Below are 107,869 nucleotides of genomic sequence, written 5' to 3'. Positions count from 1 at the left end.
GCTTGGCAGGCGGCACAGGGACTGCGTGTCCTACCGCAGGCGTGGACCAAAAATGTGAACACACGCAGACGTTCCTGGCAGGCAGAAGCCTGCTCCGCACGCGAACCCTGGCCCTTTGCACCGCCAGTCCCCCTCCATCCAATCGCACACTCCCGACACTTTCTCCGGTCTACCTCCACCCCTACCCCTACGGCCCGCGAGATACTGGCACTTTAAGAGCCACGCCCCCAATACCCCTCCCCCGCTCGCGTGACTGTGCCGAGACCCGCGCCGGGCCAGGGAGTTGGGCGTCTGGGTGGCTGCGCAAGCCTCCAGGCTCTTCTCACGCAACTCCAGGGCACCGCGCCCCAGGCCAGGTGGGGCCGGGATGGGCGGCCCGACCTCTGGCACCGGGAGGGATGTAGTAGGCGCACGCGAGCTAGCCTGCGGAAGCTGCGCGCCAGGCGCCCCCTCCCGGTGCTGGGCTCCCACCTTCTGCCTCGCTGGGGGACTCCTAACCCTTTCCTGGGCCACCCGCACGAAGCCACTCACAGCCTGGTTTCTCTGTCCCACCAGTGAAAGCTGTAGCAGCCCTAGGAATCAAGAGGGAAGCTCGAGGGCGGGTGAGCCCTTGGTGGAGGTGTCCCTGCGTTGCAAACTAAGGTGACCCTAAGAGGTGGCAGCGAGCCGTTAGCTCTCAGCTAGACTACACGCCCTACCATCTATTCACGCCCTTCGATCAAGGAGCGTGAACTTCGGCTGGCCGTCCAGGCTCTGGGGGAACAGGGTGCTTCTGGTCTTTGGGCCCGCGTGACCCTAGGGTCACTGCGCTTCTCATGCAAACCGGGACTCAGTAACCCCAGGGAAGGTGGTCACCATCCAGTGGCCCAGCCCCTGTGTGCCTGGCATCAGTTGGTTTATAGTGAGGAGAAAAGCACTTGCCCACTTGTGTTCTGGTGGGTGGACAAATGATGGAGATGGTACGAGTGCTCCAGAATGGAGCTCCCCATACCCTCTCTTCAGGCTGTCCTGGGACTTCTTCATCAAACCCCTCCCTCGGCTGGGTTCTGGGTTGTCCACGAAAGTGGAGGGTCCCAGATGTCCACAGTCCTCACCCTTTTCCGTGCCAGTACCTAGATGAGGTTCCCATAATGCTTTCCTGTCTATCCCCCTACCCGCTTCTCCTTCCTGGCGCGACCATTACCGCCCCCCCCCCCGCCCCTCCCTCTGTCCCATCGGGGAAGGAGGCGTGGCCGGACGCACAGCCTCCTATAAAGGTAGTGGTGTCTTCACCCTTAACCTGAAGGTAGCAGTTCCCTGGAGCCTTCCCTGAACCCCTTTGGGATCTCTGCCCCAAAGACCACTCTACTCAGCTCAACATCTCCTTGCAGGCAGCCTCAGGTGAGTATTGGGCAGCTTTTAGCTTGTTCCTTCCCTCCCAGTAAAAGAAAGATTTTGGTGACTCCAGGTCTTTCTAGGTAGCTACTAGTCTAGCACCACCAAAAAAGGAGGCTGACCCTAGTGATTAGGTAGTTTGGTACCTTAGTGGGGAACCTGAGGTCAGAGAAGAAAAGAACTTGCCCAAGGTCCCATGATTAGCACAAGCCTTTAGATATAAATCCCCTCTTTTCAGAACTCCAGGACCTAGGCTCCCTCTCCATCCCCATTGACTCCCTGACAACTCTGGGGCTTCCCCATCTGGGCTACCTGGGATCCTGGAAGAGGATACACAACTGAGGGAAGCTGGGAGCAAGTGTAGTCCCTTCCTCAGGTTGTGTGATGTGGGTGGGGGTGAATGAGGGGATGGGATGGGTTCTTACTTGTACTCTGCCCTATTAGAAGCTACCCCTGATGGCCTATACCCTCCAAGGGTGGCTTATCAGAGCTGAGATGTCCTAGCCTGGTCAGGAGGGGCTGATCATAAGCTAGGCACACAGTAGCACACCAGTTACTCAGGAGATTGAAGCAGGAGGATTGCAAGTTCAAGCCCAGCCTGGGCAACTTAGGGAGACCCTGTTTCAAAATAAAACATAAGGGCTGGAGATGTAGCTCAGTGACAGAGTGCCCTGGGTTCAATTCCCAGTAAGGGGGCGAGGAGGTTGATCTGACCAGGAGTCCAGGGGCCTTCTCTAGCCTTTTGACTGTCTCCTTTGTTCTTTGCTGTAAGACCATCAGTTTGACAGACTGCCAGGTACAGGGAGGTAGAAATACTAGTCCCTAAAAACTCACCAGCCATATCTTCCTTGGCCTTTTACCATTTTGCAATGTCTGGAGATCCTTGGGACATATATTGTGTGGAAAGGAGCACCCTGGCACACCAAGGCTGGCAATAACCCCATTTCACTATGGGAGTCAGGGATCTATAATCTCTGGGATACAGTTCCTCCAGGGAGCATCCCCACTACTGAGGCAGCTGTAGTACTTGAGGTTGGAATCACACATCTTGTCTTATGTGGTTCTCTTTTAAGGAAACCTTATAGGCAAGACTGTGAGGTTCCCTGGGGTAGATCTAGGTCTTCTCTTTCCTAGGAAGCAGCTGGACACTCTGAATTGGAAAATCTTATCCCCCTTGTACCCTCTCTTGCACGTTATGTATTTGGAACCCAGAAAGGTAAAACAACCAATCCAAGGCTATTGAACTAGACATTGGTTCTCTTGACCTCTAGTCCAGTGCTCTAGCAGATGCCAGGCAGAACCTGATGCTTGGGAGAGAGTGGTTTGTGAATTTGTACACCCTTTCTAGGGCAAGCCTAGAAATCTGTTAAGTTCAGATCCATTCCTGATTTCCCTAGTCCAGTCTGCAGTTTTCTTACAGCCCTGGCCTGGTGGGAACTGTCCCAAGTATTCTTTGTTCTTTTGATGACATGCAAAAGGCAAAAGTTCAGACAATCCATTCACTGAGAATTAAGTGTAACAAAAATCTGGTCAGGATTTCTGTTACTGGGGATGCACTCTGACTGGGTTTCAGCTACTTTTTAAACTTTGGATCAATAGAACTCAAAGAACTGGGACCGAGAACTGTGTGGCTTGGGCAATAGCCTTTCTGTCCCCTCTCCCCTCCCTACTATGTTGCAGGGTTTGGTGGGATTCCTTAGCAGTAGAGAACTGAGCAGTAGAGAACAGGGTTATTGGGACATTCTTTCATTCATCTTCAAAGGAGGTTCCTGTGACAGCAGGTGGATACTCTAGGAAACTTTCTCTAAGAGCTGAATTCTGGCTCCTTCTGATTGCTGGGTGATGTTGGGCAAGTCACTACCCCCTCCAGAGGTCATTTTCCCCAAATATGAAATGAGGCCAAAGGAGCAGATGATCCCTAATTCCCCTGAGAGCATGGTTTTCCCAGGTGTGAGGACACAAAGGGTCTTGAGGTGACTCATGTTGATTATGTGTTTATTTGAATATGTTTAGGGGGGAAAACTGTGCTTTCACAGAGATATTGTTTAGGATGATGTTACCTGAATGGGTTTAAAGCTGAATTTTGGATAATGTGAATCAAAATGATAGTACTGGTGCTATATGAAAACCACAAAGAAAGATTAGAAGACATTGTTTTAGATCAGTACAGCTGTTAATAGATGGTGTCGAGAGATCTATAATCATAGCTTTTTGGAAAGCTGAGACAGGAATATGGCAAGTTCAAGGTTAACCTGGACAACTTAGTGAGATCCTATCTCAAAATAAAACATAAAATAGACTGGGGGTGTAACTCAGTGGTAGAGTGCTTGCATAGCATGTGCAAGGTCCTGGATTCCATGCCCAGTACCAAGAAGATGTTCTGGAAGCAGACAATTTGAAATCGGAGTCTGTGTCCAACACAACCTGTGTGACCTTAAGCAAGTTATTTAACCTTTCTGAGCCTCCCTGCAGTCTCCCTTGTAGCTTGTGGCCCAGACTGAAAGACAAATTACTGAAATTCTTGGTATACGCAACAATTTCTGCTGACCTCCTCTTCTTCGTGTCTAGTGAACAGTTCTGGCTAAGAACTTTTCTTCTTTTTTTTTGATCAGCATACTATCATTTTAAGATACTGGCTTCTTCCATCTTCCATCTGATGACTTGATTTTTTTTTCCCCCCTTTTTGCACCACCTATCAGCAGCCACCTAGAAGAACCCTCCAATGATCATGCTTTCTGTGTGTGGATTCCCACTCTCTGTCTCAGCCACAGAGCTGCTCCTGGCTGCCGCCATCTTCTGCCTGGTATTCTGGGTGGTCAGAGCCTCAAGGCCTCAGGTCCCCAAAGGCCTAAAGAGTCCACAAGGGCCCTGGGGTTGGCCCCTGATAGGGCACGTGCTGACCCTAGGGAAGAATCCTCACCGGGCACTAGCAAAGCTCAGTCAGAAGTATGGGGATGTGATGCAGATCCGCATTGGCACCACACCCGTGGTGGTGCTGAGTGGCCTGGACACCATCCGGCAGGCCCTAGTGAGGCAGGGTGATGACTTCAAGGGTCGGCCAGACCTCTACAGCTTCAGCTTTATTACCAATGGCCAGAGCTTGACCTTCAGCCCAGACTCTGGACCAGTGTGGGCTGCCCGCAAGCGCCTGGCCCAGAGTGCCCTGAAGAGTTTCTCCATAGCCTCGGACCCTGCTTCTGCATCTTCCTGCTACTTGGAGGAGCATGTGAGCAAGGAGGCTGAGTGTCTCATCAGCAAGTTCCAGGAGCTAATGGCAGAAGTTGGGCACTTTGACCCCTACAGATATGTGGTGGTGTCAGTGGCCAATGTTATCTGTGCCATTTGCTTTGGCCAGCGCTATGACCATAACAACCAAGAGCTGCTTGAGCTAGTTGACCTGAATAATGAGTTTGGGGAGGTGACTGGCTCTGGGTACCCAGCTGACTTCATCCCTATCCTCCGTTACCTGCCCAACCCTACCCTGAATAACTTCAAGGACCTTAATAAGAAGTTCAGCAGCTTCATTGGGAAGATGATCAAGGAACACTACAGAAAATTTGAGAAGGTAAAGGCTGGGGAGAGGCAGGTGGGTGGGGGAAGCTGGTAAGGGCCAGGGGCCAGGAGGTCAGAGATGAGAGGAACAGCTAGGGGTTTGGCAAGTTCTTAGGGAGGCTTCATCCTGGGAGTTTATAGTTGTTAGTGGAATGGACTCCTTCCTTGGCAGGGAAATAGAACTTTTTCTTGATTAACCTTTCTGTGCTTCCATCAGAGAGCAAGAGCCACTGCACAGCCACTCCAGGCAGGATGCTGGGCCAGTTGTTGCAGGAACCAGGAAGAGTTAGTCTCCTGGCCTCACAATAGAAAAAATTAAGAGCACATCCAGCTGATAACAGTACCTGACTCTGCTTCAGGGGTCCTTTGGGTTGGGGCTACTAGTATTCTGAAGTAGGAGAGGGCCTTGGAGAGGCAGAGAGAAGTGGGTATAGCAGCTTCAGTGGGTGTCACCTTTGAACAGAGATGCTAGTGACAGCAATAGCAAGGGACCAGGCCCAAATGGAGAGGTAGGTCTCGTCCTAGGATCTTGCTCACCTGCATGCCCTCCCTACTCAGGGTCGCATCCGGGACATTACAGACAGCCTGATTGAGCACTGTCAGGACAAGAGGCTGGATGAGAATGCCAATATTCACCTGTCAGATGAGAAGATCATTAATATTGTTTTGGACATCTTTGGAGCTGGTAAGAGTTACCCCATTGTGCTCTTCCTGTGCCCAAGCACCCTGATCTGCTACCTGCCTAACTTCTTTCTCTATTCTACCCTCTCCAGGGTTTGACACAGTCACAACTGCCATCTCCTGGGGTTTAATGTACCTGGTGACAAATCCTAGGGTTCAGAGAAAGATCCAGGAGGAACTAGGTAGGTGGTGGCGCTGTTGAAAGGGCTCCAGGCTGGGGACCCTGCCAAGGTCTCGGAAGCCCCTTAGCACAACCAGACCTTTGTGTTTTGCAGACACAGTGATTGGCAGGGAGCGGCGGCCCCGGCTCTCTGACAGACTCCAGCTACCCTATATGGAGGCCTTCATCCTGGAGCTCTTCCGACATGCCTCCTTTGTCCCCTTCACGATCCCCCACAGGTGAAGCTTCATAGGCCCATTGTCATCTGATACTGGCCTTACCTCTGTTTCCACACCCAATCAGGAGGAGACAGGGGGATTCCCATGTGACCCTGAGCCTGATTGAACTTCTTCCCTCCCCAGCACTACAAGAGACACAAATCTGAGTGGTTTTTACATCCCCAAGGGGCGTTGTATCTTTGTGAACCAGTGGCAGATCAACCATGACCAGTAAGTTGAGGGGGATGGCCCACCCTGTCCTGAGTTACGGATTTTCCTGTTCATGGGCCACTTGCCCATTCCCTGTCCTTTGGGGCTCAACCTACTTGATGCTTCCTGAGATGCCACCTCAGCTGCCTCCGTCTGATTACAGGAAGCTGTGGGGTGACCCATCCACGTTCCGGCCTGAACGGTTTCTCACTCCCAGTGGCATTCTGGACAAGACACTAAGTGAGAAGGTCATTCTTTTTGGCTTGGGCAAGCGCAAGTGCATCGGAGAGACCATTGCTCGCTTAGAGGTATTTCTCTTCATGGCCATTCTGATGCAGCAGTTGGAATTTAATGTGTCACCGGGCATGAAGGTGGACATGACCCCCATCTATGGGCTGACTATGAAGCATCCCCGCTGTGAGCACTTTCAAGCACAGGAGCGGTCTTGTGGACCTGAGGGCTCTGCAGCCTAAACTTTGACTGCAGGGATCTGAGATACCATGCCTGGAGGCGATCACCTTTGTCTGCCTTATCTCCTGACAGGTGCAAACAGGGCCACCTATTTGTCAGGCTCCAGTTTCTGTCCAGGAAGGGCTAGCACTTGTATCTAAGGGGAGCAGAGAGCAGAGAGACTGACACTAGGACCAGGGCTAGAGAGAAGGAGTGGTGTTTCAATCACCTTCTCCTTGTCTCCCTTCTCTATGTCTGAATAAAATATTAAACATGTTTGTATACAGTGACCTTTTTATTCTCACCTGCATTGTAGTTACATGTTTGCTTTTGTCATATATAAGAGCTTAAGAACCATTTATTTGTTGCGACAGAGACAGTTCTAACCCAAGGATCCAGAAATGTGCAGGAAATATTTACTTGAACTGAATAAAAAATGTTATCCACAAATCCCATGGATGAGTGTTTTTGGAGTTTGGATGAAGCCGTACGTGATGTGTATGTTCACCTTCCACCCAGTCTTATGCTAGGTTTTCCTGTGAGGGGAGAGGAAGGGAAGCTGCAGTGGATGGTGAAGTCACTGCTCTCAGGCAGCCTGTGTAGGAGACAACACTTCACAGTCTTCCTCCCTCTCTAACTTATCACACATTGGTGGTATTCTCTGAAGCAAGCACCAGCAGTACAAGATGAATAAAACAGTCTCTAGCCAGGCACTGTGGCATAGGCCTGTATTCCAGCTATTCTGGGAGGCTGCAGTAGGAGGATTGCAAGTTCCAGAACAGACTCAGCAATTTAGCAAGACCCTGTTTCAAAATAAAAAATAAAAATGGCTGGGGATGTGGCTCAGTGGTAAAGCACCCTTAGTTGCAATCCCCAGTACTGAAAAAGACAAAGAAAATAAAAACAAAACAACAATCTCTGTGTTCAAGTCTCCCAACTCATTGAGGAGACTGACTCCTAAACATGTTATTCAATTTGTGGTGATCAGGGCTCTACCTGACATGCACACAGTGAACGGGGCCCAGAGCTCCTGTGGGGCTGACTGGGAAAGAGGTGTTGGGAGACTTTCCAGGTCTTGAGGATATCTCAGCTGAGCTTTTCATGAAGGACAGGAAGCAATCTCACTAGAGGGACTCTCAGCTCAGAGACTGCAACTTGCCCCACAAAACTTGCCCCACTGTGTACATGCTCTGATTCAGGTTCTGCAGCCATATTAGACCCCAAGACTAATCAAGGTGGAGAACAAGGTCTTTGTGGTGTTCCATAAGCAAACTGTGGCCCACATTTCAATGCTGAAAACCCCCATCCATTTGGGGTGGCAGAGTGGCAGTGTCCAGCAGGGGTGGAGACTAGACCCATATCATCAGGAGCTTTTCTGACCAAGGGGCTGAGGGGAGACACATCTTGAGATTTGACCTTCTCCCAACCTTCCCCCAGTCCATCCTCCTTCCTGAACATTGTGAAGCAGTTGCCAGTCATGCTTTCTGGCATATATAGATGGCTCCCGCTCACCAAGGGTTTCAGGTCACCACAAGGAACAAGCTGGAACAACCTCTTTGTGTGTGGAGATGAGACATTTGGTACCCTGTTACCCCCATATTGATTTTTTCACTTAAAAAATAACATATGTTATAACATAGATAATCCCTGAAAACATGCTCAGTGAAAGAAGTTAGTTACAAAAGACCACATATTGCATGATTCTATTTACAAGAAGTATCAGAATAGGCAAGTTCATAGAGACAGAAAGTAGATTAGTGATTGCCAGGGAATAAGGGGTAGGGGAAATGGGAGGTACAGGGTTTCTTTTAGGGGTGATAGAGATATTCTAGAATTAGATAGTGATGGTTGTGCCTTGTGAATATACTAAAAACCAATGGGTTATGCAGTTAAAATGGTAGAAAAAAGATTCACTTGAAAAAAGATGGGGAAGGGGAAAAGATGGGAAGGAGGAATGGAAACAACATATGCAAAACAATTTATATACCTGTTTTCAGTAATCACATTAGTAATGATAATATTAGCATTGCCTTTTGAGCTGGGCATGGTGGTGAGGGCCTATAATCCTAGCAACTCGAGAGGCTGAGGCAGGAGGATTGCAAGTTTAAGGCCAGTCTCAGCAAATTTAGCAAGGCCCTAGGCAACTTTGTGAGATCCTGTCTCAAAATAAAAAGTAAAAAAAAAAAAGGGCTGGGGACTTAGCTCAGTGGTAAAGCGCCCCCCCCCCCCCCGGGGTTTCAATCCCCAGTACCAAAAATAAGTATTGCTTTTTTAAGATTATAGTGTGTTAACGGGGGAGATGGGAGGAGGAGAAAGAAGAGGAGGGACTTGGCAGGAGGATGGGCTTACACTCCATTTTTTGCAAGTTGAAAAGTGCACCAGACCAGGAGGTGAGAATCCTTCTCCTGGACTTGGGTAATACTGGCAAGACTACTCTGCTGAAGCAGCTTGCGTCTGAAGACATCAGCCACATCACCCCTACACAGGATTTTAACATCAAAAGTATACAATCACAAATCACAGGGTTTTAAACTGAATGTGTGAGACATTGGTGGACAGAGGAAAATCAGATCATACTGGAGGAATTATTTTGAAAATACTGATATTCTTATACATTTAATTAACAGTGCAGACAGAAAAAGGTTTGAAGACATGGGTTAGGAACTAGCTGAATTACTGGAGGAAGAAGAGCTGAGTTGTATGCCAGTGTTTATCTTTGCTAATAAGCAGGATTTACTCATAGCAGCCCCTGCCTCTGAAATTGCAGAAGGTCTGAACCTAAACACTATCCATGATCCACTCGTGCTCAGCTCTCACAGGAGAGAGTGTCAGGATGGCATAAATTAGGTCTGAAAAAAATGTCAATGCAAAGAAGAAATAATGGAGAACAGGAACTGTGGGGACCCAAGTGAGTCCTGAAAACACTGATTTGCTACTTTCTGACGAAATGTTTTTCCATCTGTGTATAACTATAGCTGTTTGAAGCAAGAAAGCAACACACTTTAAAGAGAATCCCCATTCCGGCAATAGATTTAACTGATCTCTAAGGTTCAGCATCATTTTTCGAATAAAGAAATTATTCCCTCTGCAAAACAAAAAAAGATTATAGTGTGATATGGGATTTAACAAATGAGTAATTAATAATGAGAAGAGTCTAATTAATCATCTTTTTTGCCTGGAGAGCCAGGATTTTCATTATGGAAAATAGGAGATAAAGATATAACATAGAAATGGTTAAGTTTAAAGAATCCATCCTATCTCTATCTCTCTATCTTCCTAAGTATTAGAGGCAATAACTGATTCAGCAATGAGTAGCCTCATTACCTAACACCCAAATTATGTTCAGAGCTTCTTGGAAAAACAACTATGAATTTGGGACAAGGGCTATAAAAGATAAGCCTGGAATATTTAGTCATGCCAGATAGGGATGCTACAAAGTCTACCAGGAGTGGCTCTGGTCATTCTAAAACCAACCTGAAGAAGCCTCAACTCTTGAAGGTAGGACAATTTGAGTGTTGATAATAATAACAATGATCATTGCCATTGATTAAAATCCATCAAATATGTTTGAACACATGAGTTCTTAAGATTTTTTTTTTTTAAATAAAGCTGCTTCCTTAGTGGAACCAATTTGCTAACTTGAAAAGTGAAAAACAAAGATGAAGAATCATGCATTTATCCTACCTGGCCTATGTGAACTATACCAGTTCATAACCAAATAGTAGATTAGAAGCATCTCTTCTTATTTCAATTAATAAATGACAATAGAATTTTAATGTCACTATATTGCAGTCACCAATAAATTAATGGATCTGGACATTGGCTTAATAAATGCTAACATTATAAAAAGAGAGAAAACCCAAACATTTTGTGACTTCCGAAGAACGCAAAAAGGACCAGTTACAGCATTCTCAGAGTGACTGAACCAGCATCTGACCAAGTCTCTCGATTCAGCTTCCAATTTGCAATAAATACCAAGGTTGATAGGGCAGGCTGAATTGTTGCATGAGTTTGCAGTCAGTAAAAGGCTCTAGATTTGATGCTGTTTTATAGTGGGGACAATTCTCCAAGTGGCTATTTGGTGGCTTGCACAGAGACCTTGCTTTTATATGTGCTTTGACGAAATTATGAAGCAGACTTGCTTTGTTTCATTTTAGCATGCTTGCAGAGTAATCTTATTTGAGGTTGGTGTTCTTTGGATTGGAGAACAGGAGAACAAAATGGCCAATGAGCTTCAGAGAAGCTTGTAATAATATTGAGGTCTAGTTGGAACATATATCTGTTCTGGTTGCTGTAGACCTTTCTTTCTCAGTTCTCCTTTACCAAGGATGGAGTTAAGTCTCAAGACATTCACCCATTATATTCAGGTTTTCATCATGATCAAGGTTATATTTTATCTTTTAGCAATACTGGTGATGGGACCCAGGGCCTTGTGCATGCTAAGTAAGTGCTTTACTCCTGAACTATATCGCAGTCCTATTTAAAAAATGATGTTTTTGTTTTGGGATTGAACCCAGGGATGCTTAACCACTGAGCCACATCCTTAGCACTTTTTAATATTTTATTTAGAGACAGGGCCTTGCTGAGTTGCTTAGGGCCTCAGTAAGTTGCTGAGGCTGGTTTTGAACTCCAGCTCCTCCTGTCTCAGTCTCTTGAGCCACTGGGATTACAGGCATGCACCCCCACACTTGGTACATCCCAGTCCTTTTTAAAAAATTATTTTGAGACAGGGTTTCACTAAATTGCCAAGGCTGGCCTCCAACTTGTGATCCTTCTTCTTTGTCCTCCTGAGTATCTGTGAATTACATGTGAGCCCCACCATACTTGGCTCCATAGCCACATCAATTTGCTGATCAAGAAGAGCATTCACTGAATGTAGTCTATAAATGTAGTCTTTCCTTCTTTTTTTGTAAGATAAAACTTTGACCCATATGATGTGACAATGGCTGCTGGGCAGTAGCACTTAAGATTCTGGATATGAGCTAGGTGTGGTGGCACACACCCTAATCCCATCTACTCAGAAGTTGAAGCAGGAGGATCACAAGTTTGAGGCCAATCTGGGCAATTTAGTGAGAGCTTGTCTCAAAACAAAATTTAAGACTCCACTGCCTGTTGCCCGAGAGAATCTTAACCCAAGGACCAGCGTGATGAAGGCCTTAGTCACACTGGAAGGGCTGTTGCTGCTACTTTTTTCCTGGATGTGGATGTGCTCTGGGCAGACGTCAGTGGTACTGGTGGAATGCAGCTATGTTAACTTCTGTGCAGTGGCTAAAAGAGCACTCTTCTATGAAGATGAACTGGTAGGCCCTGACGAATTGTTTCTTGGGACTGGCTGTGTGGCAAATCATGTGCAGCCAGATGAACTCGAGTTTAACTATCCCGTCAGCTTCTGTGGAATCGTCCCCCAGATTTTCTTTTTCTTTTTTTTTTTTTTTCTTTATTTCAGATTTATTAATACACAAGAGCCACATAATCCTGAAAATCTTAGTTTACAATGAATCATCACATAAGCTCTGTTCTTCATTTACACATTAGTGGGGGAAAAAGTCTGTACAATATTATAATAGTTACATGATTTTTAAGCAAAAGAAAAGTGGTAAGGGCTAAAGAACTTCCAATGCATTACATGTAGGACAACCACTCTCAAACACAAGAAATTAAGCAATAAAGGAAAATTTCCTGCTCGGACATTATAAAATACTAATGTCATTTTATGGTGACATGAGATAAAGGCTTTAAGTTAGTATACAACCTAATGGGCAGATAAAATTGCTATACAGTTTATACTTCTGCATTTAAATTTTTGTGGTATAGTATTACCCATTTCTGACATTAATATTACATCAATTTTTAAGTCTGGGTTCTCAAAGCAGTGGCTTTATTTTTTATATAGTGTCTGGTATACCTCTTAAGAATGCTTTATTCATTTATCTTTTCTTTTTTCAAAAGGTTTAGTGGGACTGTGCAATGCTGGAGCAATAATCTAGAATGTCCTGAATAGTGAATTCCATTGTAACGCCAGATCCTGGATAACAGCGAGCTATCAAACCTTCGAAGTGTTTGTACTGGCGTATAAATTCATCTTGCATGGAGTGCCACACCACCTGAAGTAAGTTTTCTTCTTCACATAAATGTTTATCAACTTTCTTATATAGGTTATCTAGACCTTTCTTCACTTCCTTTCCAGGATATTCTTTAATAACTTTACGAAGTTCTTGTTTGTTAAATGCAAGTTGGTAGCTCACTTCCTCCTCTCTTATACCTTGGGCTACCCGAGCTTCAACACCTTCGAAGAAATGATTTAGTTTTTCAAGAGGTTGTCCTAAAGAGTAGATGACGTAAGACTGAAGGTGATCTGTATATTTCTGTTTGGCTTCCTTTTTTTCAGCTTCTAGACAGGAGATTTTCAAACGAGAAAGAGTTGCAAAAATATGGTGAAAGTTTTCCATCATAACCACATCCCTGGGGTCTTCTGGCTTTCATTTGCTACTTTCTCCACATTGACAAACACTCCTCTGATGAGTTTGGTATATGCTTTATCCAGATCTCCACGCCGCTCTGCACTTTTAAAGATTGATTCTGCGAGTCCAGCAAATTCTTCAAATTCAGCAACAAATGGAAGAATTCCTACCTTACTCTTCTTTGATATCTTTACTTCTTCCATTTGCCTTATTTGATTACTAATGCATTTGTCAAAGTTCCTTTTGACAGTCACCAAAACATTTCCCAATGTAGTACTTAGAAAAGAAGCAGGGTCCACGTTTTGTGCAGTCCATACATGGTGACTCATTTTGACTAGCATGTAAAGGGAGTTAAAACTATCAATTTTGTCTCCTAATGCAATTAGATTGTTTAGTTCTGGTTCAATGCAGCGAAATATTTTAATCATCATTTGGCGAATCATATCTTTCTCAGATGAAACAGTCAGTTGTGTGCCAGAATTATGTTGCCATGATAATGTTCCTCCATCCAGGTCCTCTGCTTCAGTCATAGTTCCAGGCATACTTGGATGTTGCTGCAGTTTGAAAAATTTACTTATGAAGTCCTGTTCTGCCAGACACAGGGGCTCCAGTTCACTTAGTACCTGTTCAAAGATCTTATCAAATTTGGTTCTGTCGGCGACATCAAGATCAGAGGCAGACATATTTCCCATATCCAATAGGGAAGATGACTGGGATCTGCGATTCCCTGAACTCTGAACACTGAGTTTATTTAGACTAGAAGTAGATCCAGTTAATTTCCCAGAACTTCCATGAAGACTCTCTGTTTCCTGTTTGACAGCACTTTCTTTTCGAGGCAGTGTAGCAAACTTCTTGCTTTCTTTAGTTGTGCCAGTCATCTTGATCTTTGCAACTTCAAAGAAATCTTTGATTTCTCTTTCATACAGTCGGGATAAATAATCCATGTAATTCTTTGTTAGTCCCTCATATTTTCCATAATCTGTACTCTTTAGCCACTCCATCAGCTTGGCATATCGGAGCAAGTCTCTATGAAATGGATGATGATTGGGTAAAATCAGTTCAATAGAGTGCTGAGCAAGAGTTGAACTTTGATCATGACCCTGTTGAACAAAAACATTGTTGAGGTGACTGGCCAATCTCCGGGCAAAATGCTCTCGCAAATCACTGAAATGCTGCTGCTGCTGTTTGACTGCCAGAAGCATGTCATGGCCTGGTCGAAGAGCTACATTCATGCACTGCAGAAGGGCATCAGCAGCATTGGTGCAGGCCTCAGTGCCTCTGGAAGAACCAAGATCCCCTTCCTGAAGAGCCTTTATGTGACCTTTGGCCAAGTCCATGTGGTTCACAAGGAACTCTATCTCTAATAGGAGTTTCACATTATTAGTGTTACTAAGATGAATTAGATGATTGCTTTCAGAGATCTGATCCATTTGTTCTTTTACACTTTGGAGCATTTCCTCATAACTGCTCAGTTTCAATTCAATCTGATCCACTTCCTTTAGAGCTTCATCCAGCAACTTCATTAGGATGTTCACTTGTTTCTCAGAGGCCATGATGGACTGGATGTTGGCCCCGTCTAGCACCTGTAGCTCTCGGGACAACTTTTCTGCAAAGGCCTCAGCATTAGAGATTGCATACTCACAGCCTTCCATCATTATTTCAATATCTTGCTCTTCTCTTGCATTTAATTCTTGGTACTCATCTACTGCTTCTTCGTCTCCTCCTGTCACACTCTGATTTTCTCCACTTGGAACAGATTTTTGATAGCATCTTTGGCATCTACCACAGCAAGTTCTCGAAGAGCCCAAGCAATCTGCCTTTTGTAGAAATCTCCCTTATCAGATTTCTTGACTTTGACCACTTTTACCTGCACAGGGCGTTCAGTTGTCACTGTGGCACACAAAAAACAGTTCTTTTTCTTTTTTCCTGCTTTGCAGACATTCACAATGCTCAGCAGGCGTTCATCATTTGGTGTAAAAATATCTCTTTGTAATGCATGTTTGATTGCTGTCATCTTTTCTCAGCGCAAGGCCGGACCGAGCCCGGCTGTGCCGAGGCGGGTCCTCCAACAGAGAAACCGGATGGGGCTGTGGCGGCCACCACCACTAGGCTATCGTCCCCCAGATTTTCTTTGATGGTTTCGTCTTTCATTCCTGGCTCACCTATAAACCAAGGAATCAAGCAATTTCTGCGGAATTTCATTTGCAGTGTATGGTTCCCAGCTCCCATGCCCGACCTTATGACATCCAGTCGACTCCTTTTTATGGGACACGCCATCTGTCACTGCAAAGGCCTTTTTATTCATCACCTGATCTTTTGAATTTTAGAAGCCTCTGCTTGTGGATATTCGGCAACAACATAAATTAACTCAGTTTAAGGACAGGATGGGATCTTCTATTTTTATACATTTGCATAATTTTAATTCATTTTAACCTACTGTAACCCCTTTATGACGCCTTTGAGAAAAGGCTATCAGTGTTTTTATATTTCAATGTGGACACAAGTCTATAAATAAAACTTGACATTTTATAAAAAAAAAATTTAAAGGGTTGGAGATGTAGTTCAGTAGTACAGCGCTTGCCTAGCACAAGAGAGGCCCTGGGTTCAATCCCTAGCATGCACCCAAAATAAATAAATAAAGGTTAGGAATCTGCTTTATCAGACACTTGTGATAGGCAATTATCAGAATCAAAATAACTCTTGGTCCTTATAAAAAGTTTAGAAGCCAAGGGCTTAGGTTATGAAATCTAGGCTGTAAAAATACAACCCAGAATCTAGTTGAATTTGTTTTAGTCAGCTGGGTTTTTCTAGTTGCCTTATTTGTATGGGTCCAGAGAGTAGTGTTTGCTATAGCACAAATTCTACCTTGACTGGCCTAGAGGAAATCAAAAGTTATATGATTGTCCATGGCAACTCTAGTTAATTTTAAAAAATTGTTTTTGGTACCAGGGATTGAACCCAGGGGTGCTTAACCACTGAGTTAATTCCCTAAACCTTTTTATTTTTTTATTTTAAGAGAGGGTCTCACTAAGTTGCTTAGGGTCTTGCTAAATTGCTGAGGCTGACTTTAAACTTGTGATCCTCTTGCCTCAGCCTCCTGAGTCACTGGGATTACAGGTATGTGCCACTATTTCCAGTTAATTAATTTAAACTAAATTTTGGGATTTCCCCAGCAGAAGTGTTGACATAAAAGGCCAAGTTAGATCTCAAGACATTAATCCATTATACCCAGGTTTTCATCATGGCTAAAGTTTTGTTGATTAAAATAATTTTGCTGACCATGAAGAGCATTCACTGAATGTAGTCTGTAACTGAGTCAGAGCTAATCTTTTCTTCTTTAGTTTTAGGATGTTATTGGGCCATCAGAGGTGACAACTCTAAGTCAGAAACAGGCTTTGAACTTTTCTAGTTGTTCTAATCCCACCATGGGCCTTGTAGCTGGCAGAATGTGCATGAGAGGAATCCATTATTCTTCCTGAATGTTCTCCTGAATATTCTAGGTTTATCCCATTTGGAGGATTTTGAGTGTCTTTTCAGACAAGCATGGTGTATTTTAGTGTTCTTAAAAAGAAACAGTCACCCATTACTGTGAAAATGCAAGATGATATAGCTGCTCTGGAAAAGTCTGCGCCTCCTAAATAGGTTGAACATGGAGTTACTACTTGACTGACTCCACTCTGAAGTATATACCCAAGAGAAAGGAAAACAGGTATCCACACAAAAACTTGTCCTAACAGCATTAGTCATAATATCAAAAAATGTTGAAACAATCCAAACTAAATAACTTGGATCACCAGATGAATGGATAAATAAAATGTGTTTTGTCCTGTCCACATAATGGAATGCTAGTCAGCTAAACCACAGAAAGGAATGAAATCTGGATAGGTGCTGCCACATAGATAAACCTTGAAAACCGGCTAAGCGAAAGAAAACAGAACATTATTATTTATGTAGGTCAAATATAATAGATCCCATTATCTGAAATGTCCAAAGTAGGCAAATCCATGGAGAAAGCGTATGAGCTTGGGAAGGGAGTCATGGGGAGTGAAGTGATAACATGCTCTGGAATTAGCAATGATGGCGTAGCTTAATATAATCAAAACCACAATGGCAAGAGTGAATATTATGGTATATGTATTAAATCTCAATTTTTGAAAATCGCACCAGGGACTTGTAGTCCAGAATATACCCATCTTATAGAGTATTGAAGTTGCTCATATTTGGTCTAAGAGAATCAGAATCTTTTCTTTGTCATTATTAGTCAGGGCTTTCTCTCTCTCTTTCCTTTTGTCCCCACCCTCTGCAACTATGGAGGCCTAGATGTCCCATAATTTGTCATCTGCAAACTGGAGATCTAGGAAAGTCAGTGGTGCAATTCAAAGACCTGAGAGCAAGAGAGCTGATGTTATAGATTCTATTCTGGGTCTGAGGGCCTGAGAATCAAGAGTGCTGAGGACAACGGATCAATCTCCAGGCTCAAGTAGTTAGGCAGAGATAGTTCAACCTTCCTCCTCCTTTTTGTTGCACTCAAGATATTAGATAGTGCCCACTCATATTGGGGAGTGCTATCTACTTCACTCAGTCCACTGAATCAAATGCTATTCTCTTTGGGAAACACCCTCATAGACACACCCAGAAATAGTGTGAAGCCACTAAGCAGTTTTCTGTGCATCCCATGTCCCAGTAGGCTGACATACAAAATAACTATCACACCCTGTTTGAGTTGACCGGATTCTTCTGTGGATACTCAGTGTAACATAAATAATATGTATATATAGCTATACAACACTTAGCAATGGAGATACATTCTGAGAAACATTATTAGTCAATTTCTTCTTTGTGTAAACATCACAGTGTGCCTACCCAAACTCAGATGGCACAGTTCAATCATTTGACACGACCGCCTGATGCAACTCTGTAAACCCAAAACATCTGAGGTTGGTGCTGGCATAACACAGTATACTGCTGTGCAGTAAACCTTTTTTTTTTTTTCTTTTTAGTAAGTAGAAGGAGTACACTATAAAATAACAACAGAGCCACACAGGGTGGTACATACCTGTATTCCCAGTGGCTTGGAAAGCTGAGGCAGGAGGATCCCAAGTTCAAAGTCAACCTCAGCAAATTAGTGAGGCCCTAAGCAACTCAGTGAGACTCTGTCTCTAAGTAGAATACAAAAAGGGGCTGGGGATGTTGCTCATTGGTTAAGTGCCCCTGGGTTCAATACCTGGTACCAAAAATAATAACAATAGAAAGTATAGTATAGTAGATGCATAAACTCTGAACAAAGAAGTTTATTATCATCATCAAGTATTATGTACTATACATAAATGTTCCCCAAAGACTTGGTCTCCAGTCTGTGGTGCTATTGGGAAGTGGTGAGACCTTTAAGAGATGGGGTCTATTAAAAGAAAGTTAGGTAACTGGGGGCATGTCCTTCAAGGGAACATTGGGAGCTGGACCCTTTCCTCCCTCTGTTTTCCTGCTGCCATGACGTAAACAGATCTCCTCTATATGCATGCCATGGGGCTAAGCAAACGTGGATTGAAAATTCTGAAACTGTGAGCCCAAATAAATCTTTCCACATGATGAATTGATTTGCTCAGGTATTTTGTCATAGCAATGGAAAGCTGACCAACAAAATAATTGTAAGTCCCTTTGAAGCTGTCCCAAGCGGTGGCTGTATTACATACAGTAGGGATGTTTACACAGCATCACCACAGACATGTGACTAATACTTTGCTCTAGGACTGGTGGACAGATATGATGTCTTTAGGTGATAGCAACTTTTCAGCTCTATGATAATCTTCTGGGACCACCATTATTTATGTGGTCTGTCATTGACTAAAACATTGTTAGGTGTTGCATGGTTGTATATGTCTGATTGGTCAAAACAAGGGAAGGAAATAACATGTTCATTTGGATTTGGGATAGACTGGACTTCCAAATGAATGCAGGTATTTTGTTGCTTAGTAAGTTTAATAAATTCATCTTTGTTTGTCAGTTGGTCTCCTTATCTCATTAACAGTTTGAAAATTACACCAAAATGAAAGCCTTTGAACATTGTTTATAAGCTCTTTTTCTTCCTTTAGAAGTTCTTGCTGATGCCCAACAAAAGAGCCTTGGGTCATTTACCACCAGGGCATTATATTATAGAATTAGATGGGTTAGGATACTTGTTGACTGCATGAGGTGTTGTCCGTCCTTTGGCAAACTCCTTCTCTTGTATATTTGGATATATGCTACTGTTCTTAGCCAGACGCAGTCGTACATGCCTGTGATCTCAGCAACTCAGGAGGCTGAGGCCAAACTCAGCAACTTAGTGAGACTCTGTCTCAAAATAAAAAATAGGGACTGGGGATGCAGCTCAGTGGTAGAGCACTTGCCTTGCATGTGTGGGTTTCATCCTCAGCACCACATAAAAATAAATCAATAAAATAAAGGTACTATGTCCATCTACAACTAAAAATATATATATATATATGTGTGTGTGTGTGTGGGTGTGTGTGTGTAAATAAATAAATAAATAAATAAATAGTGCTGGTATGTAGCTCAGTGGTAGAGTACACCTGGGTTCAATCCTTAGTTTTTTTTTTTTTAATTTTTAAACATTAATCAAGTAGAAAGTTCTTTACAAAACAAGCTACTTGGCTTCAAAACTATCCTTTTTGAATCAAGTCTCATGACTACATCTTGGGAAATTTTGTATTATGGTTTAGAAGTGTTTTCAAACCCTACCTATAGTTTGAATATTTATCTTTACATTAGAGTCATGTGTTACTTAACTGTCAGAATCTCAAAAGCTACTGTGAAGCCACTGTTTCAAAAAAGGAATCATGGAATGACACTCCAGAGAAAGGACGTGGATCAATTATAATATCAACTCAATTTCAACAACTGATCATCAAGTGGGCACAGATTAGTAATAAATAGAGTTGTGAAAATCTGGAGATATGAATTTGAATTTTGTGGTCTCTTCTTATAAAAAAGGAAGATTGGGAAAAGGACAAACAGGGTGCTAATTCAGATGAGTATCCAACACCTAATATTAGAAATTATTTTAATTGAAATCATATCAACATCAAAGACAGTACTTAAAGATATTAGTTTTTAAATTAAAAGACCCTAAAAAACTTTCTGTTTAAAATCATGACAGGGAATAAGAGGAAAAAAATTGAAGGAATCACATTTCCTGATTTCAATACTTATGACCAGCCACAGTAATCAAAACAGTGTAGTACTGACATAGGACAGACATATAGGTCATTGGAATATAATTGAGTTTTCAGAAATAAATCCATACATCTATCTATGGTCAATTGATATGTTTTCAGTACTGGGGATTGAACCAGGGGTACTCTACCACTGAGCTACATCCCCATCTCTTTTTATTTTTTTATTTTGAAAGAGGGTCTCACTAAGTTGGGTGAGGCTGGCCTTGAACTTGGGATCCTCCTGCCTCATCCTCTTGAATAGCTGGGATTACAGGTGTGGCCCACTGTACCTGGCTACTAGTCAATGGATGTTTAACAACAGGTACAAGACCACTTATTCTCCAAAATAAATAAGTAAATAATAATCTATTCAACAAATAGTGCTTGGTATCCACATGTAAAGGATGTAAAGTCCAAGGAAGTTGGATTCTTACTTCATATTATATGCAAAAATTAACTGAAAATGGATCAAAGACCTAAATATAAGGGCCAAAGCCATGAAACTCTTATAAAAAACATGGAGGTGAATCTTTGGCAATGGTGTCTTAGATATAATACCAAAAAAGCACAGCAACAGTAGAAAAAACTATATAAATTAGAATTCATGAAAATTTAAAACTTTTGTATATCAAAGGACATTACTGGGGGCTAGGGTTGTAGCTTAGTGGTACATCCTTACCTAGCACATGTGAGGCACTGGGTTTGATCCTCAGCACCACATAAAAATAAATAAAATAAAGGTATTGTGTCCATCTACAACTAAAAAAAATATATAAATATTATTAAATATATTTATATTTATATATTATAAATAATATATATAAATATTATTAATGATATAGTATAAATATATATTTATATTTATATATCATTAATAATATATATAAATATTATTAAATATATATATGTATTTAAAAAGGACATTACTGAAGGAGTGGAAGGACAACATGTAGACCAAGAAAAAGACTGATAATGGACTAGAATCTAGAAATATAAAGAACGTTTACAACTCAACAACAACCACAAAAAAAATTAGTAAAGGTCTTGAATAGGCATTTCTCCAAAGAAGATACACAAATGAGCTGGTTAAGGTGGTACATAAGGTAAGCCCAACTATTTGGGAGGCTGAGGCAGGAGAAGTACAAGTTGAAGTCCAGCCTGGGCAACTTATTGAGACCCTGTCTCAAAATAACAATAAAAGGACTAGGATGTGGCAGAGCATGTGTGAGGCTCTGAGTTCAATCCCCATTATTGAAAAAAAAAGGATATACAAATGATCAACAAGAATATGTAAGCCAGGGGAGGTGGCCCACGCCTGTAATCCAGTGGCTGGGGAGGCTGAGGCAGGAGGATCAAGAGTTCAAGGCCAGCCTCACTCAGAGAGGTGCTAAGCAACTCAGTCTCTAAATAAAATACAAAATAGGGCTGGGAATGTGGCTCAGTGGTCGAGTGCCCCTGAGTTCAATCCCTGGTACCACCCCCAAAATATATAAAGATGCTCAAAAATCATTATTCATATAGGAAATGCAAATCACAATGAGATATCACTACATTCACTAGAATGATTATCATTTTTTTAAAGAAAAAAATGTGTTGATGAGGATGTAGGGAAATTGGAACTCTCATGTTATTCATAGAAATATAAAAGTGTGGCCACTGCAGAAAATGGTTCGGTGGTTGCTAAAAAGAATTGCCACATGACCCAAAAATTTCACTTCTAGGTCAATTTGAAAGAATTGAAAGCAGTGTTCAAACAAAGATTCATATAGGAATGTTTATAACTGTATTATTCCCAATAGCCAAAAAAGTTGAAATAACCCAAATGTTCATCACCTGCTAAATGGATAAACGAATGTGGTATATCCATACACTGGATTGTTATTCAGCCATGAAAAGGAATGAAATACTGATACATGCGACAACACTTATAAACCTTGAAAATATTATATTGGGTGAAGGAAGCCAGACACAAAGGTCACAAATTGTACAACTGCATTGCATTTTTATGAAACATCTGGAGTCAGTAAATCCATAGGAACAAAAGGCAGATTAGTGATTGACAGTGGCTGGTAAAGAGGGAGGAATGAAGAGTGATTGCTTACTGGGTATGGGGTTTCCTTTTGGGGCCATGAAATATTTTGGAACTAGACAGTGTTGATGATTGCACAACACTGTGACTAAACTAAATGTCACTATTGGTTAATTTTATGTTATGTGTTTTTTACCGCAATGAAAAATAAGTTATAAAAATGTAAACTAAAAAATCATCAGGGTCTAAAAAGTGATAATAAACCACCTGTGTAGAATGATGAAGTTGCTCAGGTTTGGTCAAGGAGCCCATCAAAATATCTTCCATATTTATCCAGTATAAAGTCTTTCATACCTGCTCAAGAACTACTGGAAAAGAACACAGGGTTCCCTTGCCGGGAAAGTTAAACACACTCACGTTTGTCTTTCTGTTGGTCTTATTTATCAACAATTCAAGTCTTAGCTCTTCCATTAACTGTATGGCTTCCAGGAAGTGACTTAAGATTCTTAAATTCACTTTTCTTTTGTGGTACTGGGGATTGAACCAGGAGGTGCTTTACCACTGAGCTAAGTCCTAGCCCTTTTTATTTTTTATTTTGAGACAAGGTCTTGCTAAGTTGCTTAGGGCCTTGCTAAATTGCTGAGACTGGTCTTGAAATTGCAATCTTCCTGTTTCAACCTCCCCAGTGCTGGAATTACAGGTGTGTGCCACCACACTCAGCTTTAATTTACTATCATTTCACTTTCTCTGAGCATCTGAAGTCTCTAGAATCATGCCTAGTTTATAGTAGGTGCATAATAATTATTATTTCCTTTCTTCCTTCATAGTTCAGAATTGTGAATGTATAAAATCAAGCCTCAAGGAGGTCGTCCCTAAGAGGCAGATGCTGAGGATGGATGACAGTGTGTACGGAATGGGAATCTTGACCCACTCTTTTACAACCCTTCCTGGGATGGTTAAAATGAAGAACTTACGGTGGCATGTCCTGAGACCTTGGGAAGGGCAGAACTGGACGTCAGAGGGCCCACTCTAATAACCTGGCCATTAACTAGCTATGGGTCCTTGAACTAATCACTCCTACAATCTGAGTGTAGGGGCCATAGATATATTCCACATTTTTTTCCTCTAAAAGAACCATTGTGGGGAACATAACTAGCTGATGACACCAATGGCAACACTGCCCTCTGTCCTAGGCCACTCCTCCCCTGGGCTGCTTCAGGTCAATGACTGAGCATAGCAGGGGTCCTTGGTGCTGAACTTTTTCTGCAGGACTGGGACTCTCCCAATGGTCAATTGGCTTGAGGACTCCTTTTATCCTGGCCAAACTTTTCTTAGCACTGCACTGAAGTTTGAAATCTTCCACCCCCAACCCTCCTTCCTTCCTGCTTTCCTTTCACAGGCTCAGGCCTCCATCCCAACCTGAATACTCCTGTTTCTCTTATCCTTCATGAGCATTTCCCCCAATAAATCTCTTACTCATCTGGTCCCACTTAATCATCTGCTTCTTGGGAAGGTCAAAATGGATGGATCTTGGTTCATTCATCCATAAATGAAGAGGGTAGAGAGTTGTTTGAAAATATATAACAAATAGAGATAAAAATAAAAGCATTGAACAAGACCTTCAGGGTTTCTTCTAAATCTAACATCTGTGAGGAGGGACATCATTCAAACCCAAGATAGTCAGAAGATTATTATTTGGTGAGTTGGCTAGCTCCATTGTCACTGTGAACAGAGAAACAGAAAGAGGTTTTAGTTTTGATTTAGGATTTGAAGGTTTTAAATAACATTTGCTGACAGTGAAAGAGGCTTTAGTTCTAGAAATGGGTAATTGAGAAAGGTTGGGGTATGTTCTTTTCTAAAACCTCTAACTATTGAAGCAAATCTGGCTTCTGTGTGGTGGTTATAAAAGGTAAGGTAATGAGTGAGTTAACATCATTAGAACTTTCTCTGTCCTTTAATCTGGCCACTGGCTCAGCCCTAGTTCTATCTTGTTGGAGAAATCATGGTGTCCACTTGCAAACAAGCAAAGACAAGCCTTTGGGCTAAGAGGTTACATGTACAACCAGTATTGGGCATTCAGGTTGTCCCTCATGCTGGCTTAATGTGGAGCAGCCTCCAAGTCCCTTTCATATCAACCCATTCCTTACCTGTTTCTCCTCACAGGCTGTACCAAGCATTATATTGCCATTTTACAGATCAATGAGTTAAGGCCTAGAGCACTCACATGACCAGTCAACTGTCACACAGATTTGATGTGGAAGATCTAGCCCTGGAATCTGGCCTTCTGTTTCTTTTCTTTTGTTTCTATTTTGGTATTTTATTTTAAATTGAGCTTATTGCTGAAGGTAACTGTTAAAACTGGTGGTTCGATCAGGAATAAGGCAAGAATGTTCTCCTTATCATTTTTCAACATCATTCTAGAAATCCTCGCTAATGCAATAGGACATGAAAAGGAAATGAAAGTATACATATTAAAAGGGAGGAATCAAATTGTCTTTGTTTACAGATAACATGCTCATCTATATAGACAATCTGAAAGAAGTCTTCTGGAATTAATAAGTGATTATAGTATTATGGTTTGGTTATGAGGTATCCCCTGAAAGCTCATGTGTGAGACAATGCAAGAATGTTCAGAGGCAAAATGATCATATCATGAGAGCTGTAACTTAATCAGTGAGTTAATTAATTTGATTAAGAATTTGAAAGGCCTATTGTACTGGGTGGTAACTACAGCAGGCAGGGTATGACTGGAGGAAGTAGATCACAGTGGGGAGGTGGCAGTGAGGCTTCTGGGGTTTATAGTTTGTCCCTTGATCCTTGTTCCCTCTCTCTGCTTTCTGGCTGCTGCAAGTTGAGCAGCTTTCCTTTGCCATGCCCTTCTGCCATGGTGTTCTGCCTTACCTCTGGCCCAGAGCAATGCAGTCAGTCAACCATGGATGGAAGCATCTGAAACTGTGAGCCAAAATAAACTTTTCTTCCTCTAAGTTGTTCTTGTCAGGTACTTTTGTCACAGAAACAGAAAGCCAGCACAGTAAGACTGTAGGATACAAGGTTAATATACACAATTCATTTGCTTTCCTATATGCCACCGATGAACAAATAAAATTTGAAATTAATGTTGCCGCGGGCAACATTAATAATTAATAATCCCGTGGATATTTGTTACCGCCTGCAGCAACAATTGCGCGGTTATTGGAGGTGGACTGGAAATAAACTACTTCTATTCCTGTACTGCTTCCTTGCTTGCTTGCTTATTCTCTAGCTTATAGAGGAAAAGAGGTTAGAGGAAGAGAGACTTTGCTTTTAGAGGAAGTTTTTAGAGAAAGACAGGCTTCTACACTTATCAGGAAGAGAGATTTTGCTTATAGAGGAAGAGAAACTTTGCTTATCAGAGATCTATTTCTTCTTAGAGTTCCGCTGCTTCTTCTTAGAGGTAGGTCCCGCATCCTGTGAACTAGGTGCTATCTATTATATCTGAGGTGCTTCTTAGTGGTGCGTCCGGCGTACTGCGATCTGAGCTGCTTCTCCTCTCTGCTAGCTGCTTCTTCTAGCTGCTTCTTTTCTAGAAGAAGCTAGCTGCTTCTTCTTTCTGCTAGCTGCTGCTTCTCTCTGCTAGCTGCTTCTTATCTCTGCTAGCTGCTTCTTCTCTCTGCTAGCTGCTTCTTTTTTCTTCCTTCTACCTACTGCCTGCTTATATTCCCTCCAGGAGGCGGAGGGTGGGGCCACGCCAGTTGAAATCAGGCGAGGAGCCAGCTGCCCTATCACAGCAAAGGTTAAAACGAGCAGGCCCGAGCAGGAGCACTCAGGAACACCTGTGCACGCATTGTGTGCATGGACTTAACTGAATACGGCCAATGATAAATCACCTGGGTGTGCTTATATTAATCAACCTCCTCACTGCCGATGTGATCAAAACAACCACTGGCTGGCAGCCAGGCGCCATTCCGGCACAGCCCCCAACAAATTAAAGCATTAAATTGACCTTAGGACTCCCAAAATAAACTATTTAGGTACAAATCTAACAAAATGTGTAAAAAACTGTATGAGAAAAACCACAAAACTCTGATCAAAGATATCAAAGAAGAATAAATATGGGCTGGGGAGATAGCTCAGTTGTTAGAGTGCTTGCCTTGCATGCACAAGGCCCTGGGTTTGATCCCCAGCACCGCAAAAAAAAAAAAAAAAAAAAAAAAGAGAGAGAGAGAGAGAATAAATATGATGAAAGATATTTCATTTTCCTGGATAGAAAGACTCAATATTGTCAAAATGTCGGTTGTCTTTAATCTGATCTATAGATTCAACGCCAATTCCAATCAAAATCCCAGCACATTATTTTGTGGGTATCAATAAACTAATTCTAAAATGTATATGGAGAGACAGAAGACCCAGAAGAACCAACTTAATGTTGAAGGAGAAAATTTAAATTAGAGAAATGATACTACCCAACTTCAAGGGTTACATAGATAGTAATTAAGATAGTATGGTATTAGTGAAAGAACAAATAGATCAGTGCAACAGATTAGACAGCACAGAAATAGGCCCACATAAATAATTAACTGGACTTTGACAAAAGAGGAAGGCAATATAATGGAGCAAAGATTTTTTTTTCAACAAATGCTGCTAGAACACACATACCAAAAACAAAACAAAAACAAAACAAAAAAAAAAAAAAACAATCATCTGGACAAACACCACCTTTCACAAAAATTAACTCAGAATGTATTATAGACCTAAATGTAAAATACAAGATGGCAAAACTCCTACAGGATAACATAGGGGAAAAAAAACTAACTGACCTTGGGGCGACAATGATTTTTTTAGGTACAACACCACATTATGATAGGCTGACTTCATTAAAATAAAAATCATCATTTTGTGAAAGACAACGTGAGGAGAATAAGACAAGCCACAAACTGGGAGAAAATATTTGCAAAAGACACATCAAATAAAGGGCTAGTATTGAAAATACACAAGAGCTCTTAAAACTCAACAAGAAAATAACCCAATTAAAAAATTGGCAAAAGACCTGATCAGATTTACCAAAAAAGATATACACATGGCATGCAAGTATGTGAAAAGCTATTTAGAAACATGTAATTAGGAAATTGCAAATTTATCGATTAGAATGGCCAAAAACCAAAACACTGATACTACCAAATGCTGATAAGGATTTGAATCAAGAGAAATCTTTGTTCACAGCTGGTGGGACTGCCAAATGGTATATTCACTCTTAAAGAGTTTGGCAGCTTCTTAGAAACCAAAACATATGAATTAGCAGTCACACTCCTTGGTAGTCACACAAAGGAACTGAAAACTTATGTGAACTCCAAATTTTGCATGTGGATGTTTATAGCAGCTTTATCCATAATTGCCCAAACTTGGAAACAACCAAGATGCCCTATAGTAGGAGAGTGGATAAATTGTTGTGCATCCAGTTAACAGATTATCAATTTGGCACTAAAAATAAGTCAAGACATGAAAAGACATGGAGGAACATTAAATACATATTACTAAGTGAAAGAGGCCAATCTGAAAAGCCTATATACTGTTTAATTCCAACTAAATGACATTCTGGAAAAGGCAAAACTACGGAGACAGTAAAAGGATCAGTGGTTGTTAGGGGTCAAGGAGGGAGGGATGCCTAGATGGAGCCCAGAGGATTATTAAGGCCATGAAAATATTCTGTATGACAATACAATGGTGGATAAATATCACTATGAAGGTTTACGGAAAATATTATTCTTACAAGACAGCCCTGGGGAAAAATGGAAAGATGGTGTGTCTTGGGAGGAGGGAAGGAAATTAGTCAAATAGTAAACGTCTCCCAGTAAATCCATTCCCTGTAACAATGGGCCCCAACTATAAAAGCAAACTTTCATTCCTTCTGGAGTTCATCCCCAGCATCTCCACCAAAAGCAAACATCCATCCCTTCCCAACCACAGTGGGTCTTGAAAGGAGAACTGTCGTGGGCAGTGAGTAAGACAGGAATCAAGTTTGGTTCCCACAGTGGATTTCATTCATGCAATGCACACTCAACATTCCTAATGATAGCAAGTCATGAATACACTCCCTAAAGTCCAATCCCCATGGACTTACTCAATGCAACGTCTCTTAACCAAGAAGCCAGTCAACAAGACCGAGGGGATTCTTCTCAGCTGTAGTCTCTCTCAGCTCCTCGGATGTCTTTGGATGTCCTCGGGTATCCGATAAGCTGGAGGTTGATCGCAGTTGTCATCACAGGAGAGGTGGTCAGTCATCTAGCCTCAGTGACAACGGTCAATCAGCAATCAGCGATAGTGTGGACAGCAGCCGGGGCAGTCAAGAGACAGAGCGACGTGGAGTCCTCTGGTCAAGGTGCTGCTTACAGTTTGCTCCAAAAGTCCAGGGGTTTAAGTGGTGATTTTCAGCCCAGTCATGCTCTGGTCTTCATTGATAAAGACCAGAACACGACTATACTAGGAGCCACCACTCAAATCATAGATAAAGGTTCATATCAGCATTGTTCAGGAGTGTCATCCTGCTACACAGTAAGTTTGTCACCAGGCACCTTTTATGATTTTAGTTTTACAAGTCCAGGCAAAACCAAATACGGTTTATTATTACTTCATAACTCACAACTATAGCAATTCCTATTATTTCCTTGTCTCATTACAAGGACTCAGATACTGAAACGCTGGGACCTGGAGTTCTACCCTTTTCCTCCATGATGAGTCCTGGAAGGAGAAAAGTAAATAGTGAAGCTCTGGGAAACAATGGGTCCCAGAGGAAGAAGGTAAGCAGTGAACACGGAGTTCTGAGCATCTCCCAGTGACCAGTGATTATGAGTTCTGGGCTTTTTACATCTTCTTTCCTGACTGTCCAAACCAACATGTTCTGCCTCAGTTTCCAATTCACCCTCATTGTGAACTATAAAACAGATTCCTTCTGTAACCGACCGCCATTTTTCCACCCCGAAAATGGGCCCCTTCAGTGCCTGATTGATGAACTCCACTGCTGCAGAATAGAGGAAAACTTGCTGATCTGTTTGAGGTCTGCTTCCATCCCAGTTATTTGTGCTTCCATAATGGTGGCGAAACTGTGTTGGTTATTTTTGCTTATACACCGTACATTTGTCAAAATCCATAGAATGTATAATACCAATTGTGAGCCTTAATGTAAACTATGGACTCTGGGTGACAATGATCTATCAATGTAGATTCATCAATTGTTAACAAACATATCACCCGTGGCACAGGATGTCCATGGGGAATTGTGTTTGTGTGTAGAGAACATACAAAGGAATTCTCTGTACTTTCTGCTCCATTCTGCCCTGAAACTAAAAGTGCTCTAAAAATTAAAGTTTGGGAGTGGTGGGGGTGGGTAGAGACAGTCAGCCAGTCAAGGCCCTTCCAGACCTAGGGAATTTCTGGTAATGTTGGGTGTTGGGGAGGAGGAAGGGGAAGGGGGTTGAAGTAGTTCCCTAGAATTTCTTTTGTGTGGTACCAGGGATTGAGCCCAGGAACGTTCAACCACTGAGCATGTCACACCCCCAGTCCATTTTTATTTTGAGACAGGGTCTTGCTAAGTTGCTGAGGCTGGCTTTTAACTTGCGATTTTCCTGCCTCAGTCTCCTGAGCCCTAGAAAATTTTAAAGTTCCTGATTTTGTAGCAGAGCCATGTCTGGAACTACAATACTACCCTATTCTAAGATGCCTGCCCATGTAAAAGTCTTCAGGTATGGCCTTATAAATTTTAAACTCCGCAAGGCCTCATTATGCTAGGTCTTGGTCCTAAAGGCATGCCTTTTTTCAAAGTCAAGGTTACTTAAACCCTACAATTCCAACGGGAGGAGAAGGCATCATCCCATGTACGGAACGCCGAGGCGGGGGGAGTTAAGCACCGACTAACTTATTATAACCCCTAAATGGGCTACAGCTAATAAACTTTGAAAATCAACCACGGTCGGCATTAGTTTCCTTTAATCCGTTGGGGCGACGGGTGGCCTATTCATTTCAAACCATAGCTGCAACTTAGCAAGGAGAGGGTACCACGTGAATACGGAAACCTAAAACTCGTCTACTCTATCTGGGCGATGGGCGATGGGCGCTGGCCAGGGAGGGTGGGGAGGGACGAACAGGATGGGAAGCAGAAGCTTGTCGTGAAGATTTGCAAGGGGGATGGCCCCCCGGAAACCTGCACCAGGAAGTGGGGGTGCTGAACCCCGATTCCAGCCCAGATCCCACGGAATGTAAGTAGGTGGCACGCGTAAAACGAGATCTCTTGCACATTTCTGAACTGTCGCGGGGACTGCCCTCTCCGTGCTGCCCCAACATCTCAAATTTCCCGGGAGCCCCGCCCCTTAATTGCTTGCCCTCCAGTTTCCTAGGAGTCGCACCGGAAGTGACCTCACGACGGCGGCGTGGAGACGCGGGGGCGCTTCCGGCACAGCGACTGTGGTTGTGGGGGTGGGGTGGAGAAGCCCCCTCTGTGGGTCTTTTCGCGCTACGGGGTCGGCTTGGTGTGGTGTGTGGAGGAGGCCCAGGCCAGACGGCGCGGAGGTGGGAGCGAGGGGAGGCGGCCGGTTGTGGGTGCCTGTGGGAGGGGGCTTTCGGAGTTGCCATCCGGTTTGCTTTTAGACTCTAGGGTTCCAGGCCTTGTAAACCTTGAAAGAGGCGGGCGCGAGCTCGGGGGGAGAGGCGACCCTTCCGAGTTCGCCACATACTAGGGGTGGTCCCAGAATTTTGGTTTGAGGTGGGAGGCCGAGGACAGAGGGATTCCGAATAGTGTGGAGACTGTGTGAAGCACTAGAGGCCTGGTCTCTTGGTCCTCCTTGTTCGTGGCTGCAGCCGCTCACTCGTTCGCTCATTGCTTCGTGCCTCTGTTTCCTTCGGACAGTGGGACGAGTGGTAGGGGAGAGCGCGAGCGCCTCATACATGATTGATAGCTTGAGCACAGAGGTGAACGGGATGCTGTAGGAGAGAGGGACTGAGAAATTGATACCTGACAGGGTACAGCTTCTGAACCCGCCGACTTCCCCTCGATTCATTCTTGCCCTTTGTAAGTCTGCCGTTCTTCTTACCAGTACCCTTTGTGTGACGTCGATTCTTTTTATCCATGATTGACTTGTTTAGTGGTTCAGTTGTTTTGGTGTGCGGGAGGAATAGCCCTTGTTGCCTTGACCAAGTGATACTCAATCTCCCAGTTACAGAATTTGGAGTGGTCTTAATCCCCTCCTGTGGGTACAGGTGAGGAACTCCGGGAACTCGAGTGTTTTTTATTCCTTAGCCACAGATTAAACTGTTTAACTCCGCTGTCTGTCACCTATGGGTCTTAATTCCGACAATATAAGTGAGCAGTTTTGTATTTCAGCTGGAAACCTCAGATGGATTCTCATGCTTTTTTTTTTTTTTTTTAAGTTGTGAAGGAAGGAGATTTATTTTGCCTCTTCTTTTCAAATGAATGATACGTTAGTTGTACTTGGTACAAAATTCTTTCTCGTTAGTTTCTAGGTTTTTTGTTTTGAGATAGGGTCTCGATAAATTGCCAAGGCTGCCCAGGAACGTGTAGTCTTCCTCTGGCCTCCCAGTTAATCAGGATGACAGGTGTGGGCCACTTTGAGGAACTTGTTATCTCTGTATGAAGTGAAAATGGTTGCAAGGAGTATGAGTTTTTAATTGCCAGGAATATTTTGGTGGAACTTCCTTGTGGGGTTTGGTCTGTAGACAAGTGTCTCAAACTTTTTTGGCCTGTGGTAAATGTTTTACCTTGTCAGTCCTGCTGGTGTGCACACATACTAATAGAAAGTTTACTTACCCTTTCTACAAATGATGCCATCTGACATCCTCCATTTCATTAAAAAAAAATAATAAAACTGGCAGTTTCTAATAAAGCAAAATACAGTATCTACTCTGATTTCCTGTGTAATATGCACAGCAGAAATGTGTACATTTGCCAGCTATGAAAATATGTATATATGAATGTGAATTATCTATATTAATAACTTGGAATTGAAAATAATCCTACTGTCTACCAACAGTAGAATGGATAAATATGTCAGTGCATGCTTACAGGATACAGCACAGGCAAAAAAGAATTAACTTTTGATATGTGCAACAATAGGGATGAATTTTACAGGTGTACTACTGAGCAAAGGAAGCCAACTACTTTAAAGAGAGTCACTATGATTCCATTTATATGGAGTTCAAAAATAGACTAAATGGGTTTTCATTATGTCAGAATAATGGCTACCTTTAGTAGGGTACAATAGAGCCTTCAGGGGTATTTGGGTGGTGGTTACATGGGTGAATTAATGTGTAAAAAATTCATAAAGCTGTATGCTTAAAACATGTAGACTGCTATATATGTCATAATTTGACATAAAGAAAACAAAAGGCATCAAAGATAGTAGTCCCTTTATAGCTCCTTTATTTCCTGCTTCAGCTGTGACTCTTGACATAGGGGTTTTCACCCTGTAATGGATGAAGCACTCTTCTTAGTGTCTTCATCTGTTGAACCCAGTGGTGGCACTCTTATTTAATTTAGTATTTTGTGTAGAAAAAGGAATTTTCTTTAATTAGTGCATAATAATTATACAGAATAGTGGGTTTCATTGTGGCATGTTCATACATGTATATGATATACTTTGCTCAGTTTCTTTCCTTAGTTCCTCCCAGTGCCCTCCTCTTCTCCCTCCCTGATTCCCTTCCTCTAAACCTACTGGTCTCCCTTCTGTTAGGAATTTTCTTTATAGAATAAACCTATTTGATGATTTTTTTTTTTTTTTTTTTGCGGTTCTGGGGATCGAACCCAGGGCCTTGTTGCTTGCAAGGCAAGCACTCTACTGACTGAGCTATCTCCCCAGCCCCCTATTTGATGAATTTGGAATAAAGCATTAATGTGTTTTACAGAGGAACTTTTCCACAAAAGGAAAGGGCAGTTTGTTACACATTTAGTAGTTATTTTTTTATAAAGTTTCAGAACTAAATAGAAAAACTGCATCCACATTTTCAGAGCTTTAAAAATTTGATTTAGATTGGGCATGGTGGTGCATGCCTGTAATCTCAACAACTTGGGAGTCTGAGGCAGAAGGATCATAAGTTTAAAGGCCTCAGCAATTTAGTAAGGCCTTAAAGGACTGGGAATGTAGCTGAGTGATAAAGTGTCCTGGGTTCAATCCCCTGTACCCAAAAAGAAGAAAAATTATTTTTCTCTTTAAAATTTTGTTATTAGCATAGTATAAACCTGAATGTAGAACATCAGGATACTAAAGATATATATTGAATGGAAAAATAAAAACTTTTTCCTATCCAAATAATTTCTGGTGTTTTTAAAATTCGTATCACAGCTTTTTATTCTGCATCTACCTAAAATAACCATTGGATGGAGTATAAGTAATAGGGAAGGAAGTTTGTGCTTTTTTGACATTAAATAGGCAAAGTCTGATCAGGAAGGGAAAATAGCCTCAAGTGTTTGTATTTTGTGCCTTTTTTTTAAACATCATCATCATTGTGGCAGTTATAATACAGCATTAGAAATTCACCTGATTTCTTAAACTCATATGTATTGATAATTGCTGCACCCCTATGATGGGTATGTGAGGTTCATTATGCTATAATTTCTGCATTTGTGTAAGTTTGAAAATTTATATATGTTAAAAAATACGGATGAGCCTACTGGTTCATTTTTTTAATTTTCTGTTTTGTTAACATAGTTTTTTGATACTTGCTTAGTTAGATCACTAGACAGCAATGAGTTTGATTTATCTTAGAGCTGGCTTTCATGGTCTGTGTTTCTGACAAGACATATTCTTTTTACCATATGAGTTTTTTTTTTTAATTGCTCCTTTATATTCCTTCCTCCACCCCTTTTTCCTTCTTTTAGACCCCACATTTTTGAAAGTATATGTCTAAAATTAGCTTTTGAGTGATTAACTTCTCTCACATTTATTATATCTAATTCATTCATTGAATATTTATTTTTAATATTTTAGTATTTTAAACTCAGAAATCAAATCCAAGTGGTAAATATTTATTTATTGTATTCCTCTTCCATTTCAGGCTATCTTCTTGGCTAAAGAAGATAGATATTCTTGGCCCTATTCTTGTAGGGTGACAATACAGTATAAACAAACAAGGAAATTTAGATGGTGATTTCATTTCTTTTTTTTTTTTTTTTTTTTTTTTGTGATTTCATTTCAAAGTCGTAACAGAAGGTGAAGTTTGAAGAGTGATGATGAATGTTAGACTGGGTAGCCAGGGAAAATTTCTTTGGGGTGCTAACATTTAGCAGGTAAATGAAAGACAAGGTGGAACTAGCCATTCATAGAGCTGGCAAAAGAGTGTTCTGGAAACACTACCTGGTGCAGAGTTCTGGAGGAACAGGCCTGATGTGTTTGAGGAGTATTAGGAAGGCCATTGTGTCTGGAGAATAGGGAAAAGGGTGTGTTTTGATTTCTTTAACCTTCTAGAAAATCTTGAAATATGATAGTGTAAAACATGTTTCTCTTTCACATTGTTTTGACTATTAGTATTTTGCATTTCCGTATATATTTTAGAATCAGCTTTTCAATTTCTCCAAAAAGGCCAGCGAGGATTCTCCCCCCAACCCCATAGGGTTTTGGGTGCGATCTCAAGGCCTTCTTCATGCTAGGCATGCACTCTACTACTGACTGTGTGAACTTGTTTTTCTTTCTCTTAGATAAATGACCAGGAGTACGACTGCCAAGTGTTATGGTAGTTGCATGCTTAGATTTCCAGCCCAGTTGTTTTCTAGACAAGCAGTTTATAAGTTTTCAGTTTTTCCACAACTTAGTAGCACTTAATGTTATTACTATTTTTTATTTTAGCCATTTTGAAAGGTGTATAGTGCGTATCTCATTGTTTTTTAAATTTTTTAGTTGTAAATGGACACAATACCTTTATTGTATTTATTTTTAGTTGATGCTGAGGATCGAACCCAGTGCCTCACATGTGCCAGGCAGGCACTCTACCACTGAGGCACAACCCCAGCCCTCATTGTGGTTTTAATTGCATTTTCCTAATTAATGATGTTGAACATCCTTTCATGTGCTTATTTGCCATCTGTATATCCTTGCTGGTGAAATATCTTTTGTTCTTTTTCCAGTTGGATTGATTTTGAAAATCCTGGGTGTATTCTAGATACTAGTACTTTTGTTTTTGTCAGGTACATGGTTTGCAAACATTTTCTCTCAGCCTGTCTTTTTATCCTTTATAACAAGCCTTTGCCAGAACAAACGTTTTTAATTTTCAGTAAGTACAGTTGGTCAATTTTTTGTTTTGTGAACTGAGCTTTTGGTATCAAGTCTGAGGAACTCTTTACTCCTTGGATCCTGAAGGTATCTCTTACATTGTTTTCTAATAGTTCTGGACTTTGGTGTTTTACATTTAAGTTCCTGATCCATTTTGAGTAAAAAAAAATTTTTTTTGTTTTGTTACCGAGGATTGAACTCAGGAGCACACAACCACTGAGCCACATCCCTAGCTCTTTTTTGTATTTTATTTAGAGACAGGGTCTCACTGAGTTGCTTAGTGCCTCACCATTGCTGAGGCTGGCTCTGAACTCCCGAGCCACTGGGATTACTGGCATGCACCACTGGGCCTGACTTGAGTAAATTTTTGTATAAAATATGAGACTTAGGTTGAGATTTCCTTTTCTTTGTACTGATGGGTGTCCATTTGTTTCAGTACTAGAAAAGCTCTGTTGCTGTGTTTGATTATTTCTGTATTTGTCAAAACTTAGTTGAGCATATTCATGTGAATCTATTTCTGGGTTTTTTATTTGGTTATGTCTTTTCCCCTTCAAGTGCCACATAATCATGGTTACTAGTTATAAGTAACCAAGTCTTAGAATCAGGTACACTGACTGTTTCTACCTTTTTGTCCAAATTGGTTTATTTTTGTTCCTTTACTTTCCATATACATTTTAGAATAATCTTGTCTTTATCTACAACAAATTGTGCTAGAATTTTGATAGAAATTGTGTCAATCCTGTCTAACAATTTGGGGAAAATGGATATATGTTGAATCTTTCAATCCATGAATGTGGTACATCTGTCAATTTATTTAATGCTTTTGATTTTTTTTTGTCCATGTGTAGTTTTCAGCATGCAAATCCTATACATGTTCTGCTAGATTTGCTTCTAGTATTTCATTTTTTGAGCAGTTGTAAATACTATTATGTTTTTAATTTTAGTGTCCATGTGTTTATTGAAATAAAATTGACTTATTGCAAGATCTTCCTGTGCTGTGTTGAATAAAAGTAGTGAGAGTGAACATCTGAACCCTCTTAGAGGAAAAGCATCCAGTATTAAGTGTAGGAGTTTTTAGATAATTTATTAAATTGAGGGGGTTTCCTCTTCCATTTTTTTTTTTGTGCTGAATTTTGTCATGACTTTTCTGCATCAATTATGACCACATGACTCTTCTTCTTTAGCCTGTTAAGATTCCATTCATTAGTTTTCTAATATTGAGCCAACATTGCACTTGTGGACTAACTTCCACCTGATCTTGGTGTATGATTTTTTTTTTTTTTTTTTTTTTGTGGTACTGGGGATTGCTTGCCTTGTGCATGCAAGGCAAGCACTCTACCAAGAGAGCTATATCCCTAACCCTGTATAATTCTTTTTATTGTTGAATTTCATCATCTGGTATTTTGATGAGGAATTTTGTGTCTGTTCATGAGGGATATTATTTTGTAGGTTTTTCAGTTTTGTACTCTTTGGTTTTGGTATCAGAATAATTTTTCTGTGTTTATTGATGTTTTTCTCATTTTATTAAATGATATAAAATTGATTTAAATATCAAGCCAACCTTGCATTTTAGGAATAAATATCTAAATAATATGGTATTTAATGGTTCATGATTATTACTGAATTTGATTTGTTAATATTTTGTTGAGGATGTCTTGTCTGTATTTGTGTGGGGTATGTTTTTTTTTTTTTTTTTTTTCTTTTTGTAATGCTTTTGTGGGGAGCCTTTCACATCAGGGTTATATTGACCTTCAACAAGCTGGGAAATATTTCATTCTCCTATATTTTATGGAAGTTTTTTTGCTGTTTTTATTTTTGAAATGGAGTCTCACTGTGTTGCCCAAGCTGGTCTTAAACTCCTGGGCTCAAGTGATTTTTGTCTCAGCCTTCCAAGTAGCTGGGACAGTAGTACATGTCACCATGTACCTTTTTTAAAAGTTTGTGTGAAATTGGCAGTATTTCTTCCTTAAATGTTTGATAAAATTAACCTGTAATGCCATCTAGGCTTACAGTTTTCTTCGTGTAAGCAGTTTTAGGTTTGGAGCAAAATTGAACAGAAAGTACAGAGCTCGCATATATCTTCTACTTCTCCTACCAAGCCTCCTCCACTATATGCTTAGCCAATACATTTTGTTTTGTAAGAAACTGTCAAACTTTTTCAGGTGACTTTACTATTTTGCATGCTCACTAGCAGTGAATTAAGGTTCCTGTTTCTCCATATCCTTGGTAGCATTTAGAATGTCAGTGTTTTGGATTTTGGCCATTCCAATAGGTGTATAGTAGTGACTGATTTTTTTTTTTAAATTCATTTCTGTAATATGGAGTGTCTTTTCATGTGCTTGTTTGCCTGTTGTGTATCTTTAATGAGGTGGCAAGTTCTTTTGCCTTTTTTTTTTTTTTGAATATATTTTTAGATGTTGATAGACCATTATTTTATTGATTTATTTATATGTGGTGCTGCGGATTGAACCCAGTGCCTCACACATGCTAGACAAGTGCCACTGAGCCATAACCTCAGCCCTCTTTTTGCCTTTTTTTGAGAGGCGGGTACCAGAGATTGAACCCAGGGGTATTTAACCACTGAGCCACATCTCCAGGTCTTTTTTATGTTCTATTTTGAGACAGAGTCTAAGTTGCTTAGGGCCTCGTTCAATTGCTGAGGCTGGTCCTGAACTTGCAGTCCTCCTGTCTCAGCCTCCCAAGTCACTGGGATTATAATTGTGTGGTACTATGGCTGACTTTTGCCCATTTAAAAAAAAAAAATTGTAGTTGTATGTGGACAGCATGCCTTTATTTATTTTTATGTGATGCTAAGAATCAAACCTAGTGCCTCACACATGCTGGGCAAGCGCTCTGCCACTGAGCTACAGCCCCAACCCTTTTGTTCATTTTTTAATTGGGTTGTTTGTTTTCTTGTTGTTTTTAAGAGTTCTTGGTATATTTTAGATAACAGTTCTTTATCAAATGTTTCCTTTACAAATGCTTTCTTTCAGTCTATGGCTTGTCATATTTTCTTGGCAAATTCAGTTTCTAAAATAGACACAGAGCTATCCAAGTCTTCTAATTCTGTGTCAGTTTTGATAACTTAATGTCTTTCAGATAATTTTCCCATTTTATCTAAGTTGTTAAATTACTGGTATCTTTTTAAATTTCTGTGATGTGCCTTTGTTCATTCCTGATATTGGCCATATTATCTTTTTTCTTGACTAAAGATTTTATTAGTAACTTTCAAAGAGCTAATATTGTTTCTTATTTCATTGAGTCTTCTTTATTTCCTTTCTATTAATTTTGGTTGGTGTGCAATTTTTTTCCCCAAACTTCTTAAGATGGAAGCTTATATCATTGACTTTACATCTTTCTTTTTTTAAATTTAATTAAAACTTTTAAACTGATATATAAAAACATAAAAATTATACATATCGCCAGGTGTGGTGGTGTCTAACTTTAATCCTAGCTTCTAGGGAGGCTGAAGCAGAAGGTTCACAAGTTCAAGGCCAGCAACTTAGCGAGACCCTGCCCCAAAATAAAATTTGAAAAGGGTTGGACGATAGCTTTGTGGTAGAGCATTTGCCTTGCATGCATGAGACCCTGGGTTGAATTCCCAGTACCACACACACTTATTGAGTACCATGTAATGTTTTGATACATATATAAATCATATAATATTTCAATCAGGATAAACATTTATCTTCTCAAACATTGTAATTTATAGTGAAAACATTCAAAATCTTTTCTTTTTTTTTTTTTTTGTATGAGGGATTGAATACAGAGGTGCTTTATCACCAAGCTACATTCCCAGTCCTTTTTTATTTTTTGTTTTGAAACAAGTTTTGCTAAATTGCTGAGACTGGCCTCTAATATGTGATCCTTCTGCTTCAGCCTCCTGAGTCTCTGGGATTACAGGTGTGTGCCACTGCACCTAGCTCAAAAATCTTTCTTTTCTAAAAGAAACATTTAAAACTATAAATTCCCCTTTTAAGCACATTTCACAAATGTTGGCATGTTGTGTTTTTGTTATTGTTGATTTCAAACTATTTTCTAATTTTCCTTTTGATTTCTTCCTTGACCTATAGTTTATTTAGAAACGTCTTACCTAATTTCTAAATATTTGGGCATATTCTAAATATTGTTATGAATTTCAAATTTAATTCTGTGTGGACAGAATATACTCTGGGGTTTCATTCTTTTGAAATTTATTGATAGTTGTTGAAGGCCCACCATATGTTGATGAACATTCCATGTGGACAATGTATATTCTACCAGGCACAGTGGGACGTTCCTATATTCCTGGTAACTCGGGAGTCTAAGGCAGGAGGATCCTAAGTTCAAAGCCAGCATCAGCAACTTAGCAAGACCCTTTCTCAAAATAAAAAGTAAAAAGGACTGGGGCTCTGAGGATGTTACTCAGTGGTTAAGCACTCTGAGTTCAATTCCTGGTACCAAAAAAAAGAAAAAAAAATGTATATTCTGTAGTTGTTAGGTGTGGTGTTCTGTGGTGCCTTCACTTGGGTTTTTCTGGAGTTCAGAATTTATAATTAGCATTATTTCCAGGCAACATATTCTCTTTGACAGCATTTTGATGGACGATTTATTAAAATATAACTGAGTAATATATAAGTATATAAAACAGTATAAACAAATGTAATTTGTATGATTTGATGTCTGGTCAGTATTTAATGTATGCACTTTAAAGCAATTCTAAGATCTTTGTATACATGAAGTAATACTTTTTATTAATATGCATATTCCTGGAAAAACTTTAAAAAAAATTTTTTTATGCTTTATTTCCTCAGTTAAGGATGTGATAGAATATCTATTATCAACCAGTACTTGGTATGGAGCCTGTTTTAATAATTGCTGAATTTAATTGAAAATGTCTGGGTGTACTGAATGGTTCCTTCTCTTCACAGTGGTCTCACATCTAAACCATGGCTACGGATTGGCTGGGCAGTATTGTGTCCATCAATTGTGGAGATAGCTTGGGTGTCTATCAAGGAAGAGTGTCAGCAGTGGATCAGATCAGCCAGACCATTTCTCTCACCCGGCCTTTCCACAATGGAGTGAAGTGTCTTGTGCCAGAAGTCACCTTCAGGTGAAGATCCTGTCTTCTTCCAAATCCATGGTGCTTGAACCTATGTCTGATTGCTAGTGTTCTTTTGGGTGGGACTGCTTTTGAGTAGAGTCTTGTCAAGTGTGAGATTTTGCAGTTGTATGTCTTAGAATTTAGCTGCTGTTCTCAGCAGAGGCTTTGTGTTGTAATTAGCTTTCAGCTAATGATTCAGGGTTTGTGAATCTTGTTTCTTATCTCTGTCAAATCTCTGTCAAGCTCAGATCTTTATATTATTCAGCATGACCTTCTTTTTTCTTTTATGGTTTCAGATTACTTTCTCAATTTTGTATTTATGCTTTCTCATGTTGAATGTCCTTATTAGTTTTCTCCTGCATAAATATTTCTCTTTGTAGATTTTGTATTATAAGTTATCCCCAGAAGCATACTATCGCCAGTAGCTAAAGTCCTTAGTTTCAGGAGAGTCCTTTCTTTGTATTTGCCAACAGGTCTCAGGTTCATTGTGTATTCATGTACCTCTTTTCACCACTTTTAACAGCCTCCCATTCTTATGTACCCCCCAAAAAAGGTGAAGGCTGTCAGGCAAGAGCTTCCTTCCTTGATTTTCTGAATAGTTCCCTAATTCTTTCCTTACACATACCCATATATAACCTTTTTTCTGTGGGTATACCCATTCTTAATGCTTGCCTCCTTAGCAAAATGCAGACTTGTAAAGGGGGTAGATATTTGTTGTTGATCCCATTTTCGTTTTTGTTATCACTATTATGATTTTAAAACTTGGACTTTTTTATGTATTTCAGGGCAGGTGATATAACAGAATTAAAGATTCTGGAAATACCAGGTCCTGGAGATAACCAACATTTTGGAGACCTTCATCAGACAGAATTAGGTCCCTCTGGTGTTGGGTGCCAAGTGGGTATCAATCAGAATGGCACAGGCAAGTTGGTCAAGAAGCCAGTCCATTCCAGCAGTGCTCCTCAGAACATCCCTAAGAGGACAGATATGAAGAACCAAGAAGTTACCATTTCTCCCCAGCAGCAGCAGTGCTCAAAGAGCTATGTGGATAGGCACATGGAATCCCTGAGTCAGTCCAAAAGTTTCCGTCGGAGGCACAACTCCTGTAAGTAGGGTCATGTTGCTGTTTCTTTTCAGCTTAATGTTTCAAAGCTGTAAGCTCTTATCCACTACTGCTTTTTAAACAGGTCCTTCATTACTCTAATAAAAAGGTTGTGACAGAGCTTCTCAGATACATACATGGTTCTCGCATTCTGCGTCCCTCAAGATGTCAAAGGCAAGGAAGTGAGCTGTTTCAGATGCACTCAAGCTTCCTGCCACTCTTATCACTTTCCTTCCTTCAGGAAAAGTCAGGGATCTGCTTAGAGTTCATTTAGATTGTGAATGTTGTTTTAAATATGACATCCGATGGTGTTGTGATATCTGAATTGAACCTGCATGTGGGCTATTCTAGGGAATTCTTGAGTGACTTTTTCTTTTTGTTGTTTGACTCCAATCCTCAGTTAAAGGAGAGGTGGAAACTGGTGTGGGCCTCTCTAATCTTTCATTTTCTGATATACTGACCATTTTAAGTTTGTTGTATTTACTGTTCTTTCTAGAACATCAAAGAGAGCATGCACTGGTGCATGTTGCTTCCCAATTTTGTTTGGTAATAATGAATTATTGAATGCCATTTGTTGATTTTAGAATGAGAATTCACTGGAAACTGTTAGGCTTTTTAACGTATTCACTAGAGTAACATAACAGTGAATCATAACAGATTCACTTGCATCTGTTAGGTCCTTAAATGAATATTAATATTCTTTTAAAAGATTATTTCTAGATGACAGAATATAATTTTTACTTATTAGTTCTGTATCCAGAGATAGGGGCAAGATATATTAGGAATTTTAAAGGAGTATTAACTAATTCATAGAAAATTACAAGCTAGAACCTTGCCTTGGCATTCCCTTCTAAAAGACAATTTAAAGTGAACTAGGTCTGTCTGGAATCCACACGTAGGAAGTTTATTTATTTATTTTTTTTAAATTTTTTTTTGTGGTGCTGGGGATCGAACTCAGGGACTTGTGCTTGCAGCACAAGCACTCTATCGACTGAGCTATCTCCCTGGGCTGGAAGTTTATTATAGAAAGTTCCAGATGCTTCTTGTTGCCTTTGTTGCTTCTTGGACTGTGATCCCAGTGGCATTAGGGAGTTTTTAGTGTGCTGTGTGAATGCTAACTCATTTTTTTTTTTTTTTTTTTTTTGCCTCCAAGCTCATTTCTGTTTTCCCCCCTGTGTACATGTTCTTCCTCCACAACCAGTGCTGGGCCTGAACAGGGACACTCTACTATTCAGCTACATTCCCAGTCTTTTTTTATTATTTTTTTAATGTTGAGAAGAGGTCTCAATCAGTTGTCTAAGCTGGCCTCAAACTTGCAATCCTCCTGTCAAAGTGATTTCTTTAAGTGCCTGAGAATCAACTATGGGAATTGATGATTGAAGTTCAATTGTTACTTCTTCTGTATCCTTAGTAAAACTGTAGAATGCTTGGATAGGAAATGACACATTCCATTTTAGATTTTAACCTCTTCTAAAAAACAAAAAAACTTTCTTTTAAAAAAATATTTTTTTAACTGCAAATATTTACTTGTTAATAACACTTTATAATGTTCCTGTGCATTTTTTTCTTGCGTATTTGTTAATATCTTACATTATGTGGTATGTTTTTTATAATTAATGAAGCAGTACACTATTAAGTAAAGTACATATTTTATTCAGATTGCCTTAGTTTTTATCTGATGTCCTTATTCCTGAGTCCCGTTCAGCATACCACTTCACATTTAGTAGTCACAACTTCTCTGGGCTGTGATAGTTTCTCAGAATTAGATTTATTTATTTATTTATTTATTTATTTATTTATTTATTTATTTATTTATTTATTTATTTATTTATTTATTTATTTATTTATTTATTTATTTATTTATTTATTTATTTATTTATTTATTTATTTATTTATTTATTTATTTATTTATTTATTTATTTATTTATTTATTTATTTATTTATTTATTTATTTATTATTTATTTATTTATTTATTTATTTATTTATTTATTTATTTATTTATTTATTTATTTATTTATTTATTTATTTATTTATTTATTTATTTATTTATTTATTTATTTATTTATTTATTTATTATTTATTTATTTATTTATTTATTTATTTATTTATTTATTTATTATTATTTATTTATTTATTTATTTATTTATTTATTTATTTATTTATTTATTTATTTATTTATTTATTTATTTATTTATTTATTTATTTATTTATTTATTTATTTATTTATTTATTTATTTATTTATTTATTTATTTATTTATTTATTTATTTATTTATTTATTTATTTATTTATTTGGTGCTGGGGGTTAAACCCAGAGATGCTCAACCACTTCCCCAGCCCTTTTTCAAATTTTGTTTAGAAACAGGGTCTCACTGAGTTTCTTAGGCTCTTGCTAAGTTGCTGATGCTGGCTTTGAACTTGTGATCCTCCTGCCTCAGCCTCCTGAGCCACTGTGATTAGAGGTGTGTGCCACCACACCCTGACAGACTTTCCTTATTTTTAATGCCCTACACAGTTTTGTTGAACACTAGTCAGGCATTTTGTAGAATGTCCCTTAATTAGTATTTGATGTTTTCTCACGATTAAAGTGGGGTTGTGTGTTTTGGGGAAAACGGAAGTAAAATACCATTTATATCACATTGTGTCAAGGGTGCATACTATGTCCACAGTTATGACTTTCTTTTTGTTTAAGGTTTTTTTTTTGTTTTTTTTTTTGTGGTGCTGGGGTTTGAACCCAGGGCCTTATGCTTGCAAGGCAAGCACTCTGCCAACTGAGCTATATCTCCAGTCTCTTGTTTAAGGTTTTTTAAAAAATTTTTATAGATGTCGATAGACCTTTATTTTATTCATTTATTTATATGTGGTGCTGAGAATTGAACCCAGTGCCTCACACATAGTAGGCATGTGCTCTACCACTGAGCCACAACCCCAGCCCCAGTTATGACTTTTGATATTAAATTCTGATCACGTGGCTAAAGTAGTGTGTCAAGGTTTCTTCTTTGTAAATTTACTCATTTCCCCCCCTCTTTGCATACTATAGTCTTTAGTAGGGAGTCACCATTATGTCCATGGAGGGAGAATTATGCTCATTTTCTGTGATAGTATAGTTTCTACATAAATTATTTGGAATTCCCTGGTATCAGAGATATATCTCTTTTCCACCATTTATTTATTTATTTCTTCACTCATTTTTATCAATATGCTGTGGACTCAGGTGTATGTTTTTACTTTGGTTTATAATTTAGTACTACTTTATTTTGGTGTTCAAATTATTTCACCTTTGACCATTGGGATCTCTTTCAGACGACTCTTATGTCCCTTTTTTTTTTTTTTTTTTTTTAACTATAAAGCTTTCTTTCAGTTTCTTTAATTCTTCTGCTGTGTGTCTTTTTGTTGTTATTGTTGTTTTCCTGTGGTACTATAATTGAACTCATTCATGCCAGGCAGGTGCTCTACCATGGAGCCGCATCCTCAGCCCTTTTATATCCTTTTGACATCTCCCAGCATTGAGGAATTCCTCCCCACCCCACCCCCAGTACTTCCTTGCTTTCTAGCACTATAAGATGCTTAAGGCTTATCTTAAATATTTCCTGTCCTAGCCCTGAAGTCAGTTATGTCAACAAAGAGCCCTGTCTCCTTTTATTGTAAAATGGTATTAGCTACCAGGATCTAGGCACAGATGTTCTCACTGCTCCTGGGTATTTTCCTTATAGCTTATGGCAAGGAAATATATATATGTATATTTAGCCAGTATATATATTCATATCTATAAATATTTCTGCATATAATCATATATATTATATTGTGCTAAATGAGTCCATATTGATGTCTTCACCTTTAATCCATTACCATATTGATCATTCTAACCTTTTTTTTTGCGGTGCTGGGGACTGAACCCAGGGCCTTGTGCTTGCGAGGCAGGCACTCTACCAACTGATCTATCTCCCCAGCCCCATTCTAACCTTTTTAAAAAAAATTTTTTTAGTTGTAAATGAATGCAATACCTTTATTTATTTTTTTAATATGGTGCTGAAATCATATTTTCAAGGCAAGTGCTCTACCACTGAGTCACAACCCCAGTCCCATTCAAACCTCTTTTTGCTGTAACCTCCCACTCCAAAAGTGAGAAACCTGTCTCCTACCATCTTATCCATTTATTCAATTCTAGTATATGTGTATAGTGGTACACATTGAGTATCCCTAATATGAAAATCCAAAATCCACTGTACTCCAAAATCTGAAACTTGAGCACAGATGTGATGTCACAGTAGAAAATCAGTAATGCTATTCTTATGTGACAGGTTGTAGTTAAAATGCAAGTACACTGAAAATACTATATATAAAAAAAATGACCTTCGGACTGTAATTGTAAGGTGTATATAAAGCATAAATGAATTTCATGTTTAGATGTGGGTCCTATTTCCAAGATAATCTTGTTATATATATATGTAGATATTCCAAAATTCCTGAAATCCAAAAGACTTCTTTTCCCATGCATTTCAAATAAGGGTACTCAACCTGTATCAGAATCATTAACTTTATCTCCTATCCTCATGGTAAACTGTCAAATACAGTGTTCATGTAGAGTCTCTTTTGTCTTTCATCTTAGACTATTTCCAGAATCACTTAGGTTCATTACCCACTTCATTGATTTTTTTTCCTGTGTATTCAGAATACAGTTAGATTATCACATTCTGCTTTCCATCCTGGGATTTCTCTATCCTCCTAAATTAATTTTTAAACTTGCATATATTGTCTCATTCTCTATGCTATAAAATTCTGTGGGTTTTGACAAATACATAGTTTTGTGTGTGTCATTACTCTCCCTGTCTTTCCTCTCCACTTACCCTGTCAACTATTGATGTTTTTACCATCTCTGTGGTTTTTGTTTTCTACAGTGTCACATAATTAAAACCATACAATATGTAGCCTTTTCAGACTGGCTTCAAACTTAGCAATATGCATTGAAGCTTCATTCACATCCTTTGTGGCTTGATAGCTCATTTTTTATTACTGAATAATATTCCACCGTGAGGATATATCAACATTTGTTTATCCATTCAACTATATCGAAGGACTTTTGGTTGCTTCAGGTTTTTGACGATTATGAATAAAGCTGCTATAAAGACTTGTGTGCAGGTTTTTGTGACATAGATTTCAGATCAATTGTATTATTAAATACCTAGGAGAGCAGTAACTAATTTATGATAAGAATTTTTGCTTGACCCCCCCCATTACTAACTTTTGTAGCAACTTTCTTAAAAGAATGCAGTTAGCTTCAAAGCAAGAAATTTATTTGACCTTTAACAAGTCACTTTGATACATACATAAGTGAGGTCACTCTGAAAAGCATACTGTAGGTGATGCTTATTCTGTTTTTGCTCTTTAATCAGTTATTTTTTTCTAGATAAACTGCACCTAATAAGGTAAAGAGATCATGGGGCAGTAAATGTTACTCTGTTTCAGGGAGCTTCTTTAGAATCCAGATTAATATGGAAAATATCTGATCTTGAAGTTAATGATGAGAGGTGGCTCAGAATTGGCTTCTGGTAGAAGATAGAGTTCTATTCCTTGTTGTAGATTGTAGATGGACACAATTCCTTTATTTTATTTATTTTTATTTGATGCTGAGGATTGAACCCAGTGCCTCAGATATGCTAGGCAAGTGCTCTACCACCGAGCTTATGACCTTGAGCCCATAAGATGAACAGAAAAATCTGCCTTAGGATTTTATTCAGTATACATTGATGTTGAGACTAGTAGATTGATGAAGCTGTAAGAATGTAATCTCTTCAAATCTGACTTTTAAGTGTTCTTTCAAGGTTAGTATTGAGTTGTTGAGGAATTTGTTAGTTGTAGTCACCTAATTCAACATGGATGAGAGACTTGGCACAACCAGATTTTAATCTCTTCCCTTAGGTTGGTGGTGGGGATGAATAATTTTCATGAACCCAATTTCCATGAACAGAATATTTGTCAAATGGAGAAATTTGTCAAATGGAGTCCCAAGGAGTGGACAGAAACTACTTAAGATTTAAGAATTTAGGTCTGTGTATGGATGCAAATCATATTTGTCAAATTCCATGACATAGCTAAAAATGGTAACCATTAGTGGCAGATTAAAGGCAACCCTTTCTGAAATTGCAGCTTGTGAACTTGTCATTGGCTATGTGCACTTGAATAAAAATTTAATGTTTGAGTTAAGGCTCCTTAGGCCTAAAGAACATGAAAGTAGCTCATGCATATAGGCAGAGGTGGTTACATTTCCCTTTATTGTACCCCTTCTGGGTATAGAGAATTTAAGAAGTGGAATTAAACATTTTAAATTGAAAGATATAGTATATTATCTTGTTGCAGTGTGGTTGTTCTATAATAGTCTGTTCAGTGTAATAGTCATTCCTGCATCTGAGGTCAGAAGTAATGATTTGAATTTTCATGGTCCTACTGAAGTCCTCCTGACTTATCTCCTTGATTTTTCATATATCAAACAGACAAAAATGCAGGACCTGGAATTGTGGAGATAATCAGAAGCCCCAGATATCATCAAACACCTTTTCATAAAGTTTGTCAAGTCTGGCTCTAAAACACTTGCAATTTGACCATAAAGTACCCTTTAGCATGCTAAGTGCAGAACAAAGTTCCCCTTTACAATATGTGTGTGTGACAAAAGCCAATAAATTCGTGGCACTGAGGGTTACACAACAATGGGTTTGTTACAAGATGTCCTGGCCAAAAGGCCTGCGTGCCAAAGGCTGGCAGAAAAATGGCACAGGAACATGGCCAGCCTCCAGTCTTAACATATGCTTGGCCCTTGTTATCAAAAGGTAAAGTGTGGGCAGCACTGTTTATCTTTTCCAAAGGAAGTGTTTCACTCTCCCAATGGCCAAAGGCTACCTTGCTTAATACAAAGCGAGACACTTTGGTTTGAGGAAACCAAATACTGAGACAGCTTATTCACCCAGGACTTCCTAATATTGTCATACTGTATGAAGAAAGGGAAGAACAAAACAACTGAGTGTCTTAGCCTGATTTTTATTTATTTTATGTTGTATTATCTTTCTTTGCTAATTTGTAATGTCAGTATATCCTCTTGGAAATGTTTTCACTCTGCTTTTCTGGAAGTGTTTAAAACATAGCTGGTCCTTAGTATATAGATTTTGAATGAATGGAAAATCCTGCATTCAGAAGAGCACACACACAACAACAACAACAAACCTGAGACCTTCTAAATTCACAACTCTGGGTTTAGTACAAGTTATAATTGTAGAGTACTGTAGCAGAGCCAGAAATAGTGCCCAGTGACCAGGATCATTAGGACCAATTTAAGGCATTACCCATTGTAAATCCTGTTAGTCTTTAGAGCAGGGCACTTTGTCAGCATGCTGAGAAAAGCTTTACAGCCAGCCATGATTGTTTTCTTTGCCTTTCTATGTTTTTCTGTACCTTAGCATCATGTGGCATGATATGAAGTAGGTACCACTTAGTAGCCTTTTTTTTTTTTTTTTTTTTTTAAGTGAACAAAATGTGTTGTTTCCACACTGTACTCTCTTCCTTCAAGTACTTCTGAACACTCATACTGATATAAGTCTAGTGTTTATTAGCCCTAGACACCAGTCTGGTTGTTAAGAGAAACACGTGATGATGTTGCAAAAATTGACTTAGCACCCAAATAATTGGCCTTTTTGCCAAGGTCATTGGGAAGTCTGAACTGTCTGCAGAGTTTTTTTGCACTTTGAAGACATGGTTCTTTCTGTTTTCTCTTTAAAACTGGCTCCTTTTTTTTTTTTTTTTTTTTTTTTAGCCGTGTCTGTATCTTTTTTTTCTCTACAATTTGGTCTACCTTATCTTTGCCCTCATTGATCAGTTGCTTATCTTCATCTGTCGTTGTGATTATTCAGAATAGTTCATTGTCTATTCATGTTGGTCATGACTGAACTTTGTTTCTCTGAAGCCCTTGCCTCATACTGTCAACAACTTCATCTTGCCGGCTTGTTCAGTCACGCAACAAACTTGGCATAATTTTTGGTGGCTCACTCTTTCTCTGTAGTTAATCTCAAGTTGCCTTTCTTTTATAACATCTTTTTAGAATCTGATCTTTAGTTTGTTTGGCTGATGTTTGTTTCAGTTTGTTTGATATAGCTGTTTAGATTTAATTCATAACCTCTTTTTAGACTCTGAACTTTTGTTTGGTTGATGTTTATTTTGTTTAATACAGATGTTTTGATTTCTTAAATTCAGTAGAGATTTTGTTTACGTAATGGTAGACCAGACATAGTGTTGGGTGACAGATATGAATGACATGGTTTCTTCCCTTTTGTTGGTTTATAAACTCCTTAGGGAGTTAGAGCAAGAACACGATTAACTACTGTACAAAGAAAGTATATAGAGTAAGTGCTGGGTCATGAATACTCAGGTGGGGGTAATTTTTCCAGCAGGAATAATCAAAGATGGTGTATTTTGGCTGAGTCAATAACAATAAAAATGAGAAACACCTTAAAAGATCATCAGTAGAGATGATCTGTATACTCAGTATTAATAGAGTATAATATGTAATTTATGTAGTCATAAAATAAGATTTGAAGAACTATTTTGTAAAAATAGGAAGATGCTCCTAAGCAAAATAAGCAGGATGCAAAACTTTGCCTTTGAAGCCCTTCTTTTACAACTGTGCAGTACTGAAGCTTTTTTAATTTGGTGGTAAATGGGGATTGAACCCAGGGCCTTACAAATGCCAGGCAAGAAGTGCTCTGCCACTGATCTACATGTTCCTCTTTCCTGGTTCTTTTAGCTTTGCCTACATCTGTATGAGCTACATGGTTTCCCTACGCCTATATACGTGGAAATAGTACAGAATTTGGAATTTGATAATGTTCATATTGTAATTGAAACATTTATTAGCTGTGTAAATTTGGAGTGGGGTATTTAGCCTCTCACCCTTGTTTCCTCATTTGTAGACTGGCAGTTTTAACTGGATTGTATAGAAACAAACAGATAACATGTATATTAAATCCAAATAAGATTGTGTCAAATAGGTTCTCAAGGATGACAAAAATGGGAGTTTTTAGTGTCTTTCTTCCTTTAAACTAGTAGATGACTGTAGACAATAACATTTTTCTGCTTTCTAATACCTTGTACTATTATAAGAACTAAAATAGTTTTGTGAAAAAAGCTTATGGTAACTGTTTAAGTGACAGATTGATTATAATAGGATGTTGTGGATGTGAATAGTAGAAAAACCCTGCTCAGTGACTTAGGTAATAAATTTTATCACAGTAAATTCAGAGGTATCATTTCCAGGTACAGTACAGTCAAGTCTTTAATAATTTCTCCAAGCTCTCTTTTGTGTATTGGTTTTGTCCTCAAATTGATAATAGCTGACTATAGCAGATCTGTGTGTCTCATCCAGACATAACAGAAAAAAGAGGTCCTCTTCTAATGTGTCATCTTTAACAGGGTTTCTCAACCTCAGTACTGTTGACATTTGAGGCCATATAATTTTTGTTGTGGAGGCGACTGTCCTGTGCATTTTAGGATGTCAAGCAGCATCCCTGGCTTCTCTATACTAGATGCCAGTAGCACCTTCACCACCATCAATTGTAACAACCCCAAATAATTCCAGATATTATCAACTGTCCTTCTCAAGCCAGGCACATACTTGTTAATCCCAGCTACTGAGAGGCTCAGGCAAGAGAATTGCAAGTTCAAGGCCAGCCTTGGCAACCTAAGGAGACCCTATCTTAAAACTTGTTAAAAAAAAAAAAAAATTCAGTGTTCACCCCTGGATTCAATCCTGAGTATGGCCAAAAAAAATCCTGTCATCTGGGAGGCAAGATTGTTAGACTGAACCAGGATTTTGGGAGTGAGGAGATTTTTATCATTTTTATTATTTTTATCTGATACCTTCCTCAACCCGTCCTATCATGTTTTCTTGGCCTATTGTTTCACATGCCCATACTTAAACCATTTATTTGCATGAGTGCCACCATGATTGATTTAGAAATTAATCTCTCTCACCTGAAAGTATCTGGGGGGAAAAGTGGGATTTTGTTTTGAGGGTTGGGGGGGTCCAGATGTTGGATAGGCAACAATAGGATTTTCTACAGGGAAGAAAATTCACTCTAAAATGGGCCTTTTGAAAATACTGTGTTGGAAAAATATAGGCAATTTCAATACTAGGTCTGCAGAATAATTCAAAATGATGATAGGGATGAGTGTAACATTAGATGAGGACTGAGGTTATGGTTATACTATTCATCTGTAGCACCTGGCACAGGTCCCAAAATATAGAAGGTATTTAATGACTATTTTGAGTGAATGAATTAATAAAGAAAATTGCCGATTGTAATACTGTCATGGGTGAAATGGTATTTTGGATTTAGTAAGCAGTTGGTGTGATTGTAGATGAAGTTGGCTGAAATGAAGAGACTCATAAAGATCACCCCCCATTTTTTTCTTACAAATAAATTGTATTTGGCTTCAAAGAAGTTATGCTTTGACCTGAATAGTGCCTTAAAATAAAAATTAAATATTGACTCATAATATTGATGCTATTTCATTAGGTTTCCTCTTTTAGATCTAAACATTTCTGTAATATTCATCCAAACCCTTGATTGGCTCACTAATTTATTAACTTCTATCATTCCTACATATTAGATATATTAGATATAAGACATAAAGGTACAAATTTAAAAGGATTAAATATGAAAGAATCTTTTTGCAGTAATATTTTATTAATGATTCAAAATGTTTTTTATTAAGACATAGGACAGAGGGTCTGGGGTAATGGCTCAGTGGTACAGCACTTGCCTAGCATACATGAAGCACTGGGTTCGATTCTCAGCACTACATATAAGTAAATGAATAAATAAAGATCTGTCAACATCTAAAAAATATTTTTAAAAAAAGATACAGGACAGAGTGATTAACTGTGAGTCATTGATTTTTAATTTTTTTTTTTTTTTAAGCCTGGGTGTTGCTGTGTTGCCTAGGCTAGTCTCAAACTCTTGAGTCTAGGTATTTCTCACACTTCAACCTCATCCTCAACCTCTCAAGTATCTGGAAATGCAGGCATGCACCACTGTGCTCACCTTTCATTGATTTTTCAAACACTGATATACCACCAGGGAAAATAATCACCAAAATCTTGGATTTCAGAGAAGAGGCTTCACAGAGGTATTGCCCATACTTATGAGGGGGTGCAGTGGGCTAGTTCTGGTTCTCTCTGTTCATGCCAGAAATAAAAGCTGGAGACTGGAAGTAACTGCCTGGACAACTCTTGTGGTTGCCCTCTTCCCTTTTCCTCTTTTCTTTCTCTTTCTTCCAGTACCCACTATTGGGGTAGAATCTAACAGGAAGCCAGCTCACAAATGAGAAGTTTAGTTTGTTGAGTTATAGCCCTAGCATCAGGACTTAAAAGACAATAGATTAGGGCTGGGATTATAGCTCAGTGGTAGAAAGCTTGCCTAGCATATGTGAGGCACTGGATTTCAGCCTCAGCTCTACATAAAAATAAAATAAAGGTATTGTGTCCATCTACAATTAAAAATATTTTTTAACAAGACAATAGATTAATAAGTGACATACTTAACATTTTGAATGAAACATTCAAGGAATTGGTCTAAAGTTAGATGAATTTAGTTTAGTTTTTTTTAATGGTAGTCATAGCTGGAAAGAATACTCCTGAGAGGCATGATATATAGAGCAGGGTCAACAGACTATCTGTAAAGAGTGATGGCAAATATTTTAGGCTTTACAGGCCACAGTGTCTCTGTTTCAAATATTTAACTTTGACTTTGTGGCACAAAAACAGCCTCAATTTAACTTTATTCACAGAAACAGTTGGTGGGTTGGATTTGGCTCCTAGGCTGTGGTTTGCAGACTCTCAGTGTAGAATATAAGCTTGGGGTGATGTTAATTAGTGATAGTGTGAATTTATAGTTGGAATAAGCTTGATACTTTTTTTTTTTTAAGTACTAGGGGATTGAGCCTAGCTGATACTTTTTAATTTGGGAGGCCATCTTTATAGATCTGATTTTATTACTTTTTAAGGGCCTCGTTCTGTCCAAAATAGACCTTTAAAGAGGAATAGGGGCCAGGTTGGCACAGTGGCCCACACTTGTAATCCCAGTGGCTTGGGAGACTGAGGCAGGAGGATTGAGTTCAAGGTTAGCCTCAGAACTTAGCAAGACCCTGCCTCTAAATAAAATATAAAAAAGGACTGTAAATGTGGCTCAGTGGTTAAGTGCCCCTAGGTTCAATCCCTGGTACTAAAAGAGAAAAAAGAGGAATAGGGAAGTGTTAGTTCTGCTCTTCTCCTGTTCACATATGATAGGCATTAGTATTTTGGGAGGAGGGGGCATAGTGGCGATTGAATTCAGGGGCATTTAACCACTGAGCCACATCCCCAGTCCTATTTTGTATTCTTTTAGACAGGGTCTCACTGAGTTGCTTAGCACCTTGCTTTCACTGAGGTTGGCTTTGAACTCACAATCCTCCTGCCTCAGCCTCTCAAGCCCCTAGGATTATAGGCATGTGCCACTGCACCTGGCTTAGTATTACCTTCTTTTTTTTCAAATATTTTTTTTTAGTTGTATATGAACATATTACCTTTGATACACAGTTTTTTTCCTCCCTGCCCCCACCTAGGCCTAAGGCATGCTTAGGAAAGTGCTACAAGTGCCACCTGTGCCATCCCCAGCACTAATACACAGTTTCTTCATTGGACTCTTTTTTAGTCAGGTATTCATTTTTCGATGCTGTAGTTAAAAATTGATATGGTTGTACAAGTCGAAATACTAAATGCCATGAATTGTATATACCCTTACAAAAAGATTAAGGGATTGGGGTTGTAGCTCAGTGGTGAAACACTTGCCTAATGTGTGCAAGGCCTTTGGTTTAATCTTCAGCACTACAAAAAACAACCAACAACAAAAAAAGGTTAGAATGGTAAGTTTTGTGTGTGTGGTCATGTGCCACATAATGATGTTTTGGTCACCAATGAACCACGTATACATAGGTGATCTCATAAGAAGATTATATTACCTAGTGACATAGCAGTCTTAATTTGTATAAGTATTCTCTGATGTTCAAACAATGATGAAATTGCCTAACACATTTCTTAGAAGTATCCCCATCTATTGCCTCATGACTATACTTACCACAATTTTAAAAAGTTGATGTAAATCCACTTTGATAGACAGACTTTTATTATGGAATGTCACATTTCCTCAGATATCTCAAATACTCACCGATTTGTTAGCATGAAACCTTGTAAGGATGCCAGTTTCTATTAGTACATTAAATTCATGATGTTAAATTTCTTACTGTTTTTAGATAAAAGAAAAATAAATAGAATATTTAGTATCTTCTTCTTGCATCCCAGTGAATCATTTTGTACACCCTGGGGGTTGAGAACACCCACTAGAGAGAGATACCTATTTTCTAATAGATGGTTTGATTTAATATTGAAGCAGAATATCTGGGTGCAGTGCTATATGCTTATAATCCCAGTGATTTAGGAGGCTGAGAGGAGGATTGCAAATTTAAGGCCAACCTTAGCAACTAAGTGAGGTCCTAAGCAACTTAGTGAGACCGTGTCTCAAAATAAAAAATAAAAAGGGCTGGAGATGTAGCTCAGTGGTAAAGTACCTCTGGGGTTTAATGCTCAGTACCAAAAAAAAAAAAAAAAAAAAAAAAAAAAAACCAAAGAAACCAACTTGAGGCAGTATATTGATAATCCTGAAAGCTGGACTCTTCTTCCTTTATTGACATGTTGCTAATGGTGTGTTATCTTGACTGTAATTTCATACCTGTTCTCTCACTCCTAATCTATATTCTCCATAGATGTGGCCCTTTATATAATCTTCTTTCATGACTTGAATCATGTTGTATATCATTATTTGCATACATATTTCCCCTCCCTTGCTGTTGAGCAGCATGTCTTAGTTACATACTATTAACAGACCCTAGCTCTGTCACACTGCATGTTCTCAGTAAATGCTTCGACAAATGATTGAAAATGGAACTTAATCCAAACTGTTTGTGGTATCTCTGCCACTCTTCCTCCCCTTCATAATTTTAGTTGTCATTTGTTTTTTTTTTTTTTCCAGAGACTTAAATCATATCTTAAGCACAGCTCTTTTCCATGCCAGTATTTGGCATTAGGAAGACTTCAACATGAGTATATTTGCATACCACACTTTTTAGAGTAATCATTATAATTGATCTTGCTGATGTTGATTAATTTGTCAAACAAATATTTACTGATTGCCTGGAAACCCTGCTGGGGACACCACAGTGAACATTTTACATACAACGAAATTGGGACCCTGAGAAGCTGAATGATAAGTAGAAGCTTATATAGCACTTTAATGACAGAACTGTAACTGGTTGATAGGTCTTCTCACTCTTGGTCCTTTGAAGGGGAGTGATGTGAGAAAGAGTTAGAGCAGTGTAATTGAGCTGAAATTTGTGAGGGGGTTTGCTTCTCGTTCTAATTGCTGCTTAAGGGTTTTCAGTAATTGAGGAACTCAGTTTCTCAAAAGAAAATAAATTGCCTTTATTTAGACTAAGACACAGAGAGGTTCAGTGTGCATAGCAGTCACTTAGTCCACCCTTTCAGGGTAGTCAGGCAGGGATAAGAGTATAAATTTAATTCAGGATTCTCTGGGAATGGTTAATTTGGAGAATTTTGTGGAACTTTCTGCATTGACTGCTAGAGTAGTAGTTGACTGATGACTGATGTGTGGTAGCCAAATAGGGTCTCAGCAGTGGAGGGTGGTTGACTGTTCTGATGTTGCTGTGCATCTTGGTGAGTCTCTACAGGATCAACCTAATATGTCGTTATTTAATGGTTCAGAAACTGCTTACCTAGAAAAGAAAAAAATGCTGAAGAAAGAAGTTAACCAAAAGGCCTAAAGACCGCCTTAAAAGTCAGAATACCAGTTTATAGTGGTAGATGTAGCTCTGGAATCTGTTTCTAAAGCAAGTTTTTCTTCCTGTTGGGGTCTTGCCTTAGTTGCTTCCTGAGAAAGCACTGAAAAAGAACCAGTTGAATACTCTGTCATGTTTTGAGGAATTTGACCTTCTTTTACTGCAGAAGTATTCTCTTATGACTGAAGGACATTCAAATTGAAGCCACCTGACCCTGTGGGGGAAAAATGCTACTCTTGCCCTTCCACTTTTCTGATACTAAGTGGTCATATTGTCAAGTTATTCCTTAAGAAGGGCAGAACAGGTTAACATTTTTTAATAGTGCTGCTTATTTTGTATTCATCAGTTAGTCATGTGGGTAATATTTGAAATCTGTTACTCCACATAAGATTTGTGGTAGTTTGTGCTGCTTAACATAATTTAGAAATAATTTACCTTTGATTTTTGTCACACACTCTACAAAAGACTAATGTACTATATTTTTCCATTTCCACTGAGCAATTTGTGAGCACACTAACTTTAGTCCCTGTATTTTCTCCAGGGTCATCAAGTAGTAGGCACCCAAATCAGGCAACTCCAAAGAAAAGTGGTTTGAAGAATGGCCAAATGAAGAATAAAGATGATGAGTGCTTTGGGGATGATATTGAGGAGATCCCAGACACAGATTTTGATTTTGAAGGGAACCTGGCCCTTTTTGACAAGGCGGCTGTGTTTGAGGAGATTGATACCTATGAAAGGAGAAGTGGTACTCGTTCCCGGGGCATCCCAAATGAAAGGCCTACTCGGTATCGCCATGATGAGAACATCCTGGAGTCGGAGCCCATTGTTTACCGTCGGATCACAGTACCCCACAATGTGAGCAAGGAATTCTGCACAGGTGAGTTGCACCACCAGGTCCCACATCCCACAGACTGCTCTTTGATCTGTCTTATCCTTCAAACAGAAGAAAAACATTTTTAAGAGTTAGAATCTTATCCTGGGAAGTAACTTAAGTGACTCAGTGATTGGCCCAGTTTTGTCTCTTGGGTATTGTGTCCTCAGTACCCTACCACTGAGGAGCAGGAGTTTCTCTATCTGTCCACTTACCTGTATCCAGTCTGCTGTTAAGTATGCTATGATGAACATAGCTTAGGGACTATCTAGATTTGAATAGTCAGATCTTTTTGTCACTCTGGCTTATCTGAGACTGCCTGTACATTCCCCAAGAAGTTCAACTCTGTTTTACTAGTTACTTGTGCTGTAAAAAATAATTGAAGATGGATAATTGAAACCACTGGCTAAAATTAGTCTCTCAGTAAAGTTGTTTGCCGTGTTGTCTTCGTTCTACAGTTTGGCTAGTATAATTCTCATATAACAAAGTAGTATCTTGGGAGTTAATGTAGGTCACTGTAGATGGTAGTCTAGTTCTGTAAACTCACTGATCTTTTTTGTTCCTTTTTATGGTGTTAGATCCATTTCTTCAAAACATATGGCCTATGAAGCAGTTAAAAGCACCTTTGGGAGGGGTGGTTCCCCTCTTATCTGGCCCAGCCTCTCCCCATAAACCATGCTATTTACAGGGTTTCTTGAAGTATGGTTTGCAAACCATTGTTGTTGAGTGATCGAAGAGCTAGAGAAAAAATCATTTAAGGAGTAGAGATGGAACCATTTTGGTTTGAAGTTCAGAATGTAGGAAATACAAATATTGAATGCTTGTAGTTGTTACAGGGAGAATTTTGGAGACAACTTAATTGTATTTGGAGGAAAAGCACAAATGACTTTTTTTTTTGAGACACAGTAGGGCTCTTTTGTATTTGAGTGTAAAGCTTGTTTTCATGTGCTTTTTTTCCCTAATTTGTTCTTTTTAGTTATACATGACAATAGAATGTATTTTGACATATCATATATACATAGAGTATGACTTCCCATTCTTGTGGTTGTGCATGGTATGAAGTTACACTGGTCATATATTCTATATATGAACCTAGGAAAGTTATGTCTGATTCATTCTACTATCTTTCCCATTCCTATCCCCCCCTCCATTCTCCCCACTCCCCTCTGTCCCAATCCGGTGACCCTCCATTCTTCCTTTCTTTCCACCTATTGTGAGTAGTATCCGCATATCAGAACATTTGGGCCTTGGTTTTTTGGGATTGGCTTATTTCACTTAGCATGGTAGTCTCCAGTTCCATCGTTGTACCGGCAAATGCCATCAATTCATTTTTTATGGCTGAGTAATATTCCATTGTGTATATACCACGTTTTCTCTATCCATCTATTGACGAGCACCTGGGTTGGTTCCATAGTTCAGCTATTGTGAATTGAGCTGCTATAAACATTCATGTGGCTGTGTCATGTAGTATGCTTATTTTAAGTCCTTTGGGTATATGCTGAGGAGTGGGATAACTGGGTCAAATGGTGGTTCCATTCCAAGTTTTCTGAGGAATCTCCATACTGCTTTCCAGAGTCGTACCAATTTGCAGTCCCACCAGTAATGTGTGAATGTAGCTTTTTCCCCACATCCTCACCAACATTTATTATTATTAAATGCATTCTTGATAATTGCCATTTTGACTGAAGTGAGATAAAAATCTCAGTGTTGTTTTAATTCACATTTCTCGCTAATTATGTTGAACTTTTTTTCATATATTTGTTGATTACTCATATTTCTTCTGTGTCTGTTCAGTTCCTTTGCCCATTTATTGACTGGGTTATTTGTTTTTTTGGTGTTAAGTTTTTGGAGTTCTTTATATATGCTGGAGATTAATGCTCTATCTGAGGTGCATGGGGTAAAGATTTTTTCCCATTCTATAGGTTCTCTCTTTATGTATTGTTCGTTTCCTTTGCTGTGAAGAAGCTTTTTAGTTTGATTTCATCCCATTTATTGATTCTTCATTTTACTTCTTGTGCTTTTAGGAGTCTTGCTGAGGAATTAGGTTCCTAGGCCTACATGATGGAGATTGGGACTGACTTTTTTTTCTAGTAGGTGCAGGGTCTCAGGTAATGCCTAGGTCCTTGATCCACTTTGAGTTGAGTTTTTTGCAGGGTGAGAGATAGGGGTTTAACTTCATTTAGGTACATATGGATGTCCAGGTTTTCCAGGACCATTTGTTGAAGAGGCTATCTTTTTTCCAATGTATGTTTATAATGCCTTTGTCTAGTATAAGATAACTGTATTTATGTGGGTTTGTCTTCTTCTATTCTGTACCATTGGTCTTTATGTATGTTTTGGTACCAATACCATGCCATTTTTGTTACTATAGCTCTGTAGTATAATTTAAGGTCTGGTATTGTGTTGCCTCCTACTTTACTTTTCTTGCTAAGAATTGCTTTGGCTGTTCTGGGCCTCTTATTTCTCCAAATGGATTTCATGGCTGCCTTTTCCATTTCTGTGAAGAATGTCATCAATACCTTAATAAGAATTGCATTAAATCTGTATAGTGCTTGTGGTAGTATGACCATTTTGGCAATATTAATTCTGCCTATCCAGGAACATGGGAGATCTTTCCATCTTCTAAGGTCTTATTCAGTTTATTTCTTTAGTGTTTTGTAGTTTTCCCCCACTTTAAATTTATTTTTTATTATTTTTTTACTTCTTAAAAATTTATTTATTTCTGATTCATTGTACACAAATGGAGTACAGCTTTTCATTTCTCTGGTTGCACACCATGTAGTCATACCATTCATGTAATCATACATGTACATAGGGTAATAATGGTTGTCTCATTCCACCATCTTTCCTTCCCCCTACCCCCTTCCCTCTACACAATCCAAAGTGCCTCCATTCTTCCCTTACCCCTTCTCCCCCATTTGTATCAGCATCCACTTATCAGAAAACATTTGGCCTTTGGGTTTTGGGGATTGGCTTATCTCACTTAGCATGATATTCTCCAACTTCATCCATTTACCTGCAAATGCCATAATTTTTTTTTTTCTTTTCTCTCCAATATTTTGTTTTAGTTGCAGGTAGACATAGTACCTTCACTTTATTTTTATGTGATGCTGAGGATTGAACCCAGGACTTCATGCATACTAGGCGAGCACTGAGCCACAACCCGAGCCCCATAATTTTATTCTTTATGGCTGAGTAATATTCCATTGTGTATATATACCACAGTTTCTTTATCTATTCATCTGTTGAAGGGCATCTAGGTTGGTTCCACAATCTGGCTATTGTGAATTGAGCTTCTGTAAACATTGATGTGGCTGCGTTACTGTAGTATGCTGATTTTAAGTCCTTTGGGTATAAACTAAGGAGTGGGATAACTGGGTCAAATGGTGATTCCATTCCAAGTTTTCTAAGGAATCTCCATACTGTTTTCCAGAGTGGCTGCACCAATTTGCACTCCTACCAGCAATGTATGAGTATACCTTTTTCCCCACATCCCCATTTCCCCAACACCTATTGTTGCTTATATTTTTTGATAATAGCCATGTAGTTTTCATTGTAGAGGTTTTTTTGTTAGATTGAGTCCCAGATATTTTATTTTCTTTGAGGCTATTGTGAATGGGATAGTTTTCCTAATTTCTTGTTCAGTTGATTCATCACTGATATATAGGAATATATAGGATTTGTGGGTGTTAATTTTATATCCTGCTACTTTGCTAAATTCATTTATGAGTTCTAGATGTTTCTTGGTGAAGTTTTTTGGGTCTTCTAAAATACAGAATCATGTTGTCAGCAAATAGGGATAGTTTGAGTTATTTTCCTATTTCTATCCCTTTAATACCTGTATTCTGTCTAATTGCTCTAGCTAGCATTTCCAGGACTACGTTGAATAGAAGTGGTAAAAGAGGGCATCCCTGTCTTGTTCCAGTTTTTATGCTTTCAGTTTTTCTCCATTTAGAATGATGTTCACCTGGGGTTTAGAATATATAGCTTTTACAATCTGAGGTGTGTTCTTACTATCCCTAGTTTTTCTAGTGTTTTGAACATGAATAGATGCTGAATTTTGTCAAGTGCATTTTCTGCATCTATTGAGATAATCATGTGATTCTTGCCTTTAAGTCTTTTGATGTGATGAATTCTGTTTATTGATTTCCATATGTTGAACCAACCTTGCATCCCTGGGTTGAACCCTACTTGATCATTGTGCACTATCTTTTTAATATGTTTTTGTTTTGCATGTGTTTTCAATGTGAAAAATAGGCAGGCTGTCAGATAAAGAAAAACTAGAAATTGTCTTTCACTAGCAGATTATGATAGGCATGCCTCTTTACCAAGGAAATTTTCTGACATGGCAGTTGACAGTGTGACTGCTGAACTCCTTTGAGGTACACCCTTGCTCAGAATCAGTCTTAATTAAATTGCTGGGTTTTGTTTTTCAAAGGCATTTAGTAATTTATAGGTACTACTCCCAGGTTCACCTCCTGACTTGCTTGCTCAGTTGTAAAGGAAGCTGTTCCTGCTGGTAGCCCTCTTTATGTATAGTCTGGGTGGTGCTGCCAAGGTTGTTGGAGTATGCAATATGTGATTTCCTGAAAATATTTATACTGTAGGAATTCCTGAGTTGGGAAAGATTATGGTCTGCCTTGGAGTCAGTTGACTAAAAGGGTAAAAATAACAGTGTGAAGTAGCAGATTTTCTCAAATCTAAAAGAGCCTGAGAAAACACCTGACTAAAATAGACAAAAGAAGAGGTAGAAATTTTCCGTTTTGCATTCACCTCACTTCCTCAACTTCATTTTTACACCTCTTTTGTTTTAAATGACAGAGGTCGTAAAGTTGTCTCCTCTCAGGAAACTATTTTCCTGAAATTGCCATCAACATAGTATAAACCACAGATGCTAGTTCTTGGCCAAGAATCTGGGTATGGCATCTTGTGGTTTGTAGTGACCAGTAACATTCTGTGGGTACATGACAGTGAGGGGACAAGAAACCCAGCAACTTCATATAATCTATGGTTCCTAACAGTGATAAGGGGTAGAAATCAAAGCCCTTTTGTCTTGCTGGAAATAGAGCAAGCAGCAGTTACTTGCTGAGCAGCTTCTGTGAATTTCATCTCTGCTTCAGCTTCAAGGTGCATAAGCTTCAAGCAGATTTTTATCGAACGGTATTAGATAGTGCAGGGCCGAGGACACATTTTCAGTTGATCCAAGTGTTTTAGGATCAGAGTAAGGCAAACTATCTGGAATATTTGGAGGAACAATCTAGGGCTGTAAAATGTTAGTGTTAGGCTACTTGGTCATCTTGTGTAATTTTCTCATCTTACAAATGAGGACACGAGACTCAGAGAGGCAAAAGCTTTTACCCATCACATCTCTTTTTCTCTTCTGAATATGGAAAAGTTAAAGAGGTAACGATGTAGTATAAGAAGAGAAGGGCAGTTTAATGGCAAAATAGACTACATCCTTTTAATACTCTCAGAAATTGTCCAATTAGACCAGCAGTTTACAGCAGTATTCTGGATAGTGCTCCAGTCTGGCCTTGTGACATTCATGTCCTAAAATACTAAATATTTTCTACTAATCCCCAGAGTAGCAAAAGAACAGCATGTTTATTACTCGATTGGTGATGGTTTGGATTTTGGGATTCTGACAGCTTGCTGCTGGTGTCCTACATATTGACTTCTTACTAAGTGGTGTCAACAGTGTGCAAGCCATTATTCACTAATTGCTCATACTCCTTTTGGTAGTACACTTTGCCAGCTGTGTGTGGGAGGGGGCACATTATAATCTGTCTTTTGATTGGGAAAACATTCAGGAAGCAGCTAAATTTAGCACTTTGTTTAATCCAGAGCTTTTCATTCTGGAAAGCCCTTTTAGGTCCTTTGGCAGGGCTGCTGTTTCTAACAATCACAGACTGTCAGACATTCCTCTAACTTGGGTATACCCTGCAAAATAATGGTGTCCATTGTTCCTCCCCTGAATTGATTACAATCTTTCTGGCTCCAGACTTGTAATTTGAAATTTTGGGAGACATTGTGTGTGTGTGTGTGTGTGTGTGTGTGTGTGTGTGTGTGTGTGTATACACCCACATGAATATTAAGTTTAAATATAAAATGCTAGATGTGTGTGAGTACTCTATGGTGACAAGATGTTCCCAAAGAACACTGCTTAGGAGACTTCAGAGAAGAATCTTTGCTCAACACTCATAATATTCTAAAAGAAATACTTAGGACATTTTGGGTCAGTCAAAATTCTGTGTTTATTATGTGTCACTCATTCTTAAGATAGTCCTTGCCTTCAGTATATTAAAATGTGATGGAGATGAAAAGCTGCCATATGTGAGAGTGTAGATATATTAGTGCACCAGGTATTCAGAGGCAGGAGGGCTTCTGGAGGCTGGATCAGGGAAAGCTTCAGTAAAGGAGTGGGAGTGGTAGCCTTGGAGCATGGGCAGGATTTCTCTAGCTAGAGAGAGAGAGAGGAGGATGTTTGTGGTAGGCTAGGCAGGTGCTGGTGGATAGTGTGAGTAAAAGACTTTATGTGAGATTGGTCACACAACAGAATTTGGGGGAGTAAAAGACATTAAGACTAGCTTTGCACCAAAGCACAGAGGGCCTTGTGTGCCAGTGGTATCTTCGTCCTGTGAGAGAGATTACTGAGTCTGTTCCCTTATTGGTAAGTGGGATATTACTTGTCAAGCAAATGAGACTGTAGAAAAGCAGCTAGCAAGGGCTGGGGAGATAGCTCAACTGGTAGAGTGCTTGCCTTGCAAGCACAAGGCCCTGAGTTTGATCCCCAGTACCGCAAAAAAAAAAAAAAAAAAAGGGCAGCTAGCACAATTCCCGGCTTGTACTTGTTACTCAATAAATATTTGACTTCAAATTGGGTATAATGGCACAGTCCTACAGTCCCAACAACACAGGAGACTGAGGTGGGAGAATTACTTGAGCTCATGAATTTTGGACTAACCAAAATAATTTCAAATGTGAATTGCAAATGCTGGCCTAGTAGAGTTATTTCAGACCATCAACATTTATGGAATACCAACCATGTGCTACATATTAGATAATCTGTAAGTTATGGTTATGTCTCTAAGTCAAGGACTTTAGAGTATAGCAGCCAAAGGTATAAATACAGAAGTAATAGAAGTGGATATAGCTTAACTAGGTGTGGTGGTGCATGGCTGTAATCCCAGCAACTCAGGAGGCTAAAATAGGAGGATTGCAAGTTTGAGGTGAGCCTCAGCAATTTAGGGAGACCCTGTTTCCAAAAAGGGAGGGGCGGGGTGGTTGGGGATGTGGTTTAGTGGTTAAGTAACCCTGGATTCAATTCCCAGTACCAAAAAAAAAACACAACTCTTAGCAGTAGCAGAATGGGGAGTATAAGGGTCTGGTTTAGGAGAAGCAGCAGTTTATAATCAGCAACATATCAGCTAATGCTCGTTGTTCTAAGTACTCTTCTAAACATTTCATGTGCTCACTTCACTTAATTTCCATGGCATCTCTATCAGGTTGTACTGTTCTCTGTTACCATTTCCATTTTGCTGGAGCTGGAGCTAAATGTTCCAGTAAACCTGTTAAGAGGAGTGACTCAAAAGTCCCTTGAGCTGGGTTCAATGGCATAACGGTGATCCCAGCAACTCAGGAGTCTGAGGCAGAAGGATCACAAGTTCAAAGCCAGCTTCAGCACCTTAACGAGACCTAGTCTCAAAATGAAAAATAAAAAGAACTGGGGACATAGCTCAGTGGTTAAGTGCCCCTGGGTTCAATCCCCATTACCAGGAAAAAAGAAAAAAGTCACTGAATTCTTTGTTCCCTAGGTCATAATAAAATCTTACTCATGAGCTCTTCTTTCAAGACTCCACCATTTGTTCTCCACTCTGAAGCCTCTTCTGTCTTCAAGTATGTAGAAGCACAGATGGAAGGCAGTGGGGTGCTGTTGGTGCAGGCTTTGAATCTCTGCAGTTGTCCCATCAGCTTTGCTTGAAGAATGTTTCTCTGCCTCTATATTATATCTGCAGAGACTCAGGAAGCAGCAAGACCTGAACTAGAGTTTGCAAAGAATCCTGTCAGAGTTTGAGTGAAGCACTCTGATCTGCCCTCCAGCAGCACTTACCCAGATTGATTTCTCTTGGCCTCTGCTCCAAAGGGGAAGCAACTGGTGAAGCCACTGTTAGATTTTCTCTTCTTCTTTATGGTTGTGCTCTTTCCACCTTGTCTAGCTAAGATTTTGAGCCTTGATGGGGATGTCTCTTGCTTTTGAGACAAGTTTGATTCACATTTCCTTTCTGGCAGTTGTCTTCAACAGTTGGCATTCCGTTCTGCCTCTGAGCCCTGGCCTCTTTATTTCTGTTTCTTTTTACTCAAATCCCCTGAAGAAGCCTTCTGATGATTCTAAGACCAGCAGTGTTTTTATCTCCTCAAGAACAGGTAGTTCGGAAATGTGTGTGTGCATGTGGACATGCATGCTTGTGCACATATGTTTAGAGTAGTTTGAGGAAAAATAAATTTGGATTTTAGAAGTAGCCACTGAAGAATTTTACCCTATGGGTAGGGAGGCATCTCTGGGCAGCTGTTGTGCTTCTGACCAGGCTCCTGCTCATTCAGAATCATGCAACTGCTTGCAGTGGTGTTAGTTGCCATCTCATTGCCTCCTAACACTGTGAACCTGATTCACATGAGTTCCAAGTGGAGTCTCTCCCATGACCTTCAGCCCCACCTCATTCCCCCATCATGTATTCAGAGGTTAGATCAGGTGCTGCAGGGAGGGACAGTTGTAAGGAGACAGTAGGGGATATATTATAGGAGGTGTTCTGGATCAGAATGCCTGAAGGGATAACCCTGTACATGTATATACCAAGTGGCACAACTTTTCATTCAGCAGAGCTAATGAGCCTAGTTTCTAAAATTGTTTCTCTTCAAACAGACTGTGATGACATTTGATTGATTTGAGGAACCTCATATTCTAGCAGATCCTCTAGTGTCAGGAGTGAAGGCAGTAATCATTCCATTTCCCTCAAAAACCTCAGAGTTTCTAGGCCTATATAATCAGGCACATGGTTGTCACAAGCCTGGAGAACTTGCCTTTACTTATTGGTAATCTCATGAGGTCTTACATAGGGCAGGACAATTAAGACAGGAATCTTGACTGGACTCTGACCCCAGTAATGAATCTTGTACTTCTTAGGTTTTCCACTGGAAAAGGCTTCATGGCATCTTATTGCCAGAATTTTAAGAGTTTTAATTGCAAACTAGAGGATCTGAAGCCTAGCACATAATGTAGCCTGATAACCTGAGGGTTGTTTTGTGGGGGGGGGGGGGTGGTATTTGTTTTTATTTTGTGATGGTGCTGGGTGATTGAACCTAGGGCCTTCATGCATGCTAGGCAGGTACTCTCCTCCTGAGCCACATTCTTAGCCCACAGCCTGAGTTTTTGATGATGCCCCCAGTTGTTCATTTCAGAACTGCACTGATCTCTACTCATGTGGCTACTTTGCTAATATGTACCCTCAGAACCACAGGGGTCTAGCCAGAGTAAGAAAGGAGTTTGATTTCAAAGTATCCACCACCTTCCTCAAATTCAGCACACCAAAGCTGCCCACTTGTCCCCTGATTGCTTGGCATTCCCATTTCTTTAATCAGGCACACCGTTCTTTAAATGTCCATCATGAAAGTTTCCTTTTCCTTCTCATAAATATTCAAATTATGAGTCAGACACAGTGGTGTATACCTATAGTCTCAGCTATTTGAGAGACTGAGATAGGAGAATCACAAGTTTGAGGCCAGCCTAGGCAAATTAACAAGACTTCTCCCATCTCAAAAAAAGAAAAGAAAAGAAAAAAGAAAAAAATTTAAGAGAAGACTCGGGAGACCATTTTTTTCCTGATTGAATAGCAGATGATGTGGATTCCTTTTGAAACAGAACATTTTTCTTTATCCTTGGTTGTATTCATTCTGGTTCTAGATGCAATTGCTGCTGCTTTCATAATTTTCCTTGAAATTTTCTTAATCTGTTAGTTTCTTGTGCTACCTCATAGGTTCCCTTGAAATCAGTTCTGTTTGGTCTTTCTATCCTCTTTTTGCATTTTTATCTGCTTCATTCTGCATAAAACAACTTGGCTTTCTAAGTCTTCTGAAGACTGGTGCTTTCTCAGGTTCTAGGCTGACCCTTCCTTCTTGGCTTCTGAGCTTCAGGGAGGGATGTTTGCATGTGTATATGTCACACCCATTCTGACCTTTTGAATTTGTTCATGGTTCTTCCCCACCCCCACCTGGAATCCTTCTTTTCTACTATGATTACATTCCTGCCTGTCTTTCAAGGCATAGTTCATAAAGAGAACTTGACATCTTCTATCCGTGGCTTCTAATTTGAAATCCATACTTGGCCCTTCTGCTTGGGATAACACAGTTTAAGGACTGCTGTATGTTTGCTTTCATACTTACACATATGTATTTTTGTTTCCAGCTAGATCATAAGACTCTGAGAGGTCTGTTGTTTTCTCTCTCCTACCACTCCCCACCCTACCCCACCCCACCCCACCCCACTACTGGCTTAATGTATTGCTTCTCTACAAACATTTGTTGATCATATTTGGAAGTCCTTAACTGTTTTATTTTTCCCCCAACTTTTTATATTGAAAAAAATCACAAACTTGCAGTAAAGTTGCTAGAATAATGTAATGAACAATCATATACACTTCATTTAGATTCACCATAAACATTTGGCACAGTTGCCTTACATAAAATAAATAAATGTGCTAGCATGTTGGCACATGCGTGTAATCCCACTGGCTTGGGAGGCTGAGACAGTAGTATCTGAGTTCAGAGAGAGCCTCAGCAATGGCGAGGCACTAAGCAACTGAATGAGACCCTGTCTTGAAATAAAATACAAAATAGGGCTAGGTCTTGGAGGTTGAGTGCCCTGAGTTCAATCTCCAGTATCAAAAAAAAGGGGACTGGGGATGTAGCTCAGTGTAATAGCACCCCTGGGTTCAATCCTCAGTACTACAAAAAAAAAAAACCATACATGCACATGTAACACATCTCTGAATCATTTGGACTTTACGTTCATCATTACATTTTACCTCTAAATACGTGCACATATATTCAGTGGGTTATTTACTGCTCTGTATAACCACACTGCAAGATTGCTTTCAGGAAATTTAAAATTAACACAAAAATATTATCTAATATTTTTGCAACACTATGCAACACTTTCCAATTGTCCCAATAATGTTTTAAACTGTATTTTTAAAAAGCAATTTATTTGAAGAATGTCCTTTTATTTTAATTTTTTGTTTCCTTTTGTTTTGCTTTAGTTGTAGGTAGACACAATACCTTTTTATGAGGTATTATTTTTATGTGGTGCTGAGGATTGAACCTAGGGCCTCACGCGTGCTAGATGAGCGAGCTACCACTGAGCCACAACCCCAGCCCTTCCCTTTGTTTTGATTCATGTTAAACATGTTCTCCAGTATTTGGGTGGTGTTACATGTTTCCTCAGACATCACAGCACCCCATATCATATTGTCCCATCATTGGGACATTTGATCACTTGGTAAGGTGTTGTCCACCAGATTTATTTCATTGTAAAGATGATTTTCCCCCTCATAATCAGTAAGTTATCTTTTTTAGAATTATGGGGGGGTTGTTTGTTTGGTTTTTGGTTTTTGGCTTTTTTTTTTTTTTTTTTTTTTTTTAACCTCTTGAACCCAGAACTTGTTTCATGTAACTTTGGTTTGGAAGAAGGGGGCCCAATATGGACAGGAGGGTTGGTCTAAGTTGTTATAACTGGGAAAGAGTGGAGTAAGAATCAGAAACATCTTATGTTCAAGTGTCTTTGGTTACAACTGATCTCTTATCCAGCTGCAGAATAGAATGCCCTGAGGCTGGCCTGTCAGGTCTGCTGTACAGGTTTCTTTCCCATTTGTCCATTAATTTAACACATACTTTTATAACATTTCTCTTGAAAACAGTTCTCCAAGCACTGTGCTATTCAGGCACAGTGGAGAGTAAGGGTTACAGCAGTGAACAAGGCTGAGTTGCTACTTTTGTGGAACTCACAGTCTAGCAAGGTAAATAGGCCAGAAGGTTTGAAAAAAAAATATTTACAAGTGTATTAAATACAGTGAAGGAAATAAGTTATATGCTGAGATGAAGGGATATTCAGCTGAGACCTGAAGAATGAAGAGCTAGTACTCTGTGAGTAGCATTAGAAAAGAAGAGAGTGCCAGGAAAGGGAAGCCAAGAAAAACTTGGAGTATTTACCAATCACCAGCAGGCAGCCAAGGTGTCTGGGGCCTGATGGGGTTGGGTACAAGGTAAAGGTTACATGAAAGATGAGGCCAAATCATGGGAGGTTTTGTGGGTCAGGTTAAAGTATGTTGGGATTACAAGCTCTTTACAATGAATCCTTCTTTCTGAGATACATTTAACAACAAATTGTGTTTTAGCTAAATATGTAGAGCTATAGGGACCACCTATATGCTGCTGGACTGAAGGTACCAGTTTGCCAATGGTTTTGTATCCCAAAAGTGTGTGATATCACCACCCCATTTTGTGACTGCTGGATTTCACAAATCCAGAGAAATTCCACACCCATTAATGAGCTCTGCTTTTTCTTGTTGATGAGACATGGGACACAACTTTGCAACTAAAGGGCCATGTCCAGATGAGAATTAGGTTCGTTCTGAGAGGGCAGTTGGTTGTGGGAGTATTACCAGCAGAAAGACTAGGTAGGTTGGGAGGAAAGGAAGAGCTTGGATATAGTGCTAGAAAGTATCTGATGGAGGAGAAGTGTCATGGAGGGTGAGAGAATGTGCACACATATCCATAAGGAAGGAAAGGCCTAAATGGTATGTACTGGAATGAACAGAACCAAAGTAAACACATTGCAAGGGTCAGGCACATGCAGTGCTGGGCCAGGCCTCTGGGTCTGTGGCCTCAGGAGGCAGCCCAGTCCCATGCTATGGAATGGGTTTGTGCAGGGAGGATCTCCTTTCTTGGCCTGACCTGCGTGTGCTTGAGTCATTTTCATCAATGCCTTAGGTTAATCAGATCCTAAGGAATGCTCTGTGTGTCATGAACTGGTTTTTATAGCTCCCTTTCTTGTTTCACTGACAACTGTAAAATACATATTAATATTCAGAGCAACGTCAACTGATTTTACTGCCTTGATTCCTAAACAATAAAGATCTACCTTCCAACCCAAACATAATTAGACTTGGCTTATGTTCAGGCTTTGGCAGTTATTGTTTGCAGTTTACATGCTATGTTCTTGGTTCCCTTCCTTTGGAGTTTATTTTATTCCCTCTGCCTGTTTCTGATAAGCCAGTCTAACTAGTTGGACTTAGTGTGTAAATGTTAAAAAAAAAAAAAAAAAAAAGTTTTTGTGCTGCACATTGCTTTCAGAGAAGCAGAGTAAGGTACAGTGGGATTCTAAACCCTTTTACTGCCAGACTATGAGCAGAAAGGATTCTGGGCCTTGTCCTTTCCCTGGGTTATAAAAATAAGCCAGTTCATCAGCAATGCCTCCAGTACCCCACCCCAACACAGACTACTGAGGAGATGGTAAGAAGTGTCCACCTGCAGCATCTAGCCAGCCAAGGTTGGGTGAGCTTCATATCCAAGGGCTGCCAGGGGACAGCTAGCAGCAATGGCTCTGCTTGTCCCCAGAGATGTCAGAGGGAAGGGAACAACCCAGCAGTAGGAGCCAGACCCAGAAGAGAGCTTGATTTGTGGAGTAGCAACCCAAGACACTCTGCCCTTACCTGTTCCAATTCAGCAGAGAAAGTTCTGATGAATGGGTGAAGGAATGCAGAGTCTTGGATGAGTTCTACCTTGTGTGAGTTTCCAGGTAAAGAGAGTGTTTGAAGTAGGCAATGTGTGTGACTTGACGGGTTTGCAGTTGTTAGTGGCTTAAGACTCTTGAGAATTCATTCAGCTTTTTCACACTGCTATCAAGGGTTCCTAATGACTTCTGTTAATGTTGTATGTATGAAATGGGTTATAAAAATGACTCTTTAATCAACTATTGACATACAAGATCAGGCTGCAGCCTCCAACATGGGCACCTGGGACACCAGTGCCTGACATTTCATAAAGTGGTAGGAAAGACTCTGCACTCCTATCTAATGGCACTGTTTGTTGCCTCTGCTCCAAACAGAAATAGGACTTAGGCACTCAGTCAATAGAGTAGTCCCTGGTTAGGCATTTTGTATTATCATCATTAACTTAAATTGTTTCATTCTGCTGTTAAAGAGGATACGGACCTGGTGCTATGAGATCAGTCTTTGTGCTTGGCTTCCTGTTGCTAAAACATGCAAGCATAGCCTTACTCTGTGGTGCTCAGAATTTATGCAGATGGGACTGGATATCTGGGAGAACTCAAAATTTTTTCTGAAATGACCAATGAAGAAGGCAAGTTTTTTATACAGGACTCTGTCAATGGGATGGATGATGAAGATCCAAAATAGCACAAGGCTTCCATCATTTTATGTTTGAGCACTTGATGAGAACTAGTCTATGTTAATAAGTGTGACTGGAACAAATTGGGGAGGTGAGGGCCAAAGAAGTAAAAGACTTTATTTCTTACTTTGAAGAGTTTACAATCCAATATAGCTGAGGACACAGGACCTAAAATGGCACCTGATCCAGTTAGACAAAACCAGTTAGTTATATGTAATTCCCTGATGACTTGATAATTAGAATCTGCATTTGTTGCTCCATCAGCCAGTGAAACCAAATGGGGTCTTAGGTGATGGGTCTGTTCCCCCATGGCCATCCCAGAGGCTTTGTCATTTATAGGATGACATTGGCATTTTGCAGGGAAGGAGACCTTGGTTGTTAAGGCAGAGCAGTCTGTTGCAGATCACCATTTTGAATTTGCTGTGTTTTCCTACCTTGGTTTTCTGAGTCCTGAATGTCACTGGTATGCTGATACCATGCACAGACTACAGACTTCAAGTGTACCTGCTCATTTTGGCTTTGAGCCTTCAAGAACCAAGTACTTTCTATGGTGTACTTGTAGTGACTGTGATTCTCTGCAACCTTTTTATAATTCTTTGTGGTGAATAAAAAAAGGTTCACGATTCTTATAAGTAGCTTAAGGCGAGCTGTAGGTTACTTTCATTGTATTCCTTCTGTGTGATATGAAAATTTGGTTACACTCACCCTAAATAAGGAGAAACAAATTACTTGAGGAAACAGATTGCTAGCTGAATGAATTTTTTTTTTTTGATGCTGGGGATTGAACCTAGGGTACTTAACCACTGAGCCACAGCCCTGCCCTTTTTATTTTTTAGTTTGAGACAGGGTCTCACTGAGTTGCTTAGGGCCTCACTAAGTTGTTGAGGCTGGCCTTGAACTTGTAGTCCTCTTATCTCAGCTTCTGGAGTTGCTGGCAGTGTAGACCTATGCCATAGCATCTGGCTACTAGCTGAATTTCTTAAGCAAAGAATAAGGGCTAAGAGAGAGCAAACAGGGAGTCGATACATGAAACAAGACTCTGGCTTGAAATTAAAAGAACACCAGTGGCTCTGGAGACTGAGGAAAGAGGATTGTGAGTTCAAAGTCAGCTTTAGCAACTAAGCGAGACCCTAAGCAACTTAATGAGATCCTGTCTCAAAATAAAAAAGGACCAGGAATGTGGCTCAGTGGTTAAGCACTTCTGGGTTCAATCCCTGATACCAAAAAAAAAAAAAAAAAGGACAGCAGGCCAGAGGGTAAAGGGTCAAGTAGTATCTGTAGTATCTGTTCACTTCTTAAGCAGGATGAAGGACCTGCTTGTGAAGAAAACCCCACTGCCCAGGAATGGTTTTTTTCCCCCAGTTTGAGGAAAGCATGTTCTTTTCAATGTGATTGCTGTTACATGCTGTGTGCCAGTCTTCTTTGGGTAGTACCCAGAACACATGGTGGGTTTGTTCTTCGTGGTCTAAAGCTAAACTACTAAGGGAAGATGAGTTTAGTTCGGAACAAATTTGTTCATCATTTACTACTTGAGCTCTGGAGTCTGCGGAGTATGCCTCAATCCCAGAAGAGGAAGATGATGGGCCAGCCGAGGATTGGTCTTAAAATATTGGCATTTACAGAATTCAGAATACAGTATACCTCTTTTGGATCTGGCTTCCCATCATCACTTTCCCTTTATCTCTTTGCTTCTTTTGAACCAACTCTGGCCTGGTGGTCCCAAGTGTTTCCTATGAACTGCATAAAAAGCTGTTATCTGTAGCTGAGAAGCATGGGCTGACCTTGGAGCGGAGACTGGAGATGACAGGTGTATGTGCCAGTCAGATGGCGCTGACCCTTCTTGGAGGACCTAATAGGTAAGTGCTCTAGAACTGGAGGGGTGAATGTGGAGTGATAATCTGTGCATCACCCCCACAGTGCCTCACGTGTGCAGGAGAGTAGTGAGACAGTTGTTGTCTCATGTGAGCTTCTCAAGTCACTTTCCTGGATTGCTGCCAGGTTATTTGCTCTTCCTCTCACCTATCTCTTGGTAGTCCTCACTCTTCTCTCATTCTTCATTCTTTCCTGACAGCAGCTATCTGGCTTTGCGACTCCTGCTGTCAGACCTGGCCTTTGACATTCACCATTCACTTTAGGTATCTGGGATGCACCTCAGTCCTGAGCTCCATACCTGAAAACTTCTAGAACCACCCTGACTGCTGGGTAGGGCAGTTGGGGTATGGCATCTTCCCACCTGACCTTGAGTTCATATACTGATAACCATGTGCTCAACACTACAGACACCAAGAACAAATCACTGCTCCTGTGCTGTAGTACCCTAGAGAGGTCTCCAGAAAGTACAGGGCTTTGGTGGAGGAAACAGAAAATGCTCCAGGAATTCTCCAGTTGTGTTTGGGTGGAAAACAGCTCTTGATTTTGAAGTAATCTTGATTAAAGCAGGCTTGATCCAAGCTAGATTGAGATTTCCCCATCTTGTCCTCCTGACCTGATACCTGTCATTCCTCCTTTCCCCTGGGTTGGGCCTGCTTCCATTTGTGCTGGTCCCTGGTGCTCCTCTGCAGGGAAGAGCAGAGGAGGGAGTATTATGTGCTCTGAAGGAGCATCTGGCCCCGGACTGAATTGGCTGTGCCTTCTCCCAGAGCATCCTTTAAGGCAGGTCTTGGAGTGAATTCTCCAGGAGTATTTGAGACTATCAAATGACTTTCTCGAAACCATAGTTTCAGGACATTCAGGAGCTAGATGTCCTCACCAAGTCATATTCATCTCTAGGCTGTCCTTGTGGCTGTTTTCTCGTCTGAACTCAGAAAATTTACTCTGGTCCTTGGCAGCAGTAACCGGCTTACCTTTGAGAGACAAACCCACAGTTAATAATATTGAAGTTTAATGCATGTCAGATGCTGTGTGGCTTTTCACACTGCTCTCACTGAAGAATTTAATGTGCTCCTCATAACTTCACCTCAAAAGTAAATATTATAGCCCCATGTTCAGGATGAGCACACTTTGACTCAACTGAAGGACTGCCCATGTGAGTCTGCTGGTATGGGTGTACAGGTTGATTTCTAGTGTCTGAGTTCTCCCTCCTATGGGTGCTGGGCTCTGCTTTCATTCTTTGGGGTGGTGGGTGAGAAGGAGAGCCCATTTGGGGAACAGACACAGCAGGTCAGGTTCCAATAGCACTCTGCAGCATCTGTCTGCAGGCATCTCAGCTTTGAATAGTGACTGCTTTATCTAAGGCAGCTGCTTCCTCCACGGTCTGCGTAGTCAAGTACTTTCTTGACTTCTCTGGCATGGCTAAGTGTTATGCATCCATCAGTCCACACAGCATCCAGGGAAGTACTAGTAATATCTACAGCATCACCTTACTAGCTTACTGGCAGCTCGGGAAAGAAAACTTGGATTGGCAGTGAATTGAGGATAATTTGGAACTATCCTAAATTGGTGGTACTTGCTGTAAGTTTATTAGAAGTTGAGAAAAGGGGAGAATTTAGTGCAAGCTAGAATAATCCCTGAAGAAATAAACCAGAGCTCAAAAGGTTGGTGGGAGTTTGAAAAGTAAAGGGCTTGCAGGGCAAGAGACATAGTTTGCATATAAGCAGAAACAAGCCTGACAAGCGCTGGAGAGAATAACAGCCTTGCTGGAGCAGAGCAGTATTTTGGTGATGAAGCCCAGTGGAGGCCGCGGGGATACAAAGACCAAACAGAGCTTGGATCTGACAGGTCAGGGAAGACCCATTAAGCATTGTTGAGTTAGAGGTGGTGGTATATGCAGTGAGACCTGGGAACTCCTTGGTGAGTTCACTCCAGCAGTGAAGTGATAGGATGTGGGACAGTGGGAACATCAACCTATAGGCCTGGCCTGCTGTGGAGTTTGGCCCATTTGGAGCCTAGTACTGGGGGAGAGCCCTGAGAGCAGCAGGTGCCTATTTGTCTGTTATGGGGATTAACTAGCCCATGAGTAATTTTAAATAGCCAATAGTGCTTTTTTGCTTTCTGTTTTAGGTTGAATCCTAAGAATGTTCACCAGAGGCCCACAGTGGCTTTGCTGTGTGGGCCCCATGTGAAGGGGGCTCAGGGTATTAGTTGCGGAAGGCACCTAGCCAATCACGATGTGCAGGTCATCCTCTTCTTGCCCAATTTTGTCAAGATGCTGGAGTCCATCACCAATGAGCTGTCTCTTTTCAGCAAGGACCCAGGGTCAGCAAGTGTCTAGCCTCAAAGGTAAGCCCTACGGCTGGGGATCAGTGGTAGAGTGCTTGCTTTGCCTGTGTGAGGGCCAGGGTCCCAGGAACAGCAAACAAACTCACCTAATGCAGGACAAGGCAGAAGACCTCCTACCTCCTGATAGTTTGATGATCTGGTGGTGCCACCCAGTGGTAAACTGAGGGAAAGGTGCGTAAAGGTGTATCTGTATCTAAGGAGTCTTGGAGGTGCCCATAGGAATAAACCCGGGTGACCTATTTTCTATCCTCTCTCTCTTTGCCCTCTCTCACTTACTCATTTCTCAAATGCTTATGGAACAGGCACTGTTCCTGGTGTGCTGGGAATAAGAACAAATTCTTTTAAAATCCATTCTTCCATAGAGTTCCCTTCTGTAGGAGAGATAAATGCACAGACAATTAACATATTAGGTCATATGATAGTGTTATGGAGTGAAATAAAGTGGGGAAGGGGGAAAGGAAATGTTGGAGGTTAGGAGACAAGCATTCAGGGTCAGTCATGAAGGGCTCCACAGATGACCCTGAGAGTTTGGGCTTTTACTCAAGGTGGGCTGGAGAGTTACTGAAAGAATTGGTGAAGGAGTGGTCTAGGTTCCAGATGAGCAGTCTGGTGCTTACAATACATGATCAGAGTACAGAGGGGTGCTGAGATGCTGTTGTTGAGACTTGGGGCAAGAGCTGTTGGTGGCTGAGAGAATGGCAGTGGAAGTGGTAGTTTCTGAATCAGTTTCTGAAAGTACAGGCCTCTGTACATCCTCCCTACATTGGATGTAGGGAGTGAGAGAAGAACTGAGAATGGTTAGGTTCTTGGCTTGAGTGACAGGGCCTGTCACTGAGGTGGGACTTGGTGGAGGAGACGGTGTGGGGATGCAGAGCAGAGGTTCTGTTTGTGATACCTGTCAGTTATGCAGCGGGAAGTTGTATGAACTTGGAGTGTAAGGGTCTAGCTTGGAGTTCCAAGTGTCCAGCTAATACTAAAGCCCGGAAGAGAGTAGAGAGAAGTCAGAGGTGGAAGCTTTTGTTTCAAACTCAGGGAACTAAGAACCTGGCCAGGAAACAGCAGGAATGACCAAGGAGGGAGAAGAGCAGGAGAGAGTGGCAACCAAGTGCCAGGTGAGAAAAGGAACATGTGATCAGATGTGAGCCACTTCAGGTTAAGTTCATCAGGAAGATTGAGAATCAGCTGTTGGATTTAGCAGTCTCATGTGCAGAGGTGGGGGCAAAGCCTGAGTTGGACCAGGGTTTAAGTGAGAATGGAGGAAGAAGAACTGGAACAAATACCCAGAGAGAGGGCCTGCCACAGTGCAGATGGCAAGTCGGTGTGAAGCTAGGTCTAAAACAGTCTGGGCACCACTTACTCGAGTGTCTCATGACCCACAAGGTGTGTTCTAAGAGGGAAGCCATGAGAAATCATGTAGACTGAGAGCTGGGATTGGAGACTGGTGTGCATTGAAATCTCCAACATGATGCTCTCTTCAGATGGTTTTTCCCTGGAGGCCCAAAAGGTGTCGTATCCCGACTGCTCCAGGAGGCAAGTCTCAAGAGCCTTGAATTTGGTCCTGTTTGGCTGTTCTCAGGTTAACCCCTTAGGCAAGTCTTGGATATGTGTACTTGTCCTGTTCTTATTCTGTCCCAGACGCCTTGTTCAAGCAGAGGTGCCTTTTTAAATGCTGGGACAGCAGTGATTGTTTCTCCCTGTTCTTAAATTTGGGCTCAGTGGAGGGCAGGTAGCTAGAGTAGAGTGAGTAGGCCAGTAGAATAGGCGTGCTTGCTCTCACCTGCTCACTGGTCATCAGGCCATCAGGTCATCAGCTCCTGTTTCTGCTGGGCCCTGATCAGGGTTTCCCTGTAAGGGCTGACTCCACAGTGGACTCTACCTTCCCATCTTCTCTAATGTCCCTGATTAGTGGGATGTACAGAGGCCTGCCTGCAAGGCAGAGGAGGTGAGGGCTTTATGCCTTGAGAAACTACTCTCATCAGGTTAGTGCTTCAGCCCCAAAACCCCATGAGGGCTTGGTTGATCAGATGACATACTCTTAGCCTCTGGCACCCAGTCCAGCCAGGCATTGGAAAGATGTCCGCAAGCAAGACTCTTTTGGGTCCACCTGGGCTCTCAGCATAGCCTGGTTGTTCTGTGCTCTAGGTGCTCAGACAGTTTTCTTTCCCACCTGCAGATCTGCCCACTAGCCCTGTGGCCTGGTCATCAACTGCTTGGATTGCCCAGAGAATGCCTTCCCTGCGGGATCAGCCCTGGTACAAAGCAGCCGTGGCCTGGGCCAACCAGAACCGGGCACCAGTACTCAGCATAGACCCTCCTGTGCTGAAGTTGAACAGGGCATCGATGCCAAATGGTCACTGGCACTGGGCCTGCTCTGCCACTTGGTGGAGCACGCAGGCCGGGTCTATTTGTGTGACATTGGCATTCCCCAGCAGGTTTCCAGGAGGTGGGCATCAACTATCATTCACCCTTTTGGCTGCAAGTTTGTCATCCCCTGCACTCTGCCTAGAGGGGCCCTGGCAGGCTGGACCCTGCAAGTCCCTGGCTCCTGCCAAAAGACGTGACGACGAACGCCTTAAGGATGTGAAGTTCATGGACCTTGTTAAGTTTTTCTTTGGGGGTTTGTTTCCTCTGTAAAGAACAGAAACATACTTAAACCTGACCTGTCACTTGCCTGTGGCCAGGGAAGGCTTTCCCACTGGGTGTGGGTGGGGTCAGGCTGAGCACCATGGCTCCAGGCATCTCTGCACCCAGCTGGCCGAGTGCCAGGTGGGGCTTTGTTTACACACATAGGCAGCTCTCAGACTGTGTTTCAGGTTTACAGCCCTTGGGCCTGGATGAGCACCTTGGGGTTTGGGCCAGGTCCTGAAGGGGGCCTTTACCTGCTTTATTTTATAGCTTATGGCAGTGTGTCTCTGCTTCCTCCCGCCAGGAAGCCCTTCTGATCATGTAGACCAGGCTGCATGCAGCTGTCCACCAGAGGGCAGGCCTGTGCTCTCCATCCATTTTGAGGGCTGTGGCAGCTTAGCCCCACCACAGCTGATTTAGGGGCTTTTGACCTTTCTCCTGAGCAGATCCAAACTTTACACTGGGATTTTTCATCGGGGCCTTCCACTCCATCATTCTGAGAGGCAGGGAAAGGGATACATCTGGATGGTGTTACCTATTGGGATTTTGTGCTGGTTTTCTATTATCTTCAGTACAGGTCACATAAGATGTTATTGTAGAACCATAGTGCCCATCTTGCCAGCAGTGACCTTCCCCTAGCTGAGGGCTGACCCCTCAGTGTGCAGCTTTAATGTCCAGGATTGGGAAGGCCCCAGGGGAGCCTGGTGCTGAGCCATAGGAGGCTCCTTGGTGCTTTGGTCCTAGGCCACCACTTGCTGCCTCCTTGCCTGTACTTGTATGTCCTGCTCATCTGTTCCCTCTGCCCGTTCCCTGAAACTATCCTCTGCAGCTGGCATCCCAGAGCACAGTGCATGTCCCTGTCTTGCCTGGGCTCCACCCCTGCTCTTACATCTGGCCTTGAACCCTTTCAGGTTGTCTACTCTAGATACAGACTTGGGGCCAGTGGCCTATCTCAAATACTCAAACGAGGCCGGTCTGGATGAGCTGGTGGTGGAGCTTGGCCATGAGAGCACCCATTGCTCAGATCCTAATACAACCAAGCACAGGACCTGCCTGGTCCCTGGAGGCTACAGGACAGGATCCGTGCCTGGAGGACCTTACGAAAGCTTTAAAAGCCTTTTTTAGAGCTTTAGGATTTTGTTCTGTGCCCATCACTTATTGAAGAGTGGGTGGGCTGGCTTGCCAAGGATTGTGGACACAGGGTAGGCCCTAGTATTGTAGGTTTTAAGCTGCTTATCTCTTTTTCTTTCTAGAAAGGGCAGAGGGCTGGTCCTGGTCCCTCCTTTCCTCTCACTATCCCTCCAGTGTTGTCTCCAGTGTGGGAAGAGGCCAGGGACTGGGACCCTCTGCTCACTCTTGGGGACAAGCTCCCAAGCTGAGCCTTCTCTGCAGAGGCAAGACCAGTCTAGGGAGCAGTCCATATAACAGGCTTTTAGCAGTAGTTACAGGTTTTGGAGGTCACCAACCTGGAAATAAAAGGCCTGTGACTGGGCACATGGAGAGTGAGCTAAACTCTGGTCCTGAAGACTGCTAATGCCAGGGGTTGATGGCCTTCTTGAGGGGCCACTGGGTTTTGTGCTCAAACCTCTCCTGTTTCTGCCAAGCGGCATGAGGGCTTCTTCTGCCCTCAGCCAGTCCATACCATAGATATTAAAGATGGGTACAACTCCTCTACTCTCAGCCCCCTTCAGAGGCATCCTGCCCTGTGGCCAGTTCCTCAAGGGCCCAGTCAGGTGGTCAAGTCTAATTCATGCAGCTCTTGGGAACCAAAAACAGCCTACAATAAAGCTGAATTGACTGAGTCCGTGCTGTGTGAACTGCTTGCAAGCTGCCTCCCACATCTTAGGAGCCCACCGGGATCATCTTGTACCCACCTCAGTTGACAGTCTTTGGGTAGGTACAGCCTGTCCCAGCCAGGTGACAGGCTTAGGGGTCAAGCAGCCTTCTGGGTCTTCTTGCCTTGGATTGGAACTGCTCTGCTCCTGGGCCCAGAGGGATCCACCAGCCTCTTGTCTAGTCTGTTCATTGGTTTACCCCTCTGTGCCTGGCCCAGTTCACACTTAGCTCTCCACAAGCTGAGCTGCTAAGAAAGACTTTATTAATAAGGTCAGGGAAGGGAGAAGACAAGGAAGGAGCCTGGAGATGGACACACTGGTACCAGGGGTTACAAACAGTAAGAAACACTTTATTATAACTTTACAACATATAAATAGCTTGAGTCAAATCTGTGCTTTCTGGCAGCTGGGCACCAAGTCTCCTCCCCTGCAGGCTCCTGCCTTCCTTCACATTGCACTGTTCATCGAGTGGCTCTGGCTGAGGCCCGGTGGAAGAGGCTGGAGAAAAGGGGCTGGCAGCCCAGTCCCGCTCTCCCTCTCCTTGAGCATGGGCCTGCTCCTGTCATCTGCTGGGGTTGCGGCTGGTGTGGAAGGACCGCTCCTCAGGGGTCAGGCCAGCAAAGAAGGGATGCAACAGGGCCTCCGCCAGTGTGATGCGCTGGGCAGGATCAAATTCTAACATCCTCCTCATCAGGTCAAACAGCTGCACATGCTCCAGAGAATCTTGGAGCATGTAACTCTGCTCAAGGACACAAGGTGCCTCAGTGTCACGGCAGGGTCCACAGCAGTCCCCTTGCCTCTGGGATGCCTCCTTGGAGGACTCTACTTCCGCCCTCTGGGACAGACAACAGCAGCTCCTTGCCTTTCATGCCCAAGTTCTAAGGTTTTTGCTCAGAACTTAGGTTACTGGGTGTCTTGCTGGGTTGGTGCCTCTACCCCACATGCAAAGTCCTGACAGGTGGGTAGAAATCACCTGTGCAAAATTCACTTGTCCAGGCACCAGATGCAGTTGACAGGCTTCCTGGCCATGTATAGGACTTCCCTCCCCCTCGCCTCAGTCCTGCCTAGTTCTTCCCAAAATTGAGAGGGAGGGACATGTAGCAGCAGGGTCTCTGACATCTGGCTCTTCTGGTGTTCCCCAATTACATTCATAGCCACCCTGTAGGGAAGGGGTAGGGCTAAGGGCTCCTCTGGGGCAGTTTGCAGAAAGCCTCACTGCCAACACCCAGCAGTCTTGGGTGCCGTCTCCCACAGAGCCGGAACGAGGAGGCAGCCTTTAGCTGCCCGTTCTGTCTCTGCTGTTTGTCTGGTGCCTGGGGTCTCCTTGGCATGAGTTGAGCTGGGGGAAGCCAGAAACTGACCTTCAGAGGTTTGCAGTTCTCCTTCACATACCGGCCATCAGAGCTGTTCTCATCCCAAACAAGGCCCCCTTTGTAGAAATATTTCTGCTTTCTAAAAATTAAGGGAGAGAGTTTACGAGTAGTGGGAGATGGGGAAGAGCAACTCCTGGCCAGACCCAAGACAGGGCAGTCTGGGGAATCCTAGTCTGACCCAGCAGGGCAAGAAAGTCTGGGCTGCAGTTTTGCCAGTTCAGTTGGAGGGACATATGAGGAACACTGTTAGGAGCCTAGAGGAACTGTGTAATGTCCAATAAAGACTACATATCTTGGGTGCCCTGCTAACCCACAGCCTAGAAGCAAAGGCCCTTCACTGCCCTGAGGGAAAACACCAGGGGTCCTTACCTGGTACGGTGGATCATGTGTGATGGGATGGGCCCTAGGATTTTCTCCATCATCACCAAGTGCTCTCGGTTTTCATGGGTCTACAGAAGGCCAAGGAGAGAGCAAGTAGGAGTTATTTCCAGCCTTACCCGCTTCATGGAATATAAGGGGTGAGAAGAAACAGGCAAGGAGCCTCCCTACCTAGGAAATACAAATCTACCAGTGGATCCTCTCAACCTCTGACTTGGTGGCAGCCCTGCAGGTGGACTTGTCCCTGACTGTACAACACTCTGGTTATTTTTTCACTTTCCCCAGCTCGGGTGCCCTGTTCCAACCATTTTTAAGCCCTCACTCATGCTGTGCCCCTCGCCTAGAACTCACTTCTCCTACCCCAGTCCTCCATCTTTAATAGTCTAGCAGAAGGCTCTTTCCTGAGTGCTTCAAGTGTGCCAATCTCTTCCTTTCCCTGAGCACCCACAATTCTGAAAAGTCTGGATCTCCCGTGACTGATGGCGGGCATAGAAGACACCTATCACCTCAACCATTCAGGGATTCCCACCCCAGTGCCCTGCAGGCTGTCAGAGGCAGCACTCAGCTCAAGAGTGTACCTGGAAGAGTGTGAAGCCCCGGTAGTACTCGAAGAGAATGCAGCCGATGCTCCAGACATCACAGGGCTGTGCCCAGCCCAGCTCTGCAAACCAAGATGGGGAGAAGCTGTGAGACCTAGCCTATAGGTCATGGGTTACTGTCACTCTGGCTGAGGGGACTCTTGCCCAGATGTACAAGGCCCACTCTAAGGCTATTCTTACAAGGCCAAGTCAACCTGTCTCATGACACTGCGAACCCTAGGTGGCTGACTGACAGCATGCTACCACCTGTATGCCCATCCAGTAACTACCAGGTATAACAAGGTTGAGGGCTACTCACCAAGAATCACTTCAGGCGGGCGATAGTGACGGGTGGCCACAATGGTTGTGTGATGTTCATGGTCAAAGGTGGCACTGCCAAAGTCAGCCACTCGAATGCTGGTGTTCTTCACTGACTTCTCCTCGCAGCTCTGAAAGGCAAGGTAGGCTAGCCAGGTCAGTCTACCAGCTTATAGTAACCAGCCCCTGGAGTACCACACCCATGCCCCAACAATGCTTTACCTTGTGCTCATTGTAAAGAGTTTCAAACTCAGAATTCACAAACAGGATGTTCTCTGGCTTCAAGTCTGTGTGGGTCAGCTGGTTCTCATGTAGAACTAGAGAAGTAGGGGAAGAGGAAGGACGACCCTAAGACCCTTGTCTTCCCCTTTGGTTTTCCCACCAGCTCTAGCCCAGACTCTTCCAAAGCCAGCAACTGCCAGAGCTGTGCACACCCAACCTCAGCAGAGAGTTGGCCTGATCTTCTCTCTCTACTGGCTTCCCTTTCAAGAGCTCTCCCTGAGACTCAAGAGGGTTTGCCTTGAGGAGGAAGGCAGGTTTTCTATCCAAAAAAACCTCCCCCCCTCCTCCCTTCTGCAAAGACCAGGCCTCCTTCCCAGTCCTTCACCAAAGTCATATCAAGACAGGGAACAGCCGTGTCCCCTCTCAGTACCTGCTGTGTAATTTGCAGGGTCTATTGTGAAATGAAAACACAGGCCCCTTGTTCAAAACTTAAGTGTAACTGACCACAGGTCACACACCCATGAAGGCAGTCCTGAGCAGGGAACACTTGCCTCCAGCCCACATCCCACCAACAGTGGTTTCTGCCACTCATCACATCTGGCATAGAAGATCCTCACAACCGTGTGGCCCACCACTCACCAGTATGAGCCCTCTCTCCTCCACTGGAGTGAGTCTCAGCATGCTGCACTAGGCCTCTGCTGAGCTGCTTTCCTTGCTCGATTGTGCCCCTTCCTGCTACCCATCCAGATAGGCTCTATTTCTTATTGCCTTAACCAAGAGGCCTTTCGATACTACTGTAATTGTCACAAATCTGATGGTGTGGAACACTTGGGCCACCAAATATGGTCTTCATGGCTGGCAGGCAGATGAGTGAGGCATAGACAGAGGTAGAGGGGTCTATCAGGTCCAGTTTCTACCTCTTTTTCCTATACATGAATGTGGGCATCAGGGTTGGCTCTAGGGCCATATCTAGAGCAGCCCTTTCCTGTTTTCTTCCTGAGCACCTGGGGACAGAGCATAGCACAGGAGGTCCCTGGGGGACAGGGAGAGACTAGCCTTTCCACCCTTACACTAAGGTTCCTACTTAAAATATACAAAAGGCCTTTCATCAGGACCCCAGGGGCCTCTCAGGCGCAGCACAATGGTTAGCAATGCTCTGGAGTTAATGGGGGCAGACAAAAACAACCAGGTGACTTTGCTGCAGGAGTGTAGCCACCCCATGCTCCATCTGAGGTGGACACTTACATCTAAGGGCGTGGCAGAGCTGGTAGGCCATGTGCCGGACATGTGGTAAGGGGTAAGGCTGGAAATTATTCTCCTTCAGGAACTCAAAGGTGTTCTTGCCCAGGAGCTCAAAGGCGATGCACATGTGACCGTGGAAGTTGAACCAGTCAGACATCAAGACGCACAGGCTGGGGGAGAAGGATGGGTGGGACTCAGGCTCTGTGCTGGGGGCTGCCTCACTGCCCCTCAGATGAAGACAGCCCCCACCCACTCCTAGGCCATTGAGTTGCACACCACAATGCAGATATATGTGAAGAGATCATCAGAGCCAGAGCATATCTCCCCACTGGCCATCCATCACCCAGATGAACTCTGGGCAAAGACTGAACTTCCTGCTGCAGAGAGGGGCCAGGGCTCTGGTCTGAGCTCATTCACTTATAGGATGGGAGAAGCCCTGCCTCAGAGTTGCTGACAGAGAGATGGAGTAGTGGCAGCCTACCATACCAAAGAATACCCCATGCTACTGAGCTTCCTGAGGGCCTGTGTGGACTTTGCTCTGTGCCCAAGCTTGACTAGGCACCATGCTAAGGGGAGAGGACATATGTGCTCAGTGTCTATCTGCCAAAGGAAGGCTCTCCTCTGGAGGTCTCCTACTATGTGTGAGGTCTCCAAACAGTTTTGCAACCCAGCAAAGTCCCCAATTCACAAAATTTAGGACTGGGGCCTGCCTCAGAACACAAAGCTGGCTGGTGTGAAGCCTGGACTAAAGTCCAAAGGCTCTTTCAAGCAAGACTCACTTGCCAAACTCCTCTGATTCTGGAGTGTGGTGAGAAAGCACAGTGCCAAATAGGTGATGAGACACTGTGAAGCCCATGGGAGTGCACGCAGTTGGGGCTAGAGCAAACTCCCCACTAAAGGCTTCCCTCCCAAACCTTGCAGACACTCACAACTTGTTCTCTTTGTCCTTCTCCTTGATTTTCTTGAGAACATTGATTTCTAGTCGGGCAGCCTCCCGGTACTTGCCCACGTTGCGGATGATCTTCAAGGCAACCTGAGACTTCCCTCTGGCACCCAGGATGGAAGCAGAAGTTCTTCATCAGTAGCTGCCCAGCCCTTCATTCACCCTCCACCCAGCAACTCTGACAAACCGGCTCCATAAATCACTTGCCTGAAGAGAGCAGATACTTGAGGCCCAGACTGCCCCATGCATCACCAGACCTGTCATCTAATAGCAATGATTTTTTTTGGGGGGTGGGGGGGTTTTGAACTCAGGAGCACTTAACCACTGAGCCACATCCCCAGTCCTATTTTGTATTTTTTTAGAGACAGGGTCTCACTGAGTTGCTTAGAGCCTGGCTTTTGCTGAGGCTGACTCTGAACTCATGATCCTCCTGCTTTAGCCTCCTGAGCCACTTGGATTACAGGTGTGCGCCACCACACCCGGCTCCTAATACCAAATTTGCCTAATATCTGAGTTAGCCATCTCAGGCTCTATGCTCATATCAGGCTTTTAGGTTCTCAGAGCCCACTCAGTAACATAAAGCTGCAAGCCAGGCTGCCCCACCTAGAATCCTCCCACACCTCTTGAGCACATCTGCAATGCAGGAAGGCCTGAAATGGCCTAGGATGCAGGGAAGGCCTGAGAGGCCAGGGTCATCTCCTTTACCATATTCCTTCCCAGGCCCTCCTCTCCATCAGCCACAGCATTTACCAACAACCGAAGAGTGCTAGGAACCCTTTTATGTGTCAAAGGAGGATCTAAACAATCCCTGCTCTGCCCACCTCAGGAGGCCATTGGTGAATGTGAACAGAGAAGAAAACCTACTGAGGTTGGACTGCTAGAAGACCCAGTTAAAAGACAGCGAGTGTTCATATGCCCAGTGGTGACTTGACATGAGATGACCCTGATCCACAAGGGTATATTTTCTGAGGCCTCCATGGGGCTAGACTTCCTGATGCCTAGAAAGTCCCAAAGGCAAAGGCACCTTCTACAGAATACCCTACTTTGCTCTCCCAAGACAATTTCCCCAGACCTTCAGGAAGGTTAAGGACCTCGGAACAAAGGCTATTACTATCCCAGCCTCCAGCACAAGACCCTGCCAAGCACTTCAATCCTCAACAAAAGGCAGTCTATTATTTTTCAAGAAACCCCACCAGGGCTGTCTGAGGATGAGGCCTGTCCTTTCACAGAGCTTCCACAAAATCACTCTGCCAATCTTGCCCCTTCTAGGTCCCCTGAAGGGTTCCCTAGATCCTGTGTCTTCCTCCTAGTGACTCAGAGGCTCATTTTCCCTCTGGTTACTCAGAATGGCATAGCCCAGAGAGCTTACCTGCCCTATCTCTACATTCCCCACCGTAACCTCTTGGATCCATGTATGTTTAAATGGGAACTGGGAGCAAAAGGATGCTTCCTCTCAGTCATGTCACTGCTTTACCTCATGGCTAGAGAAATGGCTGACTCCTGGGTCTAACAGTCCTATGTGAGCAGTTCTCTCTCTCTCTCTTTTTTTTTTCCCCAGTGCTAGAGATTTTACTTTAAAATATATATATTTTTTATATTATATTTATATTATATTATATTATATTATATATATTTTTATAATATATATCTATATATTTTTTTGGTAATTGTAGATGGACAGAATGTGTATTTATTTTTATATAGTGCTAAGGACTGAAACCAGTACCTGCTAGGCAAGTCATTCTGCACTGAGCTTCAGCCCCAGCCACGAGATTTTATCTTTTTGCAGTGCTGGACCTTATACATTCTAGTCAAGTGCTCAATTCACTGAGCTATACCCCATCAACTGAGCAGCCTTTTAATGTAAGAAGCATGGGGCCTCCATATCTGCCTTAATAGTCTAAGATATAATACAGACAAACCCCTGTGTGGGGTCTTTAAAATAGTGACCCAACATTGCCTCATAGCTCAAATGAGAAACCAAGCACTTCATGGCTAAGGTCCCAAACTGTCAGAGAGCTAATAAGGCAGGGAGGCAACTGGTTTCCAGAGGGTGGCCTCCCCACCTGAGCTACATAGGAAGCCAAAGCTTGAGGAATGGTAGAGGACAAGATATTGTACTCTTAAGCCTGGGAGGGAGTAAAGTACACCCAGCAGCGCAATACATACAAGTATACCCCACACTCCTTGACATGCTCAACAGGGATTACAGAGACTCTAGTCACACTGGGGAAGGCAGTGAGTAGCCTGCTTGGTGAAAGTCCAGGGTCTTATTTCTCTCGATCAGGATTTGCATGGCCTTTCAGAAAGCCTGGGGTGGGGGGCTGTCAATTCTGGGCTGGGCTTAGCAGCACTCCCAAATCCCTCCTAGGTCAAGGACCTGAAAGAGCTCACAGGAAGCACCTCTAGGCCACAGAGGAGCCAGGACCTTGGCCCTGCTCTAAATACTACCATCATAGCCCTAGAGAATTGGGGCAGAGCCATTTATTGACCAGTTCTTGTTCAGGGACATCACATGCCTGCTGAACCCCAAGATTTCTTCCTTATTTCAGGAGATCAAAACGTACAGATCAGAACTACACTGTAGTGCTACCCTTCAAAAAGAAGGAAACTCTGAGAGCCACCATTCCTGAGAGCCTCAAGCTAACTCTTCTTAAGATGGCATCTAGAGCCAGTTGTGCTGCCCCAGCTCACTCACCTGGCATGGTCCAAGCACTCCACCACCTTGCCAAAGGTGCCTTCGCCTAGATTCCCCACGATTTCATCTACAAGAGAAAAGAAGCTGGGCATGAGAGTCTGAAGGGCAGGAGGTCGGCAGCTCCTGCAAGTTCACAGCATTCAAATTCTCAAAAACAAAAGAGGTTTCTCTCTCACTGCTACTCTCTTAAAAATGGAAGTTGCTAGTGTCTGTGTCATTCAGGCAATTACTGTGGCCCCACTAAGGCACCACACCACTAGAGGCCCCTCCAGGCAGGAGAGGTCTTGTCTAACAAGGGGGGTAGAAAGTAGAGAGGTAAAGTTTTACGAAAGGTGGCTGTACATCGCTCTTGGAGCCAATCGCCGATCCGGCACACCAGGTGGCCCTCCTTGTCATCTTCCACACTCCGGCTGCTGCGCTTACTGCTCTGTTGGCTTCTCTGCATGCACCGCCCCCCGAAACGCCATCCGACCAATCGCATGGTAGGCGGTTCCGATTGACAGATTGAAGTGTCAGTCAAAGGCAGAGGTGGAGACGGTGAGGAGCCGGTGGGTTGGTTGGTTGGATTTTCCAGATCCCAGCATTTCATAAGGCACACAGCATATATAACGATAGGGATATTGCAAGGGACACGTCAAGACACAAACTGACTTCAAAAACAGAAAAGTAAAAACAGCTACAGGTATGTAAAGAAAACTCGGACATTATCTATAAGAGGAGCGCCACAAACGCTCAGAAAGACGTCCAGCCTCTGCCGCCGAGGGGCTGGGGCCCTAACGACAGCCACAGCCCTGACTCCCTCTTCTTCAGAGTCGTCCCCCTCCCAGCCCTCCCATAGTGCCTTTGGCCAGAGCTAAAGACACAGTGAGAAACAGCGCAAGAAGGCAGCTGGCCCAGCCTGGGTCTGACCAACTGGAATGGTCGGAGGGCTATACCCTGGCTTTCAGCTACAGAATGTCCAGCCTGTCCTTGCCTGCCTCCTTCACCCACACAGCCTTCTTTGCACGTTGCCTGATAGCTGCCACACAGAGCCAAGCTGCTACCTGCCCCCCAAATGGCACCCTCTCGGCCAGACGTAACCACACTACCAGAGACAGCCTTCCATCAGCAGCCCTCCTGCCACCAGTCCTCAAGCAGGAAAGGAACCTGGGATCTTCTGGGCTGGCTGACCTCCAGGTCTCCTACAACAATTGGCCCACACAGGCCCCAAGTCAGCTTCTGCCCTGGCCTTGGCACCTGTGCTGCTCACAGGCCAGGCCTATCCCAAGCCTCACAACCACAGAGGGCACCAAAAAGAGAAGAAGCAGAGCCACAGACTTGCACTGCCATCCTGTGGCAGTGTGTGGCACTGTACAGAGGCCACATGGCCACGACGGATTTGCACGCGCAGAGTCAACCATCAATCCATGGCCACTCAAAGAAGTCATAGAAAGAGCTGGGCAGAGAAGATGCCTGGCCCCTCCACTGATCCTCAGGAGCCTTATGGACGGCAGAAGGGAGGGAAGAGGGATGGGGAGAAGAGAAGACAGCACATAACCTCAGAACACACACTGGCTTTCTTCCCAGGGAACTGAGCGCAGTCCGGACTCCTGGTCTCAGCCCAGATCTGTACCATTCTCCACATCAGAACACTAGCCAGCCCTGTTCTTAGTATTTGGCCTGCAAGAGGGTGAGGCCTGGGGCTGCCTGGGCTGTGAACCTTTTTGCCATTTCTTCCAAAGTCTCATCACACAGGCAGCTGTCCCTCCTCACTGTGACTGCTCCTCCTGTAAAGAAGTGAGGCTGAAGAGGGCCTGGCTGAAGTCAAAAGGGAAACTCCCAGTCTGAGCTCTCTGACCATATATGGTGGCGCACTTCTGTAGTCCCCACTACATAGAAGGCTGAGGCAGGAGGATTGCTTGAACCTAGGAGTTCCAAGACCAGCCTAGGCAACATAGTAGAACACCATACCAAAAAAAAAAAAAAAATGTGGGTGGGTGGACTGGAGATGTGGTTTAGTTGTAGAGTACTTGTACAGCATGTGTGAGGCCCTGGGTTCAATTCCCAGTACCACCATAAGAAAGAAAAAAGTCAAGAGTTGATTTACAGGCAAATCATCCTCTCCCACAGGGCACTGCGGTCTCAGGGCCTCTGGGGAGGGGTGTGGAAATGAGACTGTAGAGGTGGGTGCAGTCCACACATTAGAGCACTCAGCTACATGGTGGGCGATCTCTTTAGGAAGGACCAGGTCATGTAGCCCAAGGTCACATACTGAAGATCTACTGGGTCCCTGGCCACTTGTACCATGTGGCCTGTATCTGGAATAGTGTGTAGACACAGACAGGCTGGGACCAGCTAGAGCTGGAGCCAAAGCCCTACAGTTGCCCCTGGCAATGGGCCAGAAGGCAGAGAGCCAAGGTCCCTGCTCAGCCCTGCACCTGGACCAGACAACACATACACACACACATGCACGCACAACAGCGCGCCAGGGCTGGGCAGTACTCACCCAGACCAGCCAGCCTGAAAGAAGGCTAGAAAGAGATGAGGCCTTTGGCCCCAGCCAGCACACTCTGGCCACCACTCACCGAGGAGGCGCTGCTACAAGACCTGGTGCGGCGTTTGTGGCAGTGATGGGCATTGCTTTCGGGTTCGATATGGCCCCCTGTCCCGTGAACCGCCGCCGATGACGAGAACGTGAAGAATCATAGCAGTCCTCCCCAAGGATGGGCTCCGCTCTTCACATCGGTATGTATCACTATCTCGACGCTCCCGGTATCTCCTCTGGTAGGGCAGGCGGTCATGGCTGACAAGAGGAGAATGCGGACACCAGTCCAAGTGTGGTCCTTGCTCCCACCAGCCAGGTCCCTGATAGCAGGTAAGAGGCCTGTGGTCAGATCCCTAAAGCCAGCTCTCAGGGAAAGCTTGTTGTAGCAGAAGCATACAGACTGAGGGGAAGTGAGCAGGGAAGGGGAGTACCAAGCCAGAACCATGGCTAACGATAGCATCCCTCCAGTGCCACAGAAGGTAGGGGACAGGGGAAGATGAGCATGGTAGAGGGCCTTGTAGGGCACCAACACTCTGAAGTTGCCTATTGCTTGCTATGACTATAACTTTGGTCTGGGGCCTGAGACAGGACCAGGGACCAATCTTTCCAAGACTGAGGCTATGTTCCTAATTCCCAATGAGGAGGGCTCAGGAAGTCAGCAGGGAAGGTGCTGCCTTAGAAAATGGCACAATGTGTAGGAAGAAGAGGAAGCAACACTCCAGGACAAAGAAAGGGTGGCAAGGAAGGTTGCTACTGTTAGGCCAGAAAATTGTAGGTTGAGATTAGGTAAAGAGCCCAGAGAGGTCAGGGCAGAGATTAGGGTAGGGGGAGTCAGGGAGCGGTAGAAGTGATCTCAGTGAGACTGGGGCTGCCAAAGCCTCCAGGACAATCTTCCTTTGCCCAGCTAAAAGGAGTCACCTCTTTCCTATCCAGCTCCCACTCACCTTCTGGACCGAGATCTTCGGGGTGGAGGCTCCCTTCCGGGCTTGGGTATCGCAGTCTCCCTTCATGTTCCCGACTGTAAGACCGCCTCCTCTTCCAGCGGTAGCTCAGGTACGGGTCTGGCTCAGGGGAGCGGTATCGCTTACAGTGATGCATCTAAGCCGTGAGAAAGAACCCTGCTCAACACACAGCCTGCCGCCTCCAGCCACAGGGTGGCGTGGGGCACACCAGATGCTCATGAAGAAGAGGCCCATTGTTCTATTTGGGGGCAGCCCCTCCCAAGGGTTTATGAAGTGAAGAAGAACTCTGAGGTCACACTGGGCAAACAGCAGACAATGGGTTACTCCCCTCTCTGCCAGTGAACAAATAAACAGCTGCCTCCCTGGCATGGCCCACACACTCAGAACTGGGTGGGCCAAGGTGGGAACACATGATAGAGATGGTGAGCACTATCATAGGGATGCCAAGGTAGAGGGAGCAAGGGGAGCCTCCTGTGCTCAATTCCCTTCTGCCTGTGGGGTCCCATGACCTAAATGCTCTGGAAAACCAGAGGCCAAAGGGCTGCTGGCACAGAGCCAACACACAGAGCAAAGGGTCAAAGCCTGGTTGGAGAGGATCAAAACTGCCTGGCTGAGGCACTAAACTAGATTCACTCAAGGGGGTTAAAAACAAGTCAGCACCAGGAGGCCACAGCGATATGAGAAGACAAGCCCTTGGAAAAACGAGGCACACAGAGGCTCACCAGCGTTCCCTAGCTGGCCCAAGGGTCTAGCCAAGTGAACTTGGACCTACTCAAACCCTTGTTGGTCCACACTAGATATCAGCACCACCAGGATGCCAGGATACCAGAGTGTCCAAGTTTCTTGCCTGGGGCCCATTTAGCACCCCCAGAACACCTGCAGTGCCATGCCAGGTGCCTTACCTTTCCCCAAAAATACAGGTACCATGCCCTCTTCTAGCTCCCCTGCTCTGGCACCCTATCTTAGGCCCATCTCAGGAGCAGCTAGAGGACTAGATACCTGGCAATCCTGTCTGCACAGGGAGGCAGGGCCCCACCTAAATATCCCTGGTCAGTGGCAACTTATATCCACCACAGGAGTCAGACTGGATTAGCCACCAGCTGAGAAAGGTGGGTAATGTGAAGCCAGCTCCCTGTTCCACCTACATCCAAGCTTCTGACATTACTTCCACAGGACGGCTGGGCAAGAGATTTGGCAAGCCTCTTTCCAAGTCTCCATTTGGCCATAGCCAGTCTCCCATCCTGGGCAGTCCGGGGCTTGCCTGATCAAGCACATTTTGGACAAATCTACCAAGGCTGCCACATCTCTTCAATAGTCTGTCAGGATGAAACAGTTCCCTATGGATGAGCAGGATGATGTGGCATATCTGCCCCTGCCCCTGGAAACTTTTCCATGATCCTAAGAAAGGCACTGCCCTCAATTTCCCCAGTAGCAACACCCCCCTTCAACACACCTGGAAAGTCTGGTCCTCAGCAATCCTTGGAGATAAACACTATGTAAACTCAGTGACAGAGCTTATATTTGTTGTTTTGATGATCAGCTGACTAATGTTTCACTGTTTTTCCTGCAATTACCTTGGGTCAGGTGTCCAAGCTATGGACTTGAACGCTGTATTTTTGCCTCACTAATTAACCCAGGAAGACGCCCCACTGGCCTAGGCACACATCTTCCCACAAGGCAAGTGTGGTCTTGCCCAACCTCACTGAACGGACAAAGCACCAAATCTGGAGGGATATGTATGGTCTAATCCACACCCCTTCATCCCGGGACCTAAAATATTTTTATGTTGACACATGTTACATGAAGAGCAAGTCATAGATTGGGAGCCAGATGTCAGTTTGAATTGTGGCAATGCCACTGCCAGCTGTTTGCCTTTGGGCAAGTTGTTAAAACTACCCTGATCTTTAGCTTCCTCTTACCACAGGGACAGGAATCTCTTACAAGGTTCTGTGAGGATTAAATAAATCTGATCTATAAGTCAAATACCTTGGGCCCACAAGTGGTACTAAAGGTAGCTTTTCATTAACACTAAAAAGGTTCCATGTAACCTTTCAGTTCTGTTAAATACCTTAAGGACATTTTATAAGCCTCTTCTTCAAGGGATCTGGGAGAAGAGACCTCTGGCAGAAAACCCTGACAAAATCCCAGTGCTGCCACTTACTGGCCTTGAGACTTTAGACAAGTCACTTTAGGCCTTCAAAAATAAAGATAACACCTTTTTATGCCTGGAAAATAAAAACACCTACCAGCCAGGCAAAGGAGTTGCAAGTATGAGAGCCATAAAGTACCACACACAAGACAATAATAGAGAAGACAATCTCTCCTGTAACATTTCAAGGCAGGTGAAATACAGAAATACCAGGTACTTCTCCTCGTCCTCCCAGCCAGGGCTGTAGTAGAACCCTTTTCTCACCAATTGGCACTGACTGTCTGAGATCTCAGCAGGCAGGTAGTTTCAAGGAGCTAAGGGACACAACTGCGCCCAGGGAGGCTCTGCACAATTGAAAGGCAATGTGAAGGAAACCAAGGCAAGGATGCCAGCTTTTCTCTGAGCACAGCCTAGTCGGCTTCTCATTTGCTTTTCCTGGCCAAAGAACTGGGCTGACAAGAACAGCCAGCCAGGTCAGCGGCTGCCCTCCCAGATTCAAGTCACCCCAGTGCCCCATGGTTATTTTGGCTGGCAACTGCCCCACCACTGCAACCTCAAACCTGCCACCTCGCAAGCCGCGGCCGCCGCTGGGTGAAACGCTCCTCCTTTTCAAGGGCACGGAGGAGGGAAGCTGGAAGGCCGCCAACTCCGCCTCGACGGGGGCCTGGCTCGAGCAATTCCCACCCCAGCTCCACATCAGGGCACCCGCACCCGGAACTGGAGCATAGACTCCCGGCCGGACCGAGGAGAGTCTGGACATTTGTACAGTCAAGTTGGGCCTGGCCCACTCCCCGGGCTGAAGTGGCTCCATCATCACAATAAAACACGACGGGGACCTGCGGCCTCGCTCACATTCCTTTCTTCCGCCGGGTCCCCGGTAACCGCCACTAGTGGCACGGAAGGAAGACCCTGCGGGCAGAGGCCAGCCTAAACCAGAATCAACTCCAGGGCGGCGCGGGGAAGAGGAGCCGCGGACTAAGCCTAGAGTCGGGGGTAGAGAAGCAATCCCGACGCCCTTTCAGGCTATCCTAGGTCGGACCCAGATCTCATCCGGCAGGCAGACTCAGAGCCGAAACAGAATCCTCGCAGGGGCCTCTGAGGCCGCTCGGGCTCCGTCTCCAACACCGTGGGATCCTGAAGTTGGGGTCTGCAGTGGCCGCCCTCTGGGAGAGAAGCGGCGGGTCAGGGGTGAGAGGTCGGGGCCGCGGCCTGAGGTGAGCCGACGAAGAGAAAGAAACGGAGTAGACCAAGACTGAACCGAGAGCCCGGGTACCCGCACCAGCCTGCCTGCCCAGCCGACTGACCCCAGCCGCCGCCGCCGCCGCCGCCGCCGCCGCGGGCCCCGGCCCACACTCACCGTCTCCCAGGCTCGGGCTGCGGCTAGGCCCCACTGCCCGCTCCGAGCGCCTCTTCCGCTTCCGGCTCCGGCCTCCGCCCGTGGCGGCCCCGCCCCCTCGCGTGACGCAGCCGTAGTTGTCCCGGGCTCGACCTACCCCAGAGGCCTGGCCACTCTAGCTCCCAACTCGGAGGCTCTGGGGGACCTGCCTTCTCCGCTCCGACCGGTGCCGCAGCTGTGAGACTAGTTCCGGGGAGGGCTGAAGGGACGCTCCCGGCTGCAGCCCGCCCCGCCGTGTCGCGACGCACGTAGGCCCCAAACACCGGATAGGTTGCGCGTCTCTAGCTGGTTGGGGCTCTCGGAACCAAAAGGTGGAGCCCAGTGGACTACAAGGCTCTGCCCTCTCTGCTGCCGCTGCCCGGTAGTGTCTGCCAGCCCAGTCCTGCGAGCGGAGAGGACTGGCATTGTTTGCCTGCGGTCCCCGGAGAGCATTTACACACAACAGACGCCCGTATGTCGGGACTCCGGGAAGCGGGAATGCAACTCCGCTTAAGTGAAAGAAGCAAACCACATATTATTCTCTCGGTGTGTGTGGGTTTTTTGAAAGCCTTGGCGGCACGCTCCAAATTGCTTGTCCTTGCTGAGCAGATTCTGGGTGGGAAGACACCCATGAGCCACGACGGTGGGGTCCCTTGGAGGGGCAGTGGGTCTGGGAAAGAGGGCGTCCGCTTTTCCTTGAGCTCCGTTGGAGGGTCTTACTGCCGTCAGTACTGATTCTTAAACCCGCGCTGAACCCAAGTCCCGCGCCCGCCGCCTCTCCATCGAGTCACTTGAACCCCTGTGGCAGCGGCCTTGAGTGTGGGGCTAACTAAACCCTGCCCACCTGATGGCCCGCGCTTGGTCTGGGCCAAGGGGATTACGAGGCCCATTTCCATAGGCGAACACAGGTTGGAGTCCTTCGGAAGACCTCACTTTATGAGCGTGCGCGCCCCGCCCGCTCCCGGAGTGGCGTTCCAGCCCCCGGCATCGCTCAAGCAAGCGGGCGGGCGGGGCGCCTAATTGCCCCACGCTACGCCAGAGCCAGCGGGGCCGGACCTGCGGGCTCGGAGTGGCGTCCCGCGGTGTGGTGTACCTGCAGGCCCCGCCCCTCCTCGAGTCAGCTCCACGGGGACAGCCGCAGTTTCCCCAGCACTGCCAGGGCGCTGGTCCGCCGGTTCCCTTCCCACCGAGGACTGGGGATGAGCGCCCCCACAGGCCCTGTGGTTGTGTAGCCATAATCCGGAGCTGGGCCGTGGCTCTAGTCCTTTGCCTCTTACTCTTGCCGAAGTTGGGATCAGGCGGAGTGACTTGAGTTATAACCCCTAAACCTCCGCCATGCGGCGCCACGCCCACCTGAAGTAAACATAAAGTAAAAGCTTGGTGCTTGCTATGCTAAGGCAGAATTAAGACCGACCCTTAGTCCCCTTCTAGTCAAATGCACCCGACCACCACCACCACCCAGCCCCTCACAATATAGACATTTAGGAGCCACTTAAATATGCAGTGGATGACCCAGAACCCGGCTGTACCGGGCTCTAGATGCCATCCCTCAGGAGCTGGAGTTTATGAAAAATCCCAGATGATACTCCCACTTGGGCCCCAGGACCACAACAACCGGATTTCATCCACTCAGAAGAGGCAGAGGACTCAGTGCCTTCTCCCCGCACAGCTCAGTGTTGCCTGCAGTTTCTGTGGCTGTGGGAAACCAAGAAGCATCTACATCTGCGCTTAGGACAGAGGTCTTCAGAGAGGATCCTGCCCTCTCCCCGCTCCAGACGTCAGGGGTGAGTTAGGCAATCTTCTCAACAGCCCTCCACTCATGTAGAACCCAGGAGACTGCCTCCCAGGAACAAAGAAGCACCCTTTCCCTGAGATGGAACAGGAGTCATATTGCAGTCTGGAGACCCTCCTGCGTGAGAATCTACCTTTGGAGTTTCATTCCTTTGTCTATTTCTTCCTAAAAGAACTCACCTTTTGGAGAGACACCCATTAGACTACTCCACTCCTCCTCCACACCACCATTCCTCCAGTGCTCCTTGGCTGAAAGGGGAGTTCCAGGGTGGGGCCACTCCCAGAAGAAGCTGCCCCACACCCACTGCCCCAAGTTCTTTCTCCAGCCCCCAACCCTGTGATCATCAAGTCTTTTCTGACTTGTTGAAGTCTGCAGCATGATTCAAGGCACCAGGGAGATGCTCTTGCCCTGTATTCATCCAAATCCCACAGCTCCTGTTGCACTTCTTGGTCTCTTCTTTATCCCCAGGCTCCTGGACTCTGATCCCCTCCTAGTCCTGCTGTGCTTGTGCCCTTCTTGTCTGCCACAGTCAGCTTTGCCTTCTCTGAGCACAGCTGATTCTCCTTTGAGTCTCAGCTCCCCGATCACCTCCTAGAATCTGGAAAAGGGAGTCAGGTCCCCCTTTCCTGTGCTCTTACAACATTGGTGCCACCCTCCCTTGGCTCCACATGCCCCAAAATATGGCCAGGGCCTGCCCCCTGGCTCTACCCACTGTGAGCCCTTCTGAAACCAAGCCAGGCTTAGCTCAGGTTGAGTCAGGGCAGAGGCTGCCATGGAAAGCTCCTCACTGTCCCCTGGGAAGCAAATACCCAAGTGGGATGGAGTTGTGGGTGATGGGCCAGGGTGTGGGAGGTGAGACCAGGTGCCAGTCTTCATGCTCCTCTGTGGTGGTGACACATAGGGAGACAACTGGATCAGGAGGGGCTACAGGAAGGAATCTGGTCCTGGAATGGAAAGGGGAGTCAAGTTGTCCAGAGGGAGAGGGCCTGGGGGAGGGTGTGCTATCCTGAGGGGGAAGTTCTGGGAATGGGAGGTGTGGCAAGACTGGGGGTGGTGTGTGGGGGGGACAGAGGTGACCAGGGTCCTCCTGCTCAGGTGGAGACACACCTCCTGGGCCCTTGCAGAGCTGGAGCAGGCTGCCTGGTGCCTGGGAATGGCAGGGCAGTGACAGGACTTGGGCCCAGACCCTGAAGGTGAAGAGTGGTGGTGAGGAGTAGAAGGTAGAAAAACCAGCCAACTGCCCCCATCTACCTGATGAGTTCCTTCACTAAGTGGTGAGAATGGGGATCAGGCCCCCTGAAGCTACCTAAGCCAGAAAGATGTCAGAGTGTAATGACTTGATGTGAGGGCTTCTGACCCTGATGTCATAGCTAAACCGTAGAGGCTCCAAATGTTTCTGATGACTGCCATTTCCAGACTCCCACACTAGGAGGAGGAGCACTATGGGGCAGTAGGGGTGGGAGAAGGTAGGTTCTGATGCCAAGCTGCTGCGTTTGGTGGGAACGCATGACCTGGGCCATTTGACTTTTCCTCAGAGCTTGTTCCCCTCCCACACTGGCTGCCTGTGCAGATTAAACAAGATCATGTTTATTGACCATGTGGCTGCCCATAGCACCACAACTCATAGAAACTTGGATATGAGAATTTGTTAGTGAATTTGAGGCTAGTGTTTATTTGAAGTCCAGATCAACAGAGGAACTCTGAGGCCAGGGGTCAAGATTAAGCCCTGCTTGCAGAGCCCACTGTGACAGAGCCCATAGACCAGCTGCCTAGCCCTGCCACCTGTCCTCAGCTGTCACCTCTGGTCACTGGACTGCGTCCATCCACTGAGCCCCACTGAAGGGTGCAGGTGCATGCGGGGAATTAGTGATAGCATCCCACCATGACAGGGTCCATTCTGAAGCCTGGTTCCTCTCTTGGTGGCAGGTACTCAGAAAGAGTTCCAGAGTGGTACTGGAGACGGGCAAAGAAGGAACTGCAGGCACGTCTGTCAGAGAGCAGGTGGCAGTGCACTAAGCTGGTCAGCACCTTCAGGCAGTGCTGGAGACCCTGTTGGAGCAAGCCCAGATGCCGCAGAGGCAGGGAGCACCTCAACCTGGCCCAGTGTGAGCTGCTGGTTCTGAAGCAGAAAGTGAAGGTCCCATGTCTGAACTTATAAGTTCTCCTTACCAGGCCAGAATCTCCGGAATGCTCAGGGCTGGTGCCCACATCTGGTGTCATATTCTTAAGAGAAAGTTTGCTAGGGCCTGGGGCACCTGAAGGAAAAAGAGAAGAATGGAGTCCCCAACAAGGATGCCATGTTGAGCAGAGTCATCTCTAAGTAGCACTCTGGAGGTGTGCATTGTTTCAGAGAGGCATGTGCTGGGCGTGGCTGGGTAACCTGCTGGAGGCAGAGGAAGGACTAGGGTTTTTGTGCTAAGCTCAGTCTCCTCTGGTGAAAGTGGCAGTTCCCAGAGAAGGACAAAGGGCTGTGCAAGCTGAGGTTTCTTGGGGAGGTCAACCCTGCCTGTGTGATAGCCTAGATACTCAAGCCTTTAGTGACCCAGTTTCTTAGCTGATAGCTGACCCTCCTGGATCCCACTGCTTCTTATAAGGCCTGGATGACCTCAGGACCCAGTTGACAACCCATCCTCTCATTCATGCCTTCCTGCTCTCTAGCATTCTGCAACTGCATCCCCAGTGTCTTTGCTGGTTTAAGCTCTAAAGCCATCAGCAGCTGGGGAGGAAGAGTGGTGTGTCTCAGGCTAGCACATCTGGAGCCTGCAGTGATAGATAAGAGCTGAGCAGTCCTCCAGAGCTTTGGGCAACAAGTTCCTTGTATTCAAGCCAGTGTTCAGACTCATTCTGGCTGGCAGCTGGGCCCTTGGCTGGAATCTGTCTGCTTTATCAGAGGCTGCAGACTCTATCCTGCCTGGGGGAAGGAAGGCTAGGCCAACACTCTTCAGGGGCTCCATGCTGCCTTCAGCATTCCCCCCAGTAGGTGGAATGCTTCCTGACCCCCGTGGAGCAGGAGAGGCACCAGCTGTGGGGGATCCCAGGGACAGAAGGTGTGGAAGAGGCCAGATCAGGACACAGAAGACAAGTGAAGGACAGAGGGTTATGCAGGTGGGAGCAGAATGTCAGAAGAAAAGGCAGACATGCCTTCTGTCACCAGGATCCTAATATGGAAAAGGCTCAGTGGCATTTGGACCATATGTGCCAACAACGCCTTGTCCCAGAGCCCAGCTTGGGGACCCCTGGGGTTGAGATAATACCAGAGCCCCCTCTAAGTGGGTGCATGGAGACCCCTGAACCCTCGCCCTGCCATACTTTCAACCCTGCCCTATACTTTACTCTCTGCTCTTCATTCTTGGAGCAGTAGCTGGAGAAGGCGCCAGTGTGGGGGCTTCTGTCCCACCTGATAGGGACCCCCTCCCAACACTCGAGAAGACCCTGAGACCATCTAGCCCACTTCCCTTCTGGTTAGATGGAGAATCGAGACCAGAGGGTAGGAAAGATCTTGTTTGGGGCCATAACTTGAGTTAGAGTGAGGCTCCTGCCACAACATGTCTCTTGGAGGCACCATTGGTCTTGTGTTGAGGTTGGGAGGAGATCTCGGGTCCTATACCGAGTGTTTATAGGAGCCACTGGGGCTAGAGCTGCAGATCCAGGAACAGAACTGGGATGGAGACCAGGTGCTTTAGGGGCACAGTCTCCCTGGGGGCTGCTGAGACCCCTGACCAAGTTCAGGACACAGCCCTCCTGCAAGAGCAACTGCTGATGCTCACTCAGGTAGGCTGCAACAGGTGGCAGGGGCAGCCCCATATGGAACCTGCCCACTTGTGCCTGGGGGCAGAGACAAGGGAGGCTGGCCCTGTTGCTGGGGGATTCTAAGGTTGGGCAAGGGGTGCTTGGGACATGGTGGAAAAAAGAATGAAAGGAAAGACAGACTGGGGCAGGGACTCCATACAGTACGACTCAAGAGGCTCAGTCCACTGGGCAGTCCACATAGCTCGCTCACTCTGCTGGTGTGCAGCCTGGCCCAGATCCATAGTCAACACCTGGTATATGGAAATGCCTCTGTGGGTTGGGTGGTCATAGGAGGACTTCTGGAAGGGTTGGGTTCCAGGGGAGGATCAAAGGTAGTCCAAGAGGAAGGGACTATATGGGTTAAGGCTGGGGTCAAGCCTGAGCCCACACTGGCGGAGACTGAGCCACCACTGTGGGTAGGGCAGGGTCTTTTCAGGTGAACAAGAGACTCTCAGAGGAGCTAAGCCGGAGCCACCAATGACTAGGGATTTGCTCCCAGCAGCAGCAGAGAGAATAGCAGGTGTTGGAGGGCCATGTGCAGGCCTTAGGCTGACATGCCTGGCTACCTGGGGAGAAGTCCCTGCTGCTAGCAGCACTGGGGGCAATAGCCTCTGGCCAGGAGGCCTGGTAGGTGGCTGCTCAGGCCCATCGCTGGGTCTAAGCTAGGCCAGGATGGGTACCCTGCTCTTAAACTGGGTGAAATGACTGTTGGCAGGGGCCAGGCCAGTCTCTGTCCTGACTTGGATGGGGGAGGGCCCACAGCGCCAAACCTGAAATTGCACAGTCAGAGCTCAACTCCCTTCCCTGTGTATCAGCGCTCTTTGTTGTCACATTTTGGCTCTTTTGGGTTTGGGGTGGCAGGGATCCCTGAAAGAGGCCTTTCTACCCCACCCTTCTTCCCAACTAGCAAGACATGGTGAGGGCACCTAACTTGGAGAGCTAAATCATGAAAAGCGATGGAGTGAGGTGATCTGAAGTCCATGCTGTACTCATGCTGGGCATTTCTCCTACCACACTCCAGGTCCTTGAGGTACTAGTGTTCCTCAGGAAAAAGCTCGAGAAGCAAGAATTGTCCCAAGCTTCATGAGGAGGTGGCTGAGAACTGGAAGGCACCCTAGCACCAGGTGGCAGTTGGCCCTGAAATTTAAACAGGAGGAACTACAGAGACTCCAGAGGTAGAGTGGGCCTGGCCTTCCCAGGTGGATGTTCTCTGTGCTGTGCTAGATACACAGGTCAGTCATGAAATGTTAGCTATTAGCCAGGTATGATGGTGCACACCTGTAATCTCATGTACTTAGGAGGCTGAGGCAGGAGGATTGTTAAATTGGAGGCCAGCCTGGGCAACTTAGCAAGACTCTGTCTTAAAAGTTTAAAAAATTAAAAGGACTGAGGTGTAGGTCAGTGTAAGTGCTTGACTAGTGTGTGCAAGGGCCTGAGTTCAGTTCTTAGTACCAAAAATAAAAGGAGGAAGAGGAATAAGGAAGAGGAAGGAGGAAGAAGGAAGAAGGAGGAGAAGGGAAGGAAGGAAGGAATAAATAAATAAATATGTGAACAAGAGATTCTCTAGCAGCACAGACTTCTCTCCAAGCAACCATGGGAGGCATGGCCCTTTAACACCTTCCTCTCTCCTTGCAGCAGCTCCAAGTCAAGTCCCTAGTTGTTGCTGGCTCTGGCCCAGCTCTTCTAAGAGTCTCTTGTTCAACTTCTTGCTGCCCCAAGAAGAGCCACTTAGAGGAGAAAGTTCCTTCAAAATCAGGCTTCTACAGGTACAGTGGTGCAAACTTGTAATCCCAGGATACTCAGGAAACAGAGGTAGGAGGATTGCAAGTTTGAGGCCAGCTTGGATAACTTAGGCCCTGTGTTAAAATTAAAAAAAAAAAAAAAAAAAAAAAAAGGCATGTAGCTGAGTTGTAAAGCACCCCTGGACTCAAACCCCAGTACTAAAACCAAAACAAAACAAAAAACAGGCTCCCTCAGGCGGAAGAGCTGCCCATGGGGTTAATTTGCTAGTACCTCCAATTGATTGACTTAAATGGCAGACCATTGGTCTCCCAGTTCTGAAATCTACAAGTTCACATCAAGGTGTCACAGGGCAGGGCTGGCTCCTCCTGAGGGCTGTGAGGAGGCTCTGTTCCAGGCCCCTCCCCTAACTTCTGGTGGGTCCTGGGAATGGTTGACGTTCCTTAACTCACATGGATCAGGATCCACAATGAACCCTTCCTTAGGACACTAGAGTCCCTTCCCAAATCTGAAATCAGGGGCCTAGTGCAAAATGATGGGAGGCCCACGCTCTGCCACAGTCACCAACCCCTTCTCCTCATGGGGCCTTAGCTTCCTCATCTGTATAATGGGTCCCTGCACTGACCTCTATATTACCTGGGGTTTAGGTCCACAGGTGTAGGTCCTCTGAGATGCAGGAGCTCATCTGTTCACAAATAGACCCCAGGCTGAAACTGATGCTGTGGGAAGGAGCAGCATTTCAGTTGCTGCTGGCACTGAAATTTAGCATCAACTGCTAGAGTTGGATATTGGATGTCCCCAGGTCATTGTAGCCTGATCCTGCCTACACCCAAGGTACAGGGACATGAGAATCTGAATAATCCAGTCAACTAGAAGGGAGGGAAGCCACCCCTGAAGCAGCCCAGATGTTCTCAAGTCCCCACCATCTGTCTTTTTCCCACAGTGACAGTCTCCAGCAGAGGCCCTAGGCCAACTCCAGGAGTCTATGAGTGCAAGTGGAACGTGGGCCTCACCCAGCCTTTGGTGGAGGCCTGGGCACAGCTTGGTTTCTCTCTGGGGACCATACTGGCATTTCCCCTGAGTGGGTACTGGTTAAGCCCTCTCCCTCAGACTGTGGGTGGGTGCTGTGAAACTTCTCCTGGGCCCATCATGAAGCAGGGTTTCTACCAACACCCAGATGGAGGTTCTGGTCCCAGTTCTGCCAGATTGACCCAGTAGCTGTGTCTAAGCCCTTTGTCTTCCATCTATACATTGGGAGCAGCACCAAAGGGACTCCAAGCAATTCTGACACTCAGAAGACCCTATGGCTCTATTCAGTGTTCCCACTGGGTTACTGTCCCAGGGTCATAGTCTCCCCAGCTCCAGAGAACTGGACTTATGTCACAGCACAGCAATCTACTGACTTTGGTTGGCTAATGATATTTAGAATGGGGTGAGGTGCCTGGAGTAGTGGCATACCCCTGTAATCTCAGCTACTCAGGAGGCTGAGGCAGAAGGATTTCAAGTTTGAGGCCAGGCTCAGAAACTTGGCAAGACCCTGCTCAAAATAAACATTTTAAAAAAAGGGAAGGGATGTTACTCAGAGGTAGGACACCTTGGTTCAATCCCTAGTACTATAAAAGTAAGAAAAGAAATGCAGGAAAAAGAAAGGAAGGAAAAAAGGAAGGAAGTTGCCTTCCCAGAGGTTAAGCTGGCAACAAGGACTGAGGGTGGGACCTCCCAGAGGATGTAGCTCTGGCCTCCCTTTGCCGTCTAAAGCCACACTGGGTTTCCTTCCAGGAACTGGAGGAGCTGAGCTTAAGACTACCTGGAGGAGGGAAGGTAGGGCCTAGGCCCAGAGGCAGGGGGATAGTGGGGGGTACCTGTCTTGTGGGACCCAGGAGTCAGGACAGAGGTGTCTCCACTAAGGGCCAATGGTTGAGCCCAGACCCATCCTTGGCCCAGAAACCCAGGCTGCCATGGCCTCACACTTTCTCAGGGGCGACACTGGGAGTGGGCTAGACTTTTACTCCTTGGCAAGGGGGTCTCACTGATCTAGTGCTTTGTGTAGGTTCTTGTGCTTAGGACCCAGGCTCTGTGGGCCCAAGCCCTGTGCACTGGGACCCTGTGCAGGGGGACAGGACAGGACCTGGAAATGGAGGACCACCTAAAAACCTGGGCTCTGGGCAGCACTAGGTATACTGGACTGTCACCCATGGGTATTTTGGAACTCAGAGATAAAAGAAAGGAGTTAATTAAGTGAAGCACAGAGGGTTTGGGGCAAGCCTTCTAGATTTTCAGTTACCTATACAGTTTGGAAATGAGTCATTTTACTCCCTCCCCTAGTACTGTTCCATCAGCCCTGCACTTGATACTCCTATTATGGCCCCTTCTTTGGGGAAAAGGCATAGTCTTAGGAGAATGGAGTGCTGGATCCAGGATGTGACTGTGTCCTTGGGGAAGGACCAGAATAAAATGAGAGCCAACCCTGCCCCTCTCTGGCCCAGACTTCCTGCAAGAGGTGGGCATCGAGCTGGCCCAGATGTGGACTGAGCTCCAGAAGGTCTGGGATATGCTAGAAGCTGAAGTCTCAACAGCAGGCCCTGGAAGCTGCTCAGGGCCAGCTGCTCAACAGCTGCACCCCAGTTCTGCCTGGCCCAGGTCTGCAGGGTCCCAAAGGCTCCTCCATATCCAAACTTTGGTGCCCAGCTAGCCATTACCTTCCCTTCCCCACACTGGGTCAGTCAAAGTCCTGCCAAGCCCCCGGGAGTGCTCAGACCTGGAGTGGGCTCACTACCTCTCCCCCAGCTCTAGCTGACTCCCTGAGCAGCTAAGGCCTCTGGGGAGAAGTTGGTGGAAAAATGAGGACACAGGGCAGGGGACTCAACCCTCATGGAGCATTCGGTAGGCCTCATAACCCTTCTCTCACTATAGGATTTGGGGACACAAGTCTTCTCATGCCCTCAGGAGGAAAGGCAGGGCTGGGGCAGCAGGTGTGTGTGTGTCGGGGTGGGTGCTGCCAGGCCTGGGCCCCACATCTCTTCTGACATGTCTTCTTTCTCCTTGATAAGGGACACAGGGAAGAGGGCAGGCAAGTGGGTTCTGGGGGTGCAGGGAGTCAGGATGTCTGGTTCCTGGGCCTGGGTGTCCAATGGAGGAGAGTGGTCTTCAGACCACTGCAGACTCCGTGCTGCACTGTGTGTCACTCACCTGCTTGGTGGGCACGAGCAAGTCCTGCTTTCACTAAACCTGCTTCCTCATCTGTAAAATGAGAACAGTGTCAGTATATAAGATTGTGTCTGTATATAAGATTGATGTGAGGATTACATGGGACACTAAACTTGTGCCTGGTTCAGGGCTTGTTTTCCTGGTCCCCTATTTCCCCTCTACCTGGGGTCCAGTGAACTGAGCTAGGACCAAAGCCATAGAGCTGTGCACACGTGCCCACGACCCATTACATGTGAGCTTGAGTCACAAAGTCCATTTTGCCCAGTGTGCAATGACCAAGGCTTCATTTGCCTTCGTACTAAACTCAAACAGGACGATGCTGTGAGCAGCTGCTCGCAATCACCAATATGACACATTCACTGATTGGAGACAATGCTTGCCTGTGCTTGGAAGCTGTTCTACTATGAGGTCTTCAGCTTTGAGGTCCTGTGTGGAGGAGCTCTGTGGGGCAGGGATCCTGTCCTCTGCTCTAGCTGCTCTGGGTGCCTTAGGAAAAAGGGTCAGGGCCCCTGAAGGACACTGAGAGGCTCCAGCCAATTAAAAACCCTGCAGGTTGCATTTGTTCCCCTCTAAAGGGGCAAGAGTGACCCTGCCTCCCTGTGGGACTCAGGCTTAGTTCCTCTGTGTCTCAGTCTCCCCGCTGGCAAGTTGGAGGGAAAATAGAAGGCTGGAAGTGTTCTTCCTGCAGGGCCTCAGCTAGTCTCTCTTCCTGGCAGAGCCAGAGCTACCCCATGCCTGGAACCTGCAGCCTCTTAGTACTACATGGAGTCAGCTGCTGCTCATCTGTCCCAGATCCCAGCCCCAGCCTCTGAGCCACAGAGAAGAGAGCATCTGAGGACTGCTGGGAGCCAGGGGACATGTCCAGGCAGTGTGGAGACCATGGCCCAGTGTACCAGGGGACAGATTCACAGCTTCATAGTGCAGCTCAGGAGATTAAGGTCAGGCCCTGACCCACTGCCAGTGGGTGGGGTGGTCCTAGCATAGAGGGACTGGATTCCTCAGGGAGGAGCAGGCCCCTGTGTCTGTGTCTGTCAGCGTTTGTGCTAGACAGCTGCAGTCAGTCTTTCCCTAGCAGAAACCCCTCCTTGTCCCCTGCCTACCCGGGGGACTGAAATGTCCACATTCACACAATGTTAAGATTCCTGACTCTCAAATGAGGCCACCAGGTCTTTTCCCAGGGCATTCTGTGACTAGGGGTAGAGCTGGGAAAGGAGTGGCACCTGGGGGTACTGGGGTCCTTGTGGGGCATCACTGGCCCAGTGCCATCAGTGTGCCCACCAGCATCGCTTGGTCTTACTATGGAAGGCCTTAAGCACTGGGCTTTAGACATTTCAGTGAGTTATTCACTTATGCCTCAGACCACACCATAGTCACCATTTCACAGACAGGGAGAGAAGGGCAGTAACTGCTCTAGGTCACACAACAAAACAGCAGTCAAGCTGTTAGCAACATGTGGTACTAAGAGGCTGGCCCCCTAACTTGTCCCAGAAAGGCGTTTCCTCGTATCATACTGTGTATTCTGAGCTTGATAGCACAACTGTCCTCAACAGCCAATAGCCACAGGCAAGCTGGTTTAGGCTGTGCCTCCCCTTCAAGTTCATCTGGCTACTCTTCACTCTTCACCTGAACTCCTTTCCCACCCTGCTTTGTGCTTCCTCCCCTGTAGAACTCAGTCAACCAAGCCCCACACCCAGAACCCTCCCTCCATCTACTCCAAACTGAAGCAGCATCGTGTAGATGAGGCTTCATGTCACCCTGTCCTTCTCTTCTGAAATCTCCAAGATGCTACCCCAGCTTCACATGATTGCTCTAAGGTTGGGTATTGAACCCAGCTGGACCTGTGGGTCCCTGCCTGGATTAC

At 43.7% G+C, this 107,869-nt stretch overlaps 4 protein-coding genes and 1 pseudogene across 7 annotated transcripts; 3 read left to right on the top strand and 2 right to left on the bottom strand.

Moving 5' to 3' along the window:
- Positions 1 to 1,241: 1,241 nt before the first annotated feature.
- Positions 1,242 to 7,090, top strand: CYP1A1 (cytochrome P450 family 1 subfamily A member 1). Of its 3 annotated transcripts, XM_079127327.1 has the most exons (8): positions 1,292 to 1,380; positions 2,509 to 2,590; positions 4,074 to 4,939; positions 5,485 to 5,611; positions 5,700 to 5,789; positions 5,883 to 6,006; positions 6,130 to 6,216; positions 6,359 to 7,090. In XM_079127327.1, exons 3-8 carry the CDS (start codon positions 4,097 to 4,099, stop codon positions 6,666 to 6,668), a joined length of 1,581 nt encoding a protein of 526 aa, XP_078983453.1. In that variant the 5' UTR covers positions 1,292 to 1,380; positions 2,509 to 2,590; positions 4,074 to 4,096; the 3' UTR covers positions 6,669 to 7,090. The 3 variants fall into 3 exon arrangements, with proteins under 3 accessions (XP_078983451.1, XP_078983452.1, XP_078983453.1); XM_079127325.1 differs by lacking the exon at positions 2,509 to 2,590 and having other exon boundaries at positions 1,242 to 1,380; XM_079127326.1 differs by lacking the exon at positions 2,509 to 2,590 and having other exon boundaries at positions 1,243 to 1,380; positions 4,077 to 4,939.
- A 1,894-nt stretch (positions 7,091 to 8,984) lies between these two features.
- Positions 8,985 to 9,526, top strand: LOC306655577 (ADP-ribosylation factor-like protein 3; annotated as a pseudogene). Its single transcript has one exon. The product of its transcript is annotated as an ADP-ribosylation factor-like protein 3 (transcript).
- A 3,419-nt stretch (positions 9,527 to 12,945) lies between these two features.
- On the bottom strand, positions 12,946 to 15,214 carry LOC306653223 (exocyst complex component 1-like). The gene is given in 2 exon segments (XM_079126167.1): positions 12,946 to 14,865; positions 14,868 to 15,214. Coding segments are annotated over 2 exon segments (2,025 nt in total). The 5' UTR covers positions 15,121 to 15,214; the 3' UTR covers positions 12,946 to 13,093.
- A 15,528-nt stretch (positions 15,215 to 30,742) lies between these two features.
- On the top strand, positions 30,743 to 78,917 carry EDC3 (enhancer of mRNA decapping 3). Its single transcript, XM_079127331.1, is given in 12 exon segments — positions 30,743 to 30,884; positions 40,504 to 40,685; positions 41,462 to 41,781; positions 57,251 to 57,586; positions 73,743 to 73,896; positions 76,040 to 76,226; positions 76,228 to 76,258; positions 78,432 to 78,449; positions 78,452 to 78,492; positions 78,494 to 78,575; positions 78,578 to 78,688; positions 78,691 to 78,917. Coding segments are annotated over 11 exon segments (1,518 nt in total). The 5' UTR covers positions 30,743 to 30,884; positions 40,504 to 40,521; the 3' UTR covers positions 78,765 to 78,917.
- A 2,042-nt stretch (positions 78,918 to 80,959) lies between these two features.
- Positions 80,960 to 92,092, bottom strand: CLK3 (CDC like kinase 3; the record flags this gene model as incomplete). The annotated part of the gene is given in 16 exon segments (XM_079129364.1): positions 80,960 to 81,457; positions 82,080 to 82,170; positions 82,461 to 82,540; positions 83,048 to 83,130; positions 83,367 to 83,496; positions 83,588 to 83,682; positions 84,833 to 84,999; positions 85,759 to 85,875; positions 88,471 to 88,537; positions 88,813 to 88,909; positions 91,035 to 91,091; positions 91,093 to 91,122; positions 91,124 to 91,170; positions 91,173 to 91,252; positions 91,939 to 91,973; positions 91,976 to 92,092. Coding segments are annotated over 16 exon segments (1,470 nt in total). The 3' UTR covers positions 80,960 to 81,280.
- Positions 92,093 to 107,869: the final 15,777 nt, after the last annotated feature.

This window comes from Sciurus vulgaris (assembly GCF_902686455.1).
Source record: "Sciurus vulgaris genome assembly, chromosome: 2".
NCBI classification, from domain to species: domain Eukaryota; kingdom Metazoa; phylum Chordata; class Mammalia; order Rodentia; family Sciuridae; genus Sciurus; species Sciurus vulgaris.
Note: the sequence above shows the minus strand (reverse complement) of the source record. Positions and strands in the feature narration are given on the sequence as shown.

Excerpts from the sequence above, each read along its gene's own strand:
- CYP1A1 (XM_079127325.1), top strand. The coding sequence starts at position 4,097 with ATGATCATGCTTTCTGTGTGTGGATTCCCACTCTCTGTCTCAGCCACA. Across the intron at positions 4,940-5,484 it reads ACTACAGAAAATTTGAGAAG|GGTCGCATCCGGGACATTAC; the intron begins GTAAAGGCTGGG and ends CTCCCTACTCAG. Across the intron at positions 6,217-6,358 it reads TGGCAGATCAACCATGACCA|GAAGCTGTGGGGTGACCCAT; the intron begins GTAAGTTGAGGG and ends GTCTGATTACAG.